The 132,664-nt window shown below is 51.4% G+C and overlaps 1 protein-coding gene and 2 long non-coding RNA genes across 5 annotated transcripts; 2 read left to right on the top strand and 1 right to left on the bottom strand.

Moving 5' to 3' along the window:
• Nucleotides 1-15,750: 15,750 nt before the first annotated feature.
• Hpcal1 (hippocalcin like 1) lies at nt 15,751-126,218 on the bottom strand. 2 transcript variants are annotated; one of them, XM_052745834.1, is made up of 5 exons: nt 126,018-126,218; nt 41,461-41,548; nt 22,615-23,016; nt 20,755-20,860; nt 15,751-16,638 (listed from the first exon to the last, which is right to left on the bottom strand). In XM_052745834.1, exons 3-5 carry the CDS (start codon nt 22,990-22,992, stop codon nt 16,541-16,543), a joined length of 582 nt encoding a protein of 193 aa, XP_052601794.1. In that variant the 5' UTR covers nt 22,993-23,016; nt 41,461-41,548; nt 126,018-126,218; the 3' UTR covers nt 15,751-16,540. The 2 variants fall into 2 exon arrangements, with proteins under 2 accessions (XP_052601794.1, XP_052601795.1); XM_052745835.1 differs by lacking the exon at nt 126,018-126,218 and adding an exon at nt 99,824-99,982.
• LOC128115302 (uncharacterized) lies at nt 31,433-39,398 on the top strand. 2 transcript variants are annotated; one of them, XR_008220120.1, is made up of 4 exons: nt 31,433-36,615; nt 37,167-37,382; nt 37,756-37,817; nt 38,751-39,398. It is a non-coding gene; the product is annotated as an uncharacterized LOC128115302 (long non-coding RNA). The 2 variants fall into 2 exon arrangements; XR_008220119.1 differs by having other exon boundaries at nt 37,752-37,817.
• Nucleotides 126,219-128,165: 1,947 nt separating the features above from the next.
• Nucleotides 128,166-131,652, top strand: LOC128115303 (uncharacterized). Its single transcript, XR_008220121.1, has 2 exons — nt 128,166-129,227; nt 130,925-131,652. It is a non-coding gene; the product is annotated as an uncharacterized LOC128115303 (long non-coding RNA).
• The last annotated feature ends 1,012 nt before the right edge of the window (nt 131,653-132,664 follow it).

Genomic DNA, 132,664 nt, shown 5'->3' with positions numbered 1-132,664 from the left:
GCCTAAAGTCTGTCTGTCTGTCTGTCCTGTACTGGCTGGTTTTGTATGTCAACTTGACACAAGGTAGAGTCATCAGAGGAAGGAGCCTCAGCTGAGGAAATGCCTCCATGAGATCCAGTTGTAAGGCATCTTCTCAATTAGTGATCTATGGGGGAGGGCCCAGCCCATGGTAGGTGGGGCCATCCCTAGGTTGGTGGTCCTGGGTTCTCTAAGAAAGCAGGATGAGCAAGCCATGAGGAGCAAACCAGTAAGCAGCACCCCTCCATGGCCTCTGCCTCAGCTCCTGCCTCCAGGTTCCTGCCCTGTTTGAGTCCCTGTCCTGACTTCCTTCAATGATGAATAGCAATGTTGAAGTGTAAGCCACATAAACCCTTTCCTCCCCAACTTGCTTTATTGCCATGGTGCTTCGTCACAGCAATAGAAACCCTAAGATAGAAATTGGCAGCAACATAGTGGGATGAGAGACCTGATCATGTTTTTGGGACGACTGTGGAAGGGACTTTGGAACTTTGGGCTAGAAGAACCATTGAGTGTTAAGAAATCTGTGGGAGCTTGGAAGATAAGAATGTTGAGAGCAGGGCAGAGGATGGAGGACTGGCTATTGAAGGTTCAGAGGGAAGTTTAAAGACTATTGGGGCCATCTGTTATTTTGAATTAAGATCCCGTGGTTCTGGTTAGCTGGGGCTGAAGAATCAGCTGTGATGAACAAGATGCCACAACTCCTAAAGCAAAATTTTGCTTTGCTGGGCTACTCGATGCTGGTCAGCTGGGGCTAAGAAATTAGCATGATTAAGAAGAGACCAGCATCCCTGGTGAAATCTTGTGGGAAGTGTTTTCTGAGAGCACAGAGAAGCCGTGTTCCAGAGGCGGCCAAGGTTGTACCTCATGCTGGCAGCCGGACTGGGTAATGTTTAAGCATCACCCAGGTGGTCCTGGTTGTGAAGACATGAAGGGCACGGAGAGCAGCTGAGGCTTGGCACTAAAAGAGGCAGGAGAGGCCATTGCTGAGGGTGCAGCCTCAGTAGCAGTTGAAGGCCCAGGACTGAAGGGGTCATGCAGAGAAATTGAGGCTTGGCACCATGAAGAGAGCCTATGAGAGGCTATTGGTGAAAGTGCAGCCCAGTTGCAGCAGAGTCCCCAGCGTTTTGCAGATGGCGAGTACCGTGAGATGACCACCAAGAACAGCAGGAGCTGTGGAGTGGAGCCAGCTGGAGCCTAGAACACAAGCTGTGTGCTGCTGCAGAGGGTGAGGCTGGAATAGTGACCCAGGCTTTTTGGAGAAGCCCAGAAAATCGTGAGTGGATCTCAGCCTTTGGACGGTTAGAATTTGGTTTTGCTTTGATACAATTGTGACTGTGCCCTGATTTTTCGCTCTTGATATAAGAAAGTATTTTACTGGAGCTCACAGTTGACTTTGAATTTTAAGACTTTGGATTTTAAAAGAGGTTGGCTATTTTAAATTTTAATGCATTTGAATTTGTAAAGATAGTGGGACTTTTTTTTTTTTTCGGTTTTTCGAGACAGGATTTTCTCTGTGTAGGTTTGCGTCTTCCCTGGAACTCACTCTGTAGACCAGGCTGGCCTCAAACTCACAGAGATCTGCCTGGCTCTGCTTCCCAAGTGCTGGGATTAAAAGCATTCGCCAGCACCACCTGGATGAGAGTGGCACTTTTAAAATTATTTGTTTTTAATGTGAGATTTTGGGGATGAATAAGAAAGGAAGGGTTATGGCTTAAAGGTGATGTGTTTGTGTGTCAAGTTGACAAGGGGTCAGTTGTACAGGGTGGGTTTGTTGTTGTTGTTGTTTTGTTTTTTAGTTTTTTGAGACAGGGTTTCTCTGTGTAGCTTTGGAGCCTTTCCTGGAACTCACTCTGTAGCCCAGGCTGGCCTCGAACTCAGAGATCCGCCTGCCTCTGCCTCCCAAGTGCTGGGATTGAAGGCATGTGTCACCACCGCCCAGGCCAATACAGGGTGGGTTTGTGTGTCAACTTGACACAAGCTAGAGTCATCAGAGAGGAAGGAGCCTCAGTTGAGGGAACGCCTCCATGAGATCCAGCTGTAAGGCTTCTCCTCAATTAGTGATCAATAGGGGAGGGCCCAGTCCCTTGTAGGTGGTGCCATCCCTGGGCTGGTGGTCCTGGGTTCTATAAGAAAGCAGGCTGAGCAAGCCGTGGAGAGCAAGCCAGTAAGCAGCACCGCCCGCCCCCCCCCCCATGGCCTCTGCATCAGCTCCTGCCTCCAGGTTCTTGTCCTGTGTGTTTCTGTCCTGACTTCCTTCAGTGAAGAACAGTGCTGTGGGAGTGTAAGCCACATGAACTTCTTCTCCAGTTTGCTTTATGGTCATAGTGTTTCATCACAGCAGTAGAAACTCTTAACTAAGACACTGTTTGCCTTTCTTTTCTTTTTTCTTATTTATCTACTTACATCCTGACCACAGTTTTCTCTCCTCCTCCTCCTCCCTCCTCCTCCTCCTCGTCCCTCACCCTACCTCCCCTCTATCTCCCCCATCCCCCCATCCACTCCTCTTCTGTTTCTACTCAGAAAAGGGCAGGCCTCCCACGGATATCAACCAAACATGGCATATCAAGTTGCAGTAAGACTAAGAACCTCCAGTTGTATTAAGGCTGAACTAGGTGACCCAGTATGAGGAGTAGGGTCCCATAAGCAGGCAAAAGAGTCAGTGACAGCCCCTGCTCCCACTGTTATAAGTTCCACAAGAAGACCAAGCTACAGGGCTGGAGAGATGGCTCAGTGGTTAAGAGCACTGGCTGCTCTTCTAGAGGACCAGGGTTCACTTCCCAGCACCCATGTGGCAAGCTCCTAATTGCCTGTAACTCCACTTTCAGGTCATCTGACACCCTCACAGAGACATATATTCAATGTGCATGAAATAAGAATAAATTATAAAAAAACTTAAAAAAAAAAAGACCAAGCTACACAACTGTAACATACATGCAGAGGGCCTAGGGCAGGCTCATGTAGGCTCTGTGGTTGCTGATTCAGTCTCTGTGAGCTCCTATGAGCCCGGGTAGTGATTCTGTGGGTTTACTTGTGACGTCCGTGACCCCTCCAGCTCCTGCAATCCTTTCTCCTGCTTTAGCGCAGGATTCCCCGAGCTGTGCCTAATGTTTGACTGTGGGTCTGCATCTGTTTCCGTCAGTTGCTGGATGAAACCTCTCTGATGACAGTTGGGATAGTCACCAATCTAAGAGTATAGCAAATATCATTAGGCATCATTACACTAATTTTTTTTTTTTTTTTTTTTGCCAGTCATGTTTGGTTCTATCCTAGGTGTCTAGGACATCAGTCTTTGGGTCCTGGCGCTCCAGGCAGTGTCAGGGATGGGCACACTCTCATGGCATGGGTCTTAGGCTGAATCAGTCATTGGTTGGCCACACCTACAATTTCTGCGCCACCAAAACATCCCGTAGGCAGGACAGACTGTAGGTCTAAGGTTATGTGGCTGGGTTGTTGCCCCAATCCCTCCACTGAAAGTCTTGTCTGGTCACAAGAGATGGCTGGTAAAGTCACCCTCTTCATTTATTGCTAGGAGTCTTAGCTGGGGTCAGCTTTGTAGATTCCTAGGAGTTTCCCTTGCGCTAGGTTTCTGCCTCACCCCCAAATCCCATTTTCCAGTCATATGTTTTAATACTCTCCCCCTCCACAACCCCTCCCCCCCCACCCCCGGCACTTGACCTCTCATGTTCCCATCCCCACCTTCCAGTCCACCCACAAAATCTATTTCTCCTTCTCAGGGAGCTGCAAGCACCCCCCATTTGGGTCTTCTTTGTTACCTAGCCTCTCTGGGGTCCGTGGATTGTAGCCTGGTTATCCTTTACTTTATAGCTAATATCCACTTATGAGTGAGTACATACCATGTTTGTCTTTTTGGGTCTGGTTACCTCACTCAGGATGATTTTTTTCTAGTTCCATCCACTTATCGGCAGGCAAATTTCATAATGTTATTATTTTTAACAGCTGAGTAAATCCTCTATTGTGTAAATGTACCACATTTTCTTTATCATTCTTCAGATGAGGGACATATTATAGGTTGTTTCCAGGTGTTGGCTATTATGTATAAAGCTGCTATGAGCATAGTTGAGCAAGTGTCCTTGTGGTATGATGGAGCATCCTTTGGTTATATGCCCAGGAATGGTATAACTGGATCTTGAGGTAGATGGATTCTCAATTTTCTGAGAAACTGCTGTATTGATTTCCAAGTGGCTGTACAAGTTTGTACTCTAACCAGCAGTGGAGGAGTGTGCCCTTGTTCCACATCCTCTCTAGCATGAGCTATCAGTTGTGGTTTTGATCTTAGCCATTCTGACAGGTTGTAAGATGGAGTCTGAGTCATTTTGATTTGTGTTTTCCTGATGGCTACAGATGTTGAACATTTCTTTAAGTGTTTCTGGGCCATTTGAGATTCTTCTGTTGAGAATTCTGTTTAGATTTGTACCCAATTTAAAAATTATTATTTGGTTTTGATGCCTAGTTTCTTGAGTTCTTTGTATATATATTTTGGAAATTAGGAGTTGGTGAAGATCTTTTCCCATTCTGTAGACTGCCATTTTGTTCTATTGATGGTGTCCTTTGCCTTATAGAAGTTTTTCAGTTTCATGAGGTCCCATTTATTAATTGTTGATCTCAGTGTCTGTGCTATTGGTGTTCTGTTCAGGAAGTTGTCTCCTGTGCCAATGCATTCAAGGCTATTCCTCACTTTCTCTTCTATCAGGTTCAGTGTATCTAGATTTGTGTTGGGGTCTTTGATACATTAGGACTTGAGTTTTGTGCAGGGTGATAGATATGGATCTATTTGTATTCTTCAGCATGCAGACATCCATCCAGTTAGACCAGCACCATTTGTTGAAGATACTTTATTTTTTTTTTCCATTGTATCATTTTGACTTCTTTGTGGAAAGTTAGGTGTCCAGAGGTATATGGATTTATATGTGGGTCTTCAGTTCTATTCCATTGATCCACCTGTCTGTTTTAATGCCAATACCACGCAGTTTTTATTACTATAGCTCTGTAGTAGAGTTTAGATCAGGGATGCTGATACCCTCCAGAACTTCTTTCATTGTACAGGATTGTTTTAGCAATCCTGAGTTTTTTTGTTTTTTCCATATGAAGTTGAGTATTGTTCTTTCAATGTCTGTAAATACTTGTGTTGGGATTTTAATGGGGATTGCCTTGAATCTGTGGATTGCGTTTAGTAATATGACTATTTTTACTATGTTAACCCTACCAATTCATGAGCATGGGAGATCTTTCTATCTTCTGATATCTTCAAATTCTTTCTTCAAAAACTTGAAGTTCTTGTCATACAGGTCTTTCACTTGCTTGGTTAGAGTTACCCCAAGATGTTTTTATATTGTTTATGGCTCATGGTAAAAGGTGTTGTTTCCCTGATTTCTTTCTTGGTCCATTTGTCATTGTATATAGAAGGGCTACTGATTTTTTTTATGAGTTAAATCTTGTATTCAGCCACTTAACTGAAGGTGTTTATCAGCTCTAGGAGTTCCTAGTAGAATTTTTGGGGTCACTTATGTATACTATCATCTGCAAATAACAATACTTTGACTTCTTCCTTTCCAATTTGTACCCCCTTGATCTCCTTTAGTTGTCTTACTGCTCTAATTAGAACTTCAGTACTCTATTGAATAGATTAGAGAGAGTGGACAGCCTTGTCTTGTTCCTGATTTTAGTGGATTTGCTTTGAGTTTCTCTCCATTAAGCCATCGGCTTGCTGTATATTCCTTTTATTGTGTCTAGGTATGTCTCTTATCTTTCTAATACTTTGATCATGAAGGGGTGTGGTGGTTTGAAAGAAAATGTCCCCCAAAGGGAGTGGCACTATTAGGAGGTGTGGCCTTGTTGGAGGAAGTGTGTCACTGTGTGTGTGTGTGGGGGGGGGGTTCAGGTCTCTTTTGTCAAGTTTCCCTCAGTGTGACAGTCAGTGGACTTCCTGTTGCCTGGAAGATGTAGCACTCTCAGCTCCAGCACCGTCTCGCCTGCACGCCACCATGCTCCCTGCCATGATAATGGACTGAACCTCTGAAACTATAAGCAAACCACCCCAATTAAATGTTTTCTTTATAAGAGTTGGCATGGTCCATGGTGTCTCTATTAGCAATAGTAAACCCTAATTAAGACGAGAGGTATTAGTTTTTGTCAAAGGCTTTTTGAACATCTAATGATGTTTTTTTTTTTTTTCTTTCAGTTTATATGGTGGGTTACGCTGGCAGATTTTCGTATGTTGAACCATCCCTGCCTCTGGGATGAAGCCTACTTGGTGATGGTTATGATCTTTTCAGTGTGTTCTTGGATTCAGTATTTTATTGAGTATTTTTGCATCTGTTCATTGGTCTGCAGTTCTCTTTCTTGAGTCTTCGTGTGGTTTGGGTTGTCAGGGGTGACTGTGGCCTCATAAAATGAATCGGGCAGTGTTTCTTCTGTTTCTATTTTGTGTAAAAATTTGAGTGGTACTGGTTTTAGCTCTTCCTTGAAAGTCTGGTAAAATTCTGTGCTAAAATTGTCTGGTCCTGGACTTTTTTTAGTTGGGAGACTTTTAATGACTGCTTCTGTTTTCTTAGGGGTTATAGGTCTATTTAAATTATTTATCCGATCTTCATTTAACTTTGGTAAGTGATCCCTATCAAGAAATTTGTCCCTTTCCTTTAGATTTTCCAATTTTGTGGAGTCCAGGTTTTTAAAGTATGACCTGATGATTCTGAATTTCCTCGGAGTCTGTTATGCCCTCCTTTTGTTTCTGATTTTGTTAATTTGGTTTTTCTCTCTGCCTTGATAAAGGTTTGTCCATCTTCTTGCTTTTTCTCCAAGAATCCCCTCTGTTGCATCGATTCTTTGGATTGTTCTCTCTGTTTCTATTTTGTTGGTTTCTGCACTGAGTTTGGTTCCCTACTGCTCTCCTCCTCTTTGGTGCATTTGCTTTTTTTCTCGAACTTTCAGGTGTGCTGTTAAGTCACGAGTGATCTTCACATTCTTCATGAAGGCACTGAGTGCCATGAACGTTTATTTCTCTTAGCACTGCTTTCATTGTGTCTCACAAGTTTGGGTATCTTGTGCATTCACTTTCATTGAATTCTGGGAAGTCTTTATTTCTTCCTTGATCTAGTGGTAATTCGGTAGAGAGTTGTTCATTTTCCATGAGTTTGTAGGCTTTCTATTTTTGTTGATGTTGAAATCTAGGGTTTTGTTTGTTTTTTGTTTTCCAAGACAGGGCTTCTCTGTGTAGCTTTGGTGCCTTTCCTGGAGCTCACTCTGTAGCCCAGGCTGGCCTCGAACTCACAGAGATCCGCCTGCCTCTGCCTCCCGAGTGCTGGGATTAAAGGTGTGCGCCACCACCGGCATGAAATCCAGTTTTAATCCATGGTGGTCTGATAGAATGCAGGGTGTTATTTCAATTTTCTTGTGTCTGTTGAGACTTGCTTTGTGACCGAGTTTGGGGTCAATTTTGGAGAATATTCCATGAGATACTGAGAAGAAAGTGTATTCTTTACCTGTTAGGTTCTTTTCGTTCATAATGTCTGTTACCTCTGGTATTTCTTCTCTTCAGTTTTTGTCTGGATGACCTGTCCATTGGTGAGAGTGGGGTATTAAAGTCTCCCACTATCAATGTGTGATTTAACCTTTAGTAGTATTTCCTTTACAAACATGCGTGCCCTTGTGTTTGGGGCATAGATGTTGAGAACTGAGATGTCTTCTTGGTGGATTTTTTCCTTTGAATATGAAGTATCCTTCCTATCTCTTTTGACTAATTTTGGCTAGAAGTCTATTTTGTTACACATTAGAATATCTACACTAGCTTGCTTCTTGGGGCCATTTGCTTGGAAAATCTTTTTTCAACCCCTTACTCTGTGGTAATGTCAATCTTTGTTGAGGTGTGTTTCTTGTATGCAGAAGAAGGATGGATCTTGTTTTCGCATCCATTCTGTTCGCTTGTAATCTTTTAATTGTGGAATTGAGTCCATTGATATTGAGAGATATGATAATGACCAATGATTGCTAATTCCTGTTATTTTGTTGTAGTTGTTGGTGTTGTGTGTGTGTGTTTCTTCTTTCGGTTATGTTGATATGAGATTATTCATTACCTGTGTTTTCGTGGCTGTAGTTAACCTCCTTGGTTTGGAGGTTTTTCTCCTAGTACTTTCTATAGATCTGGGTTTGTGGGTAGATATTGTCTAAATTTGACTTTACCATGGAATATCTTGTTTTCTCCATCTATGGTGATTGAAAGTTTTGCGGGTATAGTAGTCTGGGTTGGCATCTGTGGTCTCTTAGAGTCTGCAGCACATTCGTCTGGGCCCTTCTGGCTTTTAGAGTCTCCGTTAAGAAGTTGGGTGTGATTCTAATACATCTGCCTTCATATATGTTGTTTGGCCTTCTTCTCTTGCAGCTTTTAATGTTCTTTCTTTGTTCTGTGTGTTTAGTGTTTTGATATTATGTGGCAAGGGGTATTTGATGTTCTGTAAGCTTCTTGTACCTTTATAGGTATGTCCTTCTTTAAGTTAGGAAAATTTCTTCTATGGTTTTGTTAAAAATATTTTCTGGGCCTTTGAGCTGGGATTTTCTCTTTCTATTCCTATTATTCCTAGGTTTGGTCTTTTCATAATATCCCAGATGTTTTGTGTCAGGGACTTTTTAGATTTTGGGTTTTTTTTGGGGGGGGGGTTGGGTTTTTTGAGACAGGGTTTCTCTGTGTAACAACCCTAGCTGTCCTGGAACTAGCTCTGTAGACCAGGCTGGCCTTGAACTCACAGAGATCCACCTGCCTCTGCCTCCTGAGTCCTGGGATTAAAGGTGTGCGCCACCACCACCACCACCTCCCCCCCCCTGTGAATTTTTTAGATTTAACATTTTCATTCACCAATGTATCTATTTGTTCTGTTGTGTCTTCAATGCCTGAGATTCTCTCTCCCATCTCTTATGTTCTGTTGGTGATGGTTCACTTACCTAGATTTTCCATTTCCAGAATTCCCTCAGTTTGTGTGTTTTTTATTGCTTCTATTTCCATTTTCAGGTGTCCAGTGGTTTTGTTTCCTTCAATCGTTTGTTTTTTCTTGACTTTCTTGACATTTGTTTTGTTTTGTTTTGTTTTTTTGTTTTTCGAGACAGGGTTTCTCTGTGTAGCTTTGCACCTTTCCTGGGATTCACTCTGTAAATCAGGCAGGCCTTGAACTCGCAGAGATCCGCCTGCCTCTGCCTCCCGAGTGCTGGGATTAAAGGCGTGTGCCACCACCGCCCGGCCCTTGACATTCTTTAAGGGATTATAAAGTTGGTTTCAAGGTTGTGTTCTTGTGCTTCAACTGGAATATTCAGAACTTGCTGTAGTGGGATGGCTGGGCTCTGGTGGTGACATATTGCCCTGGCTGTTGATGATGGTGTTCTTACACTGACGTTTAGGCATCTGGATTTGGAGTGATTCCAGGTCTAGGTGCTGATTTCCGGATTGTCTTTGTTGAATGGGTGTTTTCTTCACTGGGTTCTGTTTCCTTTCTGATCTTCTGGCTTCTGTGGTTGAGTTAAAGGGTCTCTGCCTGAGTTGGGGAGCTGGACTTCTGGTGGTCTGGATGGCCCTCTGGTCCAGCAGGGGATGGCCCCCCAAGTTTGGGACTGGAATTCTGGCTATATACATGGCCTCTGATCTGGCCAGTGGTGCTCTGGGGTTCAGGATGCCGGCCTGGCTTCTGTTGGGATAGGAAGCTGCTGCCGGGTTTTCAGGGAGCTGGTCTAGTCTCTGGTGGGGTGGGAGGCTTCCGACAGAGTTGTGGGCAGGGATGTGGTAATGAACAGAGGAGGGGGAGTTGGAGTTATGGAGGTGAGCCCGGGCAGGGTGGGGGCAGCCTTACCTGGGGTTCGAGATGCTGGCCTGGGCTATGATGGGGTAGGAGGCTTCCATCAAGGTGTGAGCTGGGATATAGTGACAAGGAGAGAATGGGCTGCTGTTGGGGTTATGTTGCATGGGCCCTGGTGGGGAGAAGAAGAGGTCTTACCTGGGGTTCAGGATGCTGGCCTGGCCTGTGGTAGGGCAGGAGACTTCCACCAGAGACTGCCTTTGTTTCCTTTTGGGCTTTTCAAGACAGGGGTTCCCTATGTATCCCTCACTGTCCTGGATCTCGATCTGTAGACCAGGCTGGCCTCAAACTCAGAGATGCTCCTACCTCTGCCTCCTGAGTGCTGGGATCAGAGGGATGCACCACCACTGCTCAGCTAACCTAAAGGGTTTCTAAGGTGGAGCTTGCTTGGCCTCTCTCTGTGCTTGACAACTAAGGTAGTCTGCTTGGGAGAAGGCGTAGGGAGCTGCGCTGAGGGTCTGGGCTGGAGTGTGCTGCATCTACTAGGTGGTCCATGTGCTAAGCCCTGGGCTGCCTGTGCCATGGCCTGTCTTGGCGGCCATGCATGTTCAGCTCTGGATTTACAGGCAGGGAGGCCATATTTAGCAAATAAAAACTTAAGCTATTGCCCGGAACCTATTCAAAAAACATTATTTGTGGTTTATCTCATTTAACTCGGCAGCTTGACGAGGCTTCTGAGTCTGGAGCACCAGGATCCTGGGCCTGGCTTTTGGGTGTTGTGTTGCCTACTGAAAGTCAGGTTCCCCCACGGCCTCAGCATCCCCATCAGTCGAAGGGCATGGGAAACAAAGCTGCTGGGCTTCAGGACCAGGCTGTGCGGCCCTGGGCAGTCAGTCCTCCCGGTCTTAGCCACCAGGGGGCAGCAGGACCTAGCGTTTAAGATCTAGCTAGGCCGACTTGTTCTCTGACTGGGGCCCCTTTCCAGAATCCCCCAACCCTCACCCCTACCTCAGGCTGTGGCACCTCCAGGGACAGACCAGCGGGTCCTCTTCAGCGTGTTTCACTCTCTCTTTGCCTGTCCCTGCAGTGGGTAATGCCTGCAGCTTCCTGAGGTATCCCTGTGCCCATACCACGTGGAGGCACCGGGGCCTGTGCATGCACATCTGGCCTACCTGGACCCCAAGCACCTCGAGGGTGGGGTCCAGAGAGTTGTGTGTCTCAGTGCAGCTGTCCCAGGCAAACGTCTCCGAGCCAGAGGCAGAGCCCACCTAGGCCCCCTTCTTGGCATGGCCCCGTCCCTACCACCCACCCACTCCCATCCGCAGTACCCGACCCTCTCCTCACAGCCACATCCCTGCAGGAGCCGGGGTCTTGTGGAGATGGGCCTGGCAACCACTTGCTATCCTGCTAGCCCTGCTCCTGAGAGTTTGAGGTCGGGTCCTGCCTCTGGGCACCTCATCTGCCCCAGGTCGTCAGTCACAGTGGGCTGCTCAGCACTTCAGCTCGGGTGGAGGACAGACCCTTGCCTGAGTCACTGGGTCTCACAGAAAACTGAAGATCTTGTTTGCACTGCGATGCCTCTTGTCAGGGCACAAGAAGCCTTGCTTGGGAAGGAAAACGGCAGGTCCGTCCATAGTGTAACATTTGCCACACAACTGTTCGGCTTCAAACCCGGGACAAACTGCTGAGGTGCCCACTTAACATATCAAAGTGGACCTGACCGCCGCCATGTTCTCCCAGCATCCCTCAGCGTCTACTATCTGTTACAGGGTCCTGCTGGCTGGCATACCCGGCCCCCTACCCTAAACGTCTCCAGCCCAGAGGCTGGGCTTCCCAGCACCCCCTTCCCTGTATAATCCAACCTCCAGCCCAGAGGCTGGGCTTCCCAGTGCCCCCTTCCCTGTATAATCCAACCATTTTGGTGACCTGGCATTTGTCTGTCTGTCTTTTGTTTTTCCCATCTATTCTCTTCAGGAGTCATGGCTGATGCACCTAGTTCCCCTCTCTCTCCCCTCCCTTACCCTCCCCCTCAGGGTCATGTCCACTCCCGGCTCTCCCAGATGTCCGCGCCTCTGCCTGTGTCTCCCTTTAATCTGCAATGCACCTCCTCCACCATACCTAGGAGCAGTCACAGCCTTTCCTTTTTTCCCTTTTTTTCGTTCAACATCTGCTAGAACTTTATCTCTCCCCGGATGCCTGCACAGGACAGCAGAGGTTGTGGGGTCCCCAGAGGCTAACAGGACCAAGAGGCCTTTCTGAGGTGGCTCCCTCCACCCCCCAAGAGGCTGCTGGTGGTGGTGGTGGGGGGGAGAGCCTGGCAGGGGATCCCTGCTGTGCAGGTGGTTTAGATGAAAGTTCAGGGTTCATTCTGGGTCTTCCTCTCTGGTGGGCTGGGCTTCTTGGCATGGGGCCATCATCTTTTGGGGGTAGTCCCTCTTTCTCCTAGGCAGCAGCGGACTGACTACCTGAGGAACCACACTGATTTAGTGAGGTGCATTGTCTACTAGGATCCTCAGGTTCACACCCTCTGCATTTGTGCACAAGGAGCTGTAACCTGGTTTTTCCTTCTTAGTATCCCCGCCCCTCCCCATAAGGTCCTACTCATGGAGTCAGGAAGTAAGTAGCCTTGGCTGGCCTGGTACTTGTATGAGTAGCCTGGCCTTTAACTTCTGGCAATCCTCCTGCCTTAGGTTCCCGAGTACTGGGACTAGACATAAGTCACTACACTGGTGTGTGTGTGTGTGTGTGTGTGTGTGTGTGTGTGTGTGTGTGTGTGTGTGTGTGTGTAGAATTTGCCCTTTATCTTGAGATGGACATTGGCCTCCATTTGCCTTGAGGATTGTGTGTGTGGGGTGTGTGTGTGTGTGTGTGTGTGTGTGTGTGTGTGTGTAGAATTTGCCCTTGGTCTTGAGAGGGACATTGGCTCCATTTACCTGCAGGCTTTTAGTGGAATCACATTGGCATCTCTGGGTCTCTGAATGACAGGGCTGAAGATTAGTGTCTTTTTTTTTTCTTTTTTCTTTTCTTTTCTTTCTTTCTTTTCTTTTTTTTTTTTTTAATTTTCCAGAGCTGAGGACCGAACCCAGGGTCTTGTGCTCGCTAGGCAAGTGCTCTACCACTGAGCTAAACCCCCAACCCCAGATTAGTGTCTTCTAGTCGCTGCCATTACCACCTTCGCCGCATCTACTACACATAGCCCGTTATCAGATCAGCAAATTAACCCACCCACTCATCTCTCCCATCCCGTCCTCCATCTTTCTCATCCATCACATTCATTGTGTTGGTTTTTTGTCAACTTGGCACAAGTTGGGGTTGTTGGGGAAGAGGGGACCTCGATTGAGAAGCACTTCCATTGGATTGTCTGTAGGTATTGTCTGTGGGGCATAGTTTTGATGGATGCCTGGTGTGGGAGTGCTCGGGCCACTGTGGGTGGTGCCATCCCTAGGCTGGAGTCCTGGGTGCTATAAGAAAGCAGAGTGAGTAAGCCAGTAAGCAGCCCTCCTTAGGGGCTCCGCCTCCAGGTTCCTGCGCTTAACTCCCTGCATGATGGATTAAGAAGGAAAAAACCCTTTCCTCCCCAAGTTGCTTTTGGTCATGGCGTTTCTCACAGCAACAGAGTGCCAACTAGAAGAGAGTGGGGTATTGCTGTGACAGACCTGACCCCACTGGCTGGGGAGAGTTGTGAAACTGTTGGGAACTTTGGAATGGAAAAACCAGTGAGTGCTCAAAGCTTAATGGGCGTTCTGCGGGAGCGTGGGGGAGAAGTAAGGCCCGGCTTCCGGAGTTTCAGAGGGAAGCAAACACCCTACCAGGTCGTTCGTGCGATGCTACTTTGTATCCAGAACCTGTGGTTCTGGTGAGCAGCAACCGCAGAACCAGCTATGATGAACAAGAGGCCAGCACCGCTGATGTGAACTTCTGCTTTGCTGGGACCATCCCACACAGTCAGGGCAGAAAAATCAGCCGTGGTTCAGGAGAGACCAGTATCACTGAGGTGAACTCTGTGGGGAAGTTTTTACTCAGGGTCAAGCATGCAGAAGCTGGGTCCAGAGCAGGGAAGGTGCATCTCCTGCTGGCCGCCAAACTTGGTGATGTGTTTTCCATAGGGAAGTGATTTGGACTGCCGGAAGCTGCAGGGTCAAAGCCTTCATAGGGAGAAACTGAGGCTTGGCATCAGGTAGCAGGGTCGGAGTCCCTAAAGAGAGGCCAGGAGGCCACTGGGAAAGGTGCAGCCTGATTGCAGTGGCTATCCCAGAGCACTGGAGACACTTATCGGATCGTAGCATGTCTGTCAAGGACAGTGGCAGGTGTGGCATGGAGCCAGCCTGAGCCCATGAGAGAAGCTGTGTGCTGTGGAGCCGGAAATGGGGCTGCTTAAGCCCTTTGAGACCAGAAGACTGTGATCCAGATGTTAGTGAGGTATTTACACTTCTGGGCGAGGGTTTGGCTTTGATTTCACTGTGACTGTTCTTCCCTCTCAAATGAGAACATATTCAACTTGTTTTTGACTTACATGGAACCTATGGTTAAGAGGTTGGGGATTTTTTTTTTTTAAGATTTATTTATTTGTTATGTGTACAGTGTTTTGGCATGTGTGCCTGCTCGCCAGAAGAGGGCACCAGATCTCATTATAGATGGCTGTGAGCCACCATGTGGTTGCTGGGAATTCAGGAGCGCTGGAAGAGCAGCCAGTGCTCTTAACCTCTGAGCCATCTCTCCAGCCTGTCAGCTCAAATTAATGAACTCTTCAAGGCTAGCATGTCAGAGATTGGGGATTTTTAAAGGGAACCTTGGACATTTAAAGTGTTGAAAGTTTTAAAGATTATTGGGACTATTAAAGGTAGGAATGTGTTTTAGATCGTGATATTGATATTAACATAAGATCTTGGGAATAAGAAAGGAAAGTGTATAGTTCATAGTGATGTATTTGTGTCAAGCGTTCTGCAGGTTTGGTGATTTGGTTTGGTTTTTTGGTTTTTTTGGTCAGCTTGACATAGCCTGGAGTCATCTGGGTAGAGGGAGCCCTAATTGAGAAAACACCTCCACAGGTGGATCTCAGTGAGTCTGAGGCCAGCTTCATCTACATGGTGAGCTCCAGGCCACCCACGCCTACGGTGAGACTGTCTCAAAAAAAAAAAAAAAACCAAACCAAACAACCAAAAAATAAAAAATAAAAAAACAACTCCCCCCCAAATCCAAAACCAACCAAACCAAAACGTCTGTGAAAATGCCTCCATCAGATTGGCATGTGGGCAGATCTGTTGGGCATTTTCTTGATTAAGGATTGGTGTGGGTGGTGCCACCCCCTTAGAAAATGGTCCTCAGTAAGCCACGATGGTGGGATGGTTCCTCAATTAAGAGCACATACTCCTCTGGACTGATTTCCTGCCCTCCCGCTGCTTTTGCTGATGAACTGTGAGTGAAATAACCCTTTCCTCCCCGAGTTGGCCAGGGTGTTTCCTCACAGCAATAGACACCCTGACTTTGATAGTGGAGGACATGGAAGGAGGAGGCAGCAACTGGTTCTCAACGACTTCCGGGCACAAGAGGCAAACATCCTCATGGTGGAAGCCCCTTCAGGAACAAGACCCGGGGGTGGTACCAGATGAAGCTGAGAACCCGGTCTGCCTCCTTACTGCAGCGCTGAGGCCCCTAAGCCCCACCTGCTCTCCTGGACATGCCCCCCCCCCCCACCTTGATGATTAAATCACAGAGGGAGAGAGGGAGGCAGCATGTCACCGTCAGACCTGCCAAGAACAGTCATCCTTCGTGTTCGCAAGTCTTCCCGGGCATGAGGCAGATGTTGCAGAAGACACAGTGGAGACTACAAGGGTACCCCAGGGGCTGCGTTTACTCACAACAGCTGGATGCCAGGGACCCACTTTTTGCTAAAGATTGGAGAGGGGCAGAGCCACAGACAAGGGTGCACACGGCAAAACAGGAAACTCACAGGCCTCGGTTTATTTGATCACTTTAATATGACAGACCAGTCAGTAGGGAGGACGGAGCACGCACAGACATCTGTATTCGCAGCACGGAGGGCAGATGTCCACAGCCCTGGGCATGCATGTATCTCCTGTGGAATCGGGCAAATCAAGAATGCATAAATACCACAGCACAGCCAGACTTGGGGGTTTGGGGATCACAGGCCACAGGGGACCATGCTTCAAAGGCAGTCAGAGGCATTAAATACGGGGCCTACACATTACAGTCCACTTCACCGTACACATAACTCGGATAGCAGAGGGAAGGAGACCACGGTATACACGTGCAAGCGGCTTTGGTCAGAGAGAAGACGGACAAGGGCGGTGGAGCCATGCAGTGGAAAGGCTTGCCTGGTCTGCTCTCCATCTTCTTCATCTCCACCCAGCCCACACAGTCACCTGGGATCCCAGAATAAATTAGCTGGTTTTGGTGAGACGCCGAAAAGTCCTGCCTGGTAACTTTGACAGCCCCCGGGCCCTCTGTGGGCAGGGAGGAACCCGACAGCCGAGAACACTTGAACCCTTGGAAGGAACCGGCCTGGACTGGAGGGAACGGACACTGATCAGGGAGAGGGGGGAGCCACGTCAGCCAGGCCAAGCGGGTGCGCTGCGCTGCCTGGACCCAGGTCCCGGGAGAGCAGGAGAGATCGGAGATCACGGAGGAATCCACTTTTGCAAGCAAAGCTGAAGAGGTCAGGACAAGCCTGTGTGTCTTCGCAACTGTCCCAAAGCCCGTTCCCCTCAGAACTGGCTAGCACTGCTCGGGTCACACTGCAGCAGCCGGACAATGGATGGGTCACTCTTGGCACCTTTGATGAATTCTTCCAGGGACAGCTTGCCTGAGGGACAGAAGCGGGAGAGACAGGATCAGCCAGTGCTTTGTTTTTTGAGCTTCTAAAAGGGATAGGACCTCTGGTCGCAGTCTGGAACCTTCTGGAAAATGGACAATGTCCATTCTCCATTCACTTCCAGGGTATTTACATTTTTTTTTTACATATGAACATACGCATTTATTTACTGTGTATGTATGTGGGCACACATGCCATGTTGAGACACACATGCCATGTTGAGGCACTCATGCCATGTTGAGACACACATGCCATGTTGAGGCACACACGTGCTCAGAGGACAACTTGCAGGAATTGATTCTCCTTACACCGTACTAATGTAGGTCCTGGGGATTGAACTCAAGTCATCAGGTTTGGTAATGAACTCTGGGTCTGAAGCTGCCAGCCCCACCCAGAGGCCTGGAGAGCCATCATGCTCCAGGGCGGCTGGGAGATAGGCCAAACTATGGGTCCTGATAAAGTTCCATTTCTATTAATAGGCTAAAATCCTCCGACCAAGCTGGGGGGGGGGGTGCGGGGGAGTGGGGGAGTGGTAGTGGCACATGCCTTTAGTTCAAGCACTCTAGAGGCAGAGGCAGGTGGGTCCATGTGAGTTTGTGGTCAGCCTGGTCTACAGAGTGAGTTCCAGGACGGTCAGGGCTACACAGAGAAACCCTGTCTTGGGGGGGAAAATCCCCTGACCAAAAGCAACTTAGGGGAGGAAGGTTTCTTCAACTTAGTTCTAGGTCAGTTCTAGGTCATGGCCTGTCACTGCAGGTCACTGCAGGGTTTCTAGGTCACGGCCTGTCACCACAGGGCTCTAGGCCACAGGACATCGCTATGCTGTGGGGTTCTAGGTCACAGCATGTCACTGTGGGTTCTAGGTCACGACCTGTCACTGCAGGGGTTCTAGGTCACAGCCTGTCACTGCAGGGTTCTAGGTCACAGCCTGTCGCTGCAGGAAGTCAAGCAGTAACTTAAACACCACGGGGCAGAGAATGAATGCATGGGTGCTTGGCTGCTTGCTGTCAATCTGCTTTCTCCTTATTTCACTGTTCAGCCCCCACCACCACCACCTAGAGAATGCTGATGGGCCTTCCCACATCAAACAATCATCAAGACAATCCCAACAGGCACGCCCACAGGCTGGCATGATCTAGAGCAGTGGTTCTCAACCTTCCTCATGCTGGGTCCCTTTAATACAGTTCCTCACGTTGTGCTGACCCCCCCCGGACCCTAAAATGATTTTCATTGCTACTTCATAACTGTAATTTTGATGTTATGAATCGCAATATCTGTGTTTTTCGATGGTCTTGGGTGACCCCTGTGAAAGGTCATTTGATCCCCAAAGGGGTCGAGACCTACTTGTTGACAACCACTTATCTGGATAATTCTTCATTAGACTCTCCTTCTGAGCCAGGCAATGATGGTGCACGCCTTTAATCCCAGCACTCAGGAGGCAGAGGCAGGCAGATCTCTGAGTTTGAGGCCAACCTGGTCTACAGAGGAGTTCCAGGACAGCCAGGGCAATACAGAGAAACATTTGTCTCTAAAAAACCAAAACAAACAGAAAGACTCTCTTAAGGGGCTGGAGAGATGGCTCAGCAGTTAAGAGCACTTGGTGCTTTTGCAGAGGACCTGAGCTCAGTTCCGAGTATCCACATGGTGGCTCATAACCATTTGTAACTTCAGTTCCAGGGGACCCAGTGCCCTTTTCTGACCTCCATGAGCACCAGACACCAATGCAGTACACAAACACATCCAGGCAAACACTCACATACAAAATAAATAATTTTAAAAAAAAGGGACTTGTGAGGCAATTCTAGGTTGAGTCAAGTTGGCAGCTAGAGGAAACCACCACAGTGCCTCCTCCTGCAGACTCTTGGCAACTCCGGGGAGGAGAGGCGAATCCCCAGCCGCCTTTGCTGTCCCTTTCTGGACCCGGCTTCTCTGTAGCCCTACCTCCTCCCTTTTGGAGCGCCAGCAACTGGCTACAGGCTCACAGGGAAGGCCTCTTTGTCCAGTGGCCTCAGGAGCGAAACATAGACAACGGGGACATGTACAGCGGGGACGCAGTCCACCCTCCGAAGCTGGCGGGGCTCCTGACCTGGGCAATTAGAAGCAATAGCCACAGCTTTTTTTTTTTTTTTTTGGTTTTTCGAGACAGGGTTTCTCTGTATAGCTTTGCGCCTCTCCTGGAACTCGCTTGGTAGCCCAGGCTGGCCTCGAACTCACAGAGATCCGCCTGCCTCTGCCTCCCGAGTGCTGGGATTAAAGGTGTGCGCCACCACTGGCCAGCTAGCCACAGCTTTTAGTAGAGTGTGCCATCGGCATGATGCTGCTTGAGCCTCATGCTGATGCAAGGGGGCTTATCCCCATTTCACGGAGAAGCAAGCCAAGCCTGGGAAATGGCCAAGCCTCAACGTGGTGTGTCGGAATCAAAGCCTTGGAGTCACGATGCACAAGAGAGTGGAGAAGGCTTTTGAAACCAGCCCACGGGCCGCGCTAGGCAAGAGGCTGTCCTGCTTTGTGTGTGAACATGTTTTGAAAAGCATTTCCCTGCTGTCTGGAAAGCTTTTGGCTGTCTGCAGTTCCACAGGAACCTCGAGTCCTGCTGAGCTCTGTCCTCAGCTCACCTGCCACGAGCACTTGAGGCTCCGCACGGCCCTTTCTTGTGCATTAGCGTACATTTAATCTCAGCACAGCCCAGGGAGCCTTTTCTTTCCCTTAATGTTGCATTTCTTGGTGGAACAAAAGCCAATCAGTCTTGTCTCTACAAAGCCACGGACAGGCAGAATCAACTCACCGAGTGCGCGGTTACCTCAACCTTGCTGGGGTCTTATGAGAAGCTCACAGCCGAGGCAGAGGAGGGCAGAGGGCGCGTCCTCATGGACATCTCACGGCCTCCCCTCCTCCTGACACCTACCTTTTTGCAGCCGTGGTAGGACCTCACAGCCCTAGGTACTATGACCACAGACTGATGAGGCTTCCATGCCTGATGACCCCCATGAGTATCTGGGGTGCCTCACACCTCAGGGTGATGGCAAGAGAAGCCTGGTCAGCTGCTCAGGATCCCATGACTCAAAAGTCCTTGGATTCAGTTTCTCACTTCTCCCCGCTCAGGCCATCAAGTATACTTGCCTCCCCTCCCTAAACACACTTGTGGAAATAGTAAGACTACTCTCTCCATTAACACGTGGGCTGGCTAATTTTAAGACAACTTGACATAAGCTATAGTTACCACAGAGGAGGGAGCCTCAGTTGAGAAAATGCCTCCATAAGATTGGTCTGTGTGCAAGCTGGTAGGACACTTTCCTTCTTTGGTTTTTCAAGACAGGGTTTTTCTGTGTAGCTCTGGCTGTTCTGGAACTCACTTTGTAGACCAGGATGGCCTCGAACTCAGAGCTCTGCCTGCCTTTGCCTCTGCCTCCCATTAAAAGCATGTGCCACCATGCCTGGCCAGGAGGTCATTTTCTTTTTCTTTTTTTTACGGAGCTGAGGACCGAACCCAGGGCCTTGCGCTTGCTAGGCAAGTGCTGTACCACTGAGCTAAATCCCCAACCCTGTCATTTTCTTAGTGATTACTAGGGGAAAGCCTATTGTAGGTGGGGCCATCCCTAGGCTGGTGGTCCTGGGTTCTATAAGAAAGTAGGCTGAGCAAACCATGAGGAGGAAGCCAGTAAGCAGCACCCCTCCATGGCCTCTGCATCAGCTCCTGCCTCCAGGATCCTGTCCTGCTTGAGTTTCCTCTCCTGACTTCCTTTGATGGTGATCTGCTGTATGAAGCATGGGTAAAGTAAACCCTTTCTTTTCCCGATGCTTCTGGTCATAGTGTTTCATCACAGCAATAGTGATCCTACAGCTCAGAGGTACAAAGTGACATGCCCGTGGACATAAAGCCCTGGGGAGGGCACAGGATGCAGGGTAGGTGTCCCTGACCTGAACGCCAGGCTTCTCTCATCATAGCTGAATCAAGGGGGAGAGGAAGGGGAACTGCAGGCTTAGGAAGGGCCAGGGCCAGCTTGCCGGGGCCAGGGCTGCAGAGGGCACATCCCCAACACATCTGTGCCATCAACAGTTTCACATAAACATCCAGTGCTCCCCCCACCCCCACCCCCATGTTCCTACCATCATTGTTTGTGTCCATCTGCCTGAAGATCTTGTCTGTTCGTTTCTCCGGCGTGGACTCATCCTCGGGCATTTTCATCACGGAGGACACCATCTTGTAGATGGCCTGCAAAGGAGCATCCGTGAGTGTGCTCAGGAGGACGAAGGATGGGTGAGGGTTCTCCCTCAGCCCACCCAGAAGCACAGACAGGGCAGAGTGCTCCCTGTCTGTGTCAGGACCCGTCTCTCATCAGAGCAAAGGGAGCCGGGAAAAGTTAAGTGATGTTTAAGAGCACAGGGTACAGCTCGGCTGGGATGGGGAAATAAAAGGACAGTTGGTCTGAGAGAGGGTGGGGATAGTGTCTGACATGCACAAAGGATCTTTGGGGGCTGAGAATGCTGAGTGGGGAGGTCACAGGGGCAAGTACAGTAAGCCCTGCCTACCTGTGGGTCCCAAATCTGCAGATTCAACCAACTGCAGATGGAAAATATTCTAGGGAAAGAAATATTACTGGAGGTACAGACTTTCTTATTCCCAAACAATACAGTGTGTTATCAACATCTGTATCTGCTGGGTCAAGCACTACACGCAACATCTGTTTGTTTGTTCATTCATTTAGAGTGTGTGTGGTGGGGGGAGCAGATGTCGTGTGGAGATCAAAGGACAACTTGTGGGCGTTGGTTCTCTTTTCCTACTATGTGGGTCGTAGGGATTGAACTCAGGCTGTCAAGCTTGGCAGCCAGCACCTCTCCCACAGAGCCATCTCACTAGCCCAAACATAGAGATGATCTAGAACATGGAGGGGGAAGGACGCAGCGGGCATATGGGCATCGTTCCCATGCAGGACTGCCCACTGCCTCATCCGGTATGGTGCCATTCTGATTTCTACAGGAGTCCCGACCCACAGAGACAGCTAAATTGTGTGTAAGTTCTACGTGTGCAAAAACACCCAAAGAGGCCAGAGGGGAATACTGGTGTTCACCTCCTTTCCTTTTGTCTTCTACTGAAACTGGAGCTTGCCATTTTTGTGAGGCTGCCTGGTCAGCAAGCTTCTGGGTCCTGACTCAACTGTCTCCTAGTTCTAGGGTTACAGACATGCTTACCCACTCCTGGCTTTTACATGGGTGCTGGGATTCGAACTCCGATCCTTATGCTTGTGCATCCAGTGCTCTTACCTACTAAGCAATGGTCCCAATTCTTGCTCTGATCATTTTTTCCCCCTTTCTTTTGGTTTTTTGAGACAGGGTTTCTCTGTGTAGTTTTGGTGCCTGTCCTGGATCTCGCTCTGTAGACCAGGCTGGTTTTGAACTTACAGAGATCCGCCTGGCTCTGCCTCCTGAATGCTGGGATTAAAAGCGTGCGCCACCACGGCCCGGCTGCTCTGATCATTCTTTAGGCAGTCACCTGTCTTAGCCTCGGGTCTCATTAAAAGCAGACAATGACCCGTTTTTATAGGATGGGAGGTGGGGTGGGGGATAAACCTGATGGGTGAACTCAGCTGGGGCCTGATGTCTGGCAAGCGATCGATGAAGGCTTGGCTTTTACCGTGATGCTTTGCAAGAATCTGCAGTCCTTTAGCATGCAGGGTGGCAAGAGGGCTGAGGAGTGAGCTGGTGAGCTGGCGTCATGGTGATCAGAAAGAGCACAGGGCTGGGCACGGGTGTGTATGTGTGTGTGGGGGTGTGTGGGGGGGTGTGGGGGGTAGAGGGGTGTGGGGTGTGGGGGGGGGGGTGTGGGGGTGGTGGTGGTGGTGGTATGTGTGTGTCTGTGGGGGGGTGGTGTGTGTGTGTGTGTGTGTGTGTGTGTGTGTGTGTGTGTGTGTGTGTGTGTGTGTTTTGCTGGCTCCCTGTGCTCCAGCCGGCCCTGCGGAGCGCCAGTACCTGCACGATCTCCAGCATCTCGCTGCGGCTGATGTAGCCGTTGCCGTCCAGGTCGTACATGCTGAAGGCCCACTTGAGCTTCTGCTCGAGCTTGCCCCGAGAGGTCACGCTCAGCGCGATGATGAACTCCCGGAAGTCGATGGTGCCGTCGCTGTTGGTGTCGAAGGTGCGGAAGACGTGCTCGGCGAACTTGGAGGCGTCGCCATAGGGGAAGAAGTTGGCGTAGATCTTCTTGAATTCGTCCACCGTCAGGTGGCCGGTGGGACAGTCCTTGAGGAAGCCCTTGTACCACTCCTGCAGCTCGTGGTCGGTGAACTCCGTGTGCTCCCGCAGGTCCTGCAGTACCTCAGGCCGCAGCTTGCTGTTCTGCTTGCCCATGGCAGCTGGCGCTGGAGACTAACCCTGCAAGACACGAGGTCAGCTGTGGATGCGGGGCGCCAAGGTCCGGCCTCTGATCACATCCCACCGTCAAGCTGGCTAAGCAATGTCCCCTATGTGTCCAGCGCCATGGGCTGGAGGAACTCAACACCGCAAACTCTGACTTTTAGCATGTCTTGGATGTCTCTGGTCAGAAAGTAAAAAATGGTTTTACACAACATGGCGAACACCAAAACACTGAAAGAAGAAAGTTAAGACCAACTCTTCAGCTTATCAGCTTGGGGCAAAGGGGCCACATGGACCTGACTCAGACCCTCTGCTCTGAACAACTCCTTTTTTTTGTTTTCCTCTTGGGGTATCGTGTGTGTGTGTGGTGTGTGGTGTGTGGTGTGTGTGTGTGTGTGTTTCATGTCATAGATACTTGCTGATGCCACACAGTAAATGATACTTAGGCAGGTGGATGGTGGTGGTCCACATTCCCATATAACACAGCTTGGTGAACTTTATAGACAGACTGACAGTCATCCTGAGTGGATGCTATTAATGATGACAGAGCAGGTGCACGCCTCTAGCCTTTGGAAGTTTTACTTCACTAATCAACATGCCTAATTTTATAAACAATGTTGGTTATCAGCCCCATTCCTGCCCAGATTTCTTGGTAAATCTGGGTATAATAGGGTTTCATGGGGACTCGGATATTCTTAATAAAGCTTTGAAGTGTATTGGCAGGACAGAGGTTTAATCCCTCCCAGACCCTCTATCCCTGCACTGCACACAATTGACTAGGAAAAGTTACCAGCAAACATCATGCTGTTTTTATCCCTAAGAAGAGAGGCACCTGGGAACCCATAGGGAGTCCCCGCTCTTTATTATGCCTTTGAGATATTGCTCCAGCAGGGAGGATGCTGAATTAGCATGGATCGGTGAATGCTGATCTGAATACTAACAGTTGAAACAGGCCCCCATGGAAATCCAGGATTGGGCTCCATTGGAAAGAATAGCCCACTCAGTCTCCCAGGAGGCCCATGGGTGAGATCCTGGGGTAATTTGCCATTGGACATGAATACTGCTTTCACCTCATCACCTCAATTCTGTTTTCTTACTTCGGCAGTAACACGTGTGCATGGCTCACTCAGTCCGTTTTGAAGCATATAGAAGAATGAGGGTGGGTAGCTGTCCCCTACCCAAGTCCCAAAGGAAACCACTCTGAACTGCTTCAAGGTTTATGAATTCCCAACTATCTGTGCTGGGTCCTGTTAAGGAAGGCGAGACCTGCCCTTCAGTACTACACACCACATTCTCTCTCTTCTTCACCCCTCTCCCAGGGTGTCAGCTCTCTATATTCATGTTTTATACTTCTCTATAGGACTATGATACCTTTAAAGTTCCTCGTCCAACACAGACACGGGGCATCTTGATGGTGTCTTTGAAAACACACCCAGACTTATCTAAACACATCCCCACCTACACAAATAACCGGTGCCCCGAGCAACAAGCAACTCAAATGTCCATAGTGTCCTGATAACAAATAACCGTCAAGTGAACTGGCCTGGTGGCACACACCTGTAATTCCAGAACTGGGGGTGGAGGCAGGAGGATCAGGAGTTCAAGACCAGTTGAACAAGCCAGTTTTGGGCTTCTTGAGACAAAAAAAAAAAAGATAAAAGAGAATCTACAAATGGAAAGAGGTTATGCCCAAGAGCATGGGAAGAGTGCTGCCATTTGCAAAAGCAACAGAGTCCGATGTGTCTATGTGTGGAGGTCTCTGGAAGAACTTATTAGAAAGGGGAACATTGGCTGAAGAGGAGAGATGGCTGGATCGACAGGGACCTTGCAGGGCTTTTTGTTGTATTCTCCTTTGTAATTTTATTGTTTATTGATGTGTTCTGATATAGGGTCTCATGTAGCCCAGGCTGGCCTCGAACTCCTGGTGTAGCTAGGATGACCCTTACACTCCTCACCCTCCTGCCTCTGCCCTCCAGCGGTCACAGGTGTGCGCCACCATGCCTGGCTGCAATTTGAAGATGCTGAACTGGGTCCACATTTCCTTTTCCTTTTTTCCTTCAATTTTTTTTTAATTTATTTTTTTATTTTTTTTTGGTTTTTCGAGACAGGGTTTCTCTGTGTAGCTTTGCGCCTTTCCTGGATCTTGCTCTGTAGCCCAGGCTGGCCTCGAACTCACAGAGATCTGCCTGGCTCTGCCTCCCGAGTGCTGGGATTAAAGGCGTGCGCCACCACCGCCCAGCTAATCTATTTATTTTTATTTTATGTACATTGGTGTTTTGCATACATGTATGTCTGTGTGAGGTGTCAGATCCCCTGGAGGTAGAGTTACAGGCAGTTTGTGAGCTGCCATGTGGGTCCTGGGAATTGAACCTGGGTCCTCTGGAAGAACAACCCGTGCTCTTAACCACCGAGCCATCAATGTTTTAAGAATGTTTATTGGATGTGTCTGAGAGCTGTACTTGTATAAGACATGGTGTACATGCCTGGTACCTGCAGGGGCCAGGATAGGAGGCTGGATCCCCTGGAACTGGAGTGATAGAAGTCGTGAGCCGCCATGTGGGGGCTGGGAACTGAACTGAACTGGGGTCCTCGGCAAGGACAGCAAGAGCCATCTCCCCAGCCTGGCCCCTTAGTTTACAGCGTCTATTCAAAGAACAAGCACACAAACCACACTGGGCCAGCCTCTGCTTCTTGACTGGGGTGGCAAGTCTAAGAACCTCCAAATAGAGCGGGATAGTGTAGGCTCAGTCCCACCTGGAAGGGGCTTTGGACCAAGGACGGGGAACAAGAGGTGGAGACAGAGCCCCGAGGGGGTGGTGCACACCTTTAACCCCAGCACTGGGGAGGCAGAGCCAGGCGGATCTCTGAGTTCGAGGCCAGCCTGGGCTACAGAGCAAGTTCCAGGACAGCCAGAGCTATTACACAGAGAAACCCTGTCTCAAAAAACCAAAAAAGGCAGAAATCGGGTCCTGGAGGAGCTGCATAAAGGAGCACAGACCCTCTGGAGTCTCTTCCTGTGATGGCCGACCGCCAGATCCTCTCTTTCTATACTCAGCCCCCATCTCACAGCCTTGCTCCCATCAGGGTTGACAGTCCCCTTGTTCTGCTTCGCCTACAGGTCGATCTTAAACCACAAGTCAGTCAACCTCTCCCGGGCCAATGGCCTGTGCTGGCCGGAAGGATGCCCAGAAGCTACATCCAGCTCTGAACAGGAGCCCACGAGTCCAGCTTCTCCAATCAGAGACTTTCTGCCCTCAGTGGCCAAATGTGGCCGCTGGTCGCTGAGGGGTCTCAGCAGGCCTAGGATGAGCGCACAGGTGAGGAGCTGCTGCTCTCCAGGGGGCCCACTATCCAGTGCTCTGATTCAACCATCACTTGGGATAAGATGCATGTTGGGATCCTTTGGGAAGAGAGAGGAATGCCTTAGTTTTATTGCAGGTGATTCATTTTGGAAACTCAGTTAGCAAGACACACATAAAACTGAAGCCACACCGGACCCCGGAAGTGGGGAAAAGAATAGGGCCAGTGGGAAGGGAGGGACCCCTGGGGATGGCTGGTCTAAAGAATCTAAGCAGAGTCGGACAAGAGCTCTAAAAAGAGCTGTCCAGGGGCCCTCTAGGAATACGGATAGGGAAGGAAAGGAGGGAACTGGAATATCCGGAGGAGGAGGCCCAGGAGGGTAGCTGTGAGGATGTCACTGTCAATGGAGGGCCTTCAGTAGGTACCCTCAGGCTGGAGATACAACTGTGTGAAACAAGGTGGGCAGTGGAACCCCAGAGAACAGGGCAGAAGTTGGGGTCACAGGAGGTGGGAGGTAAGGAAGCAGGGTTGGACTGAGCTGGGGGGGTGGGGCTCCTGTTCAAATACTAATATTGGGGATAGAAGGTTCTAGACCCAGTGGAACCTTGCAGCCACAAGGTCCTCGCCACTGACCCATTCTCAGGGGGAGACTTACAATGTGTCTCTGGACTGGGGTCCACTTAGAAACTTCATGTATCAGATACACCCTGCTAACAAGGATACTGACCCCCAGAGAGCAGCTGAACCTCTCCTAAAGCGAGCCAGGATTGGACTCCTGGTTGCCTGGCTGTGAGATTGTGTGGGTAGGACAGTCCTGGAGTGAGCCATGTGGTCACAGCCCACCCTATGCCTGTGGCTCCTCTTCCTGGTCGGCAGCCCTGCACCCCACAGCCTTGCCACAGCCCCTTGGTATCCAGCTCACGCGCTCAGCATCTGCTCACCTCGCGGAACACACATCGAGGCTGTGTCTGTGATTTATCATCCTACAGATGCTACCAAAATGCCAAACTCCTCGCACCCGCTCTGCGGGTGTCTGCAGAGACGGAGCTGCCGTGCAGAGAGAGCGAGCGAGCCTTGGCATTTGCTGGAGGGGCATGCTTGGTTTCCCGGCTCCTTCCCAATCATGCCAGAGGCAGCAGCTCCCGACTGCAACAACCCTGTGACTCTGCCCACCCTTCGCCTTCTTCCTGGTGTCAGGCTGCTTGGCAGAATGGGTGTTTTGTGTTGGTTTAGGGCATTCTTTTTGTTGTGGCTATAGGACACACACACACACACACACACACACACACACACACACACACACACACACACACACACCCTTTCTCTCAGGCTTCGCTAATTTGGGGGCAGGAAGGTCTCTGACAAAGCTTGTATCGCAGTAGAGCCCAAGTGACCCTCTTTGGATGCAAAGACCAAGGCTCAAACATCAAAATGGGCATGAGACCACTCAGGAGCCTCCAAGCCACGTGTCAGGAGGGGTCAGGGCTATTCCTGAGGCTCCTGAGGGTCCACGGGATGTAGAAAAGGGAAAAGGAGTGGTCTGGGCCTCGGGACCTTGCTCTGAGATGAGCAGTGGCCTTAAGTTCTGCTCCTGGGTCCAGACTCCTTCAAAGAAAGGGTGGTACCCATGGAAACAGGCCTGGCTGTCTTAAGAACCTGGGACCGACAGCATAAACAGTCTGGCTAAGGAGGAGGAAAGGGTAGGACTGGCCCTTTTCTGAAACTTGAGGGAAGAAAGGCACTAGAGGGCTACATGGAGCAGAGTCCTCTGGCCTTGCCATGTCCCACTGTAGCCACATGGGAAGACACACCTCAAGGGTGCTAAGTGCTGCCGAGATCCATGGATAGCCAGCAGCCAGCCAGCCTGAGTCATAGGAACTCTCAGCTCAGTCTGATCAGTGACGGGGACACCCCGTCTATCAGCAAAGGAGAGGAGGATTCTGTCCAGAGAAACACCAGTCACAGAGCAGGATACCACCCAGAGATGGTAGGAAAGCTGGCTCCTGGAAGCACAGAGCCCCATCCCCACCCCAGGCTCCTTCCCGGCCCATGGAAGCTGCTAGGACAGATCATCAGCCGAGGGTTAGGGTAGCTCTCCAGAAAAGCTCATACTCTGGCAGGTGCACATGGCCTTAATTCAACATTTTCCAGTGTCTTGGACTCTTGTAGTCTATACTCGCTAGGGCCCTGGGCTCCCATGGTACACTCCTAGGCAGGGGAACTAGTGGTTCGTCTAAAAAGATGGCATTTAGAGTCAAAACTGAAGGCCCAAAGAGGATGATAGAGACTCTAGGGAGGACCAGACAGATTCCAACAGTGGGAAGGTGTCTCACTGGGCTCAGCTGGGAGTTGGCAGAATCATCCCATTGCGAAAGACAGAAGATGCAGGGGGGCAGGTGCTTGTCCGCTACGAGGCAGACCACGGTCAGGTGTGCTGTCACTGGAACCGGGCTCCATCCTTTGGGCTGGGCCCCTTCTTTCCCTGCCAGCATCCTGAGTGGCAGTGAGTTTCCATGTGCACTGAGCTGGTATCCTCCACTGAAGCCCCTGGCCAGGGAAGAGGCTGTCATCGCCATGTCACAAGACGGCCTCCTAATGCTCACTTCCACGAAACTGTTAAGTGGAGCCCACGAACACCGGCAGCAGCTTCACGCTCGCTTCCCGGCATTCATTCACAGGCGCCTATCAAAGACCTGGATAAAATATTTAATACAAAAGGCCTCATTTTAGCCCTCTTGGAGGCACTCAGGCAGCAGCAGCAGAGGATGGAGGATGGGTTCGGTGCCGCATGCCTCATGACCCTTCTGTTATTCATTAAGCCACTGAGCCAGCCTTATTGATGTTCAGCTGTCTGGGAAAATACCTGAGAAAATGCAAACCCTTCTGCAGGGACAGAAAATCACTGTGCATGCTCCCCCGAAGAAATATCCACCTCGCCCTGGCCATCAGACAAACCGAGGCTTCATTGATCAGACAACCCTGCTTTCATCTTCTAGGGGGTGAGGAGTAAAGGTCCCCTGGAAGAGCACAGCCACCTCCTGCTTGGCTTAAAACACTTTCTATCCTACCAGGGCTCAGATCAGACAGACAGCAGCCTTCTTGGAGCTCGGAGAACATGGAGTCCTCCCACATTGATTTTGCGCCGCCGCCGTAATGGCAATTGGGGGAGGGAGCTAACAGCTCCCACGGCCCCTCCCCGGGTCTCTGTTCTGCACTTAACACACTGAATTGTGAAGTAAAGAAAGAGTAAACTAGCAGCTGGGGGACCTCTAGGAAAATATTTACCCCAGCTTGCTGCGGCAGGTAAAAAGCCTTGCTCACAGTGTCGTTCTGTTGATCGCTCAGACGGGCCCTTGGGAACCCAGTGCTCCAATGTCCCACTAACCACAGCTCGGCGCTGGCTAGAAACGTGAGTGGCACTCATCTCACTGCTGAGAGTGCTCCCACCAGTCAGACCGCCAAGCTCAAGCGGCTGCTAGACGGACACTGGAGGAAGGAGGTAGGAGCCTGGGTACCAGATCCCGACGAAGTCCTGGACTCGGGAAGCGGCTGAGTGAGTCTTCTGTGAATGTGACCTTCAAGAGAGCATCATGGAGAACCTGTTCCCTGTCAGGTGGAACAGAGGTGGCGGGTGGAAAGAGCCTCAACTATGCTCTTACGGTGACCCCTAGAGGAATGCCGCTCCTGCCGCTGAGACCCTGTCTTGGGGGTGACTGCATTTTCCCAAACAGCTCGGACCCACGTCCTGCTTTTTTCTCCAGATATGCAGGTAATGCTCAAGCGGCCTCTGCCGGCCTCCGGTTCTGCCGGTCCCTGTGGTTCCCTGCAGAGGGGCCGTCAGCAGCGGCCCTGATAAAATGTAACAGGAGAGGCACCTGGAGCCACTAAAGCCGCACTGAGGCGGGACGGACACTAGAGGGCGCAGCCCAGCAGAGTCCCTAGGCCGTAGCTGATACCCGTCTCTAGTGGGTCTAAACCAATGGTTCTCAATCTGTAGGTCACGACCTCCGGGTATGGAATGACCCTTTAAAGGGGTCACCTAAGACCACCCTGCATATTAGATATTTACAGTATGATTCATAACAGTGGCAAAATTAGTTATGAAGTAGCAATGAAAGTAATTTTATGATGGGGGGTGTCATCACAACAGTATTAAAGCATCGCAGCATTAGGGAGGTAAGAACCACTGCTCTAAACTCTCATAGGCCCGAAGGGTAAAATATACAGGATTTGGGCCTGTTTGGAGTATAATGGGTTAAATCAGATTGAGGACAATGCTCACCCCTGCTTCTCTTTCTTCTTTCCATGTGGTTATAGGAAAATCTCATGTTACATATGCATATGGCTGTCACCATACTTCTGGTGGGCCGTACTAAGTGATGGTACCGACGACTTTGTAGCTAAGGCCACCAGACGGGTTCTTCTCCCGCCCACTAGCACCGTATGGTGTCCCGTGCTTATTTCGCTCACTGACACCATGAGTGAAAGATAACGTGTTTGCACCTCGGTCCTCATCAGTTCCACAGCCCCAGCTTGCAGGGCCAGCTGCCAGGGACCTGCAGCCTGACCCCAGCCAGGGAGGCAAAGGGCTGCAATAAAAGAGGCTCCTTCCTCTTCTGAGTGACCACAGCCAACCCCCAGTGAGATCTAGGGGAGGCGGGCTAGGGTGCTCCTGGGTACCCAGACGCAAACCCAACCTGCCATCTGAGCCACAGAGCCATGTCTCAGCTGGAGTGGCTCCAGACCAGGGCTGGTCACTGTAAGAATCTTCCTGACTGCTGAGCTCATACTCCCAACTCCCCAGAGCCTCAGTGGCTAAAGGAAAAAGGGACGCATGGTTGGCAAGATGGCCCCTTGGGTAAAGGCACCCCAGCCACCCGCCCTGAGGTCCAGAGTTTGAACGGTGGAAGGAGAGAAGCCAATCCTACAAGTTGTCCTCGAGAACCTACACACACACACACACACACACACACACACACACACACACACACTGTGACACGGCGCATCACACATAAGTTGATACAGACATGTGAAACGTAAAGGGCTGAGTAAAAGTGTAACGTTAGAAAGCGGGCAGCGGGCAAGACGGCATGGAAAGCCCCACCCCAGCCCAGCCCACCCCACCCCACACCACTCCACCTCCCTCCCCCTGCACTCTCCAAGGCTGAAAGGCTCCACACCGAGTTAGGGAACCGGAAGAGGTGGAGAAAAAGAGGAAACCCCCGAGAGGAAGCTGCCTCTGTAACAGGAAGAGAGCCCTGGGGGTGGTTGTCCTCACCAAACCAGGCTCATGTGGGTCACACCCACTCCAGTCACCCAGGAAGCCCCTACTCACCTGCTGCAGCCCGTTCAGACACAAACTTCTCCTCACTCCTTGGAGGACAGATTTTTGCAGACTCTACAGTCACTGTTCTCAGCATCCTGACAGGACTTCTTCCTACCTTCCCTAAGGACCTCCATTTTCAGGGTGTCATTTACTTGGTTTTTCTCACCATTAGACTCTGGTAAGCATGTTTCAGCCCCAGGGCCTTTGTGCCTGCTGTTCCTCCACCACTATGCCCTTTTCTGTATCAGAGTCATTCCTTCAGCATTGGTGCTTCCTCTTGGGGAGACCTCTAGGATTCACGCACACATGTGTGCACACGCGAGTGCGCGCGCGCGCGCACACACACACACGAGCATGTACACATAATACACACACCCCTTTTTGGCATGTGCAGAGAGAACACAGAGGTTGACATCAGGATGTGTTTTTTCTTTTTAAAAATAATAGCTTTTAGGAGTTGGGGATTTAGCTCAGTGGTAGAGTGCTTGCCTCGCAAGCACAAGGCCCTGGGTTTGGTTCTCAGCTCCGGGAAAAAAAAAAAAAAGTTGCTTTTTATTTCTATTCACGTGTATGTCTGTGTGCCATGTGCTCAGAAAGGACAGGAGAGGATGTCAGAGCCCTGGAGCTAGAGTTACAAGCAACTCAAAGCTGCGGGATACAAGTGCTGGGAACCGAACTCAGGTTCTCTGCAAGAGCAGAACTTACCCTTAACCACAGAGCCATCTCTCCAGCCCCCGGGATGGCTTTTGTCTTTTGCTCTTCGATCCCTCTCTCCTCACTGCTTTCTGTTTCTCTCCCCTCAGCTCCACCTTCTGCTTTCAGAGTCAGGGCTCTCTCTGTACCTAGAGGTTCCTACTCACCATTCTGTGTAGACTAGCTGACCAGAAAGACCCTGAGGTCGGGCTGCTCCTGTCTCCATCCTACAGCACCAGGGTGACAGAGCCTGGTGCTCAGGAGAATGGACCCAGGAATGAAGACTCTTCCCAGCCTCCCAAGGGCTTCTAACAGGGACCCAGGAAGGAATGTGAGGGTCGAGGATGGCAAAGTGGCCTCTTCTGATGTGAAGTTACAAGAAAGCAAATTCTGGTTTGGTCTTCTAGAAACCTCCACTCACTGGCATGGGCATAGACACAGCAGGGTAGACACCCAGGAATGTGTCACACCAGGAGGCTGTTCACTAGTCCAATGTGGATGTCCCTGCTATTGGATAGCAACCCAGCTATGGGGTCCCAAATAAGGCTTCCTGCTCCTTCCGAAGAGGTCATTATCAAAGATGCTCGGGGGTTGGGGGGGGGGCTGGACCACCACAGTAAGCATTAGACCTTTTACAATCCTCTGCTTCCAGATGGGACCAGAGGGACATCTGGGCACCTAGTTCCCTGTAGTGGGGGAGACCGAGGGAGAGCATACTGCCCTACAGCATTTACCTAGGAGGAAGTGACAGTATCCCACAGGGACAGAGGTCTGGCCAACTAACATGCAGCATGACCAAGAAGATGACCAACCCAGTCACACCAGGCACTGGCAATGGGGAGGGCTGGAGAGATGGAAGGCAGAGCAGGGCTGGAGAGATGGAAGGCAGAGCATGTCCACCCCCCAACTCAGCTTTATAGAAACCTCAGAATTAGCTAGTCAAAAAGCTCAGGACTAGTCGGGCGGTGGTTGCGCATGCCTTTAATCCCAACACACAGGGAGGCAGAGCCAGGCGGATCTCTGTGAGTTCAAAGCCAGGCTGGGCTACCAAGTGAGTTCCAGGAAAGGTGCAAAGCTACACAGAGAAACCCTGTCTTGAAAAAAACCAAAAACCAAAAAACCAAAACCAAAATAAAACAAAGCTCAGGACCCCAGTGAAGCTCACCTATACATTAGAAGCTCAAGGCTGAGCCATAGGAACAAACACATCATATAAACACACAGTCTTGCTCCTGGGGACTGAGTATAAACTATGAATTGACTCCCTCTTCTTGTTTTTAAGACAGGGTCTCTTGTATCCCAGGCTGAACTTGAACTGGACCTTGAACTCCTGATCCTCCTGCCTCTATTTCCCAAGCACTGGGATTAGAGCCATGCACCACCATATCCATTTTGTGCGGTACTGAGGGACAGAATTTAGGGCTTTGTGCATCTTAGGCAAGCATGCTACCAACAACCCCAACCCCAGCCTATCCCCTGTCTGCCTGCCCCTCTCTCTCCCTGTTTCTTGTGACACTGTCTTTCTACACAGCCCAGGCCAGCCTTGAACTCAAGATCCTCTTTGAGATTACAGGAGCACAGCCTGCCTTGCATGCTCTTTTGAAGGGTGTGTAACACTTCGCCGCAAGCTGGAGATGGGCTGAGACCTCTGTCTCCTCCCACCAGCCCCTCTACAGACGGAAGCCTTGTGCGGTCAGTTCTGGTGGGATGGGGCCAGCAGAGGCCTCTCTGCCTTGCTGCCGGGCACCCAGGCTCAGGTTGGCACACCGGCCCCAGGCTTTACGCGGTGGGTTCTTCGGGGCTCCTGGGCTGGCTGTGGAATGACTCACACATGGATTCCTGACTAGGAGGGATGATAGTTCATATTAACAATGCTCTGATGCTGTAGGCCAATAAGAGCCTTTCCCCAGCGGAAAAGGGAATGGAACAGGCCTTCCAGGACTGCCTCTGTACAGCTAGTGACTCGGGCTGCCTTGGCCTGTGGCCAGCACCCAACACTCCTGGGAGGGCCTAGCAGTAACCCCAGGGTGCTGAGCCAGGCCTCGCATTAAGCAGGTAGATTACCTCTCATTGCTCCTGACCCAGCCTCTTTAAAAGGGCTGCAGTCCATGGCGCCAGGCCATAAAAGGGCATGCGGGCTTGGTGGTCCCTGGGGCAGACCCTGCCCGCAGCCTTCCCTTCGAGCCATATGTTCCTGGCTGGCTTAACTTCTCTGGCTCCAGGCTTCCCAGCTGTAAACTGAGAGCGAAGGTCCCCGTGTGTTGAGTTTAGAGCATAACTATTTCTATGACAGGAAGGGAAGTGGGAGCCACGAGGAGATGGAGACGAGCTGAAACCCCAGGAAAACGCAGGGTGGTGGAACTGGCTGGACCTTTACTATGAATGATCCCAGACTCGCTCAGTGACTCCATCAGAGTACTGAGCGGCGGGAGGCCGCAGGCCCCGAAAACTGCTCTTGCCGGTCATATCTAGAGCAGTAGCATTAAGAGCCATGTCCTGTGCAGGCAGAGAGCCTGGGGTCACAGTGATCTGGACACGTCCCTGGGGTGGGTGGGGCCGTGAATGTTCTAACTCCTGTACTTCAAAGAGGAAATGAGCGGAAGGAAGGAAGGATGCAGTCAGGCAAACAGGAGGGCAGGGATGGCGGAGGCTCTCACTGGCTAAGGGGAAGGTCTAGTCCAGGGCCCAAGCAGCAAGGGCTTCAGGAGGAGGAAGGCCCCTTCTCTAAGGTCGGGTGTGCCCGCTGGGAAGCCCATGCCTACCGCTTGGGAATAGGACCCTATGGTAAGGGAGAGGGAACCTCAGTCTGTGACTCCATTTCACGCCACACACATTGCATAGTATGCACACGTGCACACACCCACCCCTCACACAATGAGGTGTTGTCTCCCTGACTACCCACAGTCTCCCATCCCCCCCTGGCCCCAGTGACAGCCCAAGAGAAACAGCTGTTAGGAGTCCGCAGAGCACCAGGTCGGACTGCGTAGGATTTCCCCCTGGAACGCACTATTCTTACAAGATTATGGTGAGTTCACTTATTCATCCACTTCTTCCCCTGCTGTTTGCACTGTTACCAGGTGTGCATGGGTTTGGCCATAACCTTGGGCAGCTGGGGAGAAAGATGGCTGATTGATGTCCAGGGAAGAGGATGCGCAGAGGGAGCCCCAGGGTGCTCAGAGGCATGCAGCTATGAAAGAGAGCATGGGAATGTGTTAGTTACCTAGGGTGCATCAACCTGGGGGGCGGGGAAGGGTTCCTGGGGTCAGACTCAGGGTTTTCTCGTAGGGCACAGGGGCCCCTCGCAGCAGGTAATTTTTCAGGAGCTCGTAGACGCAGGTTTGGGGACCCAAAGTCTCTGTTTCTGCTTGGGGCCTGTCCTCTCTCCAGGAGCACTAAGGGGGATGAGGCATGACTCACAGTCCACAGTACTACTCAACAGAACAGGCATAGAACAGCACAGAACAGTCTAGAACAGTACAGAACAACCTGAGTGGATAAATGAACGAACAAGGGATGTGAAGAGGAGGGGAAGAAAGAGGAAATAAATGCCATCAGCCCCCAAGGCATTCTATTCATTTCTTGAAGGTTGTTGGTTCAAGTTTACACAATCTGGGTGAAACGCTACAGCGTTCAGGCCTGAGATGTAGACGTTTGTAACGACGGATTAAAATGTGGGCACCAGCTCCGCTACCCTGATCGCTGCCAGCCTCAGAAAGGTCTGGGAGGGCCTCCCTTGACACATTTACCTCCCTCCCAAGGCTTCTGGGCAGCTTAGTGCCTAAGCAGGTAGATCATCTGCTCTAAAATGTATCCTGGCCACAGGGCAGGCTCCTAAGGTACCTGAGAAATCTATTTCCCTTGTAGACATGAATGTCCCTTTCTCGCCCTCCCAGTCGATAGCAGAAACCTACATTTCGCCCAGGCCCCTGCCTGAGTGATGTCTAGATCCCCACCTCATGGCTCCCCAGTGTACTGGGGCATCTGCCCAGTACACTGTGCCCCAAGTGAATGAGCTTAGACCACATTGTAACAATGTGCCCTGGGTAGAAAGACACAAACAAAGAAATGCCAACTTATATAGTATGGCTGTGGTTTAACACACGGTTCTGTCTTCAGGGCAAGGTACCCCTGTGATAGGTGGTCCCACAATGGAGCTTGTAGATTGGAGGCGGCAAGCAGAGCTCCCCTACCCACTTCACAAACTTTTTTTTTTTTTTTAAGATCAGAAGAAAACCTCCAGGGAATCACCTCAGGAGCTATTTGACTCATGTCTAATGTCTTGGGAAGAAATAAAATCAGTAAGTCATGGTCATTAAAACATCATTCCCTCCCATACCTGCAGATAGCACTTGGGGGCAGGGAGGGGCGAGAATGAGATGTACCCTCAGAGGCCACAGCAGCCATAGTCACGAGTCCAGTTGGGAACATGTTTATAAGGAATCGTGTGGGCAGCTCAGAAAAGCCACCTTTACACATTTTGAGTCTTGATATTATTGGAAACCCTGGAAAAAATGGCTGAGGTACCTATTTAACATATCAAAGTGGTTCTTCCAGAATCCCTACCTGTTATAGGGCCCTTCTGGCTGACGTATCCTGCCCCCTACCCTAAACTTCTCCGGCCCCGAGGCTGGGCTGCCCTTCCCTATATAATCCAGCCCTTTATCCTCCTGGCTTCTTGGTCTGGCTGTCCCCTCCCGGATCCCACCTCTCTTCAGATGGTCTGGCTCAGGGTCATGTTCACTCTGGACTCTTGCAGATGTCCCTGGCTCTGCCGTCCCTTATATCTACAATAAACCTCCTCCACCATATCCGGGAGCAGTCATGTCCTTTTTTCTTTTTTCCCATTCAGATATCACAGGGCCAGAAGCCTCGGAGCCATGGGCAACCCTGTCTGTGAAGCCCCAGTGACAGGCACTGACTGAATACCTACTCTGTGAAATCCCAGAGCAAAGCAAGGGGAATGCACAACTGTGTGAAATGCTCCCTGTTGGCTGCACAGGAGAGACCTGGGCCCTCTCCTTCTACATGGAGCCTACGACTGTTCTGCCTGGTCACATCCATGCAGGTGGTGGGGCAGAGGTTGAGGTTCAAGATGAACCCATTCTCCATCCCCCCCCTCCCCCAGGGCACAGGCTGGGTTCCAGTTCCCCAGGGCACAGCTGAGACTGATCTCATGACCAATTAACATACAACCAAACACAGGAAGGCCATAGTAATTGTTTCAAGGGAGGAAGGAAGTCAGGGAGGGAGGGAACAGGCTGCCCCTGAAGACTCAGCCACTGGTGGTGGCTCTGTGGCCCACAAGCATAGTCCTCACCCACCCATGCTTCTGCACCAGTCACCCATGTATGGTCTGGTCCAGCCTGTGTCCCCGCTCTTCCCGTCCCCCACTAGCCCCTGCCGCCTCTTTATAACAAGATCTCACTTTTCCCAGACAGGCCTCCAACATGCTATGTAGCTGAAGACGACCTTGAGTTTCTGATCCTCCTGCCTCCACCACGTAAGTTCTAGGACTACAGGCCTGTGCAGGTTCATGCTAGGGATGGAGCCCCAGAGCTTCATGCATGTTACGCAAACATTCTACCAACTGAGCTATACCCCCAGCCCACCCTTTCTGAGCCACAGTCTTAACTCTAGCCAAAGGGTGGGCTTCCTGGAGATCCCAGCAACTGCCACCAGGCAAACGTTTACATGTCTCCTGTGTTCTCAGTATTTCTGTTAGGAGTCTGCCGCCACTCCAGCTCCATGACCGCACATGTGCGGTTCAGCAGCTAAGCAAGGGGTCTTACGTCTTGTGTCATCACTGCGATCACGCAGCGCGCGGTCACGCAATCAGCGCATGTGTGGCTTAAGCCTACCTGCGCATGTGCACGGAAATCCTTAAAAAGCCGGACACAGACTCCGCCTCTCTGCTCTTTCTGCTCTCTCTCTCCCTCTCTTCCTCCCTCCTCCCCCTCTCTCCCCTCTGCACATGCTTCTTCCCCAGGCCTGGTTCTTTTATGTCACGCCCCTGCCCCCCCATAAAGCTCTGATACTGGGTTTTGTCGTGGCTCATGCCTCATGACCTTTCTGCCCAGTAAACAGCGCCGCTTAACATTTTTAAAAGAACAATTTCCAGCCTGAAAGTTGACACACTGGGTTGCGGAAGTCCAAGACCATTCAAAAGACCAACTGTAGAGAAATGTGAAACTTGGGCTGTCCCAGGAACTCAGGGACATGTGCCCAGCGTGAGCCAGGGGAAGGGTACGGGGAAGGGCTGATGTGGACCCCACCTGGAGAGGCCAGGATGTAGGCGGGAGGTGTGTGAGCTGGCTCAGCTCTGGCTGGGAGAATCCAGCCCTCCTGTGCACACAGGTCTGCTGTAGTACACCTTGTTCTGGTCTATTTGGGTCACTGAACCCAGGTGACTGACAGTTAAATTGTTCTCCAACAGGCCAAGATCCAGGCTGGACTTGCTTACCGGTGGCCCAGGGCATCCACTCACACTGAACCTGTTTTAAAGCAGATACTCAAGAAAGGACAGGAAGCGGGTGAGGACAGTGGTTCTCATCCCTCCGAGAATTCCACGGTGGACAGATGAGCGGGCCAAAGTACATCGTCATTGTGTGTGGTCTCGCAACTGCCTACACTTTCTCTAGGCATGACCTTCCTAAATAAGGTTGGGGAGGACACCCACAGGAAATGATACTGCCAAGTCATTGTTGTGCTAAAAATAAGCCTCGACTTTCAACACAGGGAAGATCACCCTTCACTGTTCCCTACCCTGTGACCATGTGGGTCCATGGGAGGGGTCTACTCCAGGAAGGCCAGGGTCATCTAAGATGAGCTGGTCATCCCAAGGTGGGGATCATCACAGAGGGGGGTCAGCTTAGTTGCACTAAGTCCAATAGCACACCCAGTCTCCAGCCGTTAACCTAGACTCTTCTAGAACAGTGTTTCTCAACCTTCCTAATGCTGCAACCCTTTAAAACAGTTCCTCATGGTGTGGTGACCTCCAGCCATAAAATTATTTTTATTGCTACTTCATAACTGTAATTTTGCTACTGTTATGAATCACAATATAAATATCTGATATGCAGGATATCAGACATGCAATTCGGGGGTGGGGGGTGGTGGCAGGTGCTATCCACAGGTTGAGAACCACTGTTTTAGCTGCTGCCGCTGCCAGCCAAACAGGCCTCTATGAGCAACACTGATCTTTGAAACCTGTAAGCAGAGGTCACTATCTACAAAACCCAGAGCCGCTGTTCGGTCCTCGGTGAGCTTTGGGCTGCAGGCAGTATGTGCCATCCTCGCTGAGCCTGTGACTCATACCTACCTACACACACACACACACACACACACACCCGTCTGACCCATCTTTTCACCCTCTCCATCCACACAGACCTCCCGCTGCTTCTGTGTCCATTCCTACAGCTGCCCCCGGGCCTCTGCTCCCAAACCTCCGTCCGTCTTTTTCCTCAGCAGCATCTCTTGAGGCCTTCGTGGAGTGCTTTATCCAAAAGGGAAGCCTCAACACGCAGCCTTCTTTTTCTCCATATTAAAATGAGTTTAGGGGCCCAAGCTTTACTCTGCTTCCCTTTGCCACTGGAAGCCACACCCCGGGAGCTTATTCCCAATACATGGTGAGCGTGTGCGCACTGCCTGCCAGGGCGGGCAGCTGATGGGAGGCTGTGCCCCAGGCTTGCTGGACAGGCTCTCCTCCACAGTGGGAATGGAGGAGGTGTCTGTCCTCAGAGGAGTCTTCCCACTGCGCATCCCCTGACCCGACACCGTGGCAGAGTTCTGACATCACACTAGAAAGAACCGCTTGACCCAGACCCTCCTCATTAGTTCAGGGGTGTGGTTGGCTACCCAAGACTCACTGACCATGCACCAAAGCACCCAGGGGCCTCCGGATGAGAAGGGACCCCATGGGCTCTAACTTCCATCCTCTGACCTCTCTCTTGTCTGCTCCAGCTTCCAGATATCAGTTCCCAGGCTCAGCAGGACTCTGCCATGACCCTGTGTACTTGTGGCAACTAGAGTCAAAGACCCTGGGGGCTGGGAGCATGTATGCAGGTGGTGCTCAGTCATACGGACTCAGGTGTCTACTTCTCTTTCTTTAGGCCCAGCACGGCTCTCCATGTCCCATTATGTCCTCTTTTCTATTGAGGGGACCCGAAGACCCTCTTTCCCAAGGCAAAGGTCCCCTTCTGGGTATTTCCTTCTGACAGTGTACAGTAGGGGAGCGAAGGATAGGCAGCAGGAGATATCCTCTCCCACCGGAAGATGGAGGCAGGAAAAGTTACTCCACCCACAGGAAGTCCCGAGGACACCCTGTGCCCTGGAAATCCCTCTATGAATGCTATGGGAGCTTGGGTGTCCGGGGGGAGGGGGAACCCAGCCACACCCAGGTCTACTGGGAGCTGATGGTCTGAGTTTCTGGGGAGCTACATCTACCAGAGCCCAGACGGAAGTACCACTTGCCATCTGCCCCCCGCATCTTGCAAGAACCCTGACACACACGACCTCTCAAAGGTGGTGATGCTGGCCTCACGGTTAAGGCCTGGCTCATTCTGGTGATAATTTCAAGGCACACCGACCCCTCCCCTCTGGGCGCTGTTCCCCTTCTGAGGTATGGCCTAGAGGAAAGCAAGGGAGAAGGGAGGCCTTGGTATGCAGGGTACAAAGAGAAGGATAAAAGGAACCTCAGGAGAGAGGGCTCTGTTCTCCATTCCATACTTTTTTTTTCTTTTTTTAGAGACAGGGTTTCTCTGTGTAGTTTTGGAGCCTGTCCTGGAACTCGCTTTGGAGACCAGGCTGGCCTTGAACTCACAGAGATCCGCCTGCCTCTGCCTCCCGGGTGCCGGGATTAAAGGCGTGCGCCACCACCGCCCGGCACGTACTTTTATGCTGAGCTCCCAACTCTGCTCCCTGGACAAGCTCACAGGCACAAACCCAGGCACACACAATGCTCTCAGACCAAGAAGAGAGCTGAACGTGGAACCTACAAGGGCTCTTCTTACCTCCCAGCCTCAGTTTCCTGACCTGTCCCCTGAGAGCGCTGGGTAGACTGTCCCCACACAGTCTCTACAAAAAGTCACCCCTTTCCACCCACAGCCCTAATCATCTGCAGGCCTACTGGCCCCAGGGCGACTTACCTAGGGCCAAGCGGAGGCCAAGACAGAGCACGGGTCAGAACTGCTGGGGGCTGATGCACAGGCTTGACCGGGCTGCTAGACCATGCCCCTGGAAGAGAAGAACACAGGTCATGTGGGATGCTGGTATGAACTCACAATGTTCCTTCCACTTGCCCAAGCATGGCTGCGGTTGTGTGTCTGTTTACAAGTCCTACAATCACCCAATAACAGAAGCCTCTGAGACACTGCCCCCGCTCAGCTGGGGTTACATTCTCACAAAGCCAGTGTGTGGGCACAGATCACGGCCATGGCTCTCCAGTCCACAAACCTGGCTCAACTGGGTGACTCTGGGCCATCCACGATGCAGCTGTGTGTGTGGTGCCTGGCTCTCTGTCCCTTCTGGTCATTAGGAGGCTTGGTGGAACATCCAGGTTGGGTTTGGGTAAGCTCAAAGGGGCATCCATGTCTGGCCCCTACCTGGGCTTACCCCGGGCCTCCTCCTCAAAGGCCGATTGCCCCAGCCAATTGTCCCAGCCTCCCTGTCACAGCGCTGGGTACAGAGAAGATGTATACAATGTATACATCTAATGTGTACATCGACTAAAAATGCATCCCAAGGCTGGAGAGGTAGTTCAGCGGTTAAGAGCACTGACTGCTCTTCCAGAGGACCTGGGTTCAAAAACCCAACACCCACATGGCAGTTCACAGCTCTCTGTAACTTCAAGATCTGACACCCTCACACGGACATACGTTCAGGCAAAAACACCAATGCACATTAAAACAAAACCCGATACATCCCAGCTCAGAGAGCACACAAGCCCTCACCATAAAGAAATACCCCGTCAGCATCAAGAGTCACTCTGTACCTTTCAAGATGCCCAGCAACCCAAAGCCCCTGCAGAGGGCCAGCTCTGAAGGCCACCTCTCTCTTCCCCGACGGCTCCCCACTTGGGGACTGGTGTCCCCTTCCAGGTGAACAGTATTATGGGAACGTTCCTGAATAGTCTTGTACCTCACTCAAAGATGTCCTTGTCCCCTGAGATCCTCAGGACAGACCAAGGAGGGAGGTCCAGCATCACATCCATTTCCTTGAGGGGGAAAGTAGGGCTTAGGGAAGCTGCTAATTGACTCAATAGTCAAGAGGCAGCCAGAATGGGACCTGGACAGTCCTGTCACCTGAGCACAGCCCCTCTTCCTAGCCTGATCTCAGTTTCCCCTTCTGGCACACGATCCCTCCATCCACAGCAATGATCACATTCCTATGTAGTCCTTGCACCAAGCACCGGTCCACCCCAGTATCTGCTCTGAAGTACAGGAGGACTGGGGGCTCCCCTTGCTTTGCAGACTTGGGGTGGGTCAAGGACTGGATGTCTGCCCTCCTCTCACCCAGCCGGGTCAGCTGGACACAGCAAAGTCAGGAACACATTAGCTTCATTCCCTTGCATCAATGCCCAGTCAGAAGTTGTATACAGCAGGTGCCTAAAACACAGTGCTTTACAAAGAAACAGCCCTGGATTCAGACTCAGTCCTAAAATTCAAGATCCGGACTAGAAAAGCCACACACTCCCCAACCAGATCCATGCCCATTAGTGTGGGAATATGCACATTAGTGTGGGAATATGCACATTAGTGCAGGTGCCTATGGAGGCCACAAGAGGGCATCAGATCCCCCGGAGCCAGAGTTACAGGTAGTTGTGATCATCCCAACATGGCAGGAACAGCACTTGGGTCCTTTCAAAGGGCAGTAAGTGCTCTTAAGCACTGAGCCATCTCTCCAGTCCCCACATGTATTTTCAATGGACTTTATTCTAGAGCAGTTTTAGGTTCACAGAAAAACAGAGGGAGGCACGGAGACACCCCCTGGGCCCATCTGGTCCACGCCCTACACCAGAACGGGTCATCTGTCCCATCATGGTCATTGCTGTCACTCAGGTCCACAGCTTACACTAGCATTCACGCTTTGAGTCATGTATTCTGGGTTCACGGGCACACACGGAAGCGTGTCTTCCATGTTGTATACAGACCGGCTGCACTGACCTCAGCATCCCGTGCTCCACCTTGTTCATACTTTCTCAAGGTGTTTCAAAGTCCCAAGATTCAGTGGGTTCCAAGAGTCCTGATTTGACACGAGGGTGAAGACCCAGGCAGATGGCAGAAAAGAGGGGAACCCCGTGAAAGGTCATCAGAACACACAGCACGGTAGCTGCAGCAGAGCTCACCAGGCAGGTGTACAGTCAGTCACCGATTTCCCCATTCTGCCTTCCACCCAACCCTGGCCAAGAGCCATGCTCCAAGGGGCTTACTGAGGAGGAAGAGCCTCCAGGACATGCCTGTGTCATTCTAGGCTAAGTGGAACACCCAAAATGCAAATCCTCAGCCCAGGCACTGCTTCCTGCAGTCACTGATGTTAACCAAAGGGGAATTTTAAGAGATCATAGGGTACACATGGCATGATTTTACGCAATCAGAAAGAAAAATGAAATCATGAGACTTTCACAAGAAAATGGAAAGAACCGGAAATGAGCCAGACTCAGAAAAGGGTGTATGTGTGCATGTGTGTATGTATGTGTGTGTTGTGTGTATGTGGGGTGGTGGTAGTGGTGGGTGTGTGTGTGCATGCGTGTGTGCATGAGTGTGTGAATGTGTTTGTGTGTATGTGGGGTGGTGGAGGTGGGGGTGCCCATACGTGAATGTGTGTGTGCGTATGTTGTGTGTGTGTATGTGTGTGGTGTGGTGGTGGTGGTGGGGTGTGTATGTGCACATGTGTGAATGTGCTTGTACATGTGTATGTGAGGTGGTGGTAGTAGTAGGGTATGTGTGTGCACATGTGTGAATGTGTGTGTGTGTGTGTGTGTGTGTGTGTGTGTGAGTGTGATGAAACTAGAAAGGGGAGCCCAAGAGAGGAAGGGATCCAAGGGAGGGAAGAAGTAGGGGGACAGGAGCCACGTGACATGAGAGTAGAAGGCTCTAAGCAAGGAAGGGGGCAGCAGCCAGCTGGAGGGGGCAGGAGGCAGAGGGGGGGCAGGAGGCAGAGGGAGGGCTAAGGGGACGGGGAGCCAAATGAGAACAGTGCACAATGGCACACAGGTATGATAGCGACCTTGAGGAACCCAATTGGAGAAAACCAAATACTTGATATAGTAACCTTAAACCTTTACAAATTCAGGCTGGAGAGAGGGCTCAGTCGTTAAGAGTGTGCACTGCTCCTGCAGAGGACCTGAGTTCTGTCCCCAGCATCCATGTCAGAAAGCTCCCAATGCCTGTAACTCCTGCTCCAAGGGGATCTGACGCCCTCTTCTGGACTCCACAGGCACCTGCACCCAGGTACACACACACACACACACACACACACACACACACACACACACACGAATCTTAAAAAAGTGTTTTAATTTTTAAAAAAGTTGCTACAGGATGCAGTGAACATGCACCCCACCTCCTTTGAGGGGTGTGAATATGGGAGGGTCTCCCCCTCTCAGCCTGTCACCTCTCAGCTCCTGAGACACTGCACCATTAGTGTCTGTGATGGCTAATCTTGGTCGTCAACTTGATTGGATCTGGGGTCAACACACACTTTGGGGTGGGTGAGTCTCTAAGGGTATTTCCTGGAAGACTGACTCAAGGAGCTGAGACCGTCCGAGAATGGGCTGCTTCCGCCTGCTTGCCTGCCTGCCTGCCTGCCTTCCTCGCTGACAAGTGCATGGACTCTGGCTACGGTGCTGCCTCCATCCTTCATGTATCAGAGGCCACGTTTTTGGCCTTCTGACATGTACTGAAGCCCAGCATCTCTCTGGGAACCCTCCAAACCTTCAGCACCGGACTGAGACTGCTAACACATCCAGCTTCTGTGCTGAACATAAAGGATTCTCAGCGGACAGTCAGTCAGCATTGGCCAACACTGTCCTACTGTGTAAGCCAGCCTAAGAAATCTTCTTTGTAATATATATTCATTCTATCAGGTCTGTTCCTCTAGAGCAGCGGTTCTCAACCTGTGGGTCACGGCCTCTGGGGTTGTCAAATGACCTTTTCACAGGGGTCAAATATCAGATATCTTGCATATCAGATATTTACATTATGATCCATAACAGTTATGAAGTAGCCGCAGAATGATTTTGTGTGTGTGTGGGGGGGGGGGGGTCACCACAACATGAGGAACAGTATTAAAGGGTCGCAGCGTTAGAAAGGTTGAGAACCACTGCTCGAGAGAGCCTTGACTAATAGAGCACTTGGCCCTCAACCAACTGCAGGTGCCTTGGCTGTTCAGCTACAAAAGCTCACCATTGCCAGCCTTCTGGGAACAGCGCTACATGACCACCAGGGGACCACTCACCAATCCCAGCTCACCGCAGGGGACGACTCCCAATCCAAGAAAGCACTTTGTCCCAGCCATCCCTGTCCCCAAGGGAAGTTCTCAGGTTTTAAAGGGAACCTGCTGGGTCTGCGGCAGGCCCAGGGGAAGTTCTCCTTTCAAGCTTGGCCCAGCTGCTGAATGACCTTGGGCACACATTGGGCACACCCTGTGACCTCAGCCACGGTCAGATTCTCCACGAAAGGGAAGGCCATGGAGCTGTGGGAAGGGAAACCGCACAGCTGAAGCCACTGCCCTGCTGGTAGTCAAAAATTCAAGAACAGTGAACATTCACTTCGGAGGATGCCAACAGAGAGAGGCTGCTTCTTGTATACAGCAATGAGCCATGCCCAAGGCCTGAGCACATGTGACCCTGAGCATGGCCTGGTTCCTCTCTAGTTTCTGGAACTCTCACGAACAATATTCCTAAGTGTTGTTTACAATCAAACATCCTAACTGCCCAAGCAACCTTTGTGACCTTAGCAGGCTGTAATTCTGTCTGGCGTACCTCAGGATCACATTCAACTCTGTAAACATCCCTTTAAGGATGTAGTTTCAGGGCCATGAAAGTCACACAGAAGCCGACTCCAAGATAAGGGAGTGGACGGTGAGTTTTGTTCTTCCCTCAGCATTTCCCTGTCTAACTTATTTATTGAGCATATGTATGCGTGTGTGTACATTCGTGTGTGTGAACATGGGCATGTGTGTGCCACAGTGCTCATGTGGCGGTCAGAGGACAGACTTATCGGATGGCCCTTGCCTTCCACCTTATTTGAGGTAGAATCTACACAATAGGCCAGGCTCACTGGCCTGTGAGCTTCGGGGATTCTCCTGTCTCCTATGGGAACATTAGGATTAGGATTACGCACACTCACAACTACATCTAACTTTTCATATATGTTCTGGGAGTTCAAACTCAGTCTTCATGATTATTCAGCAAACACTACCTACCTACAAAGCCGCCTCCACAGCCCTGCTTCTCCTTGTATTAACTCTTGTTTTTTTTTTTTTTTTGGTTTTTTTTTTGAGACAGAGTTTCCTCTGTGTATTTTTGGTGTTTGTCTTGGATCTTGCTCTGTAGGCCAGGCTGGCCTCGAACTCACAGAAACCCGCTTGGCTCTGCCTCCCGAGTGCTGGGATTAAAGGCGTGCGCCACCGCCGCCACCACCGCCCGGCCCCAACTCTTGTTCTTAAATCCATGTTTAAAATCTCTTTTTTTGAGCTGGGGGTGTACCTCAGAGAGAGGGCTTCCCTAACGTGCATGAGGTCGTCAGGTCATTGCGTAAAACCAGGCATGGTGGCACACACCCATAGTCTCACAGTCTGACAAGTCGGGGCAGGAAGATCAGAAGTTCAGGGCCAGTCTGAGATACACGAGAACTTGTCTCAAAACCAAACAAACAAAACAAAAACTCTTTTTAAAATAAACTCCAAGTCTGTTTCTGTATTGCCTTGTCCTGAAATTCTTTGCTGGGGGAAGTCAAGGATCTGGCTGTACCTGAACAGAGGTCCCAAAAGGATAACAGAACTCTGAAAGACACGGTGTTCAGCTGTGTCTTCTGTTACACTATAACATGACTAGGGAAGTGAGAGGAACCCCTGAGGAAGACCCCCCTCCCCAACCCCTTCCAGCCAGCTCTGATCCCACATTTCCTCACAGAAGAGCCCTCCATTCCAGGGACCCTCCAGGCCGCTTGTGAACACTCCATTAACTTGAATTGCAAATTTCTCCCCGGCCCTATCATTCAGCCGCAGGGGCTCCCTGGCTACCAGCTTTCCAGTGGCAGATAAAGATTGCAGTCATTGCTGGAGACGGACTCAAGGAGCAGAAGTCATTAGGCGGGAATAATTATGTGGAGCTACGTCTGGTGGATCCTGATTTCTGTCTGTGATTGTCTTACAGCTTGTTAAGTCTCTTCCTCTGAAGGAGAGACGGGTGAGTCATACAGAGCCCGGGGATGAAGGTCTTGGTGCTCCAAGGATGCATAGGCATCCGGGCAGGGAGGAGCTTTGTGCAGAGCTGGTACAAAAGAGACATGGCAAGGCAGGGCTGGGCACCAGGGCAGGGCTGGGCACCAGAGCCCAGTCCCTTGCAGGGTGCTTCCCACACTTCCCCTTTTCTGTGGGAGCCCAGCATTTTATGCCTGTCAGACCTGAGGTAGGCTGTGGCCACGCCTGACGGGAAGGGGACAGGCAGAGAGCGCAACATGGCCCTCTGGCCAGCTCAGAGCCTTGTTCTTGGTGGGTGACCCTAACCTGTTATTCTGCTTCTTCTTGACACAATAATAACACTTCCTACTTGGTTAAGTTTTTGTTAAAATTATGTGAGTTAGTGCACACTCCCCCCCCCCCCCCAAAAAAAAGCTCTGCGTGTAGGAAGAACTCAATCATGGCGACTCCAGAAGAGAAGGGAAGGCTTGGGAGAGTTCAGACCAACCAAAAAGGGACACACTTAGCTGAGTGTGGTGGCACAGGCCTGTCATCCCAGCACTCAGGGGGTAGGACCGTGAATCTGGCCAGCTCAGGCTACAAAGCAAGACCGTTATTATGGTTTGATGACGGAGTATTCTGTGACAGTACAACCTCTCCCCTCCCACCCTCCACAGAGGCTTTTAACACATGGTCCAAGCTGGTGGTGGCCTGTTCAGGGAGGTTGTAGAATTTTAGGGGTGTGGTCTTTCTTGCTGGGGGTGGGCCTTAGGAGGCTGTAGCCTCGTCCCACTCAGCTCTGTGCTTCCTCATCTGTCCAGAGGTGAGCAAGCTCCAGTTGCGCTTGCCGCCACACCCTTCCCGCCATGATGGATTGTGTCCCCTCAGACAGCAAGCCCAGGTAAGCCTGTCCTCACCGGAGTCACTTCTGCTCAGGTATTTGGTCACTGCCGTGAGAAAAGTAACTAATATGATTTGTCAAGGAGAAAGAGAAGGCACACACGGACTCAAGTAATGAAGAGGTTGAAAAGCAATGAGAAAATTCCCCACAACGAAAAGTCCACACCCAAATGGTTTCACAGCGGAATTCTGCAAAGATCCAACATTTTTCACCAACTCCTCAGAAGACAGAAAATGAAGGTGTGTTCCCCAAAGCATTCAAAAAGATCAGCACTACCATGGCACAGAACCAGAGTAAGACTTCAAGGGAGAATAAAATTCCTGAGCTGTTCTCATTATGAACACAGAGTGAAAAATCCATCACAAAACAGCTCATCAAATTCAGCAACATATAAAAGGGTCATTCACCATGACCGGGTGAAGTTAATCCCGGGAATTCAAGCTTAGTTAATTGACCATCTGAAAATCAATGGACCTAATGCCCAGTTTTTCTTTATTGCTGTAATTAAATTTATTTGTGTTTGTTTCTCCGTGTGTGTCTACATATGTGTGTGCTTGTGTATATGTGTGTGTGTGTGTGTGTGCTCCAAGGCATGTGTGTGAAGGTCAGAGGCCAACTTTGAGGAGTTGGTTATTGCCTCTAACCATGTGGGTCCCAGGGATCAAACTCATGTTATCAGGCTTGGTGGCAAGTACCTGTAGCCACTGAACCATCTTGTAGGCCTTAATACTCATAAGGCCACTTAATACTCATAAGGTGCCACTGAATGTGAGGGCTGAGAAAAATTTGGCAATAAAAGGTTTCAAGGACCAAATGCAATGACCAAAAATAAATCAAAATCAAACATATAATCTATCTGAGGTGTTCCTGGCAGGGCTCAGACGTGTTGCATCGTGTAACTTCACTACAGCCTTGGTTATGGGCACACAATATGTGCACTGTGCCATGCCAACGAAGGCTGCCTGAAGGACCTTTACATACTTTGATGCGGTAGATCAGAGCAGTAACAACCAAAAGCCACGTGCTCACCCAGACAGACCTAGGAGAAGCACTTGGCAATATTCAATGCCCTTACACAATGAAAACATTGTATGTGGATAATAGGACAGAAGAGAGGCCCAGCGGTGGTTAATCCCAGCACTTGGGCGGCAGAGGCAGGCGGATCTCTGTGAGTTCAAGGCCAGCCTGGTCTACAGAGTAAGTTCTAGGACAGGCTCCAAAGCTACACAGAGAAACCCTGTCTAGAAAAACCAAACCAAACCAAACCAACCAAACAAACAAAAGACAAGAGAACCCCTGTAATCTACTGAAAGACATCTATGAAAGAAAATCACAACTAACAGGACAATCAATAACGGCAGGGCTCCTAGGATGAAGACTCAGACGATGCTGTTTATTCCTGCCATGTCTTTCTTTATCCTCATGTGCAAATGGTGGTGTGTGTGTTTTCATGTATGTGAGCGCACATGTGTGTATGTACACGTGCACATGTGTGGAGGCCCAAGGCTGATGTCCTGGGTCTCTCGTTCTCACTCTCTACCTTATTCATCGAGGCAGGGTCTCTTACTTGAACCCAGAGCTCACCTGGCCAGCCAGCCTTGCTAGCCTGCTTGCTCTGTCCCCTCTTTCTACCTGCTGGCATTACAAGTGGCCCAGCACCCCCCCCTTAGCATTTATTGGGATCTGAGGACACAAACTCCGCTTTAACCTCTGCGTCATCTCCCCAGCTGCATCTATCCAAATCGTATGGTTCTAAGCAGGGCAATAAAGGAAGAAAAAAAAAGGCAAAAATCAAAGAGGCATACCACTTCTGTTCTCTGATGCTATTATTTGGTAATTAGCACTCCTGATGAATCCATTACAACATTTTTCAAGAAGGCTGCTGGAGGCAAGATCAATAGATAAAAATAACTGTGTGTAGAAATTTGCAATTCAAAAATCAAATTACGAAAATAACGACAATAATAATTAGAATCAATCATTCCAAACAATGGCATCCAAAAAAAAAATATACCAAGGGGGAAAAAGAACTCTCAATAAAAAGTGCTAAATTCCTACTCTGGAAATAACAAGACATTGTTTTGCCTTGTTTATTTTCTTTTAGTAAGAAACAAAAACAAACAAACAAAAGAACTAAGCTCTGCTATCTAGCCACACTAGTCTAGGACCTTCTGTGTAGTCCAGACTGGCCACAAACTCACAGCCACCCTCTGGCTTCAGCCTCCAAAGATCTGGGACTATGGGCGTGCGGCACCAGGCCTGGAGGAAGAAAAAAAATTGTTGAAAGGATTCAAGGAAGATCTAAATAACTCTGGAAGCATCCTCTGTTTACAAACTGGAAGACTTAGTGGTAAGCTGGCCGCTCTCCCAACTGATCCACTGACTTAAGACAATTCCTGTCAGCATCCCCCTGGTTTACTTTTTTGTAGAAAATGAAAAACTGATTTTAAAATTCATATGGGATTACAAAGGACCCGAAGTAACCAAAAATAGCTGTAAAAAAGAAGAAAGTGTTAGGACTCATGCCTCCCTGTTTTCTTTGTATTTTGGATGTGTAGGGTATGTTCATATGTGTGTTTCGTGTGTGCGAAGGCACAGGTGTGTGGAGGCCTGAGGGTGACGTCAGGAGCCTTCCTTCACCTTTTTCCACCGTCTTCAGGGAGGTGAGGGCTTTCAGTTGGACACAGAGCTCACTGATACGGCTAGTCTGGGTAGCCAGCTTGTCTCAGGAATCCCATCTGGACCTTCAGAGCCGCACTGGACACCCGAGCTGCCATGCACACCTGAGATTTGATGCAGGATCTGGGATCTGAACTTTGGGCTTCAGCACAGCAAACCATTTGAGCCATCTACCCATGCCTCCCGGGGAAGGACACACAGCAATGAAACGGAATTAAGAGTCCAGAATTAAATGCATACATTTGGAGCATAGATGCGGCCCAGGGATAGAGCACCTGCCTAGCATGAGGTTCCATCCCTCTGCCTCAAAAGCCAGTCAACTGACCCTACATAGACAGTTTAACAAGGATGCCAAAAGCATCTGGCTGTCTTTTCTTTTTAAAAAATTATTTATTGGGGGGGAGCATGTATGGAACTTTTGGGAGTTGGTTCTGTCCTTCCACCATGCAGGTTCCGGGTTCAAATTCAGGTGCGGTGGTCAGTGCCTTTACCCACCAAGCCATCTCCCCAGCCCATGTCAGTGGTTCTTGGAGGTGGGGGAACAGGCTGCAGTTAGGAGCATTAATGGTTTCCTCTAGAGTGATGAAAACATTCTAAACCCGACTCTGGTCATAGTGGGACACACGTGCGAATAGACCACCATCAGCTGGGTTACATATGTTACATTTACTTTGCACTATGTAGAAGACATCGTAAATTTTAGGATGTAGGAACTGTATCCCCAAACCCCACTATGCTGCCTGGTTTTAAGTCAACTTGACACAAGCTAGAGTCATCTGGAAGGAGGGAATCTCAACTGAGAAAATGCTTCCATAAGATCCAGCTGTAGGGCATTTTCTTAATTAGTGATAGATGGGGGAGGGCCCAGCTCACTGTTGGGTGGTGGCACCCCTGGGCTGGTGGTCCTGGATTCTATAAGAAAGCAGGCTGAGCAAGTCATGGGGAGCAAGCTGGTAAGCAGCACCCCTCCATGGCCTCTGCATCAGCTCCTGCCTTCAGGTTCCTGCCCTGTTTGAGTTCCTGTCCTGACTTCCTTTAATGATGGACTACAATGTGGAAGTGTAAGCCTTATAAATAAACCCTTTTCTCTCCAAGTTCATTTTTGGTCATGGCGTTTCACCACAGCAGTACAAACCGTAAGTAAGACACCCACCAAAAGCAAAAGAGGAACCTAAGCCAATGTCCTTCCACTTTTTTACATTAGAGGACAAAAGGAGAAAGAGCAGAGTCATAGGAACAAAGGGACAAATGACAGCTTCCCAGTGCCGCACCATCACCCCTCACAGACCGGAAATGGAGAGCAGGTGTCAATCTAGCCGACGAGGCAGCTTCACATCCATGGCACAACCCTAAAAACCATACCTCAGGCTGAGCTGGCACAGTACCTCAGGAACCCCCAGCACTGCTGGGCACCCAGGCCGAGGACCAGCATGTGACCTAGGTTCACTCAGATGTAAGCTTGATGCCAGGCAGGCTGTTAGACATCAGCTCTCGGGGGTCTCCTTATTCAAAGGGTGCTCTAGGGTCTGGAGGTGCTATGGAGGGCCAGTCCTCAGGATACATGGTCTCTAAGAGGCTCCAGCTGAGGTCCAGCTCAGCTACACAAACAGCTGCATCCACAGCGCTGCAGTGGTAGCCTAAGAATCCTTGGAGTCCTTGGCTGTTTCTGTGGCAGGGACCGCTGGGTGGCCCAGACCTGGAAGGCTGCTTGTTCCTGCCTTCAGCTAGAGAAATCCCTCCCCAACCCCCCCAACACAGTCCTGCCCAGGCGCTGTATCACGCTCCCTCTAAGACCTGCAGGGAATCCGGAAATGGCCGCTCCAGCCTGCTCCCACAGACCGGATGTGTGCTCAAGATATGACAAATTGTCTTAATATATTCTGAAGCTCAGCTTAATTAGGAAGCAAAGTCCCTTAGGGAGGGAAAAAAAATACTGTGGGCTCTGAAGCCCAAGATGGGTGGTTTGGGATTCTGACTACTCCTGAGTTGACTATGGTTTTGAAATGACTCATCCAACCACAGTCCCCAGGTAATAAGTACAGTGAATCATAGAATACCCTCGGAGAGTATTCGGACAACGACCTCTCTCTGCAGAGGCATTTCTTTTATTTCACAGTTCAAGAAACTGAGTTACGGCGGGGTACGGTGGCCTACACCTTGTGACCCTACAGTAGAGACGCTATGGTGGGAGGGTCGGAAGTTCCCAGGCTAGCCTGGGCCATACAACTATAGCCTGGGCTATACAGTTCCTGGCTCAGGCTGAGCTTCATCGCAAGACTCTTTCTCAAACAAACGAACAAAAAGCAAGGAGAGGCAGTGAGCTGAACCCAACCCTGAGCCAGGCAGCGTCACGGCCAGTGCCCAGCCCCCAGCTTTGGTCCATAGAGATTGCCAACTCCAAAGCCTACGCGCTGCCTAACTGTGGCTCCTGCATACACCGCCACCGCCAGTGGGGCTGAGCTCTTGTTACATTAGGAAAAAACCTCTACAGACTGAGGGTGTGGCTGAGCTGGTGGACTGCCTGCCTGGCATTCATGAGGCGCTGGGTTTAATGCCTAGCTCTGAACAGACCAGACAGAGTTGTGCACGCCTACAATTCCAGTACTCAGGAGGTCGAGGAAGGGGGATCAGACTTTTAAGGTCACCCTCAGCTACACAGCATATCTGAGGCCACTGTGGGATACACGAGATCTTGTCTCAAAAAACAAACCAGCAAACAGACAATGAAGCCTGCCGTCCATGCCGGCTTTGAAAGGCTGGGGTATCTGCTAAAGGCAATTGACTACTCACATTCTCCTTGATGCAGGGTCTAATGTCTTCATGCACTGAGACAGGTGGATACCCACGCACCCGAGGGCATGTGCCGTCACCAACCTGTAAGCTATCCAAATGTCCGTCTATACCTCACCAGGAGGGAAGGTGTAGCAGCCTCCCACAACGGAGTACTACAAAGCCATCAGAATGCCCCTTGGTGACACCTAACCACACAGAAAATGGTGAATGAGGAAGCCAGACACAAAAGCTCACATGCTTTGAGTCTTAGTTGACCTGTTATAACAAACTGTCACAGAGTTAGTTCCTTAAACAACCGACTTCACTTCCCAGGTCTGGGATAAAACCAAAGTCAAGATGCCAGTATGGCTGGGCTCTGGTGAGTTCTGGCTCTTCACTGAGTTCTTGTATGGTAGGGAGCAGGTTAGCCCTCTGCCTCTTCTTATAAGGGCATTAATTCCACCTTGAGAGTTCTATCCTCCTGACTTAGTTTACCTTCCGAAGCCCCCACCTTCTACGACCACCCATTGTGAATTAGCATTTCAGTGTATCAAGTTTGGGGAATAACTTAATTTTTTAAAAAAATTAAATTGTTATGTATTTATTTAGATTGTGTGTGTCTGTGTGAGCATGAGAGTGTAATGTATGTATGTATGTATGTATGTATGTATGTATGTATGTATGTATGTATATGTATGTATGTTTGGAAAGGGGGCAGGTGTTTGTGCGTGTGTGCATGTGTGGTGTGTATGCGTGTGTGTGTGCATAGTGTGTATGTGTGTGTATGCTTTGTGTTTGTGTGTGGTGTGTGTGTGTAGTGTGTGTATGCTCATGTATAGTGTGTGTGGGTATATGTGGTGTGTATAGGGGTGTGTGTGTGTGTGTGTGTGTGTGTGTAGTGAGTGTATGCTCAAGTATAGTGTGTGTGGGTATATGTGGTATGTATAGGGGTGTGTGTGTGTGTGTGTGTGTGTGTGTGTGTGTTTGGTAAGGGTGCACATGTGCTGTGGTTGCATGTGGAAGGCAGAACACGGTTCCCATGAGTTAGCTCTCTCCTTCCACCGTGTGAGCCCTGAGGATCAGATGTAAACTGGGAGCTGACGTGCTGAGCCATCTACTCAGCCCAAGAACTCACACTGCAAGCAATGTTGCTATGGAAGAACTTTGAAAACTAGAAACTGAAAAAATGCCAGGCACCAGAGGGAGAGATTAAAGGGTCCGTGGACCCCAAGGTAGCAGGGAATTGAGAGAGACCTTCCGGCTTTGTCTCATTGGGTGGGAGTACCTCATCTCTACATGCTACATTATAAGACCAAACACTGACAACCATTCATCCATGCGCTTCCACGGGGTGGGAATAAAAGTGGCCCGTTTCTCATAACAGACTCCCCGGGACCCCTCCCCGGCCAGGGCCACCGTCACCCCCCGCCATGGCTACCCGATGCTGGTGACCCTGGACCAGGGATGATAAGACACCCACTGTAGCATTCATCTCAGGGGGTGTCCGAGGGCTTCCTGCTCCAGAAGGAAGACGTGAAAAGCCTTTGCCAACACAGAACAGTGAGGCAGCCATGAAGGAAGCAGCGGCGGCGGCGGGTCCGGGGAGGCAGGGTGATCGCTCCCGACGGCGTTGACACTTTCGGCTTTGTGGAGGGATGCCCGCAGGAATCCAAGCTCTCCCATCTGAGCCAGGGATTAAAAGCAGACTTTTGCAGCTGAGGGGACATAGTCCTTCAGCAGGCAACCTCGGGCAATCTCCAGGGCCTAGAGTCTCATGAGGATGGGAAGGAGAAGTAGCCTGCCCTTCCTTCCATTGTGGGACCACAGCATCTATGAACACAGGCATTTAGCTGAGGCTTCCACGGGTAAAACAAAGAAAAGGTATCGATCTGGTCCAGCCCTGCCATTCAGCATTTGTGCAGACGATCCCAAGAGGAAAAAAATCCTGGCCCTAGATCCCAGGGCCAGGTGTGGCCAGGTGGATGACCAGGAGTGGCCTTGTAAGACCAGTATGGCCAGGTGTGGCTAGGCCATATACCCAGGAGTGGCCAGGTGAGGCCAATATGGCCAGGTGTGGCAGCATGACCAAGCAAAACTCCTGGGAGAGGCAGATGCTTTCATTGGCTGGATAGGGACACAAAGGTTCAGACCTGAACAAGGGCCCTTTCCAAATGTACACGTGACATCACCTGTGGTCACCCAATGGTCATCTGTCATATGAGCCAGGCCCACAGCCCTCTGTGAGTGCCACTGTTAGGCATTCCAACAGTTTGATTAGGAATGAAATTGGAGAAGAGAGAGGAGAGCGGGTATTCAGTTTGGAACAAATTATCATTATGGCCTGCTCGGGAGCACAATGGCCACAGTGTCCCTAGAGTGGCTGCCCTGAGTCCACCCCGAGTGGCTGAGGGACAGCAGGTTCTCAGAGTCCCAGGAATGTGGAGGGTGAGCTGGGGGTGGACCCTTCAACACGGAAGGCATCTAAAGCATGCCGATCCTCAACTCTGATATGTCACTAGGTGGCCCTGGGCGGTCACTGTCCCTCTGGAGCTGTTTCCTTCTCCACCTCTCCTCCCCGTCCTTCCTCAGGTATCCACGAGACCACATGAGGTGATGAACCCACACAGAAACCCCCTGTCAACCCGTGGGCACTCATGCCAAAGGCTGAGAATAGCAGCACCCCACTGTGCACAGGACCACTGCATCAGGCACATTCACAGGCACACTGTGCCCTCAGGTCCCACCCAGGGCCAGGCTATCTACCAGGCCCACCTGCCGCCTGTGTGCTCATGATTGTGTTCTGGAGTTGAGCAGTCAGAGGGTGGGATCTCGCTCCTGGGTCCGCAAGTCCCCAAATACCTCTTGGACAGAGAAGACCATCCCTAAACCTTGAATGAAGCATCAGTAGGCAGCTCAGGAGGAGGAACCAGGCTAGGCATGAACAGCTTTGAATATTAGAACCCAGACTGTCTTCAGCAATGGGGAGCCATGGTGGACTCTTGAATGATGGACTTGGAGGAGGGTCAGGATGGCAGCCTGGGCAGGATGAGTGGCATATGCCAGGGCCTATGCCAGAGGGACCCCGGAGGAGATAGGTGAGCAGTCTAGGCAGGAGCTGAGGCTGGTCCATGGACAATCAGGTTATCCGGGGTGAGTGTGGCCAGAGGTAGCTTTCGGCTTGCCACGTACAAACACTGGAGACAGCCTACCTGTGAGGGAGAACGCTGATGAATTATTGGGATTAAAGTCTCTGGATACGTGAAGGAGGAAACTGTTCTTGAGAGACAGAGCGGGGGAGAGAGGGAGGGAGGGAGGGAGGGAGGGAGAGAGGGAGAGAGGGAGAGAGGGAGGGAGGGAGGGAGGGAGGGGGGGGGAGAGAGAGAGAGAGAGAGAGAGAGAGAGAGAGAGAGAGAGAGAGAGAGAGAGAGAGCCAAAGCAAAGACACTCCTAAAATGTAGCCTGTGAAGCAACTGCGTGGAAACACATCACAAATACGGGGCGGGGGGTTGGGGGGGGGATTAAGGCAGCCGAAGCCCCTTAATCAGGAGTCTGCAGGATGCTGGGCTGCGATGAAGGGATAAGCCATGCGAAAACAGAAATAAATTATTCATTCCCCACAAATGAGCAGCCTCCACATGCCCGCAACAGCTGCCTCACCACGGGCACCCCAAAGGCACGGGAGTCCTGTTAGCGACCCCGCTCAGCCATCCAGGCGTGGGTAGACACAGGATTCGGACATCGCCATCTTGACAGCTCCCCGGGATCTGCGTGCATTCGGCATCACAAATTAAAACAACCCGGCTCAGCTCACATAGTCCTGACTCTCAGGCCGATTCAGGCCGGCCTGAAGCCACAGGGGCAGCTCCCTGGAATGACTGTATCCAGAGCCTGCTGAGAGCACACCCTCCACAAGGGAAAGAAGCCTGGAGATGACAGGTTGGGGCAAACCTCCAGGAAACTCATTCTGGGTATAAAGCAAACATGCCAATCCACAGCTACCATTAAAAAGGCCTGTGTATGTGTGTGTACACATGCACGTGGGCGGAAATGTGTGCACATATGGATAAATTATACACACACATTTTAATTTCAGCAGCTCTCAATGGAAGTGACTTCCTATCTCTCAGAGGGAAACGTGGTAACGGGCGAAGACATTTCTGTTCTCACTAATCAGGGGTGGGGCGGGGTTCAGAGGTTGTCTGGTGGCATCTCATGGATGAGGGTCAAAGCGGATGCAGAGTGGGTTACATACATACGGCAGCTCACACCACCCTAAGAACTGCAGAGCCCCAAACATCAACAGTGTCACAGCTGAGATGCCGGGACCTGAGTAGACCCCACAACCCGCGACCGCTCCCATACGCCTTCTGACTGTAGACTCTAGCGGCAAAGGTGTGTATGCGTCAACTTCCCATCAAAAGACACCTGAGATAAGAAGAGTTTACTCTGGCCACCGTTTCAGAAGTTTAGTCTATGGTTGTTTGGTCCTGCAGCTTCGGGCCCGTGGCAACATGGCAGGTTATGGTGGGATCACGTGGCTGAAAAGGTCAACTCAGACCATAGCAGCTGGGCATGGGGTCCTCATGTGTAAGTTTTCTGTGGGCATGTATTTGGACGCCTTTGGGTAACAGTAAAGGTGAGGATGAATATTGGATCACAGAGTAAGAATGAATTTAGCTTTGTGAGACTATTGCCAGCTGTCTCAGAAAAGGGTTTAGACTCTAGCCAGTCTAGTAGGTAGAAAGTGGGAGCTTGTTCCTTTAACCTACATTTCCTTAACTTACTGTTACATCATTCTTCAGATCACACAGGACCAGTCTTTTAAAAGAAAAATAATGTTGTCACACTGTCCCTGCACACTCTTTTCCTGATGCACATTAACTATACGACATCATGGGCCCCACTGTGACATTATACACATTCACTCGGTGTACTTGGATCGCACCCAACCCCAGGACCAATCTTTACTGTAGACCAGTCTATCTGGGAACTGCAGCGACACTATACCTTGGTGGCAGTCAGGACCAGTGTAGGAGCTGCCATAGAGGACATGAGGACGCCCCCAAGTTGTTCAGGGGAAGATGGGCCGACAGTCTGGTCCCTGAAGTCCCACTTAACACCTTAACACAGTCTCAATCTAGACAACCACGAGACGAACAGAACTGCCATCTCTGCGTGGATGAGGGTCATATCCAGTGTCCCTTGATGTCTCCACAGAGTACCCCAGGCCTGAGAAAGGAGACTCTGAGGTCTCCCAATGGGAAGAAGGAAGTGTGAGGTCCTGGATTGGCCAGTTGCCGTTCAATCCTCATAGGATTCTTTCATGGCCTCAGATGGCACCCGGCCGGTGCATCAGGTCCACATACGCTCTGAAAGCGCCACCACAGGGGAGCTTCTGGACAGCTCAGACAGAATCAGCAATGGAGGGCCCCTTTCTGCTGTTCCAAGGCCTTGGGGACTGCCTCTGCCCCCACATAAGCAGTGACCCAGGGGACCCAACCACAGACAACGCCATATTTGAACTTTCATCAGGGTGATGGTCTCTATTTGCACTTTATTTCACGTATTCACATCACATTCATCTGGGCTCCTACCACGTGCCAGGCTCTGTCCTAAGTGTCTGGGATGCAACGGGGAACAAGGGTGATTCCTGCTTCCAAGGAGGTCATCGTGCAGCAACAGCCTCAGGAGGTTCTGAGTCAAAGGCAAGTGCTAGCAGCCACAGAGGGAGCCCCAACTTAACCTAGGGTCAAGGAGAGCTTCCCAGAGCAGGTAACACATAAACAAAGGCATGAATAAGAGCCAGCAAGTGAATATTAATACGGGGGAGGTGGGTGTGGGGCGCAGTCCTGGCAGAAACTTTCCAGGAAATGCTCCACCCAACCAGGAGGCTGCTCGTCCCCTAGGGAGGCTGGGGCTTGTGACACACAGCAGTCAGTGGGCGGGCCGTGGTCAGCACGCAGCTCCCTGGGCCAGAACAGACCACAGCCTCTGGCCCAGCACCTCCAGGCTTGCCCCAGCAGGAACAGTGAGATAGAAAGTCCAGGAGTTCCTCACTTCACAGACCAAAAGAACAAAGCTCCCTCAGGGCCCTGCCCCAGCAGGTCTTCCCACTCCAGACCTCAAGCCCCTGAGTTCTCAGGACACACACAGGGCTTTCCACCCATCTGCCCACCCCCAGAGCATGGGCCCGGGGTATCTCCGATGCCAGCAAAGCCAGTGCCCGGCTTGCTGAGTGACAGCTGGAGGCTTTGAACAGCAGTCACGGTGGCAGAGGGCAGAGCAGCCGGACTCACAGCCAGTCAGATGCATGGCTCTTTGGGGCATTTGTGCAATGATGGGCATGCATAGGGCTTTCCCGAGTTAAGTACCCTTCCTAACTCAACCTCCAGGTAGCCTTGGGCCAGCAGGTCTACAGTCACAATGAGGAGTCACAACGAGGAGGGCATGCCTGTCCTGGGGGTGGGTTAGTGGGGGGCTGGTAGCAGGGGCTCTGCTTCCTGCTCAGGGCTGCAGTCACCCTGTGCAGCTGTGCTGAGAATGGGCGGTGGTTCTGAGTAGCCCCTTATGTCTCTCTCCAGCATTCTTTCACTTTTCTTGCTCCCTTCCTCTTGTGAACAAGCGACTACATGTTTAAAGCACAGTGTGAAGTCTGCCGTTAGCCCTATCACGTTCCCTCTCCTTCCTGTCTCGGCTCCTCAACCCACCGATGCTTCTGGAATTTTAATAGCTCCCCGGCCTCCCATCCTGGGCCAATCTGATAAGTGGTACACCGCGTCGTAAAGGTGGAGGCGGAAACTGCTGATGTGGTTCAGGCAAAACGACCCAGCACCCACAGACGGATGCCCAGCAGCGAGGCAGGTCATCCCGCTCCTTAAGGCCTTTGACGTGGGGTTGCTGGACTCCCTGTGAGGCCATCACCTGAGCCCTGCTCAGCTGCCATCGAGGAGAGAACAGTCACTCACCGCTTGTGGAGTCAGCAGTGTCTCCTCCACGGCCCAGAAGGGAGCCCCCTCTGTTGTGTTCCCCAAGTCTAACGAGCCTCAAGGGTTCCCCCCCCCAGCAGCAGCAGCAGCAGCAGCATCAGCAGCACCCCACCTCCTGGGGCCAGGGGCAGTGCGTTATAAATGCCTTTTCTCCAAAGTAACTCGCACATGTCCCGTTTTGGTCATCTTCACAATGTTTTTGACAAACAGGTGAGGTGATGAAGGAGTTCAGAACAGGGGGGAGGAGGAAGCAGGGGTCATTGGGAAATGCAAGGTTGCTCCTGCCTGCACAGGGCAGCCTCCAAGAGGATCCACGGGGAGAATCAGGGTGGTGTCTATGGCCCTGATGGCTCTGAGGAGGGCCATAAGGGGTGGTCTCCCACAGAACAGGAAGGATCGAGTCACATCCAAGTCCAAACACCTCTGGAACTTGCCATCAGAAGTCCTGCTTACAAGGCTGGGTATGGTGGCTTGTGCCTTTGGCTCCAGCACTTTGGAGGCAAAGGCAGATGGATCTCTGTGAATTTAAGGACAGCCTGGTCTACAGAGCAAGTTCAAGGCCAGCCAGGGCTATATAATGAGACCCTGTCTCCAAAAAAAAGTTCTTTTTATGTATTTATTATTAGTATTATGTAATTTTTTAATACCGGGTATTGAACCTAGGACCTCACATGTGCTAGGCAAGTGCTGTATCATTGAGTTGTGTTTTTCAGTCTTCTTTGAAGGGATAGGAGGACTCAGCCCACAGCCAAGTCTCTCTGAAGCCCCCCACGCCTTCTAAATGTCCACCACCGGCACAGAGAAATCCCACTGTTCTTACAGCTCCCTCCGAATGTCCTGAACAGCACATGAAATATGCCAGAAAACGCCCATGGAGGAGTCCACACTCAGCATCCTGCCATGATAGAAACTGCCCAGAGCCGGAATCCTGAAAAGGCATCCCCTCAAGGACCAGTACCATCCTGCCCTTCCTTCTCAATGACTCCAGGTCACGGGTCTGTCAATTACGTTGCAGAGGGCACGTGCTCAGCACATTCGCAAAGTCCGCGTCTTGCCTCCCTTGCAGCTGCGACCTCAGTGTCTTCTCCTGCCCCCCTCAGCAGCTAGCTGTGATGACCACATGGGCCACAAGCTTACTTTTCACTTTGGACCGGTCAGGTCCTCAGGCTAGTGAGTCCCCACGGCCAGATGGCCACCTCTATGTCTCACCATATTGGCCCTGGGGGTGCTCAGCCACGACCTGGAAATAGCAAAGGTAGATGCAAGCCAGGAGTGTGGAGGTCACAGTTGAGTCACCTACACCCTGGGCCTCCCCTAAGCTGAGGGTTTTCCAGGACTCTTCTGGAAGTACTGTGTGACATCGGCGGGAAAGGATGGAGGAGACCACCAGGAAAGTAGGAACTAGAGTAGACTCGAAGGGTTGATGTAGGGCCCTCCGGGAGGGTGGAAAAATCCTGTGAGGTGGCTCGGAACACGTCAAAAGACAGAAGGAGCCCTGGGTCTCACACCTGCTGCTGTAGTACTGGGACACAAGCAGGTGGCCTACTAACTGTACCAGGGCGTCTACACAGCCGGGAAGCAGACACCAGGCCACGAGGAGCATCTCTAAACCTAAGGCCAATGGAGGGTGACATTAAAGCATCACCACAGGGCTGGCACATGGGGTCAGTGATGTCCTTGCTGTATCCTCTCCATCCACCATTTGTGACGGCACAGCCCGCGGCCAGCGCTTCTCACCACCTCCTCGGAAGAACCTTCTAGAAGGGTACAGCCTAAATTGTGCACGGTAGGGTGTGGGTTATATAAATTACAGTACGTCCCCAGGGTGGGAACCCTGCCAACTCTTCCAAATTGGGCCACAAAAGACACTTTTAATAAAACAGAAAACACACAGATGATGACTTGTTTAGGTTAAACAGGTTGCAGTGTGTGTGTGTGTGTGTGTGTGTGTGTGTGTGTGTGTGTGTGTGTGTGTGTATGTTCTGAGTATGGCAGGTTCTAAGAAAAATATATGTGCTATAGAATTCAAGACACAGAGGCCAGGGGGCCAGGGACTAACCTTTCAGTGAGAAAAGTAAATCTTTTTAATTTTTTTTTATTTTATTTTATTTTTCGAGACAGGGTTTCTCTGTGCAGCCCTGGCTATCTTGGACTCACTTTTTGACCAGGCTGTCCTCGAACTCAGAGATCCATTGGCCTCTGCCTTCTAAGTGATGGGGTTAAAGAAAAGTGTGTCCCACCACCACCCAGCAGCATACTCAACTATTCCACGGGAAAAGCACGAGCAAAGTATTTAGCTGTCGGGGTTAGAGAGGCAGCTCAGCGGTTAAGCACACGCTTGGCCCCAGCAGAGAGCCTGAGCTTGGATGCTGGAACCCATGCCGAGTTGCCCATAACTGCCTCTAACTCCAGCTCTAGAGGCTCTGCGGCCTCGGACCTCCAAAGACATCTGTGCGCATGTACGGCACACCTGTTCTCACACACAGACACACAAGTACACACAATTAAAAGTAATTTAAAAAAATCTTTAAAAAATTAGATGGCCGGGCGGTGGTGGCGCACGCCTTTAATCCCAGCACTCGGGAGGCAGAGGCAGGCGGATCTCTGTGAGTTCGAGGCCAGCCTGGTCTACAGCGCGAGATCCAGGAAAGGCGCAAAGCTACACAGAGAAACCCTGTCTCGAAAAACCAAAAAAAAAAAAAAAAAGAAAAAAAAATTAGATGTCTTTTTCTTCATCTAGATCAGATATACTGCCCCTTAATATTAGACTCGGTCATTTCCATGTGGACTGCTTGCATTAAAAAGGGATTTTGTTGTTTGTTCGTTAGTTTGTTTTTGAGACTGGGACTAAGTCTAGCCTAGAACTTACCATCCTCCTGCCTCAGCTTCCTCATTGCTAGGATTACAGATACAGGCCACTATACCTGGCTAAGAAAAGTTTGGTTTTTTTTTTTTTTTTGGTTTTTCGAGACAGGGTTTCTCTGTGTAGCTTTGTGCCTTTTCCTGGAACTCACTTGGTAGCCCAGGCTGGCCTCGAACTCACAGAGATCCGCCTGGCTCTGCCTCCCGAGTGCTGGGATTAAAGGCGTGCGCCACCACCGCCCGGCAAAAGTTTTTTTTTTTAAATCAAGTTTATTAAGACATAATTTACCTACAATAAATTTCATCCTTTCTAGGCGAAATAAACTAAAATTCACTTGGTTTTGACAAACGTACCCAGCTCTGGAACCACCCAACACAATTTTAGCAGGAGAATGGAATCTTTTAAATGTATGCTAATAAGTGGTTTAGCAAATATGAATATTTATTACCTCCCAATTACTCTCCTGAATTATTTTATTAATTGCTGGTTTTCCAATTGATTCTCTCATTTTTTTTTCTTCAGCATACAAAACAAGGCAGACCAGGAGCCAGTTCCTGTGTGGTGCCTCAGTGTTCAGGAGCTCTGTACAGAGTGACTTCGGCTTGCTGTCCCTTTGACTCAGGAGGGGGTGACCCTGTCCAGTCCTATGAAGAAAGTAAAGTCTGGAAATTGGATAACTTGCCCAAGGTCAGGCGGCTGCTGAGAAGAAGATCTAGGGCTCACATCCAGGACTGATTTCCACTTCCATATTTTATCTGTCCCAACAGCCACACCACAAAAAATGCCATCGTATCATTCGGGTCCTTCCCTAACCGCGTTGCCTTGAGTGACCCAAAGGGCAGGAGATGGGAATGAAGTTGGACGCATGCCCTCTGCCTTCCTCATACACAGACAACCGCCACTCCTCAGCTCTGCCTCTGAGCGAAGCTCCGAAGCACCCTCAAATCCACCCCAGCCTCGGGAGGGAGCACAGGTATGGAGACGGGAGAGGACGTGGCTAACTCCTCCTGTCTAGCGAATTCTCTGGAGGGTCACAATGTTACTAGGTAAGAAGGCAGGCAAAAGCTAAGGGATGATGTCACCCGCCTTCGGGAGTAAGCACCCACACTGGAGAGACCGTGGACAGGGCAGCTGCCTCACACTGCCCCGCTGGAACGAACAGTAAGGACCCTCCTTCCTCCCCGTCCCTCCCCTTTGTTTTCAAGTATTCGTCATCATAAACAGCCCACTGGGAAAAGGGCTTGGCACCTCCAGCCCCAGAACTCTGTCGGACCTTCCATGGTCTGTGGAACCATCCACCACATGACTTGTTTCCTCTCCATCCTTGAATCCAGCACCTCATCGTGCCCACTCTGTGTGGTGACGTCCTCGACATCCACACCTCACAGAACTTCAAACTCTACCTGGGGGTGCAGGTTACAGACCAGTAAGGGCCCGTAACAAAGAGGATTCCAGATTTTTTTGGGGGCCAGGGGCTTTCAGGAAGGAGGTGTCTGGGCACAGCCTCGATGCCATCAGGTCCCGGGGTCTGCCCAACTCCTCCTAAATCCCTTCCGGACCTCACACCCGCCCCTCACGAGAAACCCCCTCAGCTATTCTGACCACTCCCCACCCTACTCTGTGCAACTACAACATCGAATGCTTGTGAACTCAGTACCACGGTGTCTGCAGATGGGCATCCACCCACTGCCTCCATCTAGGCGGACAGGCTGTATCTCATCCCAGAAGAAAGCAGCGTCTCTCTCCCACAATCCTCAGACTTCTCGAGAAAGCTGACCACATGTGGCCTCTCCAGTGTGCATGCCAATACTGCAAGGAAAGCGAACAGTCACACCAGAGGGTGAGGCAGATGAGTGGTTGGGTCAGGAGGTGGCCCTTGGTGACTTTTTTTTTTTTGTCCTATATTTTTGCCAACTTTCTGATCTGTTTTACATAATTCTTCTAATTAAAGTAAGTGTTTTGTGCGGCCCGTTGTCCCTGGGGCTCTGGCATTCTGCCCCACTGACCTGAGGACTCAGCTTGACCCAGGGGGGAGGACTTGGAACACTCTTCAGGAAGGAGCCTGTAGCATTTGGAGCCCAGCAGGCCAGCGGAAGACAAGTGGTTGCCCTGGGGAACCGGGGAACCGGGCAGGCCCAGCCAGGTTGCTCTGAGCTCCTGGGAGTGGGTGGGGACAAGGGATTTGGCTAGATTCTAGTTTTTCCTAGAGCCCATGCTGGAAAACAGACCTTGTCCTGGACATAGTGGCCCACATCTGCACTCCCAACACCGCTCAGGCTGAGAGCAGAGGGCAGAGGTAAAGGCAGCTTTGGCTATGGAGCAAGACCCTGTCTCAAAACACTAAAACAAATAACCAGATGCTGTAGCCAAAATCCATCACCACGTCAACCCTGCAGCCACCCCAGGAAGGAAGTGAGACTCCAGTCAAAGTTCCCAAGGACCCTGGGGTCCAAAATATTGGATTCAGGCTAAGAACTTTAGAGACAAATTGGAGAGGCTTTTCGTACAGCCTGGGCTTCCTCTGGCACAGGATGGCATGGATTCCTGGAGGAAGCGCCTGTGGGCTTGGCCAGGGTTGCTGAGGAGGCCTGTATCACAAGGCACAGGGACCATGATGAGATGAAGTTGCTTCCTGAGGCTGGTGCTGAGAACTGAGGGTCCACCCCCATCTCCCAGGGGCGCAAAGAACAAAGGCTCCCCATGTGCGCCCTTGGCTTCAAATACTGAAACATTAAAAACCCACTCCTGGGGACTCAGGTGTCTGATACCATCTTCGCCGAGAGCCACTCAGCACACTATCTCCCGTTTCTAGGGACGTGTCTGTCACTCGTCACTTTCCATCACTTTAAATTTTAATTTTTCTATTACGGAGTCAGACGATAACAGTGACAGCACAGGCCCCGCCTCCTCCTCATGCCTTATTCATGGCGAGGAGGTGTGGGTGTTAGAAGCTGAGAGCCTCCTGGGGCCCCCGAGCCTTGGGTAGCACCTCCCTCAACATCATGCCTCAGTTTCCCCATCAGCAAGTCCAGGGGTGCATTCCTGGAATCAGTCACATCCTATCTCCTTCCAGGGACCCGTGACCAGCTTCTGATTATCCAGTCAATTCCGGGGCTTGCTGTCCTCACCTGTCAGTGACTCTGCCACTCAAAGTCTCCTGCTGCTGCACCTGCTTGAAGGCAGGCAGAGGCCTGTGGAAGGAGGCTGCCCAGCACTGGCTTGCTTCCCTTAGGGTCTCTGGCATGACAGAGTCAGGAACGGGCAGGATGCCGTGGCTGCTGGATCATGGAGCTGTGACAGATAGCTCCAAATATACCCATAGCCCCAGTCCTTAGGGAGGGAACAGGAGAGGCTCTCTTTGCAGCCACCCTAAGTGGCAGCCACCTCAGGGGCAACACAGATGTGCAGGAGTGAGGGGACCAGGCTGATATCCAGTGGGGTAGGAAGGAAGACTGCCGGGTGTAGGGGTCCTGGGCGGCATGTGGCACCTATTACTGAGCTCCGCCTTGGTGACTGTCCTTGTCCCCCTGTAGCATACCCACTTGCTCAATCCCCTACCTCCCACCTGGGAGCTCCCCGTCCCCGAGGGATCAAAGCTCACCCAGTATCGAACCCACCACCCTGGATACAATTACAAGGCAGAACAAGTGCTGAGGGAATGGCTGAAGGGAGGCATGCAGTAGGTGCTCAATAAATACACGCTGGTGGACTTGCTAGACTCCGGTAGATCGTCTCTCACAGGTTTCTTTCTGCCCAACCTCAACTCCACCCAGCCAAGGCACCACACAGCTTCCCCGCCATGCTTCAGCCCACAGGAAGGTTTTGATCTCTCACCAGCGGAAGACTGATTAGAGGTAAAGCTAAAACTGGACCGGTGGGTGAGAGACTGCTCACCCTCCCTGCATGGCCAACAGTGACAACCAGGTTCCCAAGGAAGCACGTGCGTGCTCTTTCATCCTTAAAGAACATGGAAAAGGAAGGGCAGGGGTTGGCCTTGTAAGACAGCGGAGAGGAAAGGGCAGGCGGCGGTCTGTAGCCCTGGAAGAGGCAGGAGGGCCTGCCGCCACCGCCATGTGTCTCCTGACCGGTTATAACAGAAGCCAGAGCCAGCCCAGCAGCAGAGAAACTCAGGCCTACGAGGGCCCATGCCTGACCTGTCTCCTCACCACTGTCATCCAGAGGAAAAACCTCCCTGAGGGCGCATTGACCCTGCTCTCACATCTGTCCAGGTGAGCCCTCCAGGAGTGGAGGAGGAGACTAGAGAGATGGCCTCCAGATGCATGGAATTCAAACAGAAGGCCCAGGGCGGCTGCCAGAGGAGCATGCTTGCAGTATTGCCCACCCAAGGAGAAGAACACAGAAGTCCCACCCCCTGCTCATGCCCATGGACCCTTTACTGCAATAAGACTTAGCTCCCTGGGAGCTCCAGGCGGGACCCCTCAGGTGAGGCCATACCTTAAGATAGCCACCAGATGTGAGGCCACAGAGCCCACAAAGTCTCCCTCCTGTACGACAACCAAGTGATCTGCCACCGAGGCCTCTGAGGCCAGGTGGAACTGAGTTCAGAGGACAGAGAACCACAAGGTGACAGGGTAAATGACCTGATAGGAAAAGCCTGTCGGAAGTACTGTAAACTGGGTTGCAGGATAGATGTGGACTCCAGCTGGACCATCTACATGGTTAGAGGGCTATGGCCACTTCCAAGATGCCTACACATTCAGACCAGCTTCCCCTCCAAGTGAAGAGCCAGGCAGACTCATAGGACCCTCACGCCCCACCCCAGCACAAGGGCAGGACCCCCTGCTACCTCCATGTTTGTTGAGTGGATGTCATTCACTAGGCCCCTCCCACTCCCACAGCCTTGGCTGGCACCAAGAGGGAACCTGAGCACAGGTCTTCACCAACATCATTGCTACCTGGTATTTCCAGAGGCAGGGTACCACACAACACAGAAAAACACATGCTGGGCGTTTTCAACTGTGCGAGGCTCCTCAGTCCTGCGCGAGGTCGTGGCTGGTGCTCATGTCACCGCCTGGAACCTGCTCTGAGGATCTAGACTTCCCAGAGCAGCCTTGACCAAAAGCTAGCTCTCACAGGTGCCATTCAGTCTGGAGGTGCCAAGCCCTGGGGTTGGTGAGCATGAGACAAAACAGAACGTACCCGAGACACCTGTCTCTTCCTGCGACTTGGCACCTCTTCTTCCCGAATGCACCCAGTTGAGAATTCCTTGATGAACTATGAGAAATTAAGAGTCTCACAGCTGGAGACTGTCACACAACAAAGTCACTAAATACCCTAGGTCAGCCGGGTGGTGGTGACGCATGCCTTTAATCCCAGCACTTAGGAGGCAGAGCCAGGTGGACCTCTGTGAGTTCGAGGCCAGCCTGGGCTACAGAGCGAGATCCAGGACAGGCACCAAAACTACACAGAGAAACCCTGTCTAGAAAAACCAACCAACCAAACAAACAAACAAAAAACCCTAGGTCAAGATATCTGATTCCCCAAATCTCCCTCAGCTGCTTCCACACATGCACCCATAGGCACCTGTGGAGGGCACAACCACCTCTCTGTCCCCGCCTCCACCATGAAGACGCCCTGCCTGCTCCTGGATTGATGGGAAAGGGATTGGAAGAAGCCAAAGCGAGGCAACCAGGGAGACAGCTCTTCGGGGCTGAAAGGAAGAGGCCATCAGGGGATACAAACAGGAAGGAGGGCTGGGTTTGCTACACAGCAGCTCCCGGGGCTCTACAAAAGATGGGGTGGCGGACCGCCAGCACCGTGTTTGAATCCTGCCGCCGCTCCAGTCATTTCTAGAAGATAAGCGGCCCAGGTAGGCGCCTGCACAATGAGAGTTGTTTTTTTTTTTTTTTCCAGGATGTCAAGAAGTACGTTTCAAGGACACACTGGGGGTGGCCTAATGAGGCCAGGCCCTTCCTTTCTCAAAACTCTAAGTGGACCTCTTTGAATAACAAGCTCTCGCCTGGTTGAATCTCCTTATAGCTCATTTCAGCTTTCCCCGGTGGAGCTATTAATTATTATTTGATTAATAGGCAAACAGTGACAGTTTCCAAGGGACAAAGTTTGTTCTCACTCTGTGCTTAAGCTACCAGCAGGCCCTTGCCAGAGCTCAGCCTGGGTGCTGGGAGCCCTGGGGAGAGAGTCACATTCTTCTGATACTCATGAACTTGCCCTTGACCCAGGGCAAGTGTTTACGAGTGTCTCTCCAATGGGTTCCAGCTATGAAGCAACCACGAAGCCAGCGCCCTAACACAGCAGCACCAAGGGTCCACGCTCCCATCTCAGGCTGGCTAAAAGGGAGAAGACGTTGCTGCAGACCTAAGAGCTGCGAAGGGAGACATTGCTCCAGGGCCCAGAAGTGCCTCCTGGGACCTCCATATATTTCTGCAGACACCTTGAGTCCAAGGAAAATCAGGGGTTTCCTCAACAGCTTTTGTGCCCTGAAAGATAGGAACATCCAAACCAACAACCCCTAGAAGATATACCACAGAAATCAGGCCACAGATACCGACTTTACACGGCACACTTAAAATGGCCCACGTCTTCCTGGCCCCACAGAGAGGGAGGGAGGTGCCTCTGGCTGCTGCGGCTGCCATCAAGATGGCATTTTTTAGTCTGTGTGGGCCCAGCCGTGTGCCATGCAACTGGCCAGGTAATGCTGTGCCTGTTGGGACACAGTGCCAGTCTGGGTCCGGCCTGGTGCAGCAGAGTCCAGGGGCTTCCCCAGACCAGGGACAAGCCTCCCGGCGCTGCCAGTTTGAGAGATGTGCTTTCGGGAGAGCCGCATAATTAGGGCCTTCCCCTGCTGTCTCCCCCTCCTCATACGGTTTAGCTGTTGGCTGAGAAAGCAAAGCCAGTTGTGGGGATGACTTCCAACAGATATAATCAAATAATCTATTCCTGGATTCTGCAAGTACCGAAATGTCGGTAATTCAATTCCTGAAATGTCATCTTGGAGCTATGGGTGCAGGGAGCGCAGCGGCTGAGTGAACAGGCTTCTGCCAGGGTCCCCATGCACACACTGACCTTCAGCCCCCGTCTGCGCTACGCAGGAGGCCACTATGAACGGACGGACGCTCAAGGCCACGAGGTCCGAGGAACCCTTGGCACAGGACGGAGACTTCAAGGAGGGTGGCTAAATATTGGCCACAGCTCAGGAGGCATGCCAACCAAGAATGTGATCGAGGTTCCGGGAAAGGAAATGGGCATGCCTAGAAGGCCTAGGACTCCCCAGGGGGCACAGAGAGGTCTGAAAGCTCAGCTTATCATTTGGCTGACTAGCAATGACAATCGTCACAGCTTTTATCAGCCCCCCTCCCCCTTCACCCCTACAGGGTTCACTGAGACATCAATTCCAAGGCTTTCTGCGGGAACTACTCAGGGCACCATGGGGCTTCAAGGACTTCTCTAGAACTTATGACAATTTGGGCCAGGTCTAACTAACACATCTAAATCTGCACGTGGGCTTGTGGTGGTTATTAATATTTTACTTTTCAAGGTCCTTTTGGATATTTATGAGTTTTTTTTCCACAATAAGAATATTTAAATTTTAGTTTAAAAATGCTAATAAAATGCCTTTCCCAGAAGCCCGTGCCAGCTGCTCACAGCCTGTGATTCGGATCTAACAGTCAGGTCAGCGTATTCAGACACAGTTCCCTCCAGATGACTGCATACCAGAGAAGCAACTTCAGAAATGCCTCCTTACTGTGCCTCCGGGCCACCGTTCAGTCCCTCTCTGTGGTTCCTCTGCCAGGGCATCCTTACCAGTCAATTACTGTGTGGCTCCCACACCCTCCCTCAGTACCATCAAGCAGCCTTCTCCTCCCACATCAAGGGACCCAGCACCAACCTAGCACTGGTTGCTCCCACTCCAGGAAACCCCTGGGCCGATGCAGATAAAGTCAAGACCGCCCTGACTGTGGATCAGGCACCCCAATCGCGGGTGTTTTTTTTAAAATTTTTTGTTTTTTGTTTTCCCCCTGAACTGGAGTCCGCTCTGAGACAGATATGTCAGAAAAATCACACTAAGCTGGATCTGGTGAAGAAGCAAGAAGTCAAGGCACCATGTAGTATAGGGAGCCCGGGGCTATGGGGGCATGGGCACAGGATGTGCGGCTCTTGTAACCTAGAGATGTGGGTACTTGGGGTCAGAATAACTAGGGTTGTCAGGACATGAGACACAGGACAACCAGGGCTCTGGACACAAGGGGTGTTGGGAGGCCAAGGCCTGGAGTGGAGGACACTTGGAGTTTTCAGGGCATGGTACTGTGGAAGTCTAGGGCTGTGGGTGCCATGGGTGAGGGCAGGACGTGCAGGGTTGGAGATGCTCAGTACTATTGGGACCACTGGTGGGGGGTGCTTAGGACTGTGGAATCCTGGGCTATGAACACTGAGGGCTGCGGCCACCTGCATGCCAGGGTCTGTTCAGACATGAGGCCCAAGACATCTGAGGCTTGGGACACTGGGCTGAAGATGCACGGGGCTGTGGGAGCCCTGAGCTGTGGGCACTCTGGATGCAGGGCGCCTAGAATTGTGGGGTCTTAGAGTTGTGGGCACCTCAGATGTAGGATAGTCAGTGCAGTCACTGTACCCCATAAAGGTGCTCAGGGCTGCTGGAACATGGGGTGCAGGGCTCCTGAAGTTTTTCCTGTGGCATTGAGAGCAAACAGTGAGTGACCGAAGCAGAGAAGGGCAAAGCCACACAGTAGGCTGTGGGGAGAAGAAACAGATCGCAAAGGGCATGGTAAGATCAGGGGTAGGCCATCTCCGATGCCCACTGGGGATGGCTACTAGCGAGCCAGGCCTTGAAAACCACATCTCACAGCTAACTGTGAGTCTCTTCCTAGACCCAGTCAGTGAGTGCCTCTGTCACATGATGTCCCTCCTGGTCTACATGTAAATCTAGCCTGAGCTTGATGAGAGGCTGGCAGGACACAGGGACACATCCAGCGAGTGAGGACATACACTGAGCCAGGGAGAGGAAATGACGTCAGGACGCCGAGATTCTGACCTGGCCGCTGGCTCAACCAGGCACCCCGTAGGAGCCATCTTCTTGAGCCTTGCTCATGAAGAGAGCACAGAAGGGCCCCCTCAGCCCACAGTGGTAAGTCCAGGTGAGGATGGAGGGTTAGCTATCGTGAGGACTTAGTCAGCAGCTAAGAGCAGAAGGCAAGCACTGTGGCTGAAGAGAACCATACCCACCAGACAGTAAAGGAGCAACCACTCTGGATCCAGCCTCCAGAAAGGGCCACTCACGGGGAAGATTTACCTAACCTTATAAGGCCTTCACCTGGTTCCATACTGCCTGTTCAAACACCAGATACACACACACACACACACACACACACACACACACACACACACACACACACACACACACACACCCCTCTGCCAGTCCTATCCTACCTGATGGGGCTCACAGACAAGCCCATCCTACCCCAGGACCCACTGAGACCACCAGGAGCTCTACTGTCTGAGGACTCCATACCCGATTGGGGCCAGAGGACCCACACTCCCGGAGACCTCATTCTTCCCCGTGTAGACAAGCTGGCTGACAGAGTTCCAGAACTCAGCATGGCAGGGCAGACACACGGAAGGCTAAGGCATACAATAAATCCCTGCTACCCTGCAGCTGGGACTTGGAGGTCTTCTTTCAAGTTGTGCTCAGCGGAATCAGGCCACATGACGCGCCTATCTGGTGGCACTTGGGTGACATCACAGAGACAATGAAGAGCTGGCTTCAGGCAGCAACGGGTGCTGGGGGCTTGATCTCTCTCTGAGGAGGAAAGGATGTGAGTGGAGGGGGAGCCTCTTAGGTGAGGCGGCATCCGGGGAAGGACGAGGCAGCATCCGGGGCAGGACGTTTTACAGTGGAAAGGAGCCTCACCAGCAAACAATCTCACTGAACTTACCCATCAGCCTCTTAAATGAGCCCACAAACCCCCGGCCTCTACCTCTGGACCATAACGTTCCAGGAACTGGGCCACACCATCCCCTCCCAGCTCTGGCATCCCAGGAACACCCAGGAAGGCAGAAGGGTGTTGCCCTAATCCCTGTGTACAGAGCCCTGAGCCACTCCTTCCTACTCAGAAAGTTACTTTGGCAGGGGGCAAGCCTGTGAGCCCCAAGCCCAGCTCTTACACCTGCCGGGAGGCACCCCAAGCAGGATACAGGTCTTGGGCTCCGTGCCCTCCTCATCTTGGGTGCTAGGAGCCTGTTCCCAGGAAGGGCAGAGGCTCCATCTCTGGGCTGCCTTGAAGCTCTAATTGCAATCTCCTCCCTTCTCCCCAAACCCATCAGTCCTCCAGAGAACCCACCCCGTGGCCCTGGCCTGACATCTTCCCCAGGAACCTTTCCCACATCTTGGCACCCTGAATCACCCAGCCCTGCCCATCACTTCACAAGCCCAGTATAGGTACCAGTCACCCAGCGCACACAGGGAGCCAGCCTCAAGGCACTATATGCTCTGGACACTCTAGGTGACCCCAACCTCCGGCAAACAGGTGACACTCCGGGTAACAGACAAGAGGGTCAAGGTTCAGAAGTAGGAATTCATTAGCCATAGCCCCGAGGGGCAGCTGCAGAGTAAACAAGGCCTTTGACCTGGCCAAGGATGTTCCAGCTGTGGCTGACCTCAGAGCTGGCCTGAGCTCACTTCAAATGAAGATTTCCCAAGGCTGGAGAGATGACTCAGTGGTAGAGAGTAGGTACTGCTCTTTTTAAGAGAACCCAAGTTCAAGTCCCAGTATCCATGTTGGGGAGCTCACAACTGTGTGAGCTTCAGGGGATCTGACACTTTCTTCTGGCCTTTGAGGACACTGTACTCACGTGCACGCCCGCACTGCCCCCCACATATATACTCGTGATTTAAAAAATAGTAAATTTTTGTTGTTGTTGTTTTGCTTTTTGAGACAGGGTTTCTCTGTGTAGCCCAGGCTTTCCTGGAACTCACTTGGTAGACCAGGCTGGCCTTGGGAGTGCTGAGGTTCAAGGGGTATACTTCCGTGCCCAGCTAAAATAAAATATTTTTACAATGAAGAGCCTGGCTCCAGCTGGGACACTTCAGAGGTAGGCCTGGAAGGATTAACTTTGCACCCTGCTTCCCCAGTCCTGACCCCCAACACCCTACTCCCTAGCACCCTGCCCCCCAAGCACTCTGCTGCTCTGCCCTGGAAAGCCACACTAGGGGGGTGTGGGAGGTAAAGTGTTAATCCAGTTCCCGAGGAGCCCATTCCAGAAGCTCCTAATCAGGGCTAATGGAATCTCAAAGTCATCAGGGTAGCTGAAGTAGGGGTGCTCGAGGGTAGCCCCAAGAGTCCTGCCCACTCATCCCTTTACAGATCTCTCCGCAAGTCACAAACACTTTACCTGTCATGGTGTCACGTGACCACAGAGGGGGGCAGGCCACACCTCCGCCACTCTCAATATGACATCTGGAAAAGTAAAAGGCCCAACCCTACCAAAGTACACTTCAGAAACACTGTATTAGCCTAAAAAACAAAAACCAACCACAGAAGGGCTGGCTGTGTGACTCTGGGAAAACCAGTTTCCCTGACTTTATGACCCTGAAGTCCCTTCCTGCTCAGGAGTCCGCTGACTCACACTCTCTAATACAGACTGCAGTATGCCCAGGCTCAACCCACCTCACCCCAGGGTGCTTCTGGCCAACAGAGGTCGGGCAGGCAGCAGTTCCAGAGTCTGGGTTGGGGAGGAGGGCAGGAAGCCCCCCCGTAGAGAAAACATCATCATATAACCCCTACAGACAAGCCAAGGGACTGACAGTTCCCACTCAGGCTGTAGAGCGGCAGTTCTGGAAGTTCAGGGCTGAACACAGAGCAGCCCCTACCCCCATCCTGATCACCTCCCCAACGACCAGAAGCTGTAAGACTAGTAACTTCCAGAGCCCAGGGCACGATGGGGAGCCCCCCCTCCCCAAGCCCCCATTCTCTCCTTCTCTGGCCCGTCACCCATCCTGTGTGTGTGTCCATAGAAAAGGACACCAAGGGACTCGAAGCTTCGCCTCTTGGGGAACCAGGACTCTGGCATTCAAGGCTCTGCCTGCAGTCACCTTATTGTCCCCAGAGTTCCTGGCTGATGGCCTGGGGCACTTGTCCCTCACTGGTCATAGGCCCTCCCCTGCCATGGTCCCAGCACTAACTCCAAGACTCATTCACTCAAGTTCAAAGGCAGGATGGGTCCAGTCTGATGATGGGATATTCCAGATCCTTCTCTGGAATTCCTCCCTTCCAGTTATTTGAAGGCCATTATGATCACAGACTGAAATTCTAGGAAAAGGTCAGGGGAGTGCAGCTCAGCTGGTAGAGGCACTCCATGGTTCAGCCCACTCCCCACCCCCACCCCCAGCACCACCTAAACCAGGTGTGCTGATCCAGGCCTGGACTCCTAGCACTCAGGAGGGAGAGATCGGTGGATCAGAACTTCAAGGTCATCCTTAGTGCTACATAGAGAATTCAAAGCCAGCCTGGGCTACGTGAGACTCTGTCAAGAAAAAAAAACAAAAACAAAATAAAACAAAACAAACAAACAACAAAAACCAGGACAGACAAAACAAAAAGCAGGCAAAGAAAGAAGGGATAGGTTTCACGCCTTGGTGGCTTCCTCACCTATGGTAGACCCAAAGTGAAAGCCAGCTGGTTTTCATGTTAGGTCCACCATCTCCCTGTTCTATTACTCACCAAGGTCTCCCTGTGACCGGACCACCCATTAAAGGCCCGTGGAAAGCCGTGAACCACCATGCTGTGCCAATGTGCCATGCCCTGGGGCAGTCCCCACACACTGTCAGCCTCGCTGGCCCTGAACAGTAGTAATCTGAAGTGGAGGCCACCAGCCGACAGGCTGGGTAGATTCCACGGTGGCCGGACCCACGTCTGCCCGTGGCATGCCCCCGCAGGGCAGCACCTACCAACTGGCATCATGAAGGTGTCTGCTGGCCCCACACTGCTGGTGAGTAAGCCAAAAATGCCCCTAGATACATGAGAGAAACCGGGAGAGAGAGGCCATAAGCCAGGCACCTAAAGACACTTTCTCTGGGAATAAAGCCAGTGCCTTTCACCTTCTCCATCTCCACTTAAGAACTGCCTGTCAACTGGGTGGCAGTGGCACACACCTTTAATCCCAGCATTTGGGAGGCAGAGGCAGGTGGATCTCTGTGAGTTTGAGGCCAGACTGGTCTATAGAGCGTGATCCAGGACAGTCACCAAAACTACACAGAGAAACCCTATCTCGAAAAACAAAACAAAAACAGCAACAACAAAAATTTCCTGTCTGATGGGCCCACCCAGTCCTGCCAATCACACATCTAGGGCGCACTGAGGCTCCGCCCACCTCCCCATGCCACCTGCACACAGCTGTCTACCACAAGACCACTACATGGTTACTAGGAAGTTCCAAGGATAGTCTGCGGCTGCACTATCAACTTATCCCCTGTTCTCCATTTAGAAGCAGGGCTGTTTCAACACCCTGCTGGTATGACACACTCATCTTCTACTGACCAAGGTGAGGTCAGAGGCATTCAGCAATGGCTGCAATGGTGGCCGTGTTGCGGGCTAGAAACGGGGCCAGCACAATCTACTCATTTCTAGCATCTACTCCCCCTATAAGGAGAAAGGCCCCTACCCGGGGACGCTACACCACAAGGCACACAGGGTGGGTCAGGTTGAAACTTGAAAGGAGTCTCCAGGCAGGGGGAGGCTTCAGGACCTTTCAGAGTCGGTCCAGGAGCCACAGGAGCCTGGGGCCACAGCCAGGGTCCTGCCCAAGTGAACAGCTTTTTCCTAAGCCCCTCCAGTCCTCCCAGCTAGCTGTTCCTTCATAATTTCTCTCTCTCTTGCCGAGACACACCGTTTTCTGCATGGGAGAAGGCTGCTGGTTCATAGGAAGAGGCTGGGAACGGGTTGAGGAGTGGAGGGGGGAGCAGAAGGGGCGGGGGGGGACGACGATACACACACAATCTCTTGGTTTTCTTCTCTAAGCAGCAGGTGGAGAAAACAAATGGGGGTAAATAACATTGTTCTGCAGACACCTCGGAGGGGGCGGGAAGGAAGCATCGTGATGTTTCAAGGAACACTGGCTTCTTGCTGGGTGATCTAATAAAGATATGGAGGCATCTCTGCTCTTTCAAGCATGCTTTAAAAGACACGTCATCACAGATGTCTGAACCAGAGAGGATTCTGAGTGTGCTGAACCTTGGGGGTCCTTCCCTTCGGCGTCCCTCCGGGCTGCTCAGCGGCATTTGCCATAGCCTTCCGGCCAGATGACACACAGGCCACATGTCACACAGCTCCCAAGGCGGAAAAAGGCACAAGATAAGGAAACACTGGGAAATATGCACATAAGAGCAAAACCAGGGGCTTGGGAACTTGGCCAGGTGGCCGTCACCTGCAAATGCTGGCCTGGTCTGGGTCTCCCCTCCCATTCCACCTTGACCTTGAATACGAGGACATTATTCCTGGACTGGGCAGCATTGGCTCTTCTCTGCCACCATGACTGATTGATGATTGATTGATTGATTGAGACTGGTTTCTACATTGCTCAGGCTGGTCTCAATCCTCCTGCCCTCAGCCTCCTAAGTGACTGGAACTGCAGGAGTGCATAGCCATTCCTGGAAAACACTACTGTATTAATTCTCTTTCTCAGATATGGACATGCAGTTAGGCTTTGGGGGATGGAGGCCAGGAAGGGCGCTCTCAATGCTGTCGGATAGGGTGGAGTCTGCAAAGCTAAGGTGTGAGAAATCTCAAGACAGAAGCGGGATTAGAGGCAAGTGGATGGGCAGAGGCTGAGGAGGAGCCCACACAGGGGAGGGCTCCTTAGTACCTGACCCTCAGTGGCTTTGTTCCACTGATGCCGAGGGACACTGTTTCCAGCTAGGAGGCTCCAGACTGGTGGGGTGGAAAGACAGAGCACCATGGTGAAGACAGGCAGCCCTGGGTGCAAATCCTGCTTTCATACCTGAATGGATATTTCCTACTGCTGAGCCTCGGGCCCTTAGTAGTATATCAGGGAAGTCACTCCTTATAGAGAGGACAGTGTGTGGGACACCCCACTGGCGCCCAGCTCAGAGCAGTCCTCCTAGACACGTGCCCTATAATCTTGGCTCACTCCAGCCTCCATCAAGGTTTTCTTCTTGCTGGTGCCTTCAAGACTCAATTCACAGCAACCCTCCCTGGTCCCTTTAAGCACAAGGATCATCTCTGTGGCCTCTTCCCATACAAGGCTGGCCTCTTGGGGCCCCCTAACACTTCAGGGCTGAACTTAAGAGCCCTACACATGGGTCCTGTCTCCTCTTCCAGGTAGGGGTGAGGTTTAGTAGCTTAGGAGCTGTGTGATGTAGGCAGGTAGCTTAACCTTGCTGGGCATCCGTTTATGTATAAAACAGAAGATACATCTGTCTCATAGGGTTGCTGCTGGAGTCAAAAGAACAAACAAGTGAGTGAGTGAGTGAAGAATGAATGAATGAATGAGCCTGGTAGACAGTTCACATTTCCTAGGTGCCAGTGACTAGTTAGCTGTGAGCCCATTGCCAGTTGGACGGCCCCACTGAGGCCATGCCCACATGGTGTGGGGGGCGATGTGCATTTCTTCCACCGAGGAAGGACAGGGGAGGAGCCGGGGAATGCTGGCTGACAGGCTCTGCCGAGGAGCAGAAGAACCAGGCTTGCTCTGAGTCTCACAGCACCAAGGCCGGCAGAGCTGCGGGCTGCGGGAGGTATTTTAGTCCCGGATGGTCCCTGGAGGAGGCCGTGCCTAAGCAAGTGCACTGCATTCCTGTAATCTCACAGCTGGTTGAGAAGGGCAGGCCCACGCAGTCCCTGACAGAACAGCAGGGGCTAGGGGGCTGCGGGAGATTAAAATAAAAGTCAGATACTCAGGATCCCCACCCAGGTGTCCGGACCAAAATTCCTGCTTCTCGGGAGCAGAGAAAGGCCAAGTACCTACTTCTGGAGTTGGGGCTGCTGCTGCCCCTGCAGCTGGGACTGCATCTATCCCTCCTCCCTCCTCCTCCCTTCTCCCATCCTCCTCCTCTCTCTTTTCTCCTCCTCCACCTCCTCCCAGCATATCTGTCCCTGGCCCACTCTCCCATACACTTGGAGAGCGGAGGATAGGGACAGAAGAGTCCCTGATCCACGGCCTCGCAGTCCAGTCCTGCCTAGAATGTCTGCAGAGCCGTTCCCTCACCAGCTAGGAGAGAGTATGTTTTGTCTAAGGACCCACAAATCAGTACCATCCCACTCTCTGTGCAATCTGGAGGTAAGTGAGTGTGTCATGACTCATGTCCCCAGGGAAGGGCACACACTCTCCACAAGGGGCCCGGCGCTGTACCTTAACATCTCAGCCAGGGGCTCACAAAGAAGAGTGAGGAGGACCAGTTTCCAAGACACTCCCGAGGGCGCTTTGTGGGGCCTAAATTTTCCGTAATGCAGCTCTCCTTCTGAGCGCGTCCCGGCCCTTTAACCTAATTGAACCTAATTTGGCTGCTTCTCCCTTCACTGTATTTTGTCTCTCACTCAAACGCTAGAAAATTGCTGAAGAGCAGGGCCAGGGGTGGCGGGTGGGGAGCTCAACAATAAAGCGCCCACCTGGCCCACATGGAGACCATTCTTGATCTATATAGGGAACAGAGCCATCTCTGTGGGGTCCAGGGCAAGCCAGCCACTCAATCTCAGAAGAGTCCTTAGCATCTGGAGCGAACGGCAGAAGACTTGTGCCCGGGATAACTCACAGACATACCTGTGGGCTCTCTGGCCACAAAACAAGCAGGACAGAAATCCTTCCCACCTGAGAGACGAGGAAATGGGTGTAGAAGGCAGAGGTGGCCCTTCTGGACATTCGGACAGCAAGGCTACCAAGTGTGTGCTCAGTGTTACCCCTGTGGTAGGTGCTGGGATGAGGGGTATTCCCAGCTTAACCTAGCCAACCAAAGCCCAACCTGCTTTCTCAGACAGTCAAGATACCCTTGCAAAGTTTGCTTCCTCATTGACCAGTGCAAATCAAAAAATGACTAAAGGATCCATCCCACTCCGATGATTCTATTCTGTTAGTTTCACGTGTAAGGAACAGAATTCACTATTAAAGAGCATCCTAGCTGGCCAGGGCAGCAGATTAATTTCTTTCCACTATAATGCACAGAAGGCTGTGATGATTGACATCTGGACAGAGGACCAGGGCAGCGCTGAGACTCCAGAGGCCCCTCCTGCTGGGGAAACACAGGATGAAGCTCCGTCCCTTCAGCTCCTACCCTGGGCTGGTTGCTGGGGCTGTCCACCTGATGCTCAGACACCCACAGATGAACTTCCGGGATGGCTGCGGCTACAGAGGGAGCCAACAGGCCTGGATCTTGCCCAGGCTTCCAGAGCCTCTGCGGTGTGATGGCTAATGGAGATGCAGTCAGTCACCTGGTTCCAGGACAATTAGTTCAGATCTAGACACAAGACCCACTGGGAAATCGGCCCACGAGGAAAGCTGAAGAGACCTAAGACTGGGGTGCCTGCCACGCTGCAGTGGTATGTGTGTGGGGCACGAGGTTCCTTCTGAGTGGGCACCACGGGATTGGGAGGAGAGAAAGGAAGATCCCAGCCAGGCTGAGGGGAAGACACTGAGGGAAATCACTTCCCACTGAAGTGTGAGCTGAGAGGAAGCAGGGCTCCTGTACTAAGTCCTGGGGTTTTTAAATAATCCCCTGTGCTGGTCATTCCTCACTGTCAACCTGGCTGAGGTTAGCATTGTCTAGGAGACAAAGCCCAGGGCGTGTGTCTATGGGGGTACTTCCAGAGGTTTAGCTGATGAGGGATGGCTGGCCTCTCTAATGTGGGCTGCACCATCCCATGATCTAGAGCAGTGGTTCTCAACCTTCCTAATGCTGTGACCCTTTAATACAGTTCCTCATGTTGTGCTGACCCCCTGACCCTAAAATGATTTTCATTGCTACTTCATAACTGCAATTTTGATACTGTTATGAATCATTTTGTAAATTTTCGTGTTTTCCCGACAGTCTTAGGTGACCCCTGTGAAAAGGCCTTTTGACCCCAGAGGGGTTGCGACCCACAGGTTGAAAACCATTGATCTAGTTGGAGCCCCAGAGTGAATGAAAAGGTGACCATGAGCTGAGCAGCAGCATTCACCTCTATGATTCCTGACTGTGGATGCGACATGATCAGCTGCTTCAGGTCCCCACGGCCATGCCATCCCCACGATGCCGGGATTGGATCCTCTCAGACTGTGAGCCAAAATTAACCCTCCCTCCTTCCAGAAACTGATTTTGACAGTGTTCTGTCACATTGTGGTGTGGAATCACTGAGGAATCATACACACAGCTCACGGCTCACACGTCCGAAGTGCAGCTTCGGAGGTGTGAGGTCATTACTATAATCCATTTTAGAGCATGTTAGTCTCCCTCCTCAGAAACTTCACACCTGCCCTAGAGAGACGGCTCGGTAAGGAAATGTGCTTAGCACACCAAGCCTGAAACCCAAGTTCAGTCCCACAGAGTCTTACATCGTGGGAGCAGAGAACCAGCTCCCACAAGCTGTCCTGACCTCCATATGTATGACAGTGTGTGTGATACACACACACACACACACACACACACACACACACACACACACACACACACACACATTCTTTGAGAAACGTCTTCTCGGGTCCTGTAATGGCTAACACTGATTGTCAACTTGATGGGTTCTAGAACCCCATAGAGAACAAACCTTGAGGCATGCCTGTGAGGGAATTTCTAGATTGAGTTAACTGGGAAGACCTCCCCCGCCCCAACTGTGGGGAACACCATTCTGTGGGCTAGGATTTTAGATAGAAAAAAAGGGAGAAAATGACCGGAGCACCAGGACTCCCCCCGTACCCCCACCCCCATGACTGCATGAGCAATGTGACCAGACGCCTCAAGCTCCGGATGCCATCCTTTCTTCTGTAAGCGGCTTTTCTAAACGTCTTGTCAGAGCAATGAGAAAAGGCAGCGACCAAAGTCCTTTGCCCATGTTTTTTGGTGGGGGTCTTTTGCTACTGTGCTCTAAGAGCGCTCTCGTATTCCAGATTCAAGTCCAGAATACACGAGCCTTGCCAGCCTGGCCCTTCTCTTTCGTGACCTCTGCTCACCTTCTTGACGGTGTCCTATGAAGCACAACTGTTCACCTGTGTTTTCTTTGGACGTCTGCTCTTTCTGAGTCCTATCTAAGAAAGGAATGGCCTAACTCAAGGTCAAGACTTGGTTCATTTATCTCCCAAGAGTGCTCTAGTTTTAGCTGTTGTATGTAGGTCTGGGGAACACTTTGAATTAATTCATTTACACAGCGTGAAATGGAAATCCAACCTGATTTTTTTTCATAGACTTTAAACTTCTGGTCCCCCTGCCTCCACCTCCCAAGTGTTGGGATCACAGGGATGTGCCACCAAGCCTGGTAGACAAGGGGCTGAGATTGAAAGGGGCCTTGTGTATGCTAGGCAAGCACTCACCAACTAAGCCATATTCCCAAGGCCGTACTTTTCTTTTTTTAGGAGGGAGGTCAGACACTAAAGGCCAGGCTGGCCTAGAACTCACAGCAATCTTCTTGTCTCAGCCTCCCAAGCAGCAGAATTATAGACATGAGTCACCATGCCTGGGTTGTTATTACTTTTAGAGTAGTGGAAAACCATGATAAAATTTCTTTTTTAAGATTTGCATTCCATTCAGACACAGTAATAATGGGAAGAAATTCAGAAACACCCATTGCCATGGCCAGCGGCATCTTGGGAGCCAAGAAAATTCCTGGGTGCGGTAACAGCAAAATCCACAGGAAAGACACAAACAGAACAACATTAGAGTGGCCAGGCATCCATCCAGGGTGTGGCTGCTGTCATCGGGAGTTAATCAGCGCTGAAACAGATTCCTTCATTTGCCTGAAATTTGGATAGGCCCTTCATGTACCTCTGTGGTCCAGCTGCTGGGAACTTCACAGTGAGCTGTTGGCAAAGACTCTGGGCTACTAGACCAAACAGGCGTGAGCCACATCACACCACACACATCCGATTTCCTGGGAGGCGGCCAAAATCCAGATTACTTTAAAAAGAAACTAGAGTGTATAAAATCGCTGGCTACGAGTCTGCCTCTTAATCCTTGGCCTTCCTTTCTCCATCCCCAGCACAGACTAGGTTTACAGCAGGCGTCTAATAACCGAACCAAAGCATGAGGGAACACATGCTTGTGTGACCGATCAGCACGTCCCTGAGCTGGGCTCTGAGGTGGCCCTGATTCTGTCCCTCCCTTCCCCAGCCACAAGACAACTTTTTAAAATGTTTGAAACAGACTGCTGTGCTGAGCTTTGTGTTGTGTGAATCACTGAAGATGTAGAGATGAGGAGCCTAGGGACTAGATGTTAAACTGATGTGCCCATGTTCCGTGCCAGGTGCCTGGTGGAGACCAATGCCACAAAGGCGGCCTGGGGGACTGCCAGCCTTCTCCCTTAAGTGTGGGATAAAAAGCCCGATGACATGGAGGAGACAGCAGCAGACGTGATTATACCTGGGAAGACCGGGCCAGGCGAAGGTTCTAGAGAGTCTGGGGGAGCCTGAAAGAACAGGTATTCACTGGGAATGGCATCCCCCTCCCCAAATCAAGTCCTGGAAGCCCAGAGTGACAGAAGCCACTTCAAAAAAAGGGTTGGTCGGCCAGTGGACATAGAGTTTTTATAGTTTTGGTTGTGAGTCTAGCTTTTAACTGCTGAGCCATCTCTCCGGCCCTGGTACAGAGTTTTTAAACCCAGTCTCCTCCTCCTCCCTGCCACTGTCTCCACCACACTTTGGTCTACACTTGGGACCCAAGCTTGGGATTGGGGGTAATGTTATGGGGAGCACTGTGAAGCAAAGAGAGGCACATTTCACTCCTGACATCCTTGTGGTTCACCAGCTCAGGAAAAAGCCTTCCGGACCCCACTTACATCACCACTATGGGATTCCTGTGGAAGGAAGTTCTACCGGGCCCACTGTCTACAGCAGTGTTGACAAGACAAGGGAACCGATAAGCAAGTCCTGAAGGACATTTGCCCAGGGCCCAGACCCGAGGAGGAGGAGGAGCACATACCCTCCTTTTCCCTGGGTGGCACCTCCACCACCCACGAGGCTGAACTCACCGGAGCTGCGTCTACCACGGGCAGCACCCCGGAAGGGTGAGCGAGTGTTTGGGAGACTTCCGAGTGTTTACTGCTGCGGTATTCCTATGAGGAGGACAACAGCTTGCAGCATTCTGCAAGCCAAAGGTGGGTGGGTGGGGTGCAGAGAGGGAGAGAACCCGTGTTTAAACTCTCCCGTCTCCGAGAGGTCCTGAGCCCCACCAGAAGGAGGGAGAAGGGAGGGAAGGATGTCTGGATGTCTGGGGAGCAGGATGAGGCTGCAATAGAAACAGAAAAGGAAAAGAGAAGGGGGCCAGCGACTGAGTGCTGGTTTTATCTCGTGGCACGGTGGAAACCCTGCCCAGGGCTTCCACGCTAGCATTTGCCAACCCGAGGACACACTACTGGTTCCAGTCTGAGGCAGTGAGCCTGGCTGGCCAGTTGCCCAATCGTACAGCCTGTTCACACCCTGACTGGCTCCTGATACGGGTCGACTCCAAGCTGCTTGGAGGTTTGTTTTTGCTTAAATGGCCAAGTGGACAGAATTGGCACCAGTTAGGGGTGGAGGTGGAAGCAGGCAGACATGTTCAAATTTGGAGATGAGGGACTGCCTCCCCAGGGATCCAGGGCCAGCCCTGAACCGGCCTGTGGGCTTCAAAGAGCCCGAAGCAGGCTGGGTCTGACCCCTCCACCTCCTGCTGGGGTTAAAGTTTCTCCCTCTATGTCCTTGGGGCCTTCAAGTCTGTCATTACCGATGTCCACAACTACTCTTCTGGCCCACCTCCCCCTAAAAGGGACAAATACAGCCAGGTGGGTGCCAGGCCCGTTCCAACCCAAAGGCCAGAGGACACCAAGTCATGACATACAAGCTTTGGCTGTCTGTCACACAGGCCCAGACACAGTCGGACATCACAGACTCAAATTTTCATTTATTTTCAAATTATCTCTCACGCTTTGGCTAAACATACCATCTCTGTACCCAGGGTATGTAGAAAAGCCTCTAAAACAGAGTGAAACATTCCCAGAGGCTGTTGCTTCTGTGTGTGTGTGTGTGTGTGTGTGTGTGTGTGTGTGTGTGTGTGTGTTGTGTGTGCACGCTCACACATGAACATGTACACACGTGAGAGAAAATGAGAGAGAGAGAGAGAGAGAGAGAGAGAGAGAGAGAGAACGAGCACACACACAATGTGCAGTGTGAGAAGCCTCCTTACTCATTTGATTACAAAAGATTCCTGAGCCACCAGATGGTACAGTGGGGGCTGTGGATGCCGGGGGTCATTTTTCTCGTTTCTTTGCACGGGGCTCCATTTCAGCGCCTCAAAGAGTGACATCCAAGAAGCTCTTCCACAATTCCACCAAGACAATGGCTGGGCGACTTCAGGAACTTGGCTTGCTTTTGCTCCGCTGAGCAGATGTGTGCCCTTTCTCACTTCCTGAATAAATAGGCCCTGTGCTAATCCCAAGGCACCCGGTAGCACTCTGGGCTCCCTTACTGCCAAACGGTCTGAACAGGTGGGGCCTGAGATCCAGGCTCTGTTATATAATGAGTCCAGAGCTACCACCACCCCTCCGTCACAGACAGCTTAGCTTGTTCCAAGATGGCTATGCTAGCCTAGGGTCAACATCAAAGACCATGCCCCCCGGTGCTCTGTGTAGGGACGGGGAGCCTGGGAGATCAAAGCTACAGAGGTGACGGTGGCCCTCAGTCCTCCACGTGGCTTTGCTGCCTGGTCTGTGTTTGGTTGAGCTATCAAACAAGGGACGCTTCACAGCTCCCTGGTCCTCCACAGCTCAACTGGTTAGAAGAGAACAGCCTCTGAGCTCCGTGCGGGATTGCCCACGCAAGATGTGCCATGTAGGATGCCGCATGTAGGATGCTCCATGCAGGCGCTCCCTGTAGGGCACACCACACAGCCTCCCTATGGAGAACCAGCTCAGCGTCCCCGTAAAGCAGAGCAGTGGAGGTCTCCAAGAGGACCACGGTGTTGGGGGGGAGAGCCTCGCCCAGGAACCGCATGCTGAGGAAGAGCACAGCCAACCACACGCTCAGGCCGGCAGATGGACCATGCTTCCTCCTGCTCCAGTCCTCTCTCAGGCCAGCCCTCCAAGGCGCAGCAGGAGGGTTTTAGGTGTCGCTGGATAGCCACCTAAAGTCCCTTTGCGAGAACGGGTTCATGTCTGCCCTTCAACTCTAGTTCGATACTGCTCTGGTCTGACCCTGCAGACCCAGCATTAGCGTGTCTGTGGTAAGGACAGCGAAAGCTACAAGACCCACTCTCCATCTACCGGCAGGGGCTGTCACTTCACGTCATTCACAATCACCACCAAGTTGTCTTGTCCCCAGAAGGAAGCCAAGGCAGGAAGAGGGGCCTTTCCAGCCAAAGGGTAGGAGAAGAGCGGATAAGTAACTTGAGCGGTGCTGTGAGGGGCAGGACGGGTCTCTGTGTGGAGCAAGGGGCCAGGGGAGTCTCTGGCAGGGAAGGCACAAAAGGCAGGGGAGAGACAAGATGGCAAGGCAGCAAACGTTCCCCTTCTTTGAAAACGGTCGCCTTGACAAGCCAGAGCGGCAGCTAGCAGTTACGAACACCGGCTGCTCCTGCAGAGGCCCTGCTTCAGGTCCCCAGAACGCACCCCAGGCAGCTCACAGCTGCCTGTAACTCCAGTTCCAAGGGATCTTACGTCTTCCTCTGGCCTCTGAGGGTGCTGCACTCAAATGCGCATGCATACATATACACATGCGTGCGCGCGCGCGCGCGCACACACACACACACACACACGTGCACACACACATGCGCGCGCACACACACGCACGCACACATGCACACACGCACACACACACAATTTAAAAATAAAATCGGGCTGTAGCGACGGCTCAACAGTGAGCAGCACTTACTGCTTGTGGTGGTTTGATAGAACACGGCCTCCACAGCCAGCGCTGTCAGGAGGTGTGGTTTTGTAGGGGGAAGTGTGTCACTGTGGGGGCGGGCTTTGAGTTCTCATAGATGCTCAAGCCATACCCAGTGTGACAGTTCACTTCCTGTTGCCTGCGGACCAAGACATAGAACTCTCAGCTCCTTCTCCAATGCCACGTCGGCCTGCATGCTGCCTTGCTTCCCGCCATGACGCCAACGGACTGAACCTCTGAAACTGTAAGCCAGCCCCAATTAAATGTTTTCTTTGATAAGAGCTGTCACAGTCATGGTGTCTCTTCGCAGCAACAGAAGCCCTCACTAAGACGCTGCTCTTGCAGAGGACCCTAGTTTGGTTTCTGGTACCCCCATCAGGCAGCTCACAACTACCTGTAACTCCAGGTCTAGGGGGATCTAATGTCTCTGGCCTCTGCAAGCACCTACCCTCACAAACGCACACACACACACACACACCACACACAGACACAGACTCAAAACAATCAAGCAAATCTTAAAATTCTCACTCAAACTCCAGATCTTCTTTGAGGAAAGACACCCCCCCTTCCTGCTCTTCCTCCTCTCCGTCCTCCCCCTGCTCCTCCCTCTCCTGTAACTCGTCCTCCTCCATCTCCTCCTCCCCCTACTTCCCTTCTTCCTTCCTCCCGTCCACCACTGGTCCTGGCTTTGACTGGAGATGACACCTTCCTGATCACTTACAGAAAGGCAGTCCTCCTGCTTTGTGGGGTTCCCGGCCCGAGGGGTAACATCCTGAGGAAGTCAGCGCCCCGGTATCAAACCGATGTCAGTTGAAGTCAGTTTGAAGTGTTCTCAAGCTGCAGAACCCAGCCCATTTATACACTTGGGGCCCCTTGCCACGGCAGCCTGCCCACTTTGAAGAGAGCAAGACTTCTTGCTGTAGAGGGCCAGGCAGAGGGGAGCGATGCCTGCCTCGCAGGCAGAAGGGAAGTACAGATGCAGAGGCCTGTGTGTGGAGATTTACCCTAAGACGGCCAGTACTGAAACTCAACAGCCCACACAGCCCCGGGTGGCTTCCTGAACTACTTGGGTCACAGGGATGTTTAACAACCACGACTGCAGTCATTCTGATACCAGCTCCGCTATGGCTGCCTCCAGAGGGACACGTGGTCTTCAGTGGCTTCCAGAGTACAGAGGGGCCGGGGGCAGGAAGCAGAACTGCCCCCACACTCGTGACTACACAGAAGGCAGTTCTTGCCCACAGTGGCAAGGCACCCATTTCCACACTGAACCTCAAGCCAGACCTCAAAGGCAAGGCAGCCCAATCTCCGAAGCTTGGGCTGTCTCTACGAGGAGGGTGGGAAGACCTTTGAGAAGAGAGGCAAACACCACTCCCAGGCCACAGCCTTGGATTCCAGCCTCGTAACAGAGACTTTCACATGGTGGTAGGAACGAACTGTACCTCCCCTCCTCACTCGGAAAGCTGAGGAAGAAGACAAAACAAAATGCAAGCAGAGATTGATGGGACTCACAGAAAGGCACTTCAGGCATGCCTTGAGCCAATCCCAACACCCAGGAACCCAAGCACACATTGTTCCTTGTGCCTGGAACATACTTAGCTGAACCCCTCCCACGTCAACACTGGGATGTCCCGAGAGGTCCAGAGCCTCCATCCCTGAGTTTCCTCCCATGCTGGTGACTCTGTTCTGGGGCCTTCTCACCTACACATGCCCTCTCCCATTGGCTAAGCCAAGAAGACCAAGGACTAAGTCTTGTTTGGGCTGGGTCCAGGAGCTGGGGCTCGCCTGTCTTGACTGACAACAGAGAGATCTGCCCAGACCATGTAGAGGCTCTAACCTGAGGCCCCACCCCACCCAGCACTCACCATGCCAAGACCTCGACGTTTCTCAGCAGTGACCCAACTGTTTTTCTCTAGTCTACACAACCCCTTCCAACTGCAACTGGTGGGGATGCTTTACAACCAAGGATCCTTCGACTCTACTCCTGGAGGCTTTGGGAGCGTCCACGTGTCAGGAAGAATTTCTGCTTCAAGATATCACCCTCCCCTCCCAATGCTCCCAACCCCCATCATGACCAAGTGTGACCCCAGGGAACCCTATGGTACTCAGTGGTAAGTCTGTGCCATGACTGGGGGTTGTTGGAGACACTGCTCAGGACAGCTTGTTTGAAGCAGGACCTGGCATATGAAACAGAACCTGGCTCGCTGGACCGTGCCATGTAATTTATTCCAAATCTATTACACGTCAATGCCAAATCTAGAATCTAGAACAGATGTTCTGCAACAGGGGGGAAAGGCCGGATGGTTCAACCCAGAGGAGTCGAGGCCAAGGCTCATGTGACATGGGTGGTGTGATCAGGAGGGGTCGGGGACTGCACAGAACATGGGGACAGGGAAAGGGCCTGGCATGGCAGCAAGCTGCAGGACCCTACTCAGCCCTGAGAGGTTGAGCCAGCATCTGAAAGGCCATCACGGTAGGAAGTTAAGAGTGTAGGGGCAGAGCTCTGGCCTGTGTTAGGCCTGATCTATCCTCTCTAGCCTGTGCCCCCCAGCTCAGTCCCCTCCATGCCTCATCCTCCTGTCCCCATGGGCTACCATCTCCAGGGAGTATGCCAGAGCCTGCTGCTGCTGACCTCTGAGTCCGCCCTCTGCTATGGTAAAGGACATTCTGAGTCACCTGGTATGCAAAGCACATTAATGACTGGAACATTCCTCTAGCGTGTTCTGGAGACACTGTGCCTAAGTCCATGTCATAGCACGGAGTTAACAACGTCCTGCCTCATTTTCCATGGCCAGAGGCCCACACTCCACTGGGGACCATCAGCCCAAGAGCACTTGTTCCCTCCTGTCCGCGTAAAGACACCTGGCTCGGAGAGACTAGGACATTCTGCAATGCCCCTCGGCTGGTTAAGAGCTCAACTGCATCCGCAGTTCCATGACTGACTTCTGGAAGGAGCTTGGAGGGGAGACAAGAGAGCAACCATCCCCCCATTTCCTTCCCAGGTATTAGCGACGTGAAGAGGAGAGTGATAAGGAAGACACTGCATGTTACTTTGGGAAAGCACGCACGCACGCACGCACGCACGCAGGCACACACACACACACACACACGCATGATGTGCTGGCTAGTTTTACGTCAACTTGACACAAGCTAGAGTCATCCTAGAGGAGAGACTCTCAATTGAGAAAGTGTCTCCACAAGATCTAGCTTTAGGCAAACCTGTAGGGTATTTTCTTGGTGGTTACTGTGGGAAAGGCCCAGCCCACGGTGAGTGGTGCCATCCCTGGGCTGGTGGGTCCTGGGTTCTGTAAGAAAGCAGGCTGAGCAAGCCATGGGGAGCAAACCAGTAAGCAGCGCCCACCCCTCCATGGCCTCTGCATCAGCTCCTGCCTCCAGGTTCCTGTCCTGTGTGAGTTCCTATCTTACTTCCTCTATGAGCTATGATTTGGAATATGTAAGCCAAACCCTTTCCTCCCCAAGTTGCTTTTGGTCATGATGTTTCATCACAGCAATAATTACCCTAACACACACATGCACACGCACACACACACACACACACACACACACACACACACACACACCACACCACACAAATGCAAAAAGACAATTTTTTTTTTTAGAAGAATAAGAAAAACATCATCCAGATGTCTTAATTTGAGCTAACCGAGAACACCCCACACCATGAGACAGAGAACAGTGTCCCCATCTTAAAATCTGGCAGGAGCCTCAGCTCCAACAGCAGGAAGGACCAACAATTCGTCACCTCAGGAGGCTCGGGAGCCCCAGGGACTGCTCCGCTGGGCCTGTTGCTAAGCTTCGCCATGCACAGAGTGAGCAAGCACAGACCGAGTCCTGCCGTGTGACCCGGCTTCCTCTAGGCCAGCCGTTCTCATCCTGGGGGGGTCGAACAACCCGTTCACAGGGGTCCCATATCAGACACCCTGCATCTCAAATATTTATTTCATGATTCATAACAGAAGCAAAATGACAGATATGAAGTAGCAATGAAAATAATCTTATGGTTGGGGGTCGCCACAACACGAGGGACTGTGCTAACGGGTTGCAGCATGAGGAAGGTTGAGAACCACTTGCTCAAGGCCCTGACTGCCCTTAAAACACACACACCTTTAATCCCAGCACTAGGGAGGCAGAAGCAGATCTCTGGGAGCCTGAGACTAGCCAGAGCTATGTAGTTAGACTCTGTCTCCAAAAAAAAAAAAAACAAAACAATTTTGCTCCGTAAAGACTTCAAGACGCAGCACAGAAGCCTGTGGGAGGAAATGATGATGGGTCTTAGCACCCCCTGTCCCCAGGTCACAGTGCATCTCAACACTGTGCCCTCACACACTGGCCCGGGGGAAGTGCTTCTAAAGAGCTCATCACTGACATCCCGTCACCCCACTGACGGCTGCTTCAGCATGTCCCAGAGTTGCCTGGACAATTACTATGAGCTAATCCATCCTCGATGCCAGGAGCAGGCATGCAGGCGGTCGGTGTTCAGCATCCTGCTCTCATTCTCCTTGGTGTCACCGCACCAGTGAGCAAACATCGGCCCTGCCCCGGGGCCACTGTGCTCTGGCTGCCCCTGCCTCCGCCGGGGAGCCACTTTCTGGTCCCTTATCAAACAGAGACAGCGCTGACTGACTGACCAGCTTGGAGTGGGGCACACGGGAATAAGACAAGCGCTGTGAACACATCTGCAAGCACGCCATGTCAGAGGGTCCTGCAAGTTGACTCTGGGTACAGGTGGGGTCTGGACACTGCTTCACCTCCCTCACACATACTTGGTACTCAACCCAGTGCTGGGCACAGAGCAACGGACCATCATCGGAGTCATCCCTCTGTGACACCTACCAGTACAGGGAGACACACATCACCCCACAAAGTCTTCAGCCCTACGAAGTGGGAGCAATCCCACTTTACAGATGGGAAAGGCGAGGCTTAAAGAGCTCAAGCAAGCTAATTTATAATCCTGCAACACTAACAGCCATACCTGCATCCCTTTTCACATCCTCCAGTTCACCTCCTATTCCATCTCGTGACTCCCCATAGCCTGCCAAAATATCGTCCACTCATATTTGCACAGTTGTGGTGGTGCTGCTGCCAGTGTGGCCTGCTCCTGTGCCCCGCCTCCTCCTCCTCCTCCCGTGTGTGTGTGTGTGTGTGTGTGTGTGTGTGTGTGTGTGTGTGTGTGTGTGTGCGTGTGTGTGGTGTGTATGTCCGGAGGCCCAAAGTCCTCCATCACTCTCCTCCACCTTATTCCCGGAGGCAGGGTTGAGCTTGGAGCTCACCCATTCGGCAGGCCCAGCTGCCCGACTTGCCCTGGGGAGCACTCTCCTGTGGCTGCCCCGAGTTCTGGGGTTGAAGGTGAGCATCTGGCCAGCTTCTATGTGGGGATCTGAACCACAGTCCTTATGTTCCTACAACAAGTGCTTTGTTCTCTACCCAGCCCTGCTATCCAACGCTATGGTTTCCAGCTGACTCACTGGGTGGTATGCTATCGCAGCGAACTAATTCCAGGAATGTTTTTTTTAATCACCTCAAAAAGAAGATCAGCAGTCACTTCTGGTCCCCTCCTCCCCACCTCAAAAATATGATCTAATTTTGGTTCCTTAAGATTTGCGTATTCTAGAAATTTCACTTAATTAACACAATATGCCCTCTTCTGTGTCTGGTTTCTTTCACTGAGTATAATATCTACAAGTTTCCCTCATGCGGAAGCATACGTCAGTGTCTTCTTTCTTTTTTATGGATGTATAATATTCCACTGTATGGATCTACTGCATTTTGTTTACCCATTTAACAGCTGATGGGCATCTGGGCTGTTTCTATTTGGGGGGCTACTAGGAATAAGGCTGCTATGAACATCCATGTTTTTATGTGCACATGCTACTGTCTGGGGTACATGCCTGGAAGTAGAATCACATAGCCATCTGTCAGGTCTGTGTGCAGTCATTTGAGGAACCACCACTGCTTCTCACTCCCGCTGCGTGGTGTCTCACTCCCTCCAGCAAGGTACAAAGGTACTAATGACTCCACATCTCCGCTGACGCTTGTTATTGTCTGTCCTACGGGTGATACACACGGCATTTAGAGCTTATGCTGTGTTGCTATGATGTCTCTAAAGTTCTTACGGCAGCCATGTAACGCGAGCAGGAAGAACGGTACGTTAGAGATGAGACCCACAAAGATGAGCCTACACAGGAAAGCCCAGGCTACACTATTCTTGCCTCAATTTCCCTTCTGACCCCAAAATCAGAGATTTGAAGCTCCCCAGGGTCCCAGGAGGGAACATGAATTAAGTAGTCGGGTCCAAGTTCCAAGTGTTTCAGCATTTGGACAGAAATTCCAACTGTCCACCTTTGTCTGCTTGGGACATCTCCCGTAAGTGGGGTGACATGGGTGGAGTCCTGTAGAACAGCCATGATATATTTTTTAAGCCACACTTTGCAGCAAACAACCTCTCTCTTCCACTGTGTAGACAGACTAACAGGATTTATCACACTCCCTGCTAAAAATAGTAAATCTGTTCCCCGAGCCCAAAGATGGTCAGCAATACCTTAATACAGATTAAGCCGTTCGGCTGCAAGCCAATGGTCCTCAGAGGGCAGCCCCCAAGGTGCTGTGGGGACACAACCAGGGCCTTCCTGAGGACCTGCCTGCACGTGGAGCTTTTCAGGAGACACTGGAATCATAGCCCCATAGGGAGGGGGCAGGGTCAGAGGTTTGCTCTAACACCACCAACGGGGTCATCCTGTGATGGGCGGTGATGGACTTGCAAGCTTCCTGGCAGGCTCAGTCCTCCCACAGGCAGGGCCTTATCATCAGTCTTCCACACGGCATTTGGCTTCCTCCAGGGTTAGTGATCCCAGAGAGAGTGAGAAGAGCTGGGGGCATAGCTCAATTAGAGAGACCTTGCCCTGGGCATGCATGAGGTCCTGGACTCCACCCCCAGCGTTGCAAAGAAATAAAAAAAATAAATAAAAATAAAAAAAAGTAAAGACCCAGCATGGTGGCCCCAGCCTTAGACCCTAGTGTCAGTGATCTCCTATTACCCACTGTAGTTTACTTTCTAGACTCAAACCATTAAGGCCAGGCCACACCAGGGTGGGGAGCACACAAGGGGGCAGACATCAGGATGCAGAGGGAGGCAGCCTCCTGCATGCATGAGCATCAAATGCTCCTCACAGCAACTGAACCAACCCCACCGCACAGGACAGGGGAGAAGGGAAACGATGCTTGCAAAGCCTCGTGGACCACCACCCTCCAGCCCCAGAACCCTGGACCACAGTGTCGACACTGACAAGACATAAAACACCACGGAGTGCTCTGTCCAGGCAAGACCAACTGAGGGCATGGCGGCACACAAGTACCCGTAATGCACAGACACCGTGTGTCACGGAAGGTTCTGCACACGTGTGGAGAGGAGACAAAAACTCGCGTGGACGTGACCCTCGCTGCTCCTGGGCACAGGGCATGCTGGGGAAGTCAAGAGTGAGGCGGGGAGTGTGCTCTGTGGACAGTCCTGGTCTCCACAGGACACTCAACCAGAATGAAGCACAAGTAGGCTCTGGTTTGGGCACACGCACACACACTTGTTTACACATATGTTCAGGTGTCCACGGAGGCTGGATGAGAATGAAATGATTTTCCTCCCTCATAGCTGGGAGTCTTTGGAGGCCGCTGGCCTGTGTGTTCTGCTTCCAGACAGTAGAACTCCTTAAACGGACAGAAACAAATGGAGAGAGGTGCCGCAGCATGCTGACTACGGTTGTACTGGGTTAACTGTGAGGACTTGTCAAAACTGTATTTGTGTGTGGAGTGTGTACATGTATGTATGTGTGTGGTGTGTGTACATGTATTAGTGTGTGTGGTGTGTGTACATGTATTAGTGTGTGTGGAGTGTGCACATGTATATATGTGTGTGGAGTGTGCACATGTATATATGTGTGTGGAGTTCGCACATGTATATATGTGTGTGGTGCGTGTACATGTATATGTGTGTGTGGTGCGTGTACATGTATATGTGTGTGTGGTGCGTGTACATGTATATATGTGTGTGGTGTGTGTACATGTACATGTGTGTGTGGTACGTGTACATGTACATGTGTGTGTGGTGCGTGTACATATACATGTGTGTGTGGTGTGTGTACATGTATATGTGTGTGTGGTGTGTGTACATGTATATGTGTGTGTAGTGTGTGTACATGTATATATGTGTATGGTGTGTGTACATGTGTATGTGTGGGGGGTTGCACACCAAAACACATGTGTGAAGTCAGAGGACAACGTGCAGGATTTCTTTCTGCCATGTGTATCCTAGGGACCAAACTCAGGTTGTCAGGACTCCATTTTTTTTTAAATATGCTTTTCTGCATGTTCTAGTCTAACCAAAATTTGTGTGTAAAAACTGAATTAAATTTTTTTTTTCAAAAATCAAAACGAAGGCTGAGCATAGTGGTGAACAACTTTTCATCCTAGAACAAGGGAAGAAGAGGCAGGCAGACCTCTGTGAGTTCAAGGCTAGCATGGTCTATGTACATAGTAAGTTCCAGGCCAGTCAGAGCTACACAGTTAAGACACTGTGCCAAAATAAATAAAATAAAATAAAAACCAAAATGACCAGGGTTGACCACCAGAACACATGGGCTTTGACGGTGAGGGCCAAGGAATCCCAGCTCCAACAGGACAGCTGGGGCAGAGGTGAGATCCTGAGCCTTGAGCAGTGAGGACATTGGACACAGGAAGCTCCCACTCTGGGTGTGTGGCCAGGTGACGAACAGGAAGTCCCTGACCTAGATGTGTGGGCAGGTGTGAGAAGCCATGCTCCAGCACCAGCTCCCTTGACCTGCAACGTTGGCCAACAGGGCCAGGGGTCAGAAAGACATTAAACTCCATCCCTGTGCTCAGGTAGAAAGTTCCGACAATTACTTTCGGCCACCTGCTTTACAGTCCAACCCTCCAGAGTGGTGAGTTTCATCACAGAGGACTCAATCCATTTTCAAACGAGAAGATTCTATCATTCACAATGTTCAGAAGGCTGAGGGAAGAGGAAGGACAGAGGCCGAGAGCAGGGTGGGCCTCTTGCAGGAGGGCTCCGGCATGGCCCAGCCCAAACAGTGTCCCAGGAACCCCCTCGCCTGTGACCCTGCAATCTCCCGCACAGCCCCGGCTGAGATGCCCTCCTTGGCCACACCAGGCTTCTCTGAGCTCCCACTGGCTTGGCCATAACCTGCTCCACCCCACCAACTCTGGCCTGCTAGCCTGGGTAGGCCTAGCAAGAAACCTGCCAAATGGGCTGGACAACACGTCCCCACTCTTTCTGATGACCACTGACATTCAATCAAATTCCTCATCCCTCATCCCCAACTCTGAGTTCAAATCCTCTACCACTGATGTCTCCCCTCAGGCATTTCCCATCTAGCGAGCACCTTTATCTGTCTGTCTGTCTGTCTATGTATCTATCATCTATGTATCTATGTATCTATGTATCTATCTATCTATCTATCTATCTATCTATCTATCTATCTATCTATCATCTATGTATCTATCTATCATCTATGTATCTATCATCTATGTATCTATGTATCTGTCTATCATCTATGTATCTATATATGTATCTATCTATCATCTATGTATCTATGTATCTATCTAATCTATCTATCTCTCTCCCTCATTCCCTCTCTCCCTCACCACCCTCCACCCAGCCCGTATCTTCCTTGTATTAGAAGTTACACACCCCCCCCACCCTCTCTCTGGTACAGTGGCAATGACCCCTACTGAAGTTGTCTGGATAATGTCTTTCTTGAGGTGTTAAGTAGCAGACCATCTTTCCTTGAGACAAAAACCTGGCTTAGGAGTTGAAGGGCCAGCCTCATCCTTGACCCACAACCCCTGCAGACAGAAGCTTAGTTGGCGGGGGAGGGGGGGTGGGCAACATGGTCTTGTTGAGAAACACTAAGGGCTAGGCATGGGGTAGCAGCTAGAGGAGAGAGAGGCCTCCAAGAACATAAGCCACCTCCTGGGTAGACACAGGGCTGAGGATGCGGGTCTCATCTAGCACCATTTCAACAGAAGCAAACAGTCCATTCCTGGAAGAAAAAGGGAGGCCGGGTAAGGAAAGCGGGCAGGTATTGGAGGCTATGGTCTCCGCTCTGCCCTAACTCAGTGTGACCTCAACGGCGTCACTTCCCCTCTGGGAACCTCTGTGTCACCATCACTGACAGAGGCAGGAAGGGCAGCGGGGTTGGTCAGCGGGCCCAGCACTAAGTCCGCAGAATGTCGGTTCTGCTTTGGCATGTGTGGTTGAGGGACCCTGCGCCTGACCTTAGAGTACAAGAGCATGGCAAGGCAAACGCCCTTACTAAAATGCTTCTGAATCCAGCCTGTAGGGGAAGCTGCTCGCTTGGCGTTGGGCTCAGTTTACCTCAGGTCTTGTCAGTGGGATGGAAACGTCATAAGCTCCTTACTGGTGTCCTTCCTGGTGACCAGGGAACACGACAGCACCCTGCTCCCAGCGTCTGCCACCTCCACGTAGCTTGAGGGTGGACCCATGGATTAATACTCTTCCCCAAAGCCATGTTCACCCCCTCTTAGGATGGCCCTTATCCACAAGGCTGAAGATGGGGGTGGGGGGGGGGTCAGGGACCGTGGCAGCCCAAGGCCTGGCCAGTGCCCCGAAGCAGGAGTGTGGCTCTTGCCTGCCCCTCTACATACAGAGTGTCTTCTGCCTGGGGCATGTGGGAAGGTGAAGCAAGGGACACATGCGAGTCTCCCTGTCACGGGCCCCTCCCACATACCAGGTGCTTTGCTTGTTGACCATATCTCACGTGGCCCTCAGGGTTTTCACAGACCCAAGGCCACCCCCCAGCCTGACCTACGACCTCTTGGGAACAGCTGACGGTATAGAAGGATGGATGCAGGTTGCAAGAACAACAGGAGAGAAGTCGAAGGGTCTAGAGATTGCCCTGCTTAGTGCTCTACAACTTGAAAGGAGGTTTGTCTGTCTCCAAAGAGACAGGAGCTCACATAGCCCAGGCTATCCCCGAAGTCTCTACGTAACCAGGGCTAACCTTGAACATCCTCCTGCCTCTACCTCTAAGTGCTGGGATGTGACTCCAGACACGCACCACCACAACCAGCTTTATATATGGTACTGAAGATGAAATGCAGGGCTCCGGGCATGCCAGGCAGGCTTTCTACCAGCTGAGTTACATCCCCGGCTGGTTTGGGCTAAGGATTGTATAATTAAACCTTTCCAGAACATGAATAAAGCACACACTCGGGCTTGCAGGAGGGGCAGAGCCAATGAGCCCACTCAAAGGCTCTGGTCCTCTGCAGACTCAGCAGCCCCTCTTCAGAGCAGCTGGAGAAAAAAAAAACAAAAAACAAAACAAAACAAAAAAAAAACACGGCAGCTCTTTCTGTAAGCCCCTCACAAGCCTGAGTGAAAGCAGAGCTTCAGGGGCCGGCAGTCCAGGGATGCGCACAGCAGATCCAACAGTGTGAAATGGTACCAGTGGTGGGGGTGGAAACAAGGCTCCCTTACCCAGCCCTGCCAGAGCCCAGCAGGGACAACCAGCTCAGCTGGGGGCTGAGAGTCAGTGTGATAACCCTGCCCCTGGTCACATTTCCAGGTTCACAGGAGACTGGAAAAGAATTCCTCAGGAGGAGAGAGGGAGCTGAGGAGCATGCTGGAGCCCTAGCAGAGGCAAATGAACCACCCAGACCAGAGACAGAACACCCGGACTGATGTACACACAGAAAGGGGCCTGCTTCCAGCTGAGCCATCCTAGGGCCTGGCTGCTACTGCTTCCAAGGGAAAGCCCCCGCCCAAGAGTGCATCTCCCACCCCCGAGATCCCCACTGACCTCTTCTCTCCTACCAGCTAGGACGTCTCAGGGTCCCCAGGTTTGGAGAGACAGGAACACGAAAGGAAGAATCCAGCCCTGTGCTTGGAGAAGGTATCCCTTTTATCTGAAGAAGGGTGGGCCATAGGATAGAAGAGGAAAACAAAATCTCCAAGATCAGAGGGCAGATGCAAAGCTCCCGAGGCCAGGAGGCTGCCTGTTCAGCTAACAGCAGGCAGCCGGGACTCCTGGGAAAGTGGCCAGGAGCCCAAGTAGCGCAGGGATGCCAGCCAGTCCCACAAGGGGACTGCACTTTGCAGTCTGCAGGCAAGTCTCCAAAGAGCATTCTGAGGGCTGTGTGCTTCACACAGGGCTGGGGCACAGCGCTGGAGCCAACAGGAGAGAGAGGGGACAGCCCTTGTCCTGAGAGAAGAAAATGAGCTGTGACAGCGAGGGAAGAGGGAAGTTTCCAGGACCTGTGGAGGAGACACTCCCCCGGTGGTGGGCTGAGAGTCTACAGTAAGGGTGTGAAGTGCTCAGCCACCAGCAGCCACTGACTGGCAACCCCAGGCGTGGTCTGGGGACTGACTGCATTTCCACACACAGAGACAGGCAGATCCAGCGCTTGGAGAAAACTGTCTTCGCAGGCAACAGGGGTGGGAGCTCATTCCTGGAGAGAACAAGACTGGTATCCAAAGGAGCCCTGAGAAAAACTGCCCCCCCCCTTCTCCAGGGTTAGCGCTGGCTGCTGCCTGTTTAGGTAACCATCACTTCCATGTGTCATAGGCTGAGCTGTGCTCCCCAAAACCCACACGTCCAAGTCCTGAGCCCCAAGACTACAGGAAGCCACTTAATTTTCATAATTGGGTCCCCCAAAACACTTCCCCGTCCCATGACCGAACATCCTAAATGGAGGATGTTTGGGTAGGGAAGTAACTGAAATCCTGCCGTGATGGTGAGGGTTCTCCAAGGAGTCAGAGCCTGCAGGACACAGAGACCTACAGCAAGATGACGAGGGACCGGCCCTCACGGCTATGGAGGTTGGGAAGTCCCACAACCTGCTGCTTGCACGCTGGAGCTCAGGGGAACCAGTTGGTGGGGGTTCTACCCAAGTTCAAAGGCTCAAGAACCAGGAGCTTGGTGTCCAAAGATGAGCGATGGGGCCCACGCTCCCTCCTGGGTGATGATTAATCTCCATTGTCAACTGAACTGGCCTGAGAATCACCATGGAGACTGGTTGTATACTCGGGGTGTATCAGTGGGGGCGTTTCCAGAGAGGCTAACAGCAAGATGGGTAGACCCACCCGGGATGTGGGCAACGTCATCCCATTGGCTGGAATACAGAGCTGAACAAAAAGTCGAAAGCGGGTTGGGGATTTAGCTCAGTGGTAGAGCGCTTGCCTGGCAAACGCAAGGCCCTCGGTTCGGTCCTCAGCTCCAGAAAGAAAAAAAAAAAAAGTAGAAAGCGAACTGAACACCAGTCCCCCACCCGTGATTCTCTTTCTGCTTCCTGATTGGATGCAATGTGACCAGTGGATTCAAGGTCCTGACTTCTCCACCATGATGGATTGTACCCTCAAACTGGGAGCCCAAGTAAACCCTTTTGTAAATTATCTTGTCATATCAATAAGAAAAATAACCAATAGATTGGGTGAGTGTGTCCACTCAGACCCTCAAGGGACTACACCATACTTACCCACACTGGGGGGCGGGCATCTATTGATCCATTATTGAGCTATTGATCTATTGCCTTTACTCTGTCTACTGGCTCCCATGATGCTCTCTTCCAACAACACACAGGAATGACACTTTACTAGCTACCTAGATATCCCTTAGCCCAGTCAAGCTGGCACGTGGAAGAAGCCGTCATGATGGAAACAAATGTCATAGCTGCCCTGCATGAAGCACCCTTCCAGACTGCGGGGCACAGGCACCACAGACCTGTCACCTGGGAGCTGTTAACCCTGACAAGTCATTTCACCTCCCTGGGCCTCTGTGTCCTTCTCCATTAAATAGGGGTCTGGCCACCGCCTGCCCACTGTGGACCATTCCCGAGGAGATAGTGGTATCTCCTGTGACTACCCCTCAATGTCCCACAGGACCAGCTCTCCCTACAGCAGTCCTGTTCCAAAACCCCATCACAGACGGAAATGAGACAGAAATGACCTCAACTCCAGTCCTTCACACTTCCTAAATCTAACGGGCCATTATAAATGAAGCTTCGGGAAATGAAAAGTTATGGGTCTGGCGTTAGCCATAAATCACCCACTTGTGAAGACATATATAGTAAGTCATTAACGTTAGCACCGTCTGCAGCAAATGCTTCCCAGAGAATTAAGCCCCCCACAGTTTGGCTCTAAATAACTCCATTCTCCACGGAAATAAGCCAGGGCTCTTGGCCAAATTCAAGTCCTGCTGAAGGTAAGCTACCAACACCCACAGATGACTCTGACAAACTGGCTCCTGTCCTGGGCTTAAAAATAAAAATAAAATAAAATAGAAAAACAAACCCACCCCTCTCCAGTGTTGCTGAAATAAGAAACTCACATGAGCGTGACAAGAAAAAGCTCACAGACTCCCCCCCCCCCCACAGCAGTCTAAACAAGTCAATATGACTCACACACTGGGGAAACTGAGGCTCAAAGGTGGATCTTGACCGGAAACTCAGGAAGCCAAGAAGGAAGGTCCAATGCCACACTCTCTCCACTCTGCAGGAACAGAGAGAAGTACCTGGCCCTCCCACAGGTCACCCCAGAGAGCAAGTGACCCCAGGAATGACTCTGCCAATTCTGCCCTGGCAGGACTAAGCGCTGTGGAATGCACATTTGGAACCATTTCGCTCCAGCTGAACAATGCGAAGCATTCCTCAGCTTAGCTCCGGCGTCACGTCACAGGAATGGCAGGTGAGGCTGAATTCTAAGTGTGCTGCACATTGGACAGAGTGTGAGGTCCGGGCGCGGGGAGGGGGGGCACAGAACGGGCTACTGCTGCAAAGAGATACTTGTACTTCCCTCCCTCCCATTACAGGGGAGGAGCCACCGGCTCATGGCAGGTGTGGGGGGGGCCCACCTAGGCAGAGGCACTCTCTCTGTGAAGAAGGGCATGAAGTGAACGTGACCAAAAGCTGGGGGCTGGAAGGGAAGGGTGTGTATCTGGTGAATGGCGGCTGTCCAACTCCCTGGGATTCAGGGTGGGCATGGGAGGAGGGGCTGTGACGGCCAGCCGCCCATGCTAGGAGCCTTGGGCATCTGTTAGCAAGTCCTAGCCAATTCTAATGCACAGGGTTGGTGGGGTGGGGGTGGGGGGCACACGGTCTAAATTCTGCCCAACGGGAGAAATCACAAGAGCATTATTTCCTCACTAAGGCTGTAGAGAGGGACAAACAAGTGCTAGAGAGGCTGAGTGGAGCCTCCTTCTGTGCTAGGACTCGGTGGGTAGGCAGGCAGGAGGCCGGCTTCAACTAGGCTTTCTGTTACCCTAACCTGGAGCACTGGCCAGGATGGCCTCACCTACTGTCTTAGGGTTCCTCTTGCTGTGATGAAACATCATGACCAAAGCAACTTGAGGAGGGAAGGGGTTATTGAGCTCATGTTTCCACATCCCAGTTCATCATCAAAGGAAGTCAGGACAGGAACCCAAACAGGGCAGGAACCTGGAGGCAGGAGCTGATGCAGAGGCCATGGAGGGGTGCTGCTTACTGGCTTGTGAACCATGGCTTGCTCAGCCTGCTTTCTTACAGAACCCAGGACCACCAGCCCAGGGATGGCACCACCCACCATGGGCTGGGCCCTCCCCGATGGATTACTAATTAAGAAAATGCTTTACAGACTTGTCTCCAGCCTGATCTTATGGAGGCATTTTTTCACTTGAGGTCCCCTTCTCTCAGGTGACTTTAACTTGTGTCAAGTTGACATAAAACTAGCCAGCACACCTGCCTGCAGAGGTGAGGATTAAGATCACGGCACCAATATGGATGAAGGCAGGCCAGCATAAACACCCAGGTAGCTAATTCCAGCCTTGTCCCTAACCCCATCTTCAAAGAGGGGCCAGCAAGATTTTTCAAAGCAGGACCCACCATCTACTGTCACAACCCAAGGGTGGCATGCCAGTCTCCTTTCACACACACCGAAGCCACCTCCTACCTTCCACCAGGCAAGCTGGGCACACCTGTTCATAGCCTCTTGGCCATTGCCGTTGGGTAGGAAGAGCCCCACCACCGCCGCCACACACACCTCTGTGGAGGAGAAACTCAAAGGAAACACAGCTTTGTTAACTCTGACAGCCCCCCAGCCAGGCTGGGTACTCTCCCAGTTTCATTCTGTCCAGATGGAGTCTCAGGTGGGCCCTGAAATGGATTCTGGCCGCTGTGTATGGGGGACACGGCCCAGGACTCTGGTGGCCACCATCCTACAGTATCGGGGCCCTGGCAGACAGCCGCGCTGCAGGCCACGGGTCAGACACTGTACAGATGTCGGTACGACAGTCTATTTCCCACACAATTTAAAGGTCCCAACAGCTGTTTCCTTTCCCAACTGCCCTCACAGAGCGTCATGGGCAAAGGCCAGGCCAGTTTCACACAACCAGTCAGCGGAGCCAACGCCAGCTAACCGTGGCACTAATCAGCCCCGGCTGAGACAGGAAAGGCAGGACTCTGATAAAGGCTGGGAGCAGGTGCACCCCAGGCAGGTGTCTAATATGGGCTTGCAGCTGTGAGCCTGGCATCTTAAAGTCACAGGCCGTGGCAGGAAGCCACAGCAAACCCGCTCCCTCAAACACACCAAATAGCCCTGGGTCCAGCACTGTTCCATGCAAAGCCAGTCTATGTGATCATAACGGGAACATCTCCACAGACTCACTATGAACGGCTCCCGCAGAAGTGGATGCTGGGAAAAACCCCTAGGGACCCGAAGAATAGGGGACCGTGTGCGTTAGCGGTATAGCATTAGGTATAGTAGTATGGCGGCGGGCATAGCTGCCTTCTGAAGCCTGGGACCCCAGGTCTATGCTGGCACTACCACCCTGAAGTTCAGGAAATAGAGACAAGTCACCTTCTGAACCCCAATATTTTTGTGGTGTGTGCATGTGTGTATTCACGAGCGTACAGGTGCACATGCGTGTGCATGTACTGGTTGTGCATGTGGAAGGGTCACAGGTCAAGCCCAGGAGTCATTCCTCGGGCACCGTCCACTTTGTTTTGTGAGGCAGGGTCTTTGGCTGGCCTGGAACTCACCGAGTGGCTGAGCTGACTTGTAACCAGGGCCAGAGGGTCTGTCTACCTGTCTCGTCCTCTCAGGGCTGGGGTTTTAACCCATGCCACCATGTCCAGCCTTTTTACTTGGGTTCTGGAAATCAAACTCAGGTCCTCATGCTTGGCAAGGGGTGTTCAGAGTCAAAAGCCAGCAAGGCCCACAGAAACAGCCACCTTTGGTAGTGATCTGCCCTTGGACCACAGAACAGAAACACCGCCACTGTCATCAAGGGTAGCTGGACAAGATGGCCGGGTCTGTACCTGCCCCTCATCGGAACTGAGAACTTTAGGGGGTACACTCAGAACTAATAAACACAGCGATTTTTAAAGAAGCATTAAATGGCTGCCGGCACGCAAACTGCGGGGCAGCTAAATCAAGGAGACTGAGGCAGAAAGGGTGTGACTTTTCTCTCCCAACCAATAGGTAGTTCGAGATGAACTGAGTCTTGAGATCATGTTCACAAGGTCCCCTGACCCCCAGACCAAATCACAGAGCCCTGCCCTACCCTGCCCTGCAGAGGTCAGCAGACAACAATCCCCCAGAAGGACTCGGCACAGGGCCCCTATCTCCGGTGCAGCACGGTCACCATGGCAACCACAGCCTTAACAACTTTGGCATTTCCACAGCCTCTGATTGATCCAGGGCTCAAAATTAACATGACAATGAATCAGTATTTGCATTTAATTTATTTTAATTGGCTTTTACATAACATCTTTAGGTTTCACCCCTAAAGACAAGGCCAGTGAATCCACAGCACAGAGACCGCCCCCACCCCCCCAAACCAGCAAGACATAGCTAGTCCTTCTCAAAGGCCATGATGCACACAATGGGATTTCTCCCTGGACTTGTACATTTTGTTCAGTATTCTTTCCTTTTCCTGAGATGACAAGGCCATTAGTTTGCTGAAGTTCACCCTTTCGGGGGGAAATATATGTATTTATTTTATCGATTTATTTATTGCACATGTTATTTATTGCATGTGTGTGCTTGCGCACATGCTATGGCACACGTGTGGAACTCGGGTGACAACTTGCAGGAATCAGTTCTCCTCCTTCACCATGTGGGTCCTGGAGTTTGAACTCAGGTCTTCAGGCTTGGTGGCCGGCATCTTTCCCCACAGAGCCAACTCGCATCCTTTAGACCGTGTTCTTGGATCCTACTGAGAAATGAAAGATACGAAGACCGGAGCAAACGCCCAAGGTGTCTCTGAAGGAGCCACAGCGTAGCTCAGAGAGGAGAGGGATGCTTTGCCACCGGTGTGAGCCAAAGGCCTGGAAGGAGCCTAGGCATGCAGTAGGGCACTCCTCGTTTCTGTGATGAACAGGCATCGTTGCCCAAGCTAGCACACATGAAGCCCGGACAATGAACTCTGTCATTGCCGCATAGCTCATGTCTGCTGAAGCACGGCACTTCAGAGTACACAGCACATGGCAGCAGGGGTGTGCGTGAGTGTGTGTATGTGTGTGTGTGTGTGTGTGTGTGTGTGTGTGTGTGTGTGTTTGCACACATCGACACATCAACATCTACAACATTCTCAGCCTCCCTCTGCCTCAGCTCCGTCCGTCCCAGGCCGAATGGAGGCCTGGGCAAGACTGGATGCAGAGAGAAGACAGAATAGGGCCCTGCTCGCTGGGGACTCCATCAGCTGGGAAGAAAGACAGTCTCTTTAGAAAATGCCACTCCGCCACGTTGATGACAAGCTACACAGGACACCCCAGGAAGACGAGGATGACATCGACTGTGGTGTTGGCATTTATTACATTTGCATCTGTGTGCATGTGCGTCTACGTGTGTGTGTGCTCGGATGCACACACCCGTTCACGCAGAGGCCAGAGAGGTCTGGTGTCCCGCTCCATTACACGTGGCCTTATTCTCGAGTCAGGGTCTCTCACCGAACCTGGCAGCCAGCTAGCTTCCTGAGATCCCTGTGTCTGCCCCACCTCCAGCCCTGGAGGTACAGACCATGCCTGGCTTTGCTGGGATTCAAACTCCGGTCCCTGAGCAAGTCATCTTGCCCACTGAGGCATTCCTCAGCACAGCACTTGCAGGATGGGTGGCTAACTGCCGCATGCAGATGGGGGTGGGGGGTGGGAACGGGGTTCCCAACAGAAGGAACAGCGAGCATGAACACACAGAGCAGTGAAATGGTAATTACCAACATCCTTTATATCCGTCTGGGAGAACCCCGCATCCTGGTGACCAGCAGAGAGTGTAGCCCACTAAGTGGGGGGAAGGAACAGAGAGAAAGGACCAGAGAGTCTCCCAAGCCTGCCATGATATGTGCCCAGCAGTGACCTATCTGGGGACTTGGAAATGAAACATCCTGTGTTGGGCATCTGATCCATGAAGAACACATTTGGTTACAAATAGCAGCTCAGACACAAAGGGCTTTCTCTCCGTTACACTACAAACAACAGAGGCCAAGACTCCAGAGCTCCGTCAGAGTTCAAGAGGCCATCAAAGGCCTCGTTTGTTTATTTGTTTTGCTGGCGGGGATCCAGGAGCTTTGGCCTCATAGTCACAAAAAGGCTGCCCTACTTCCAGAAATTCTATCAGCCTTCCAGGCAGGATAGGTTAGATGCTCTGAAAGCCTTTGGGATTTGGGTGCTTTCTTTGGAACCAGGAGCCCTTTCGACTGACCTTGAACGGCTCCTGACTAAACTGTTTGGGCTCCCCTAGCTGGGGGTGGCTAAGGTCTGGCTTTGTTTCTCAGCATTGTGTAGAAGGGCCCGCTGCACTTATAATCCCACAGACTGAGGCTTGAAGGCAGCCAATGACCTCAAAGGTCACCTCCCGTCCGCCTTCCTGGACCACACTCTAGGAAACTGAATTTCACCACATACTTAGGAGAAATGAAACCTGTGTCCACACAGAGATGTGTAAGCAAATGTCCCCAGCAATAGTATTCATAGTGACCCAAAGTGAAAACAACCAAAATGTTCATCAGCAGATACACAAACCAAAGGAGAGAAAGTTTCATATATATATATGATGTATCTATAGTGTATGTACTATATATCTCTCTGCAGTGGAATATCACAGTACCATGTAAAGACACTGAGCACCATTTCATTTGGCATTATGTGCACACAAGAAGCACCAAAGCATATTCAATAAAGGAAGCTGGACACAAAAGGCCACATGTTTGATGGCTTTGTTTACCTGCAATGACCAAAGTTGGCAAATCCATAGAAACAAAACGTATGTGATGGGTTTGCAGGCCTAGGGTAAGAGAGACTGGGGAGTGACTGCTACTACCTCCGAGAGTTCTTTCTTGGGGTAATGGACGTGTTGTGAAATCAGTATCAGTTTGTGTTCAACTTCGTGCGAATACTAAAAATGACAGAATCATTCCTCTAAAAACATTATGATTTACTTTATGTCTTTGAATGTGGGCCACATGAGTGCCTAGGAGTTACAGATGGTTGTGAGAAACCATGTAGGTGCTGGGAATCGAACTCAGGTCCTCTGTAAGAGCAACAAGAGCTCTTAACTGCTGAGCCATCTCTCTAGTCCCACAGAATTGTACATTTTTTAACAATGGCTTTTGGGGTATATGAATTACACCTTAATTCATTCTTTTCCCTCCCTCCCTCCCTTTGTCTTCCTTCCTCCCTCCCTCCCTCCCTCCCTCCCTCCCTCCCTCCCTTCCTTCCTTCTGCTATGTAGGCTTTCAATCCTCCCTCTTCCACTTCCATAATGCCGTGCACAAATACCATGCATGGTCCTTATCTTAACAGGAGAAGACAAGGAAGGAGGGAGGACAGGAAGAAGCCATTTCTTGCCATCCATGCTTGTCACGGACACAGGCCCCTTGAGATCACCACCCATGACCAGACATGAGCCAGGAGGCCATCTGCAAGGAGCCATGATAGCACTCTTGAGTCCCCAAACCACGGGAAGAAGCGTGGTAGCACCCTGTGGGCAGCGGGAGGCACCCACCTCAGATTCTAGCACAGAGGCTCAGGATGCTGATCCCAGGGACTGGGGGATGGTAAAGCGCAGCTGGGAGGAAAGGGGAAAGGGAAACGGCAGGATTTGAAGAGACCTGGGCACCGCAGGAGCTGTCAGTCTACAACCGATCATTCACCTTGGCCTTTAGAGATAGATCCTGGCTGGAGGAGGGGGTCGTAGCGAGATGGTCCCATGGGTAAAACCTAACAACCCGAGTTCAAGCCCAAGAACCCACACTGTGGAAGGAGGGAACCCCCTGCAGGTCCTCCGGCTTCTACGCGCACACAGTGGCACACACATGCACTCATATGCATATGCACAGACGCACAGGAAATAAACAAAAAAGATATGGAGAGACCCAGAAGGGGCGTCCCTCGGGTAGGCATGGACTGTCGAGTATGCAAAGTAACCCTAAGCAAGCAGACAGATAATACGCGGGAGACGCCTATGAATCACAACAGACCCCACCAAACCTGCTGGATCATCCTGGCCAAGCATGTACTCGCTCTCCCCACAGCAACAGGGAAAGAGTTTCCACCCACAGGTCAGCAGGTGGCCAAGAGCCTATCATCTTCATAAGCCTGTGGCTATGATGGCTTGGACCAAGTACCCCAAAGGCCCATATACTTGTCTTGGTTAGGTTTCCATTGCTATGGTTACACACCCGATCAAAGCTACTTGGGGAGGGCCCATCGTCAAGAGAACCCAAGGCAGGAACTGGAGGCAGGAACCAAAGCAAGGTGGTACTGCTTTATTATACAATCCAGGACCACTTGTCCAGGGAGGCCTCACCCCAAAGCCTGGGCTCTCCCACATCAATCATTAATCAAGAAAATGTCCCCACCCACAGACTTGCTTATAGGCCAATCTTAAAAAAAAATCAAAGACGACCAGCATTTCATTGTGTAGCCCTGAAACTTATGTGGAGATTAGGCTGGCCTCCAACTCACAGAGATCTGCCTGTCTCTGCCTCCTAAGTGCTGGGATCAAAAGCGTGTGCCACCACACCAGGCCTACAGGCCACTCTTATAGATGCATTTTCTCTGTTAAGATTCCCTCTTCCCAGCTATGTACAGGTTTGTATACAACCAGGACAACCTACTCCATGCCAACTTGACACACAGATACATCACTGTAACTACAACCTTTCTTTCCCATTTGTCCCCAAGATCATCTACTAATACAGCAATCTAAAAACAGCATAACTTTAAGAGTCTCATAGCCTTTAAATTTTCAATACTTTAAAATTCAGTCTCCTCAAAACACCCAAAGTCTCTCAACTGAGAGTTCCTGTAAAATAATAAGTTCAATAATTTCTTACTCCAAGAGGGAAAAACCAGGGCACAGTTACATTGAAATCAAAGCAAAACCAAAGTGTGAGAAATGTTCCCTCTCTGGGACTCACGCATGATGGTCTAGGCTTTCGCAGTTCCACGTCTTTGGCTCTGGCAACCACAGAACACGGATCTCACCCCACAGGCTCAGGCTGGGTCCACTCTACTCTGCCAACCACAGAACATGGATCTCACCTCACAGGCTCAGGCTGGGTCCCCTCTACACCCGCTGCTGTCTTTCGATGGTCATCTCATGGCAATGGCATCTCCAAAAGGCTGGGGTCTCAGGTGCCACTGGGCTGCGCCTTCACCAACAGGCTCTCTTCAGGGACTCTGACCCCGCCACATGGCACCAGCTTCCCTCTGTGATCTCCTCAATCCTGGGGCTTCTAACACAACTGAGGCTGCGCCTGCTCCAATAGCCTCCCCTGGCCTCTCCCAGTGCCAAGCCTCAGCTGTTCTCTATGACCCTCTCATGCCTTCAAAACCAGTACCACCTGGAACACTCTTAAACAAGCATGAGGCGCAGCCTTGGTCCATCTGAACGACAGTTTCTACATGCTGACCCCGAGGAAACACTTTCCAGAAGATTTCTCCTTAATGATGCTGGTCTCTTCTTAACCACGGCTGATTCTTCAGCCCCAGCTGACCAGTATTGATTGTCTCAGTAAATCAGAGGTTTTCACTTGAGTGGTTCTGGTCTCTTGTTAATCACAGCCAATCCTTCAGCCCCAGCTGACCAGAACCATAGACTCTTAACCCAAAACATGACTTATACAGCCCTGATCATCTTTACTTCCCTCCAAAACTACATGAGCCACACCTCCATTATCCACATCGCTCTCAGCATTTCTATCTTCCAAGCTCCCAGAGAACAGTCCATTAAGATTTGAGCACCCAATGGCCTTTCAGACCCAAACCCTCCCCCAAACACACGGTCAGGTTGGTCACGGCAATACCCCGCTAGCTTGGTACCCATCTCCGTCTTAATTAGGGTTTCTATGGCTGCGATAAAACACCATGACATAAAGCAACTTGAGGAGAAAAGAGTTCATTTCATCTTAGACCTCTAAGATCACGCTCCATCACTGAGGGAAGTCAAGGCAGGAACCTAGAGGCAGGAACTGAAGCAGAAGCCATGGAGGAACACTGTTTACTGGCTTGCTCATCATGGTTTGCTCACCTTGCTTCCTGCCCACTGTAGGACACGCCCTCCCGTGCCGATCATTAATTGAAAAAAGGCACCCACAGACATGCATACAGGCTAATCTGATGGAGGCGTTTTCTCAGTTAAGATTCCCTCTTTCCAGCCTTGTCTAGGTTTGGGTAGGGTTGGCAAAACCCAATCAGGACAATAATGAAAGCTTTGATGAACTCCTCTGTGATGGTATTGTGTTCCCCAAAATATTGTGCATCCTAATAAACTTATCTGGGGTCAGAGACAGAACAGCCACAATATTAAACATAAAGGATAGGCAGTGGTAGCACACGCCTTTAATCCTAGCATTCCAGAGGCAGAAATCCATGTGTTCAAGGATATAGCCAAGCATGGTGACTCACGCCTTTAATCCTAGAAAGGGAGCCTTTAATCCCAGGGAGTGGTGGTAGAAAGCAGAAAGGTATATAAGGCGTGAGGACCAGAAACTAGAAGCATTTGGCTGGTTAAGCTTCAGGCTTTTGAGCAGCAGTTCAGCTGAGAGCCATTGGGATGAGGACACAGAAGCATCCAGTCTGAGGAAACAGGACCAGCTGAGAAGTTGGCCAGGTGAGGTTAGCTGTGGCTTGTTCTGGTTCTCTGATCTTCCAGCTTCACCCCAATACCTGGCTCCAGGTTTGTCTTATTAATAAGAACTTTGTAAGATTCCTGCTACACTCCTCGAGAGGTGGGGCCTACTGAAAGGAAGTTAGGTCATCAAGGGCATGCCCTAGAAAGGAACTATGGGACCCTGCCACCTTCCTCTCCCTTTGTTTCCCATCAACCACACTTCCTATGCTACCAAGTGAGCAGTCACACAAACCTCCGAAATAGTGAACTCGAATAAACCTCTCTACCGCTACATTTTTTATATTACATGTACTTATTCTTATTGCCTGGAGAGGTCAAGAGAACAGCTTTTGGAAGTGGGTTCTCTCCTGCCACCACGCAAGCCCCGGGGTGGAACTCAAGTTGTCCAAGGTTGGCAGCAAGTATCCTTACCAGCTAGACCATCTGCTGGCCCCTCTCTACCTTCCAAGATTTTTTTGTTTGTTTGTTTGGAGACAGGCTGTCACCACGTAGCCCTGGTTGTCCTAACACTCAGTATGTAGACCAGGACAGCCTTGAACTCCCAGAGATCCACACCGTCTCTGCCTCCCAAGTGCTGGGTTTAAAGGTGTGTGCCACCACGCCTGGCCTTTTAAGTGTGTTCTCTCAGGTATCCAGTGACAGAGCACTGAGAACAGAGAGAGACTATGTCCATAACAGAAACTCAGCAGCCCAGCTCCAATGGTGTCCTGGGCCCTGGGTCAAGGCTGGGCACACAGCCCATAATGGTTGAACTCATTTGCTGACTTCTACAGGGAACTCATCCTTCTTGCTAAACAAGCTTTCTCGCTTTAGTAAACGGTTTCAAAGGTTTGCTGTTGTGTTCAATAGATGGTCTCAATACATTTAAGTGTTTCTGGCAGGGGAAGGGGGGGTGGCTATCAATAATTAAGCAGGAGAGAGAGTCGAAAGCAAATGACATCAGAAATCATGCTGTGAGTAAAATAAACAGCTCACTTCTGCGTAGAGAAAGTTAATGCACATACATTCCTAAGGTGGGACTGATTCTATTTCTAGGATGACTTGGGGTACCCAGGAAACCAGAGTGACATACCTGGTCTCCATAGTAACATACCTGTCTTCAGTGATGGGTGGGCAAGCGGACTTCCTGCCTCGGTGCTGAAATTGCCAGAGGACTCAGCATCAGGAAGAGCAGCTTCTGAACACCAGAGCCCTGTTCTTTTATCGTTTGGTTTCCTTACAATGAAGGTCTTGGAGTTATATACCAGACGCAATGGAATTTTGCTGACAACTGCAATTTTCTTTCTCCACATCGTGAATACAGAGACTAGGCCATAAAACTGTGCTTTGAAACACATCTAGTCTAAGAAACAGTAAGCAACCACTGAGCTGATAGTACAGGCAGCCCCAGGTTTCCCACATGCCACAACGATGCCACTTGTCCGGAAGCAGCCCAGCTTCCGACACCTCTCTCCCTCATTCCCCTAAAATTAATCTTTCTACCAGCGCATTTCTCTTACGGCTGCCTCATGTTCTTAACTTTCCATTGCTGATTCAATAGCCTGACTCTGGCAGACTGAACTGCTGAAAAACATCAGGGAATAACGGCTTTTGGAGGGATGCCACCAAAAGTCCGGCCTGACCCTAGCCAAGGTTGAGGTGGCCCCACTCTCAGCCAGCACCACCCCGAAGCATCTGAGTCAAATGAGAACACGAAGGATTCTCACCGGGCAGATGCCGGCAAGTCCCACCTCCAGGTCATGAGGAAATGGCTGGACAGGGACACCAAAGGTTACTCTAAACAGAAACTGGACACATCAGATAGACAGATGGACAGACAGACAGGAGATGGTGTCTGAAGAAGTAAGGGCAATGAAAATGCTCACTGGCCCCAGGGATTCAAAATACCCCAAGTAAGGGCTGTCAAGGTGGCTCAGCAGAAAAAGGTGTCTGCTGCCAAGTCCAACGACCCGAGTTTGATGCCTTGAAGCCACATGGTGGGAGGGAAGAGCCGGCCCTGGCAAGGTGTCTTCTGACCTCCAAAAATGCATGTGTATGCACGCGCAAGTGCACACAAACACACACGCACACACAATAATAATGTTTTTATTTTTGTTTTAATTAATACTCTGTGTGAAGGCATCAGGAGCTGGAAGCCTTCTTCAGATCAAGAGACAAGCAAATGCCCGGGTCCAAACAAACAAAGCAGGAGCGCCCTGTGGATCGGGAGCAAACTGCCCTCGGCCGCAGTGACGAGGCGGATTTCTCGGAGGACTCTGGACGCTTCTCCTTATATCCAGCTAATGCGTTTTACTCCATATTGAGTTTAGATTGAGTTAGCAAATCCTAATGGCGTATCTATGATACATTTCCATTAATTCACACGCTCACAAGTATGGAAGTCCTGGGTTCCAGACAGTCTGGGGATAAGGAGGAAGTCGGGTAAACAAATTAGAGAGCGTATGCTAGGGATGGGATAAGCAGGGACACTTGTGTCCGGGTTCCTTTAAAAGCCAACCAACCTTCCTTCCTTCATCCCTTTTCCTTTCTTTTTTTTTTTATTGTTGTTGGTGATTTTTTTTGTTTGTTTTTGTGTGGGGGTGTTGTTTGTTTGTTTGTTTTTGTTTTTAGATAAGGCTCAGTTTGTCTTCAAACTCACTGTCACTGAGACTGGCCTTGAACTACTGACCCTCCTCTGCCTCTGTTTCCTAAGAGATGAAAGTACATGCATGGGTCACAACATCTGGTACCTGTCTTTCTTCCGTTCTTCCTCTTCCTCTTCCTCTCTCTCTCTCTCTCTCCTTTTCCTTTTTTTAGATTTATTTATTTATTTGTTTTATGTGAATGAGTATTTACCTGCATGCATGCCTCTGCCCATGGCGGTCAGAAGAGGGCATGGGACCCTCTGGAACTGAAGTTACACATGGTTGGGGGCCACCATGTGGGCATGTGGGTGCTGGGAACAGACCTCAAGTCAGTGCTCTTAACCACTGAGCCATCTCTCCAGCCTGTTTTTCTTACTAATCACAAAAGTCATAGACGCCTATTGGAAAACTTAGAATGCACAGAAACACAAAAGATCAGGGAGGAGGAGAGATCACTCAGCTCCCAGGCATACTCAACGCCTGTTCTCAGTTTAGCCCTGCTCCTTCCCATGGGCGTCCTCTGACGTTTCCCTCTCAAACGTAAGTAAGATGAAGCTGTCCGTATAATTGTATATTTTGGTTCCCAACCCCATACTTAGAAAATGCTTAAACCTCCAGAGTTCAACCCCAGGAACCAGCTCCTACTATCCGACTGTGCTAATTTTAAAAGAATTCTTAGGAGTTCTCTCACAAGACCAATTTGAAGCAAAATCTGGTCAGAGTTTTACATCACTAAACATACTCTGGTCTGAAAAATAAGATGATTACTTGTGCTATGCAATACTTCATAAAGCTGACGTCCCCCTGGTTTACAATTAATCAAAATAAGAAGCACAGCCTCCTCCCAGTCAGTCTCTTAGCTCATCAGCATAGACCCTCCCAAGTACGAAAACCCATCATTAAAGTGAGGAAGACTGCGCCCTCACCAGTGGCTTTCCTTGCTAGAGCACCCTGTGGGAACAGTGCACAGCTTCTAGATAAGACATGGAGCCCAGAGCCCTGAGCTTACCTGCAAACCTCTGCTGGCCTCCCACTGTGGGCAAGGCCACCTCCTTCCCAGGAGCCCTGCCTTGTCCTCCCGCATGACAGGGAGTAAAGAACCAAGGCTGAATGGTGGCACCAGGCGATGAAAGCCCCAGAGCTCAGCCCTCCAGATTCAACACCCCCCCACTTCAGCTTCTGTCTTGTCTGCACCCCACTCTTGGGTCCCTCCTAATATCACGTTCTGCAATGCTGCCTCTCAATACGGCAGTTGCTAAGGTGTCTGCGTTTTCTAAGAGGTTCTTCATTAATCTTTTTCTTTCTTTTTTTTTTGCAGTCAGTCTAGCTACATAAATTTTCTCAGTATGTTCTTCGTTGGATATGTCTTATCACACAAGTTTACATTTTTTTAAACCATTTTTTTTTTCCTGAACTGTGAAGCTGACAGAGGACTTGGATGTTATCCAGCCAGAAACCCCATTTGACAAGCAAGGAGGCTGAAACCTAGAGAGTAAGGCTTCCTATGCCAAGTCAAAGCCAGACGCGGGCAGGAGAGGGGTCAACCCAGCAACCCAGAAAGTCCCCATGGCTTCCCGACCACTGCATCCCTGTTTTAACCAGTGTCCAGAACGCGCACACACCAATCAGCGGCATGCACAGTAAGTGCACGGGTGCGTTGGCCTGGCCACACAAGCCTGCAGAGCGAGCCCCTCAGGCAAGCTGTGGCGATTGTAAATAATTCAGAGCAATCACCATCCTATAGTTGAGCAAATGGGGGTTGTGCCAGCACACATCTGGGCATCCATTGTGCTCCTGGCTCTACGCCAGTAAGGAAGTGTCAAGTAGGAGAAATCTACAGGGTTCCAGCTAACCAGAGGCCCACTGCCTGGGAACTGGTGGGCAAAGGCGGCCCAAGCAGTACAGCTGAGCCCTCGGGAGGAACAGAGAGAACACCACAGTCCGATAACACTGGTCTGAAAGAATGGATGGGATTTTTTTTTTCCCCAGAAGCTTCTACATCAGTAATTCTCCCGGAGCCGGTTTCAGAATCATCCTCCACCGCCATCCATTCAAGTTTTCTAGGCCGACAATCATCCTGCGCAAGGTCCCCTCCTAACTACAATCCATAACCCCGGGGCCATCACATCACAAGGTGTGAACACGGCCCAAAGGCCGAATCAAGGCTGAGACTGGGTGATGGTGGTGCCGACAACCACGATAGGGGTGGTGGTGGTGGTGGTGGTGATGATGGTGACCATAGCGGTGATAACGGTGATGACTGTGGCGATGGCCATGATGATAACGGTTTTTACAATGATGGCAAAAGGTGGTGGTAACAGCTACCAGCAGTGATAGTAGGTGGTGATGATGTTGAGGATGCAGACCCTGGGGACATGGTTTTCCTAGAGAGACAGTAACTTCCCCAAGACAAGCTATGGGAGGGAGCTACTTGGAGTGGGTGGCTGTTGGTGCCAGGCCCTGAAGCAACACCCCTAGTGAGGCAGCAGGGAGCTGCTAGGGACCTGCCCCTTGGGCATGGCCGCCAGGGACCCTGAAGACCTGGGATGCACGTATGTGAGTTCTCTCCTCTTCCCTACCTTGTGGTCTTGGATGCTGGTACGGATCAAGGCAGAGCTCACCTGAGATCGGCGTCCGACCCTGCCCCACCCCTCCAGGATTCCGTGACCAACTCCTTTATTCTGGATGTGAGGTTAGCCCCCGAGTAAACTCCTTTGACCGTCAAATAGACTCTGTGGATATATCCCATTAGCTACTGGCTACAGGGAACCCCTTATATTGCGGGGTCCCCCAGCTAAGAGACCCTGAGTTCCTCACCTGTGCTTTATTTTGTCTGGCCCATTCTTAGTAACATCCCCAAACTACAAGTTCTCACCTGACAGTGGGGTCAGGGGATCATCAGGCCACACTATTTTAGATTCAGCATTAGGAACAGATGATAGTGAGCGGGGCCATCCTTCATCCATGCCTCCAGGATGAAGGCAGTGGCATCCTCCAGGAGAGACCAGAGTCCTGACATGGGTGTCTCCCAGACAAGCTTGTTTCTTAACTTCACTAACTGAAGAGGCCAAGGTAGCAGCCACAGGTCACATGCCACGCCTGGAAGCCACGGCTGGACCACTGTCCAGGCTGTGCCGCCAAGCACAGGACCCACGCAGACATTGTGGGAGGGTTGGACATCCCTTCACAGCTACATTTGGGCAAGGGTTGTGTGGAAAAGCCCTGCCTGGACCCCAGGCTGTGCTGAACCATCTCTCCAGCCCCTGGACAGCATCTATTAACATCCCCCTCACAGTAAACAGGGAAAAACAAACAAAAACAAAAACAAAAAAACAAAGCAACCCTGCATGGTGCTGGAAATGATTGATTTTTAAGAGGTTCTCAGCTCCCTCCAAAAATGGATTACAGGGAAGCAAAAGGAAAGGGAGGGGTGACAGGGAGGGGTGAGGACTGCCACTGGTTCCGCTTCCAGGAAGCGCCCTCTGCAGAGAGAAAGCGGAGCGCTGGGCATTCCCTCTCCGGAAGAGGAACACGGTAGCATTCATGAGCACACTGCTCTGGGGCTGACTGCGAACACTCCCAATAATCCTCCTCGACCTGAAAACACACCAGCACCCCAATGCAGCGCACGCTTCCCAAGCACTCCCCGGTCATGCATTGATCATGAAAAGCAACCTGCAGAGCAATCTGGGGGAGCCCCCAAAGCTAGGGTCCCTGTTGGTGCAAGAGGAAACCCGAGAAGAGGTGCTCAGAAGCCCTGAGCCCAAGAAGACCCCCAAATGGTAGTCTTCCAAACTCCGAACCCAGACCCTTCCTGGCTCCCTTCCAGTAGCCTTCACACACATGCCGGTCAGTCCCTTCAACCTGAATTAGGAAAGGGATATCTCATGGCACAGAGGTGCTGTCAGCCAAGGAGGCTTAGCCAGTGACAGTGGCCACAGACTTGCCACCTCTCCTGAAGGTCCAGGTGGGCCCAGAACCCTCCTAGACAATATACCAGAGAGCATGCACCATGGCTGGGCCACAGGTCCCTGTCTTCTCCCAAGCTATTTTACAAATGGAAGGACACAAGACATCCTCATTGTCTACCATGAGAATTAATTCTATCACTGGGAGAGAAGCAACCTGGGACCTGACGGCATGTCTGGAGGCCCGAGATCTGAGCACTGGCCGCATGGGGTGCGGTGCCACTGAGTGCCTCTGCTGGGGCACCCCGTCAAATGGGGTACCTTCCTCCACACCCACAAGTGCCATGAGAGCACACCTTCTGCAATGTGCAAAGCATCGATACACACTTTGACGCTCGACCACGCCCCCCACCCAAGGGATGCCCACCCTCACCACCCAATTCCCCAGAGAACTCTCTGCGTGTCCATAATCCAGCTACTTCCGCCAGCTGGACCAGACACGGAGGCAAACGAAGACACACTGTGTCCCACTCTTGCCCTGGAAGCTGCTACCACGGCTCAGGAAGTGATAACAAGTCTTGTACAAGGAAAACGGAACGTCTACCCAGGCCAGGACACACCAGGCACACAGCGCCCACCATAGCAGAGCAGAAGGCCTGGCTTAGCTCTTGGTTCTCCAGCTTCCAGTGCACAGAGAGTCTTAGGCTCTTTATTTTGCTCCGGGCCTCCTCAGCTTTCATCTCTAAAGGTCAAGTTTGATGGCATTTGCTTCCCACGTTTTTCACGAAATAAGATGTCGCATAGCAAGGCCCCCACATCACCTGAAGCGCATATACCCCGGACCCCAAATTCCAATGCTCTGCTGGGTACTTGCTCTACCGGATACTGAGTAGTTAGATAAGAAAACTATGATGGGGGCAACTGTAGTCAGTCCGGCTCACACCCTCTGAGAATATCTTGGGTACCGGGACTATGCTAGGTATAGGCCAGGGAGACCAATCAGAGAGCCCAGTTCCCGCGGTCAACCTGGAGGAAAAAAGTCAATTCTACCTGGAAGACTCTAGAGCGACTCCAAGGAAGAGATCCCTTGAATCAAACCTAGGAAGGGGAAGGAGGGAGGAAAGGTAAGACGTGAGAATCTGATCACGAGTGGCTGCGTGGGCTGGGCCAGGAAGCGACTGCCCATGAGGATGAGGGATCATTCGGAAAAGATTCAGGAAGCCTTCGACAGATGATGGTAATGGTTACATAACAGTAAATAGATAGAAAAATCGTTGAACTGTACACTTGAAGTGGACATAACTTTATCTGAGTTACAGTATATCATTACAGAGGAAGCAATCTTGTAGTTACATAATTCTGGAGGAAGAGGAGAGAGAGAGAGAGAGACAGACAGACAGACAGACAGAGAGGTTAGGAATCACCCAGCCCCTCTCCACTCCTCTCCCACTTAGAGGGCATTTCCCCTGGAAGGCCCCATTGTTCCTAGTTGGGCATGGGCTCCACTACATGGGTCCCTTGAGCTCCAAAGACTTTTTTTGTTTATTTGGGGTTTTTTGTTGTTGTTGTTTTTTCTAGACAAGGTTTCTCTGTGTCGCTTTGGAACCTGTCCTGGAACTCGCTCTGTAGACCAGGCTGGCCTCAAACTCACAGAGATCCACTCTGCCTCCCAAGTGCTGGGATTAAAGGCATGTGCCACCACTGCCCAGCAAGTTCCAAAGGCTTTTTGATGGTTTTCCTGCCCCATCCTCAGCTCAAGACCGACCCTAATTTTGCACCATCAACAGAAAAGCCCAGGTCCAGCTTTCCCAGAGCCTGACTGGAAGAGGCTCCCAGGAGGCGTGGGCAATCGCACTTACTCTGTAAGAGGACAAACCTGAGTGGGGAGGGGCAAGATGACCAGGTGTGCATCCTGTACACGGGCTGTGGTGAGAGAACCAGAAGGCACCGGACATGGAGGCGGCAGCTCGGGCTTCGGAGGGCATTCCAGAATCACTCTGAAGATTCACCATGTTCAGTGAGGACAGAAACAAGCCCTCATCCCTTCCTGAGACACAGAGCCTTCACAGATGAGGAGAGAAGGTTGTCTAGTCATATCATGAACTAGGTAGAAGATAAGGGCTCAACAGAGTTTTGGACCAGCTGGGATGGATATCATGAACCCCATATCCCATCCCAGAACACGGAACCAGGGCTGCAGCCAAGGGTTGACATAGGTGTGTGACATTCAGTTTGGGGGATCCGGCAGGTGCACACTTATACTACTCCGACTGAGAGACTCATTCCTTGGCTGAGGTAGACTCAGAGCAAGGAAGGATTTCAACGAAGACCCAAGGATTTTACTGAAGTAAAATCCATGAAGGCTTTGTAAGTGGAGACCCCCACCCCACCCCTACCCCAGGCCTGCTTCCATTTTTAATTTGATTGGCAGTACTGGGGGTGGAGCCTAGAGTCTCATGCACATCAGGCAAGTGTTCTACCACAGGGCTACAGCCCCACCCCCCTTTCTTCCCTTCTTTAGCATCATGGGAATCTTCACTACGGTGTGGTTACCAGTCTTGAGTTTTCCTAGTCAGAGACCCAGGGCTGGCTCCTGGAGGAGACTGTGGAATGGGGACAGGTAGCGCTGAATTGCCACCCCCCACCCCCAGACTCCTGGGCTGCTTGCCAACTTAGGCTGTACCTAAAACACCTCAAAGAAATAAATACAGCACCAGGAAAGCAGGACCACGAGGTTAGCAAGTGTTGGAGGTGCGCTAGGGTCATTAAGGTAAAGGAAAAGGTCTCTAAGAAGTGTAGCTTGAGTTTTCCTGCCTGGCCCACAGTCAGGACAAATCTCTCTCACCTGCCAGGCCCACAGCCACTCAGACCCAACCAAGTAAACACAGAGACTTGTATTGGTTACAAACTGTATGGCCGTGGCAGGCTTCTTGCTAATTGTTCTTACAGCTTAAATTAATCCATTTCCATTAATCTATACCTTGCCACGTGGCTCGTGGCTTACCGACATCTTCACATGCTGTTTCTCATCATGGCGGCTGGCAGTGTCTCTCTGACTCAGCCTTCCACTTCCCAGCTTTATTCTCCTCCTTGTCCCGCCTATACTTTCTGCCTAGCCAATGGCCAATCAGTGTTTTATTTATTGACTAATCAGCAACACATTTATTCCTGGACAATATTTGATAACCATTCCTTTGTATATAGTCTTGTATTAGGTTAGAACCTTCTTATTTAGACAAAAAGGGGGAGATGTAGTGGGTAGCCATTCCAGCTTTGATCTGGAAGTTCCAACCCCCATTGAGACTTCGGCAACTGTCACGCCTACAAGGCGGGGCCAAGGGAGGCGCCTGGAGACCTGAGATCTGGATGGGCGGTGCACTCACTCGGTTCGGGACCTTGGACCGTGAAGGTGGGCCAAGCAGAGCTCCAGAGAACACCGCTGGACTGCGATACACCTTCCCCAGACTCCGCGACCTACCTATCCCTTAACTTGTAAGTTACGCCATTAAATAAATCTCCTTTTAACTACGTGGAGTGGCCTTAATAATTTCACCAATAAAGAAGCGCTGGCAGTCTCCTGCCCTCAGGCTGGCAGGAGAGGGTAACCCGGGAGAGCCGGGAGAAGGGAGTGTTCAGTTAGTCACGGGTCATAAATGCTGAGGTATAAAGCTTTGCCTTGGAAATTCATTTTCACTTGAACCAACATGGCCAAGGTAGGGTTCTCTAACAGTGTGTGTGTGTGTGTGTGTGTGTGTGTGTGTGTGTGTGTGTGTGTGGTTTCTTTAGACTCACACCTTGCTCATCAGCACCTAAGAAATGTCCCACCTGTCAAACTACATTGATTGCCTGAAGTTATATACTACAGCCTGCCCCACTACGAAGTGATTTTGAACTGAATGTTGTTCTTGTACACAGAGCAAGGGGCACTAAGGGATGAGCCCCTCAGCCCACCCTGGAATCTCTCTATATAATTACATCCCCTACAGATGAAGAACCCACCTCAAAAGGAGCTAGCTACAAGAACTATGTGAGATTTACAGATACACAGCCACTCCAAAGAAGCCCCCAAAGACTGTAGGTTTGAGCAGGGAGCCCCAAAGCAGAGCACAATTAAAATCCCCAAGTGTTGGCCCTCCCTTCCCAAGCACAATGACATCAGATCCTGACAAACACCCAAATACATACATAATCCCCCTTCAAGCCTGGACCAGCAACTCATAAATTGAAAGCATTCTCCCACACCAAACAAGCGTGGCTTGGGACTTGCTGGAATGCAACAGGTCCTAATATAAACCAGATCCTAACCTAGATAAAGAGTTGCCAAATACCTTAACCTTCAATCCCAAGTAAACACTGGGGCTCCCTGGGAGGGCCTGGGATTATGGCTGGACTGTAGGTAATCCCAGGGTCCCACCATTTATAAGGGGGCAATCCAAAGTCTTAGAGGGAGTTTGAGAGGAAGACACGGAAGTCATCCTGCTGCCGAGCCAGTGTGGAGCTGTATGAGAAAGGCAGGCCTTGGGAGCCCGAGTACTGAGCTCCAAAGGCTAAGGGCTGCAGGTCCACCAGCTAACAAAAAACAAAAAACCGTCTTTCTGGGTAGGGATGGAGCTGATCTAGCAAGGGGCCCTGGACCCCTTCCTTTTCCCTCCATGGGAATTTCTAATTGTGCACAGCCTTGTGGTCAAAGAGAAGGGCTGAGCCAGAGTCTAAAACAATTCCCTCTCCCTCTCCCTCTCCCTCTCCCTCTCCCTCTCCCTCTCCCTCTCCCTCTCCCTCTCCCTCTCCCTCTCCCTCCCCTCCCCTCTCTGTTGGTCAGGAGTAAGTGTATGGCCAAAGTTTGGGCAAACCCCTGTTCCTCGGGGCTGTCCGCCTGCTCTGATCTCTCTCTCCACAAGCCAACAGCCTTGCAGACATCCATTCTCAAAGTCACGACTCCTGGCCTGTTATGACACAGTGACAGCTGTGCTCCACCTAGGAAACAGTGTAAAAGTAGGGCTCAAAGGAGCGGTCCAGGCTAGGCAGTGACATTACATCCCCAGACAGGGGAGAGGCACAGCCCCTGGGCCTTCCCATTGGCACATTAGCCAATAAAACCTCAAGAGCTCCGTAATTACAGGCGCTCTCAAAAGTGAAACAGAAATAGATCGAAGGCCAAAATACTGGTTTGCTTGAGACCAAGGGCTGGCTCTAACTAGGAAAGCAAAACCAAACAAGACAGCTTTGGGGTCTGTCTTCTGAGCTGGGAAAGCCAGACTGATTTTTAAAAATGATTATTAAATCCGATTTGGGGGAGATAAGATTCCAATCAAAAGGCCTTTTCTCTTTAGGATATAAAATCATTCGATAAGACTCAGAACAGGTGGTTTTTGTAAAGTGAGTCCCCGACATCAAATCAGGATGACGCATCAGCTTATGACATCCCTGGTTGGCCATCATCCCAAAGATCTCAGGGCTCTGAAGACAAACCCAAGGACCCAAACCAGAGGTTTCTGCTTCCATGTCTCAACGCCTGCAAGATCTGCCAGCTTCTGACAGAGCACAAATCAGGAGCAGCGAGGAGCATGCCGGACTCTGGAACACATCCCATACTAAGGCCGGTGGCAGGCATCCCCACCCCAGCCCAGTGCCCACCAGAGCTCCATTTTGAGAATCCCTGGCACCAAAAGGGTCTGTTCCTCCCTTTGCTTAAAGGCTGTTTTTAAACTGGGAAGGGTCCTGAGAAGAACAAGGCGGAGAAGAATAGCAATCCAGGGACTTGCCAGGGCCGCGGCAGCAGCCCCACGCGCCTCTCTGGCTGGCGCAGAGCAAATGCTCAGGTGCGGTTTGGGCTGAGTAAACTAAGAACAGGATGCGTATCAGGGCAGTGTAGTTTTTACCAGGTTTCAACACTATTATATATATATATATATATATATATATATATATATATATATATATATATTTCTTTTTTTTAAATCAATGGTTGGAACTGGTAGGAGGGGTACCACGCGGACCTCGGCCTCCTGCATCAGGCTGACCGCATGAAAGCAGGGGCAGGTGGGGCTTGAGGGGGGGGTGGGGCAGTGTCTAACAGGGTTTGGAGTCCTGGCCATCACCCTCCTCTGGGTGGACTCGGTAGCGGCTAGGAGAGCAGAGGGTGGCCTCCCGAATGACCAGGCCAGGAGGAAGGCTCCAGGAACCCCAGACTGCGAGTCTGCGGAGACGGCCACTTTCACATAGCGACTCGAATCCCACAAGCGACATTCCCCCCCCCCTCCCCCCAGGCACTTGTTGAACAGAAGGGCTCCCGAGTCCGTAGTCGCAGCCTTTCGGAACCCTTCACGGATGCGGGAGCTTTCCAGGCTGGCGCCGCGCACGGCGAGCTCCCACACCCCCCAAAAGGCCGCGCCACGCAGCCCCGCGAGGTGCGGGGAGGAGGCAGCGCACCCAGCCGCCTAAACTTTCTCAAATCTCCAAGCTTTCGCTGTGAAGTTAGAGCCAGGAAGGGAGGCACAAACCACAGCCGAGGAGGAAATGAGAGCGTCATCCACAATATAGGCAAAACAGATTTCTTTTTTTTTAAAAAAAGAGGAGAAGCCAGCGAAGAGCACCTACTGTGTGCAAGGCTCTGGGTCAAAAACTGCACATAGTGCGTTCTCACTCGGTCAAGACAGCTCCAGAGGGCCCGTCCCTATATGATAGAGACGCAAACTGCGACCCAAGAAAGAAGGTGGCGTGTCTGGCTCAGGTCTCAGGGCGGGTAACGGCGAGACCAGGGCTGCGTTGGTGTTTTCCCACTGTCCCAGAGCTGATCACCACCGCGCGGGTCCCATCCCTCTTCGAAGCTCACAAGCGTCCCACGTGGACCCTGTGGACTTGTCCCCCCCTCTCGGGGGGGGGGGGAGATCAATGCCCGCTGCCCACGAGGCAGGCACTGCGCCCGTCGGGTCCTGGCCGTACCATCATGTTCCTGAGCTACGCACTGCGCCGAGCGACACCAACCGGGGGCTCAGCTTGCGGGGCCAGACCGCCCACGCCCACCCCGCCACCCCCACGCTGCGCACAGCGGCTCCGTGGCTCCACACTCGCCCGGCCCTAGTCCCCACCGGCAACTGCACCCCGACACACAATTCCACACACGCAGTCTGAAAAGTGCACCATCCCACCGAGCACACCGAGTCCCCCACGAGGGCACGCCATTCTAGAGCCACGCCACCGTCCGCGGTCAGCTGCAAGTCCACCACGCAGAGAGAGAAACGGGCACCATCAGCACCGGCGCGCACACACCCGCGCACTCACACAGCCGGGGCGCAGCGAGCCGGGGCACACGCGCTCCCCTCCACGCAGCCCCGCGGCCCCGCAGTCGCCCCTTTCCTACCGGCTCCGGCACTGGACGCGGTCCGCCGGCTTCTCGAGCCCAAGTTCGGCGGCGGCTGAGGCCGGGGAAGTGACTAGGAGCGCGGGCGTCCGTGCGCCCCGCAGCCGCCGCGCCGGCCCTGCGACCTTCGCCGCTCGCAGAGACAAAAGGATCCGCCGGCTCAGGAGGGAGCGAGGTGTGGGCGACCGCCGCTCCGCAGGTCCACCACCCGCAGCCGCCGCCAGCCCGGGAAGGAAGGGACGAGAAGGCGGGACCCGGAGGCGGAGGCCGGGGCGGGGCGCACGGCGGGGGCGGACACTCAAGTTTCCTGCGGACCCGCCCCCCCCCCCCGCCGCAACCACGCCCCCAGGCTTAGCACCTCCCCGGCCGCAGCCCGGCCACGCCCCCGTCCCGTGCCACACCCACTGCTGGACCCTCGGGGCGCGACCCCTGGTTCTTATCACCCTGACCACTGGCAGATTCCCCGCTGGGTGTCAGTCCCCCCCGGGACTCCGGGGCAGGGGAGGGGCCGAGCACGGGTCCCACCTCCCTCACCCTTGGCCTCTGGCCTGCGGGTGTGGGAGAGGCCGAGAGGCGGCGCCCGGAGGGGCCGGCTTTACTCCAGCGCCCCCCGCCCCGGCAGTTCTTGGCAGGAAGTGCGGCCCTGGTGGCCAGGGAAGTGGAAAAGAGGCCTGAGTCGCCCTAGGCACCCCAGCACCGTCTGGGCCGCCTGCCAGGCCCACCTCCCTCCCTCTCCACGCCAGTCCCGTGTGCACCTATCACCCACCTTCCCGCGCCTCGTTAAAGGGAAGAGCCTGCCCTGGAGGCGGGAAGACCTGGATTCCCATAGCAGTTACTTCTCCCAACTCATCCAGCCATCTTGCCAAGAAAACCCTTAGACTCCTTCAGCCTCAGTTTCCCCACCCATAAAACGGACACTGAGGGGGGCCAGCAACCTTCTTTGGGTCTTTGCCTCCCTGGCATTCAGTGTGGTTTCGGTTTTCCCAGTGAGGAGGGGGGCTTGGTTGATGCCTCCCATGCTAGGGACAGCTGGCCTTCTGGGTGCCAGGGAGGGCGGGGCACAGTAGCTCTTCCTTCAACTCCCGGCATACCCTGGCAGATCGCACCTGCCATGCCCACCCACTGCAAACATCCCAGAAGACAGGTAACCACAGAAACAGCTTTATATGAGGAGCTGGGCGAGCCTGTTGTACAGAGACGAAACTGTCTCTCTGGCGTCTCTAGGGAAAAACTCAAATCCCTCCTTCAAATCCTCCTCCACAAAAACATGTGAGTGAACTCCTACTACACGGGAGGCTGCCAGGGGAACCGGTAGTAGAGCAGCTGGGAGGGTGGAGGGCAGCCCCAGGGCCTCCTCCAGTCCTCCCTGCTTCTGGTGCAGAATGGCAGAATTAAAGCCAGGAGACTCAAGGGAATGATGGCTGTGAGGGTAATAGGGCAGCTGTCCGGCTGACGTTAGGGGGCTAGCCTTGGTCTCTGGAGCCGTGATGACTTCCTTCTCAGTGAAGACCCTGTCCAAGGTCATTCTGTCCCTTTCTGTAGCACATGGCTGCACAGGTACGTAGGATTACAGGTAAGAGGCCCTCAGCAGCAGTGCCCCAGCCAGCGCGGGTGACTGATGCCGAGCGGAGTTCAGAGATCCAGTCGGCCAAGGCAGGTTTGCTTTGTACCGTGATCCCTTATTCACTCCGAGGTTGTGCCCTTGAGCCTGGAAGAGGGAGGCCCTACTCAGACATTCAGAAACCCAGGAGCTTCTGTCTCGTGAAGCCAGCAGACCCTCAGGCTACCACTGGTTCTCAACATCCATTAAGGGAGAGCCAAGAGAGCAGCCGTGGTACTGCAGAGAGGTCTTTTAGGAGCAGGCCTGGAAGTTGTCTGGCCGAGTAGTCTCTGTCCACACTCATGGTCCAGAATTAGTCATATGGACCTGCTTAGTTGTGAGGGGGCTCTGGGAGTTATGGCTTTCTTGGATGGAGAGGGAGAGGGAGAGGGAGAGAGAGAGAGGAGAGAGAGAGAGAGACAGAGAGAGAGAGAGAAAGAGAGAGAGAGAGAGAGAGAGAGAGAGAGAGAGAGAGAATAAATGTACTTTTTAAATTAAATAAAAGCTAACTTATATAGTACTTTAAGAAACTTGAGTGTAGTCGGGCAGTGGTGGTGGTGGTGGCACACACCTTTGATCCCAGCACCCAGGAGACAGAGGCAGGCAGCTCTCTGTGAGTTCGAGGCCAGCCTGGTCTGGTTTACAAAGCAAGTTCCAGGACAGCCAGGGCTGTTACACAGAAAAACCCTGTCTCAAAACAAAAAAAAAGAAAGAAAGAAAGAAAGAAAAGAAAAGAAACTTGAGTGTACTGTGTGCAGTGGTACCCACCTTTAATCCCAGCACTTGGCCAGTCTAGTCAGAACCTATCACCCCTCCTTGGTCTTGAGGCTATGGTTCCAGAACCCTGCTCATGGCTTTAGGGAGGTCTCACCGCTGCCTCTTTGAGACCCCTCTATCCTACCTTGGATGCTGAGGCATCAGGACAGAGGGAGCCAGACTTTCAGGCTCTCAAGAAGATATACCTCATGAGGTGACTGGGAGACATAAATAATACCTCTGCATCTTCTTATCCACCATCCCCCCACCCTATGTGGACAGGCCTGGAACATTCTCTGTAGTCACCCCAACTGAGCCCCGATCCAGAATCCAGGGTTCCAGCATCCCTTTATTTTATTTTTTACATCTGTTTGTGTATGTCTATGTGCGTATACATACACGGACCATGACACCTATGTGGAGGTCAGAAGGCAGCTTGTGGAGGAGTCGGTTCTTTCACATCACCATGTGGGTTTCCGGATTTTAACTCAAATCATCAGTTTTGGCAGAAAAGCTCCTTTACCGGCTGTGACATCTTGCCCCCCCTCCCCCAGCCCTTAATTCCTAAATGTGGATGTTAATGATTTTAAACAGTTGATGTACGCACAGGGCCTACAGCATAGTAGGTGTTCAGGAAATGATAGGTACATTTCTCTCATCTTTTTTTTCCTGCTCCTTCATCCATCAGAGCTGACCACACAGCACATATATAGAAAAGCAACATGTCAGTCCGGAGGCCCTGGGCTGGTCCCAGCTGCACCATGTTCGGTCAGTGTCGCAGGACAAGACTGCCTCCGGCTCTGAGCGTCTCTCAGCAGGGTCCTCCACCATCCGCTAGGCTGAATGGGAGGCAGGTAGGTTCAGTCACACTAAGGAGTGGGAAATGGCTTTATAAACGGAAGTGCCCTTGAGCCACTGCCGATGTTGATCTTGGAGGACTCACTCCGCAGGCACCAAGTCTGTGCTCCTGCGGATTTACACAGCTGGACGGAGGGAGAGCCCACAGTCCGTCAGGTTCCGCACACACAGATCAGAAGCCCCAGCCTGAGGCTTGGCACTGTACACTGATGTCTTCTCCTTGTCTGAAAAATGAGAGCTAGCCCAGGTCCTGTGTGCCTGCAGGTCCCTCAGGAAGACGTTAAACTCCAAAGTCAAATACAAACCATGGTCCTGACCGCTGTTCCAAACCAGTGTAAACTGGAAAGGACTGCCTGCCTTTCCAGATTTGCTCAGTGTCGTCTCTATTCTGGGAAATTGAGCTACTGGTACCCCGAGACCTTGGTGCATACCTCTCACAGGGATCAGGGGTTTTTCATTTTGGGTTTTTTCTTTCTTTTGTAGAGATGATTTTATGTGTGTGGGTGTTTTGCCTGCATACATGTCTGTGCACATGTGCATGCCAGGTGCTCCTTGGAGGCCAGAAGAGCATGTCAGATCCCTAGGAATTGGAGGCAGAGACAGTTGTGAGCTACTATGTAGGTACTGGGAATCAAACCTTGGCCTTCTGCAGGAGTAGCCAGTGCTCTTAACCACTGAGCCATCTTTCCAGCAAGCACCCCCACCTCCTGTCTTTTTTTGAGAGAAGATCTCACCGGGGAGGCTTGGAACTCTCTATATGGGCCAGGCTGGCCTCAAACTCACGGAGATCTGCCTGCCTCTGCCTCCTGAGTGCTGGTGTTATAGGTGTGCGCCACCACACAGCAGTGAGCCAGGGACTGATCCAGCCAGCACTGCGTCTCCACGGCAGGCAGTATCCCTCCACAGTTTCTACTTCAAGCTCCCACGGGGGTTCCTGCCATGACTTCCCTCAGTGGTGGACTGTAACGTGGAAGTGTAGCTAAATAAGCCCTTGGCATCCCTAAGCTGCCTTTGGTCAGAATATTTTATCACAGCAACAGAGAAAGCAAACTAAAACACGTGGGTTCTAGGGATGTGAATTCAGGTCCGCACGCTTGTCTGGTAATTGCATTACACACTGCGCCATCTCCCCGGCATCTGAAATCAATTTTAATGGTGCATTTTACTTAATCCTGTGCGTACGTGAAAAATCAATGTGAAAATCGTGAACGAGGTATTTTTTATTCTCTTTCCGTATTAACTCTGCAATTGAGCGTGTTTGGATTGACTACAGCCCCACTGCTCAATCGATAACCGTATGGGTTTGTGGTTGTCCCGGTGGACACCAAGACAGTGCAGGCGCAATGCAATGAATTCCAGGCTGTAGCACCCAGCAGAACCACTGGAGAGCCTGTTAGGATGCCGACTGCTGGGCCACAGGGGCCCAGAGATTTTAGTGAAGCAAGCCCAGGGCACTGCCTGAGAAAGTGCATTTCTGACCAGTGTCTGGAGCAGCGGTTCTCCACCTTCCTACCACGGCAACCCTTTATACAGTTCCTCATGGGTGGTGACGCCCCACCCCCCCACCCCAAACCATATAATTATTTCCCTTCCTACTTCGTAACTGTAATTTTGCCACTGTTATGAATTGTAATGTAAGTATCTGATAAGCAGGATATCTGATATGTGACTGCTGTGGGGTCGTGACTCACAGGTTGAGAACCTCTGCTCTGGTTGATGCTGATGCTGCAGGCCCAGGGAGTGTGCTTGAAGAACCCGTTGCCCCATATCCCTCCAAGGCGAGCGGTAAATGTGCTTTTCAGTTTCCATCTGGAAGAAAGACCAGCGTCATCACTACAAAGCTACAGTAATCAAGACAGTGTGGTCGTGGTGTCAGAACTGCCATCTGGATGGACAGAATAAAACCGAGAGTCCAGAAATAAACCCTCACACATCGTCAAGTGACTTCTGTCAAGACTATCAAGATAATTAAATGGGAGAAAGAGTAGTGTGTTCAACAAATGCTGTTGGGACACTTGGAAGACCAGACTCCATATGTGCATATCGTGGCCTGACGGCATTCCCTTCTAATTCCAGCACTCAGGAGGAGAAGCAGGGGTACCAGAAGTTCAAGGTCATCCTCAGCTAACACAGCAAGTTCTAGGCAAGCCTGGGCTACATGAGACCTGTCTCAAAATTAAATCCAGCAAACAAACCAACAAATAGAAAAAGAATAAATTTAGGTCCCGACCTCATATCCTCTACAAAAAGTAACTAAAACTGGATGAACTGGCTATAAAACTCTCAGAAAAAAATCTAAGTGTTCATGACTTATTGAAGAATGATTTCTTTTTATGTAAAGGATCAAGAAGCAAAGGAAAAGAAACTTTGACACCATGGCACATCTGAACAAATAAATTAGAGGCTCAAGGAGAAGCTGGACTCATTTGTTTCAGTCTTTGTTCTTTGGGGGCCCTCCACCCAGCTCCCTAATAAATACACAGAGGCTTCTTCTTACCTGTGAATGCCCTGCCTTAGCTTGGCTTGTTTCTAGCCAGCTTTCCTAACATAAATTATTCTGTCTAATTTTGCCTCTGGGTTTTTACCTTTCTCTGTTCTATATACCTTTCTTTCCTTCTTGCTCCATGGCTGGTTGTGTGGCTAAGTGGTTGTCTCCTTGTGTTCTCCTCCCCTTCTTTACTCGATCCTCTAGCCTAGATTCCTCCTCTTATTTATTCTCTCTGCCTGGCAGCCCCGCCTATCCCTCTCCTGCTTAGCTATTGGCCGTTCAGCTCTTTATTAGACCAATCAGGTGTTTTGGGCAGGCACAGTCACACAGCTTCACAGAGTTAAACAGATACAACATGAAAGAAGGCAACACATCTTTGCATCATTAAACAAATGTTCCACAGCATAAACAAATGTAACACATCTTAATATTCCACAACACTCAGTATCACACATTGTGGTCCCACACCCAGGAGGTAGAGACAAGAACCAAAAGTTCAAGGTCATCCCTGGCTACATAAGGAGTTTGAGGCCAGCCTGGACTACAGGAGACTTGTCTCAAAAGAAAACTAAACATAAGCAATTAATAATAATAATAATAATAATAATAATAATAATAATAATAATAGAATTTAAATTTTTAAAGATATATTTATTTGTTTGTTTGTTTATTTATTTATTATGTATATAGTGTTGTACCTACATACCAGATCTCATTATAGGTGGTTGTGAGCCACCATGTGGTTGCTGGGAATTGAACTCAGGACCTCTGGGAGAGCAGCTAGTGCTCTTAACCTCTAAGCCATCTCTCCAGGCCCTAGAATTCAAAATTTTAAAACTTCCAAGAATATAAAGGTGAATACTCTGTACCTCCCAATATGGCTAGAACCATAAAGATAAGGACCTGGGCTCTAAAGACCAGAAGTCATTGCCAACCAGAATGCAA

The sequence above is a fragment of the Peromyscus californicus genome, unplaced genomic scaffold (assembly GCF_007827085.1).
Source record: "Peromyscus californicus insignis strain IS unplaced genomic scaffold, ASM782708v3 Scaffold_1__1_contigs__length_55948999, whole genome shotgun sequence".
In the NCBI taxonomy this organism is placed as follows: domain Eukaryota; kingdom Metazoa; phylum Chordata; class Mammalia; order Rodentia; family Cricetidae; genus Peromyscus; species Peromyscus californicus.
Note: the sequence above shows the minus strand (reverse complement) of the source record. Positions and strands in the feature narration are given on the sequence as shown.

Coding starts and splice junctions, on each gene's coding strand:
- Hpcal1 (XM_052745834.1), bottom strand. CDS start 22,992: ATGGGCAAGCAGAACAGCAAGCTGCGGCCTGAGGTACTGCAGGACCTG. Junction 20,861..22,614: donor AGATGCTGGAGATCGTGCAG/GTACTGGCGCTC, acceptor GCTCCTTTGCAG/GCCATCTACAAGATGGTGTC. Junction 16,639..20,754: donor GATGGACACAAACAATGATG/GTAGGAACATGG, acceptor TCTGTCCCTCAG/GCAAGCTGTCCCTGGAAGAA.